The 144179-nt window shown below is 32.5% G+C and overlaps 3 protein-coding genes and 1 long non-coding RNA gene across 6 annotated transcripts; 1 reads left to right on the forward strand and 3 right to left on the reverse strand.

Annotated features, from left to right (window-relative positions):
* Window positions 1-4863: 4863 nt before the first annotated feature.
* Window positions 4864-17379, reverse strand: LOC143058988 (uncharacterized). Its single transcript, XR_012973320.1, has 3 exons — window positions 17176-17379; window positions 15946-16053; window positions 4864-5026 (listed from the first exon to the last, which is right to left on the reverse strand). It is a non-coding gene; the product is annotated as an uncharacterized LOC143058988 (long non-coding RNA).
* A 1231-nt stretch (window positions 17380-18610) lies between these two features.
* Window positions 18611-40499, reverse strand: LOC143058377 (uncharacterized). Of its 2 annotated transcripts, none has more exons than XM_076231876.1 (11): window positions 40341-40499; window positions 38038-38229; window positions 33995-34273; window positions 32251-32367; window positions 31197-31388; window positions 29239-29334; window positions 26974-27150; window positions 25935-26072; window positions 24642-24729; window positions 22189-22316; window positions 18611-18963 (listed from the first exon to the last, which is right to left on the reverse strand). In XM_076231876.1, the coding sequence occupies exons 1-11, from the start codon at window positions 40414-40416 to the stop codon at window positions 18770-18772; spliced, it is 1677 nt and encodes a 558-aa protein (XP_076087991.1). In that variant the 5' UTR covers window positions 40417-40499; the 3' UTR covers window positions 18611-18769. The 2 variants fall into 2 exon arrangements, with proteins under 2 accessions (XP_076087991.1, XP_076087990.1); XM_076231875.1 differs by having other exon boundaries at window positions 25860-26072.
* A 5493-nt stretch (window positions 40500-45992) lies between these two features.
* Window positions 45993-71200, reverse strand: LOC143058819 (endoprotease bli-like). Of its 2 annotated transcripts, none has more exons than XM_076232277.1 (15): window positions 71185-71200; window positions 64233-64416; window positions 61856-61984; window positions 60770-60862; window positions 60318-60443; window positions 59719-59786; window positions 58955-59043; window positions 57504-57688; window positions 55549-55749; window positions 52459-52562; window positions 51120-51229; window positions 48675-48795; window positions 47592-47902; window positions 46829-46930; window positions 45993-46135 (listed from the first exon to the last, which is right to left on the reverse strand). In XM_076232277.1, the coding sequence occupies exons 2-14, from the start codon at window positions 64407-64409 to the stop codon at window positions 46869-46871; spliced, it is 1776 nt and encodes a 591-aa protein (XP_076088392.1). In that variant the 5' UTR covers window positions 64410-64416; window positions 71185-71200; the 3' UTR covers window positions 45993-46135; window positions 46829-46868. The 2 variants fall into 2 exon arrangements, with proteins under 2 accessions (XP_076088392.1, XP_076088391.1); XM_076232276.1 differs by lacking the exon at window positions 71185-71200 and adding an exon at window positions 65836-65924.
* Window positions 71201-71314: 114 nt separating this feature from the next.
* Window positions 71315-76299, forward strand: LOC143059377 (uncharacterized). The gene is made up of 2 exons (XM_076232868.1): window positions 71315-71322; window positions 74814-76299. Exons 1-2 carry the CDS (start codon window positions 71315-71317, stop codon window positions 76297-76299), a joined length of 1494 nt encoding a protein of 497 aa, XP_076088983.1.
* The last annotated feature ends 67880 nt before the right edge of the window (window positions 76300-144179 follow it).

The raw sequence follows: 144179 nt of genomic DNA on the forward strand, positions 1-144179 counted from the left end.
CATTTTAATCCAATTCTCTTTACACGGGAATAGTTCCGCCTACTGCATTGATTGACAGTTTTTCTGATTAATATAAATAGTATTTCTTGGAGAATTCTTGCAGTTGTTATAAACATGTATAAGTAGTTAATTATTTAAGAGGTAGAAGATTCTTTTCAGAATTATCACAGACTTATTACCTAGGGGTTGGGTAAGCGTTTATCAAAGACAAATTCTCGTCCATTTTCGAGAATATACCGTCAACTTTTAAGGGTATGACGTCACTTTAAAGGGTAGTCTGATGCAACATTAAGGTATAGCGTCCAAGTTTAAAACCCAAATATGGCGTCGGTGTCTCGATGTCCGAATCATACGGTCCAACCTCAAATTCGCGTCCCGATTTCATGGTCGACCATGGCGTCCGCGTTAAGGCCCAAATATGGCGTCGGCATTCACACCCAGGTCCGACGTCCACCTTTATGGGTTCATTCTGTCCCACAAACACTACTGATAACTCTCCACAAGAGACCAAAATGGCACAGAAATTAACAACTATAGGTCACTGTACGGCCTTCAACAATGAGCACAGCCCATACCGCATAGTCTCCTATAACAAGTCCCGAAATTACAATGTGAAACAATTTAAACGAAAAATCTAACGACCTAATTTATATACAAAAAATGAACGAAAAACAAATATATAACATATAAACAAACGACAACCACTGAATTACAGTCTCCTAACTTGGGACAGGCACATACATAGAGAATGTGGCGGGGTTAAACATGTTAGCGGGATCCCAAACCTCCAATAACCTGGGACTTTGGTGTAACAGTACAACATAAGAACGAACTATAAAAATCAGTTGAAAAAGGCTTACTCATCAGATGGAAAAAAATACAAATATATAAGATCCATACAATACATACAGACCCTATATCGAAACCAATATATACTAAGCATTCAGCCAATCAAACAAAATGCATCTTAGAACCAAAGATCATTTTCACACTGTATATGGGTTAGAGATCTTAAAACAGAGTTTTTTTGGACACTGTATATGGGTCAGAGATACAGTTTGTATACAGACTGAATCTAAAAATTAGACCCATAAAGCATACAGAAAATGCATACAGACTGTATATAAGAGCCACAGGCAGTGCACACACGTTATCTTGCAGTAACAGGCAAAACATACAGACTTTTATTTCAACTTGGAACAACTTACAATGCATACATACTGTGTCTCTGATCCATAGACAGTGTTAACCGACTAAATCTAAGATATACCGACAATAGAAGTATCTTAGACTCATAGTCAAAGCATATAAACAATGTATAAAGACTAAGAACGACGTACAATACATAAACTTAATTTAAAACAAAGAAAATGCATACAGACTGTAATCAAAGAACCTTTGTGAGCACGCTCACATACTTCACAGCCCGACATTGTCACTAAGCAAACAAAATTTCAACAGATTATTTAGTTCAAACACGCATGAAATTCTGTTGTGTAATTTCAGAAGATATGCAGAAGTACATTTAGGCCGAAACGGCATAGTTCCTAATTCCTAACAAGAGTACACACGTTGAAATTTCTCGCCTTATTTATGTTGATAGACCTAAACATAAAGTTTTACTACAATTATCACATAAACTTATTAATAACATGACCAAAGAAAATGAGATCAAGGTAATATGACCAAAATGAGGAATACATTTACACCTTACAATCATTCAATACAAATCAGGTCAAGGTCAGATGACACTTGGCACAAAAACTAAACACTGAACAATGAACCTCGAAAATGAGGTCAAGGTCAAATGAGACTGACATCATAAGATATTTCCAGACACCAAATAAAGTTGACCTATTGCATATAGTATTAGAAAAAACGAACAAAACTCAAAAGCTTAACTTTGACCATTGAACCAAGGAAATGAGGTCAAGATCAGATGACACCTGCCAGTTGGACATGTACACCTTACAATCCTTCCATACACCAAATATACAAGACATATTTCATATAGTTTCTGAGATATAGACTTGACCACCAAAAACTTAACCCTTTTCACTGATCCATGAAATGATGGCGAGGTCAAGTGAAAACTGTCTGATGGGCATGCTGACCAAGGTACGCAAATACTAAACATAGTTACCCATAATATGAGAGAAATTACAAAAACTCTTAACTTTTTTTCAAGTAGTCACTGAACCATGAAAATGAGTTCAAGGACAATGGACATGTGACAGACGGAAACTTCCAAACTTAAGGCATCTGTATTTAAAGTATGGAGCATCCAGGTCGTTCGCCGTCTAAAATATCAAGCTTTTAAGAAGTGAACTAACGCTGTCGCTGTCGCCGCCGGATCACCATTTCTATGTCGAGCTTTCTGCGACAAAAGTCGCAGGCTCGACAAAAACAAGAATGTGTCCATCGTACACCGTTCCCCACTTGCCCTATCATTTTCTTTGTTCAGTGGACCGTGAAATAGGGAAAAAAACCTTCTTTGGCATTAAGCTTAGAAAAAAACATATTATTGGAAACATATGTACTAAGTTTCAAGTTTATTGGACCTGACCTTCAACAAAAACTACCTTGACCAAAACATTTAACCTGAAGCGAGAAAACGGACGAAGGAGCAGACGCATAGACCGGAAAACTAATGCCCATTTACTATCGTAGGTGGGGCATAAAAAAATTAATCATGATTTTCTGCCAATATGCACATTTACATAGCATGTCCTAACTATCTAAAAAAATCATGAAACTCTGTTGTGGTCTTTAGACGGATTTTATGACAAACTGTTGTAGGAGTATATAGAAAATCAATGAATTGATAATTTCATAATTTCCTCATTATCTACAAAGATTTATAAAACTCTGTTATGTGGTTTCAGAGGAGTTGCAATAACGAGAACAGGACTGACAGACCGATGGATCAAAAACATTGTACCATAAAGAACTTTGTTTGGTTTGGTATAATAAAGGGTCTGCTAAATAATGTAAGGCTGAGATAAATTAGTCATTTGGTCACACCAGTTTTTTGGCGAGGTTCGTTTTGTTCAGTCTGTGATGTTCTTTGTTGTGTTTTGCATTCTGTTGTTTGTTTTTTAATCTTTCTCTTTTTTTTGCCGTGGTTTTGTCAGTTTATTATTGACTTATGTGTTTGAATAAGCCTTTAGTATCTTTCGCCTCTCTTCGGTCAATTTGATTATGTGGGACATACAGATTTAGACCCAAACTTGTCTCTGATTGTTTCGTGATTATTGCAGATGTAAATCATACTATAAAATTGAGTATGTAAATGGGGAATGTGTCAAGGAGACAACAACCCGACCATAGAGCAGACAACAGCCGAAGGCCACCGATAGATCTTCAATGTAGCGAGAAACTCCCGCACACGGAGGTGTCCGTCAGCTGGCCCCTAAACAAATATGTATACTAGTTCAGTGATAATGGACGTCATACTAAGCTCCGAATTATACACAAGAAACTAAAATTATAAATCATACAAGACTAACAAAGGTCAGAGGCTCCTAACTTGGGACAGGCGCAAAATTGCGCCGGGATTAAACATGTTTTTGAGATCTCAACCCTCCCCTATACCTGTAGCCAATGTAGAAAAAACAAACGCGAAACAATACGCACAGTAAAACTCAGTTTAAGAGAAGTCCGAGTCCGATGTCAGAATATGAAACAAAAGAAAATAAACAAAATGACAATAATACATAAATAACAACAGACTACTAGCAGTTATTGACATGCCAGAACCAGACCTTAATTAAACTGATTGAAAGATTATGTCTTCATCATATGAATATCAGGCACAATCCCTCCTGTTAGGGGTTTAGTATTATACCGTCATGAAATATACAACCCTCTTATTTACAATATCATTTGGTCAACACCTATTTACAAGGGTCTATTTGATATGATTTTTCTCATTGTTGAAGGCTGTATGGTTGCATATAACTGCTAACGTCCACTTTATTTGAACTTGAGTGGATACATGTAGGCGTCTCATTGCCAATCATACCACATCTCCGTATTTTTACAGTATTGTATCAGTACTGTTACCTAATAACAGGACAAAACAAGACAGCAATTTGACAAAACTAAAGACATACATACTTGATTTTACTTCTCTAAAGATATAAACAAAATTTTCATAGTTCGTATCTGAACATGTACACAGCCATGGGAATTTTAAGGGACTATATTTCAGTGTGCATATATTTAGTAGCTAATCTGGCTACTTCCTGTTTATCAGACCGGTACCTTAGAAAAGAATTGTGACAATATATCCAATCTTTTCATAAACCAGACTAACGTCACTAGGAGCAGCAGTTAGTTGTCATAGATACTCTAGATAGAAAGATAATCTGCCACTTTTATAAAAGGGACTACACATAGTTTTTGAAAGGCTATAATCGGTTTGTGCCGAAATTACTTTCTTTAGTCCAGAAACTCATTTGTGCTAAATGGTAATCTCCACCCACATTTAGGACTGGCAGTTATTTGTCGTTTTTATCAACAGCTTGCACTTTTTCTAAATTATATTTGCTTCTTTTAAGACTGACCAAAACTGTTTTTTTACCATTGTGGTTTGATTAAGGTAGTGTATATCAAACAGCTGTTGGAAATATTTTGGACAACCCTCTTATTTACAATATCATTTGATCAACACCTAGTGGTCTTTGGTGGTATCTCGCATAACATAAATAAGGTCTTTTTTAAAAGGCAACTTGAAATTATTGGTCCCATATTTATGTGCTATAGCAAATGTATGGGCTGCTGATCTGCATATATGATAGCAATATATTCTTATGTTTTGAATGACCCCTTATTTCTTCACTCCACTTTATAAGATAGAAATAAATGTTATTCCATATTTTATTGGATTTTTTAAAGGTATCATAATTTAGACATAAAGACAAAACTAAGCACAGTGAAAAAAGTCTACTCTGTCCTGTAAAGTTTGAGATGTTTTTGTTGTTCAATCTTTGTCACTTGTATGGAAACACTAAATCTTGATAACCTACAACAGAAATATTATCACTTTTATTTCAATTCATTTGTTGCAGTTATCATGCATGTAATAGAGAAAATGATAAATTAGACCACATCTCCACATTAATAATATCAAAACTAGAGGCTTCAATGAGCCTGTGTCACTCACATGATACTTTTATTTACAATTGATGCATGATACAGAAATTGTCCATACCAACCGTCAGTATTTACCATACAATACAGTACTTCTATACACTGTCTGTATACAGTATTTGTCGGATTTTGTCCATACCTATCGTCGATGTTTGACATAAAATACAATACTCCTATATACCGTATATCAACAGTATTTGTCTATACCTACCGTCGGTGGTTAACATACAATACAGTCCTCCTATATACCGTCTATCAACAGTATTTGTCTATACCTACCGTCAGTGGTTAACATACGATATAGTACTCCTTTGCACCATCCATCAACAGTATTTGTCTATACCTACCGTCGGTGGTTAACATACAATATAGTGCTCTCATAAACCGTCTATCAACAGTATTTGTCTATACCTACTGTCGGAAGTTAACATACAATAAAGTACTCCTATATACCATCTATCAACAGTATATGTCTATACCTACCGTCGGTGGTTAACATACAATATAGTGCTCCCATATACCGTCTATCAACAGTATTTGTCTATACCTACCGTCAGTAGTTAACATACAATATAGTGTTCCTATCTACCGTGTATCAACAGTATGTGTCTATACCTACTGTCGGTGGTTAACATACAATATAGTGCTCCTATATACTGTCTATCAACAGTATTTGTCTATACCTACCGTCTGTAGTTAACATACAATATAGTGCTCCTATATACCATCTATCAACAGTATTTGTCTATACCTACCGTCGGTGGTTAACATACAATATAGTGCTCCTATATACCGTCTATCAACAGTATTTGTCTATACCTACTGTCGGTAGTTAACATACAATATAGTGCTCCTATATACCGTTTATCAACAGTATTTGTCTATACCTACCGTCGCTGGTTAACATACAATATAGTGCTCTTTGATACCGTCTATCAACAGTATCTGTCTATACCTACTGTCGGTAGTTGCTCCTATATACCGTCTATCACCAGTATTTGTCTATACCTACCGTCGGTGGTAAACATAAGATATAGTGCTCCTACATACCGTCTATCAACAGTATTAGTCTATACCTACCGTCAGTGGTTAACATGCAATACAGTGCTCCTATATACCGTCTATCACCAGTATTTGTCTATACCTACCGTCGGTGGTTAACATACAATATAGTGCTCCCATATACCGTATCTCAACAGTATTTGTCTATACCTACTGTCGGTAGTTAACATACAATATAGTGCTCCTATATACCATCTATCAACAGTATATGTCTATACCTACCGTCGGTGTTTAACATACAATATAATGCTCCCATATACCGTCTATCAACAGTATTTGTCTATACCTACCGTCGGTGGTTAACATACAATATAGTGCTCCCATAAACCGTCTATCAACAGTATTTGTCTATACCTACTGTCGGTAGTTAACATACAATATAGTGCTTCTATATACCGTCTATCAACAGTATTTGTCTATACCTACTGTCGGAAGTTAACATACAATATAGTACTCCTATATACCATCTATCAACAGTATATGTCTATACCTACCGTCGGTGGTTAACATACAATATAGTGCTCCCATATACCGTCTATCAACAGTATTTGTCTATTCCTACTGTCGGTAGTTAACATACAATATAGTGTTCCTATATACCGTGTATCAACAGTATGTGTCTATACCTACTGTCGGTGGTTAACATACAATATAGTGCTCCTATATACTGTCTATCAACAGTATTTGTCTATACCTACCGTCTGTAGTTAACATACAATATAGTGCTCCTATATACCATCTATCAACAGTATTTGTCTATACCTACCGTCGGTGGTTAACATACAATATAGTGCTCCTATATACCGTCTATCAACAGTATTTGTCTATACCTACCGTCAGTGGTTAACATACGATATAGTACTCCTTTGCACCATCCATCAACAGTATTTGTCTATACCTACCGTCGGTGGTTAACATACAATATAGTGCTCTCATAAACCGTCTATCAACAGTATTTGTCTATACCTACTGTCGGAAGTTAACATACAATAAAGTACTCCTATATACCATCTATCAACAGTATATGTCTATACCTACCGTCGGGGGTTAACATACAATATAGTGCTCCCATATACCGTCTATCAACAGTATTTGTCTATACCTACCGTCGGTAGTTAACATACAATATAGTGTTCCTATCTATCGTGTATCAACAGTATGTGTCTATACCTACTGTCGGTGGTTAACATACAATATAGTGCTCCTATATACTGTCTATCAACAGTATTTGTCTATACCTACCGTCTGTAGTTAACATACAATATAGTGCTCCTATATACCATCTATCAACAGTATTTGTCTATACCTACCGTCGGTGGTTAACATACAATATAGTGCTCCTATATACCGTCTATCAACAGTATTTGTCTATACCTACTGTCGGTAGTTAACATACAATATAGTGCTCCTATATACCGTTTATCAACAGTATTTGTCTATACCTACCGTCGCTGGTTAACATACAATATAGTGCTCTTTGATACCGTCTATCAACAGTATCTGTCTATACCTACTGTCGGTAGTTGCTCCTATATACCGTCTATCACCAGTATTTGTCTATACCTACCGTCGGTGGTAAACATAAGATATAGTGCTCCTACATACCGTCTATCAACAGTATTAGTCTATACCTACCGTCAGTGGTTAACATGCAATACAGTGCTCCTATATACCGTCTATCACCAGTATTTGTCTATACCTACCGTCGGTGGTTAACATACAATATAGTGCTCCCATATACCGTATCTCAACAGTATTTGTCTATACCTACTGTCGGAAGTTAACATACAATATAGAGCTCCTATATACCATCTATCAACAGTATATGTCTATACCTACCGTCGGTGTTTAACATACAATATAGTGCTCCCATATACCGTCTATCAACAGTATTTGTCTATACCTACCGTCGGTAGTTAACATACAATATAGTTTTCCTATATACCGTGTATCAACAGTATGTGTCTATACCTACTGTCGGTGGTTAACATACAATATAGTGCTCCTATATACTGTCTATCAACAGTATTTGTCTATACCTACCGTCTGTAGTTAACATACAATATAGTGCTCCTATATACCATCTATCAACAGTATTTGTCTATACCTACCGTCGGTGGTTAACATACAATATAGTGCTCCTATATACCGTCTATCAACAGTATTTGTCTATACCTACAGTCGGTAGTTAACATACAATATAGTGCTCCTATATACCGTTTATCAACAGTATTTGTCTATACCTACCGTCGCTGGTTAACATACAATATAGTGCTCTTTGATACCGTCTATCAACAGTATCTGTCTATACCTACTGTCGGTAGTTGCTCCTATATACCGCCTATCACCAGTATTTGTCTATACCTACCGTCGGTGGTAAACATAAGATATAGTGCTCCTACATACCGTCTATCAACAGTATTAGTCTATACCTACCGTCAGTGGATAACATACAATATAGTGCTCCCATATACCGTCTATCAACAGTATTTGTATATACCTACTGTCGGTAGTTAACATACAATATAGTGCTCCTATATACCGTCTATCACCAGTATTTGTCTATACCTACCGTCGGTGGTTAACATACAATATAGTGCTCCCATATACCGTCTATCAACAGTATTTGTATATACCTACTGTCGGTAGTTAACATACAATATAGTGCTCCTATATACCATCTATCAACAGTATATGTCTATACCTACCGTCGGTGGTTAACATACAATATAATGCTCCCATATACCGTCTATCAACAGTATTTGCCTATACCTACCGTCGGTGGTTAACATACAATACAGTCCTCCTATATACCGTCTATCAACAGTATTTGTCAATACCTACCGTCAGTGGTTAACATACGATATAGTACTCCTTTGCACCATCCATCAACAGTATTTGTCTATACCTACCGTCGGTGGTTAACATACAATATAGTGCTCTCATAAACCGTCTATCAACAGTATTTGTCTATACCTACTGTCGGAAGTTAACATACAATATAGTACTCCTATATACCATCTATCAACAGTATATGTCTATACCTACCGTCGGTGGTTAACATACAATATAGTGCTCCCATATACCGTCTATCAACAGTACTTGTCTATACCTACCGTCGGTAGTTAACATACAATATAGTGTTCCTATCTACCGTGTATCAACAGTATGTGTCTATACCTACTGTCGGTGGTTAACATACAATATAGTGCTCCTATATACTGTCTATCAACAGTATTTGTCTATACCTACCGTCTGTAGTTAACATACAATATAGTGCTCCTATATACCATCTATCAACAGTATTTGTCTATACCTACCGTCGGTGGTTAACATACAATATAGTGCTCCTATATACCGTCTATCAACAGTATTTGTCTATACCTACTGTCGGTAGTTAACATACAATATAGTGCTCCTATATACCGTTTATCAACAGTATTTGTCTATACCTACCGTCGCTGGTTAACATACAATATAGTGCTCTTTGATACCGTCTATCAACAGTATCTGTCTATACCTACTGTCGGTAGTTGCTCCTATATACCGTCTATCACCAGTATTTGTCTATACCTACCGTCGGTGGTAAACATAAGATATAGTGCTCCTACATACCGTCTATCAACAGTATTAGTCTATACCTACCGTCAGTGGTTAACATGCAATACAGTGCTCCTATATACCGTCTATCACCAGTATTTGTCTTTACCTACCGTCGGTGGTTAACATACAATATAGTGCTCCCATATACCGTATCTCAACAGTATTTGTCTATACCTACTGTCGGTAGTTAACATACAATATAGTGCTCCTATATACCATCTATCAACAGTATATGTCTATACCTACCGTCGGTGTTTAACATACAATATAATGCTCCCATATACCGTCTATCAACAGTATTTGTCTATACCTACCGTCGGTGGTTAACATACAATATAGTGCTTCCATAAACCGTCTATCAACAGTATTTGTCTATACCTACTGTCGGTAGTTAACATACAATATAGTGCTTCTATATACCGTCTATCAACAGTATTTGTCTATACCTACTGTCGGAAGTTAACATACAATATAGTACTCCTATATACCATCTATCAACAGTATATGTCTATACCTACCGTCGGTGGTTAACATACAATATAGTGCTCCCATATACCGTCTATCAACAGTATTTGTCTATACCTACCGTCGGTAGTTAACATACAATATAGTGTTCCTATATACCGTGTATCAACAGTATGTGTCTATACCTACTGTCGGTGGTTAACATACAATATAGTGCTCCTATATACTGTCTATCAACAGTATTTGTCTATACCTACCGTCTGTAGTTCACATACAATATAGTGCTCCTATATACCATCTATCAACAGTATTTGTCTATACCTACCGTCGGTAGTTAACATACAATATAGTGCTCCTATATACCGTCTATCAACAGTATTTGTCTATACCTACAGTCGGTAGTTAACATACAATATAGTGCTCTTATATACCGTTTATCAACAGTATTTGTCTATACCTACCGTCGCTGGTTAACATACAATATAGTGCTCTTTGATACCGTCTATCAACAGTATCTGTCTATACCTACTGTCGGTAGTTGCTCCTATATACCGCCTATCACCAGTATTTGTCTATACCTACCGTCGGTGGTAAACATAAGATATAGTGCTCCTACATACCGTCTATCAACAGTATTAGTCTATACCTACCGTCAGTGGATAACATACAATATAGTGCTCCCATATACCGTCTATCAACAGTATTTGTATATACCTACTGTCGGTAGTTAACATACAATATAGTGCTCCTATATACCGTCTATCACCAGTATTTGTCTATACCTACCGTCGGTGGTTAACATACAATATAGTGCTCCCATATACCGTCTATCAACAGTATTTGTATATACCTACTGTCGGTAGTTAACATACAATATAGTGCTCCTATATACCATCTATCAACAGTATATGTCTATACCTACCGTCGGTGGTTAACATACAATATAATGCTCCCATACACCGTCTATCAACAGTATTTGCCTATACCTACTGTCGGTAGTTAACATACAATATAGTGCTTCTATATACCGTCTATCAACAGTATTTGTCTATACCTACCATCGGTGGTCAACATACAATATAGTGCTCCTACAATGTATATACCGTCTATCAACAGTATTTCTCTATACCTACCGTCGGTGGTTAACATACAATATAGTGCTCCAATATACCGTCTATCAACAGTATTTGTCTATACCTACTGTCGGTAGTTAACATACAATATAGTGCTTCTAAATACCGTCTATCAACAGTATTTGTCTATACCTACTGTCGGTAGTTAACATACAATATAGTGCTCCTATATACCGTCTAACAACAGTATTTGTCTATACCTACCGTCAGTGGTTAACATACAATATAGTGCTCCTATATACCGTCTATCAACAGTATATGTCTATACCTACCGTCGGTGGTTAACATACAATATAGTGCTCCCATAAACCGTCTATCAAAGTATTTGTCTATACCTACTGTTGGTAGTTAACATACAATATAGTGCTTCTATATACCGTCTATCAACAGTATTTGTCTATATCTACCGTCGGTGGTTAACATACAATATAGTGCTCCTATATACCGTCTATCAACAGTATTTGTCTATACCTACCGTCGGTGATTAACATACAATATAGTGCTCCCATATACCGTCTATCAACAGTATTTGTCTATACCTACTGTCGGTAGTTAACATACAATATAGTGCTCCCATATACCGTCTATCAACAGTATTTGTCTATACCTACTGTCGGTAGTTAACATACAATATAGTGCTTCTATATACCGTCTATCAACAGTATTTGTCTATACCTACCATCGGTGGTCAACATACAATATAGTGCTCCTACAATGTATATACCGTCTATCAACAGTATTTCTCTATACATGTACCTACCGTCGGTGGTTAACATACAATATAGTGCTCCAATATACCGTCTATCAACAGTATTTGTCTATACCTACTGTCGGTAGTTAACATACAATATAGTGCTTCTAAATACCGTCTATCAACAGTATTTGTCTATACCTACTGTCGGTAGTTAACATACAATATAGTGCTCCTATATACCGTCTATCAACAGTATTTGTCTATACCTACCGTCAGTGGTTAACATACAATATAGTGCTCCTATATACCGTCTATCAACAGTATATGTCTATACCTACCGTCGGTGGTTAACATACAATATAGTGCTCCCATAAACCGTCTATCAAAGTATTTGTCTATACCTACTGTCGGTAGTTAACATACAATATAGTGCTTCTATATACCGTCTATCAACAGTATTTGTCTATATCTACTGTCGGTGGTTAACATACAATATAGTGCTCCTATATACCGTCTATCAACAGTATTTGTCTATACCTACCGTCGGTGATTAACATACAATATAGTGCTCCCATATACCGTCTATCAACAGTATTTGTCTATACCTACTGTCGGTAGTTAACATACAATATAGTGCTCCTGTATACCGTCTATCAACAGTATTTGTCTATACCTACCGTCGGTAGTTAACATACAATATAGTGCTCCTATATACCGTCTATCAACAGTATTTGTCTATACCTACCGTCGGCGGTTAACATACAATATAGTGCTCCTATATACCGTTTATCAACAGTATTTGTCTATACCTACCGTCGCTGGTTAACATACAATATAGTGCTCCCATAAACCGTCTATCAACAGTATTTGTCTATACCTACTGTCGGTAGTTAACATACAATATAGTGCTCCTATATACCATCTATCAACAGTATATGTCTATACCTACCGTCGGTGGTTAACATACAATATAGTGCTCCCATATACCGTCTATCAACAGTATTTGTCTATACCTACCGTCGGTAGTTAACATACAATATAGTGCTCCTATATACCGTGTATCAACAGTATGTGTCTATACCTACTGTCGGTAGTTAACATACAATATAGTGCTCCTATATACTGTCTATCAACAGTATTTGTCTATACCTACCGTCGGTAGTTAACATACAATATAGTGCTCCTATATACCATCTATCAACAGTATTTGTCTATACCTACCGTCGGTGGTTAACATACAATATAGTGCACCTATATACCGTCTATCAACAGTATTTGTCTATACCTATCGTCGGTAGTTAACATACAATATAGTGCTCCTATATACCGTTTATCAACAGTATTTGTCTATACCTACCGTCGCTGGTTAACATACAATATAGTGCTCTTTGATACCGTCTACCAACAGTATCTGTCTATACCTACTGTCGGTAGTTGCTCCTATATACCGTCTATCACCAGTATTTGTCTATACCTACCGTCGGTGGTTAACATAAGATATAGTGCTCCTATTTACTGTCTATAAAAAGTATTTGGCTATACCTACCGTCAGTGGTTAACATACAATATAGTGCTCCTATATACCGTCTATCACCAGTATTTGTCTATACCTACCGTCGGTGGTTAACATACAATATAGTGCTCCCATATACCGTCTATCAACAGTATTTGTCTATTATACCTACTGTCGGTAGTTAACATACAATATAGTGCTTCTATATACCGTCTATCAACAGTATTTGTCTATACCTACCGTCGGTGGTTAACATACAATATAGTGCTCCTACAATGTATATACCGTCTATCAACAGTATTTGTCTATACCTACCGTCGGTGGTTAACATACAATATGGTGCTCCCATATACCGTCTATCAACAGTATTTGTCTATACCTACTGTCGGTAGTTAACATACAATATAGTGCTCCTATATACCATCTATCAACAGTATATGTCTATACCTACCGTCGGTGGTTAACATACAATATAATGCTCCCATATACCGTCTATCAACAGTATTTGTCTATACCTACCGTCGGTAGTTAATATACAATATAGTGCTCCTATATACCGTCTATCAACAGTATTTGTCTATACCTACCGTCGGTAGTTAACATACAATATAGTGCTCCTATATCCCGTCTATCAACAGTATTTGTCTATACCTACCGTTGGTGGTTAACATACAATATAGTGCTCCTATATACCGTCTATCAACAGTATTTGTCTATACCTACCGTCAGTGGTTAACATACAATATAGTGCTCCCATATACTGTTGATGTCTATCAACAGTATTTGTCTATACCTACTGTCGGTAGTTAACATACAATATAGTGCTCCTATATACCATTTATCAACAGTATATGTCTATACCTACCGTCGGTGGTTAACATACAATATAGTGCTCCCATATACCGTCTATCAACAGTATTTGTCTATACCTACCGTCGGTGGTTAACATACAATATAGTGCTCCTATATACCGTCTATCAACAGTATGTGTCTATACCTACTGTCGGTAGTTAACATACAATATAGTGCTCCCATATACCGTCTATCAACAGTATTTGTCTATACCTACCGTCGGTGGTTAACATACAATATAGTGCTCCTATATACCGTCTATCAACAGTATGTGTCTATACCTACCGTCGGTGGTTAACATGGAATATAGTGCTCCTATATACCGTCTATCAACAGTATTTGTTTATACCTACTGTCGGAGGTTAACATAGAATATAGTGCTCCTATATACCAAGAGGGATAACGGATCTGCATCTAGAATTTATCATGCTGCCCTTTTTTTGGATTTTTAAAATTCTTGTTATCCCTCAATTTTTACATTCATCCCAAATAATACAACAGTAGTCAATTAGGGGCAGAACACCCATTGTATTATGTTTTCTTGCAGATATAAAAAAAAAATGTATTTAAGAAAGATGGTATATTCTGGATGATATATTAGCACAACCTTGGTCAATTTGATTTCTCCAGTTACTTAGTGGGCTGTCAATTTTGAAACTAATATTTTTTCACATGAAGAATTTTGTAATACTTTAATTTATTATCAAGTTTGGTTGAAAAGTCTGAATAGTTTCTGCTTTCTTCCAGTAATCAAACATTTTGTTTCATTTGCATCTATGAACATGTTATTCATTTTACACCACTCTTCAACCCTGTATAAATCTTCTTGAACATCATCATTTATATTTTCTAGATGTTTCCCCCTGATTTATGAATAGTGGTGTCATCAGCATATACAACGATATAGGTCTGTTTCACAATTTTTAATGCATAAGGGAAGGTCATTTATAAATAGCACAAACAATAGAGGACAAGGTATAGAACATTGGGGAACACCAAATTTTACATGTTGTTGTTCAGAGTTAACATTATAAATGTATACCTTTTGTTATTCAGGTACGACTTAAAAAAACTAACAGTAGTCTCACTAAATCCATACATGTCGAGCTTTAAACAAAGAAAGTCATATTCTACCAAATCAAAAGCTTTTTTTCAAATCTTAATAAAATTGCTAGGTTTAAATTACCATCTTTCATTTCTTGCAACCATGTGTCAATGATATTAAATAAATATCAAGCTCAATCCAGTATATATTCCAAGTTATGGACAAATGATAATGCTATTAAAAATACCAAATCATAACCAGTGCTTTTCTCTTTTTCTATTTACAGTATATGACTAGGTAATAATGATTACTTTTTTCAACTATTTTCATACTTTTTTGTTTCCTCTGCTTTTGTATCAAGGGCATAATTGTTTATGGCAAACTAAGCATCTGCATAATCAAACTATTCCTAACTATACTCTACCTCAAATTCTGGAAACTGCAGAATTTTTGTCATAGCAGTCTTATGGTAGCTGAACTATTTCTATTTTTTGTAAATCTGGATTAATAAGTCTTTTGTCACATTCTGGGGCTATAGAAAAAATACGTTACAGAATTATCAAAATTATGTGTGTATAATGTTTGTGTACAGTCATTCAACTAAAAAAGGACAAAAATTATGTTTTTGTGTATAAATAAATAATTGTGATTTTAATGTCTTAATATTATAAAAAAAACTTCAAAAGATTAAATTTAAATTATAATCTAAACATGAAAGAGCACATATAAATCAACCTTTTACTCAGGTTTATATCTAAAACCAGTTATAACTAGCTATAATATCTTTGACTTCACAAATATCATCATCTAATTTTACAACTCAGTATTTATTTGGTGGCACTTCCTGCACACTAAGTATGTTATGCCTTAGGTTTAATTTTGATGCAATCACATTTCAGAAGGTGCATGTCTTGAACTGTTTTAATGAATAAATTACAGTTTTAAAATCAGTTTAGGCTGACCTGAGGTCAATAGTCTTAAACAATGTCATCAAACTATCAGTTTTACTGTAATATATTGATATTGTGACATTTATGGGAAAGAGCATATGAGTTAGTCATATTGGTCAATACAATGGAAAGTTTATAGCTGAGACTACTATAACACTATGTGTTATACTAGTAGTCTCAGTTTATAACTATGTTAATGTTAATTATATACATGACATAATAATTAAATCATTTAAAAAACTATTCCAAAGATTTCTCTCAAATGATGTTTACATTTTTTTAGAGAAGAGTCTGTCTGAAATATATTCAGGGGTAGTCCAAATAATTATGACTTCTTAAAAAGCTATATTATGGGGGAAAAGGGGGGGGGGGGGTCTATTATGTTTTTTTCATACAGGAGGAAGACGTCAAAGCAAAAAAAAACCCAACAAAACAAAATAAAATAATAGCCTGTCAAGACGTCCTTATATCATAATAATTTGGTCTAATTTTGGGATAATACATTTAACTTCCTTTGATGTCGGGGAGGGGATAAGTTTTGACGATTAATTATTCTTGAAACTAACAATAATTATTTCTTATTGTTACTTTGTTAAGCGAGCGCGATGTGTGGTTCTCGAGTTATTTAAAAAAAAAAGGGGGGGGGGGGTTGTTACTATATCAAATTTACCCAGTTTGGAGACAATAAATATTTAAAATCTAACCATAAACTCCAATGTTCCTGCTTTTTTTAGCAGAACAAACACGATGGCATTCTCGTCTCTGTTATAATCAATAGTTAACTCATTTCTTCTTCCAGGTTATTTCTTAATCAATTATGATTATCAGCTGTCTATCTATTTACCATGTTTATGTTAAACTGGTCCGTAATTCCATCGTAGTGTATCGATAAGTGAACTCAACAGTGATCCAGTTTATTAAACGTCTGTGAACCGAGGTATATAATATACAAGGTTCCTGAGTCAGTAACCGTAACTATCCCCGTGCTTTGTGCGCATGCGCAAGAAACACCAACAATAAGGATAAAACAGGGTACACAGTTCCGTAATTTCGTATATTTTTCTTATCTTCATACTAAAGAGCTCCAAAAGTAGGCGTGCTTAGGTGCACTGGGCGGGTCTAAAAACCGACTCTCGGTGGTTAACGTCTCTCGATGGTTAACTTTAAGTGCCTACCGATTTTTTTATCCATGAGATGTCGGCCATGTTGGCTTGCGGTTGGGGTTATCATATACCGCCTATACGTTTCTTTAAAAAACTAAATAATCAAAGATGCTTGTGGCCAAGTTTTGGCTCCTTATTTCAGGGATTTTATTTTTTGAGTAAGCAAACGAAAAACTAACAACGATCTCCAGATATACATGATGTCTTTTTCTCATTGATGAATGTCATACGATAATTATATAACCTGTAGATGTTTACATCCTTCTCATAAGCCGTTAGGTCTTTTATGACTATAATTATGTATTAACATTTCACTGGAAATTATATTTTCTCTTCTTGATATATATTGACACGGGTTATGTTCTTCTCATATATGTTATGATGGTATGATACTAAACCCCTAACGGGAAGGATTGTGCCTGATGTTCATATGATGAAATCATAATCTTTCAGTCAGTTTAATTGAAGTCTGGAGCTGGCATGTCAGTTAACTGCTAGTAGTCTGTTGTTATTTATGTATTATTGTCATTTTGTTTATTTTCTTTGGTTACATCTTCTGACATCAGACTCGGACTTCTCTTGAACTGATTTTTAATGTGCGTATTGTTATGCGTTTACTTTTCTACATTGGTTAGAGGTATAGGGGAGGGTTGAGATCTCACAAACATGTTTAACCCCGCCGCATTTTTGCGCCTGTCCCAAGTCAGGAGCCTCTGGCCTTTGTTAGTCTTGTATTATTTTAATTTTAGTTTCTTGTGTACAATTTGGAAATTAATATGGCGTTCATTATCACTGGACTAGTATATATTTGTTTAGGGGCCAGCTGAAGGACGCCTCCGGGTGCGGGAATTTCTCGCTACATTGAAGACCTGTTGGTGACCCTCTGCTGTTTTTTTTTATTTGGTCGGGTTGTTGTCTCTTTGACACATTCCCCATTTCCATTCTCAATTTTATGAAGTTACATAAAATATCAAAATGAAAAACAAATATCATTTAATATTTTTAAAAAAGGTCAACATAACTTAATTATAAACATAAAAACAGTTCAAAATAAAATTAACAAATATGAAAAATAAAAAGGCACATTTTTACATAAAATCAAATGTAAGAATAACTATGTGAATTGTTCTCCAACTTAACAATGATCATACAATCCATCTTCTAACTCCTTCGTTTGAGTATTTCCAGAGGGACAGGTGGCGCTCTCGTCATAAAGACCTTCCGCTTCCTGTTTGATTCCCGCCATAGAGTCATATTCACTTTGAAGATTTGTATCGAGTTTAGGAGAAGTCTGGAATGTGTCTGTGTGGTCATAAATATTGATGGTGTCTGAAAAAATAAACATTATATCATTATACTTCCCATTAAAATGCACTATTTTGGTTGGGAAGGGAAATAATACACTCTATCCGATGGCTCAGTGCGATTATCCTAAAAATTAATTTAGAGACCATTGAGTTGAATTTACATAAATAATTGTAAAGACAAAGCTCAAGTTTCATGTTTTGTCTCAGAACGTTTTCATAGGCTGACCAAATAAAACAATTGATGACAAATGAACTAATATCAAATGCATTGTCCAGAACTTATACTTTCCTAGAAGATATTTTCTAGTAGTCAATACATCAATGTTGTTTACATTCACTGTTTTCTGGACCATTTTCTGCTCTTGAATGTCAATATAATGGAATTGTATGCAACTTTCATACAAGTGAGAGGTTGAGCTAGCTGTAACAAGGTTAAGTCCACAATTTTTGATAATAGAAAATGCCTGTACCAAGTCAGGAATACGACAGTTGTTATCCATTCGTTTGATGTATTTGTGATTTGGATTTTGTCATTTGCTTAGGGTCTTTCTGTTAAGAATTTTCCTCGGATTTCGGTATTTTTGTTATTTAACTTTTAGGTGCGAAAGGCAAACGCATTTTGAATATAGCAATATGTCCTTTATTAGTTAAACAAGAAGTTGTTGTAGCTGAAATGAAAGGGTTATCTGGGAAGTAAGGAATGTTTTTTTCTACCAAAATAAAATTGATATTAAAATTTAAAAAGGGAATGTTGAGGTATCATAGGCCAGTGTTTTCCTTATTCAAAGAGAGTAGTTTCCAGTGTTCAAGATTTTAGATAGCTAGACATTTTTCAAATCCTGCAAATAGTGAAATGATTATTGTTGCTTTTAAAAAAGATTCTTTTTCAGATGATATTGGCATTTTTAACCATAAGATTGTGTGAAAAGTAAATGTTTTGTGGTGGCAAAAAGCCTAGTTGATATGAAAAAACAAAATATACCTAGCTATCATGATTGAATTCAATTCAAAGCAAGGCAAATAGATTGCAAACCTGATGACAATTGAAAATGTTTTTAATGATGATAATTCTGAGTGGCAAATATTCAAAATCTGATGATATATGATAAAAATTTAAAACTTTTAGAAATTGACAATGCCGGAATATTTAAGATCTATGTTAGATAAAGTATTGTCAGAATTAAAAGATGAAAATAAACAAACACTGTCTTCACTTAAAAATGAGTATGAAGATATATGTGTTAGTCCTGGCGGTTCTCTGGATCGAACTGATAGGGTAAATAAACTCATCACAGATACCAGGATTAAAATTTTATATACGCCAGATGCGCGTTTCGTCTACAAAAGACTCATCAGTGACGGTGGAATAAACAAAAATTTGAAAAAGGCAAAATAGAGTACCAAGTTAAAACACTATTTAGATACAAGTTCTTCAAAAACTATAAAGATATCCACATGAAAAACGCTTTGAAACAAAGGGATGTTCTTGAAGAATGATTGAAAATATGATTGGAAAACTTAATTGAAATTAGTTGTAGTCCATGGGCAGTTCTGGTTGTAACTTGTAAAGAAAATTTATGATTTTTTTATTTTTTTTAACTGTAGAAAACTAAACAAAAGAACAGTAAATGAAGCCTACTGATGGCAACGCATGAATACCTTGAGCGGCAGAAAAAGCTATTCATACGTTGAATAAGACTACGGTTATTTTCAAGTGAAGGTTGCTAAAGAAGACCAACACAGATGCATGTATCAGTTTCTTGTTATGCCGATGGGTTGACGCAACTCTCCTGCTACATCTAACCGGTTCATGAATAACATTCAGGATGTTTACAATGGCACCACTATCTTTGCTATCTGGATGACTTCATAAAATATGGAAAAAATTTTGTAACAGCTTTTCATAATTTGAAAACAGGATTTCAGTGTTATTGAAAGACGAATCTTGCACTGAAACAGAGTATCGGCATACACCATCAAATGCGAAAGAATTACACATATTGTCAAAACGGAAAAATGCTACATATATGGGTCACTTAATCGTGGATTAACAAAGCAATAATAGAATAAATCTGTAATTAGGGATAAACATATAAATGCATATAATTTATACAAAGCGATACTTGAAAAAAAACTATACATGGAAACAAGAACTATCTTTAAAAAAGATATCCGACGTATTTAAATTTGAGTATATGTTTAAAACTATCATTTCGATAACCTTCAGAAGCACAAAGATACCATTTAAATAAGTTAAAGTTTGCTCTGTTTGTGTTCAGTATTCTCGGTCCTCCTATCTTTCTGTTTACATTCACCAAAACCCCGCGGAAATCTCACATGCGTAGGTGTGTTCTAAAAGTCATGTACGTTCGTACAACAAAGTTTCATTTACATTAAAAATTATATAATTGTCCCGAATAAACAGCTGAAACGGGTGCAAAGAGCTATTTGAGAAACAATTATTTTGATAAAAATATAAATCTTTGTAAGATCTAGTTCAAATATTTATAGTTTTTCACTTGCTTTCCATCACGATATAATTAACGAGACGTTTTTTCAAACACAACCAAATCACCCACCATGACAGCATTTTGTCCAATCACAGAAAGGTCTTTCGAGCATGCGTATTCTGTTCCCATAGTTAATCGTCCTTAAGTTCAAAAGGCACAAACCGAAACTATAACGACTACGTCGGAAAAAGATAAAATCACAATGGTATTAATAACTTAGGCTTGGAATGGTTCATGGACACGACTATTTGTGATTAAGGGGATATTTCCATCCAAATTCGTGTCCCAGTTTTTTTAATAAATCGTTTCTGAATGAATGCATAGGCCTCCAAAGATGAACGGTGCACATAGGTTTGGCACCTAGCAGTTAGATCAATATATCTTCTATTAGGAGGAATATATATGAAAAAATCTGAGATACGGTATTGTTGCTTGTGTATGGTCAATTAAATGGAATCCAATTTACTATTTGACACTGATGTGCCATTTTCATCCAAGTTAGGAGGAGCACTAATTTGGTAGTTAATGAGCTATATTCTTTAACAAGGTTTACTAAAAAAACAAGTTATATATAGATTGAGAAAGAACAATACTTCAGCTTGAAGATTTTACAAATCCGTTCATAAAGATTTAGTTGAAACAAGAAAAGTCTGTTTGTAGTACTATCTTAGATGCAGCCTTAATGCTGTACATTGGTTATCTAACACCCTCTTTTACTCATAAATGTAGCATATCACCTGAGTTGTTTTTATACTCCACGTCAGGCAATACTTCGGCATAGTCCAGTTTTACTTTCGTTTCTTGAGAGTTTGATTTGACATTTTCAGTTTTCATTGTCCGTTTTCTCCGCTTGCAAATCAGAATGCTACAATTGAAAAAAAAGTCTTTTAAAACTTATGAACTTTTTCATCAAATTAAACATATCTGTTCATTTGCATTTTTCATTGATCATACACACAACGGAATTTTGAGGGATTTGAATAATACTGCATCCTACCTTGGGAAGAATGATAGTTTGTATTACACATAGGCGTTGTAGATTTATGAAAAAAGGTTTATATTTGAAGAAGCAATAAAACATTTTGTCTAATTTGTGGGCAACGCCACTATGATTTGGAATTAAATATATATCAATGATAACCATATAAACAAGTCTAAATTGAAAACAACGTTCAAACCTATGATTGCATTGGATAAAAATCGCAATTTTTATACGTGTGGATGTAAACATTGTAGAGGAGTCTAAATACAGCACAAACAACATTTTCCAAAAGACCAAAAAAGTGAAAAAGTATATTTTAACAAACCGCATTTGACTGACAGGTTACCCAAATGATGCTCTTAAGCCATACTGACTGCCATTGACGATTGCCAAATAAATTGATCACAAGATGTAACAAAGAGGATCTTTGTATTAATTTAATACCAAATAGAAAACAATAATCTTGCGACAAAGTTGGTAAACCACAAACATGAGGTGCTAAAATTTGTGATTAACATATATATATATATATATATATATATGTGTTCAACTCGTCGTGGTCAACATTTCATGTTTCTCTTCTCGATTATGACTTCACCGACTGAAATTTACCTCCGTTATTGGAATAGAAACTGTTAACCCGGTTGAAATAGAACAAAAGAATCGAAGCTCTTTGTTAGAGAAAGCGATAAATGTGTACAGCAATGTTTACTATAGTGACAAAAAAAGTAAAAGTTAATAGAAACAAACAAAATTACAACTTTCTTCTCAATTACGAAGTGTTTTATTTTAAAAACACCATTTGCATTAGTTTTCAATTTATCTAGTACATATTTAAGCAGAACAATCAGATATCAAGTCGACGACATGGGTATCTTTCAAGTTGGATGTAGAAAATGCATATCCTCCGATTTCTTTAAAAAAGATTACTATGGACGGAAAACATATCAATCTATTAGTTCAGTAATTTTCGTGTCTGCCCTTACATTATGTGACTCAAGAAAAAATTCCAAAAAACGGGTAACAATAGTATCGAAAAGAGAAAATCGAGTGCATCGTTTTATGTCAGGGCGTGTTTGAGTTGAATATTTTGTCTTGATATCGTACAAAGCAAGAATAATTCATACATCGTCTCGCTTCAGATTATATCATTTGTTTTATTTCAAAGCTACAGGTTGACTTTATAACATAAAAAAATCACAGTACTACAAGATGAAATATATGGGTCAAGTGAAATATCTATCTAATGAATCACAAAAACAGAGTAGGTGTGTTCGAATAGCTATTTCTTTACTGAAAGTACTTGACGACAGTCTTTCAAGTTGGATGATGAAAATGCATATCTTCGAAAAATTATATATTTTTTTGTGTGTGATAACTAGGGTTTATAGTCTTCAACCATTAAGCAAATCTAGTCAGCCCTTCCACGACATATTTAATTAGATTTTTTAATTTTTTTTTATGAATTTTCAAAAATTCCACCTGACAACCGATCAGACAATAGTTTTAAGTTGAATCAATGCAGACAAGATCATTAACTGATGCTCATTGGCGAGTTGATACATTTGTCTTTTAAAATACAACTGACACAAAAGGATCGTACTGGTGTAATGTGGATAAATTTATCGGTTTCATAGAGCAAATTGGTAGCGCGTCATCCCTACAATGGCTTCCATTTTTACGATTGTGAAAATGAACTGGGGTAATGGGGAGATAATTTTGACGAAGTAGAATCCGGACTGTTAATATTTATTTTTCTTTGTAATGTTTTGTTGGCATGTTCTTATACTCGCAATAAAGACGTTATTATTTTTTCTTCGACTTGTACGCATATATTCATCTTTGAGTTTAGTCCCTTTTATGCGACCTCGCAGTTATTTATTTCACAAATCATAAGTTCGACATATTCTCGAAGATTATACTAGACCTTTTTCTATTTGACATGCGGCAGTTGCCAAATAAATCGATCGGAAAATATTGTTGGAAAACCAGAGTTACTAGTAGCAAAACTATCAAAAAAGCATCCAACCACCTACATTGCGTAGTAGTACAGTCTATCCATTACGTTGGGAACCCCACAAAAAAATTGTGATAAGCAATTTGGGAGAAGTTGTGGGATACGAAAATTGGCCGGAAAAACCCTCTGAAAAGACTATATATACTAGGTATCACCCGCATGAGAAATAATAAAATAATACAAAAACTCACATAACAATTACCACTAAAACAATGAAGCCGATACTTCCACTGATAATTATAATTACCAGATTTCTTTTCATTAGCGATTGGGTCTGGACTGAAATTTATTTCAAAAACAAGGTCTAAAATTGGAATACAATTTAGAAATTCATAAAAATGCTTTAAATAATTATTGTACTCATTAAAATATCAAAAATTCATGAAATTGGAATACAGTTTAAATATTCACAAAAGATCATGCACATAATCTTGGGTACATTATATAATTGTTTGTTGCATTGTTTCATTCTTTTGTTTTATCCCTATACCACATTCCTAACATAACAACTTAGACATTCAACTCGACTTCATTTTGTATATAATTGTCATTTATGTGCGCAGATGATATATTGAAAGAAGTAAATTTTTCTAGGCATTTTTCAGAACAAGTCTCAGCATTCATATGAGCTAAATAAATTACAGGGTTGAGTTCAGAAAAAAATAAAAAAATAAAGAAATTGTTTCCCTCAAAGTAAAAATTTTGTACAAAATATTTAGCCTGCATTTTTAACATAATTTTCTGGCACGTTAATGAAGATTTAAAACAAAATTACTTACAGTTGATTGCCTTGTTGTTTTTAAGCATGGATAGTTGAAGTAAGGAAAATCAAGACTCTATTGAACATAAAGCTTAAGTGGTGAAGTTGAAATCATCTCTCCAAAAATTTTACGGACGCCATCAGGAATTTGTTGATCGTTATGAAATATCTGTTTCACAGATGTCAACGCATTTGTTCAAATTGTAACTATAATCCCATCCTTCCCCGAATGTGACTACCTGAATTAGACTTATCACCGGATTTGGTCTAACATTAGCGACACATGTAGAGCAGGATCTGCTTAATCTTCTGGAGCGCCTAAGATCACCCTCAGTTTTGGTGAAGTTCTTGTTGCTCAGTTTATAGTTTTCTATGTTGTGTTTTGTGTTTTGTGTACTGTTTTTTGTCTATTTCTATTCTAGCCATGGCGTTATCGTATTTTTTTCGACTTATGAGTTGGATTTAAGCCATTGTTATAGCAAGATAAAATTGAGAAAGGAAATGGGGAATGTGCCAAAGATACAACAACCCGACCATAGAAAAAAAAAAACAACAGCAGAAGGTCACCAACAAGTCTTCAATGTAGAAAATGTTTTCCTGTGTAATATTCATGTAGTTGGAAACGTATTTATGACATTTTGTTCATTACCTGAAACGTTTGCCATATTTGTTGTGATGTAGCTGTTGGTTGAAGTTATATCATATCCTGATGTTACACACTCACGTGATGTCCCGTTCCATGGATCAAAGCTGCCAATTCGACATGTGACTGGAAGTTTAACATCACACGATTTTACTATAGGTGTCATTTTCTTGCCATTTTCAATAAGGGACGCAACGCAGAAGTCATTATCAATGGTAGCTTTAAAAAAAGTTTTTATCTAGTATTAGTCTGACGAAACATTCAGTTGTTGAATTATGTGTGTTGTTTCATTATATATATTGAATGAATTAATGCATCTATTGATTTCCAGAAGACTTCGATTTAGTTGATTTATATATTTTTGTCTGTCTGTTGTTTTACGGGTTGGTTATACGATTTATTCTCTGAAAAAAATTGTACTTTTCAAATCATTTATAAACTTTTTCTAATATTTTTAACATTTCAAAGCACATGTTGTTTTTTGTCACTCACAAGATAAAAATTTAGAAATTTTATCAACTTAACGTTATTTTGTAAATCAACGGTTGATATCAGAGATGAAGGATCTGCTTAACCTTACGGAGCACAATGAATCAGAGGTTTATGCTGATGATTTGTCAGCATTCTATTTTGAATTATGCAGAACGTTTTCTCGTCGTTTTTTATGTATTAGGTCATTTCGTTGTATGTTTATTTTCGATATATTTTTTTCTAGCATAATTTCGTATCTTCCGTTCCATTTAAATGACAAATTTGGTACAATATGGAAATTTTTTAAAGGAATCTTGCTTTATATGGTATTAAATGGTCTGTCTACTCAAACTAAATCAAAGGCTGATCACAAATGTGAGTAGATGACCGTTTTATGTATCGATTTCCTTGGTGTGTATTTTTTTTTGAATACATACTAAGATTTCCAATAATCCATTTGAAAATATCTCTGAGGCATTTATCATCTAGCTTGATTTTAAAAAATAACAGGCATAATAATTTGAAACTACGCCACCGAATATGTGACATTGTGAAAGTCAATTTTGTTAGTGTGTTTTAAAAAATTTCCTAGCGACAAAAGTACAGGTGAAAGTGGCTCTATTTTTTTATTCTATTTATTGCACATTACCTTGTACAGCTATGCGACTAGTCGTAAACACCCAGTATGAACCATCTGTTACGTTAAGTAAGTTTCCATTCAATACATCCTCTACAGAACTCACCAACCTGTCTTGTTCTTGACAAAATTTTACAGATTTGTTGAAATTTTCTTTCTGGGTAGGATAGGCAGTGAATGTTCCATTGTCTGTCAAATATAATGTTTAAATACTGTGAGATAGTAAATTATCCCAGCATAATCTTGACATATATTCGATCATGAAAGATGATACCAAACATGCAAAAAGAGACATTGAAGAAAGACAAACAGCTGCATGAGCAAAACTTAAAACAGTCTATAAAACCCTATAACGAAAACAAATTTCTGATCAACACGAACGCCACCACAAACTGGGAACGATCTCAGGCAATCTGGGTGAAAATGGACATAAATGAGTGCCCAACAGCAACACAAAGATTCACGAAATTGTCATACATTATCTTAATGATTTGGTTATTAATGGGAATAAAATGTTTATACACTGAAAGATTTAAAATACTGCTGATTCATTTATTTTTATGGGTACCAATTTTCGTGGATTTATGAAAAATAAATCGTGGATGTTTGATTTCGTTGTGTTTCAAAAGTCTTCATTTTTAATCATACAGCAAAGTTACAGTTCGTTGAACATTTTAATTCGTGGTTTTCCTGTTATAACGAAATCATCGAAAAATGGTATCTAACGAATTTTAATGAATCCACACTGACAGTATTTTCAATTGTCAATTTCCCATTTCTTAGTAGTTATATACTCTATGCCCTAACACATTGCGTTTGCATAATCAACGCTTCGCCAGTTTTATGGTCACCATCATAAAATGATTGACCGATACGATATGTATGTGTCTCTGTCGGAAAATATCTGTACCAAGTCAGAAAAATGGCAGTTGTGTTTCACTTGTTCTGTTTAAAGTGTTTGGTTTTATTAGTTTTTATGAATTTCCGCTTTTTGAATTTCACTTGGTGTTTGGATTTTTTGTTATACTTTTTTTCAACTCACTAGCAGTCATGAATCTTTAGATACCATAATTGTTGATGTTTTATCGATTGTGTGCTGTTATTGATTGTAATGTTGTTAATGAGTGTGGATTTGCATGGCGAGTGATGCATACAAAGAAGGATACGCCTACCGTGTCGGTCATGTCCCTTTTGGAGTTAATGCGATACCCTGACGTTTTATCTTTACCTGGATTTGTCTATTCATGATCGATTTAAGAGATTTCATCATCGTATGAACTGTTTTCATAATTTATATATACTTATATTTAAGAAGGCCAAGAACCTAATTAATCGAATTATGAACTCTCATAACAGACGTTCTATGGTGAATCCTTGCTATCACATTCAAATATTCAAAGGTTTTTTTTTCAGGTTTGTTTTTGTTATTTCAATTTGTCTTTTCCTGATCGATTAACGAGACCTAAGACATCGGCAAACTGCTGTCCCAAACACATCAAAAGAATGAAAACAACTGTCTTATTCCTGACTTGGTACAGACATTACCAAAATTGTCCTATGCTCACTTATTTAAACTGTACGTTTAAGTGCAATTTATATGACCACTGAACTATATGTGCCTGTCCTAAGGAACCTCGTTGTCAAGATGACAGCACACTGAGATTTTCTTACGTTTAATAGTTTAATTGTTCAATCAATCAAGAGCGATAACTCATGAAAGATGAATTTGAAAATAATCAATACCAATCGTGACAACCATGATGTCATGGCAAACTACTAAATACTATTTAAAAACATGTCGTATCAAGAGTTCTATAAAGTTTTCTAACAAAACCGACATAGTGTACCTTTTTTCTAAACAATCCGGGACCATAACTCCAGAACGACAGACGTAAAAATCGTTGATATATAACTGTCATTCCATTTCCATAGAATTATTAAATTATTGCTCGTTAAAAGCAGGTACTAGCCGACCGTTTGCCTACCAGGCCGCAATGCTCTACATACATATATAACATTATCTTTCCGTTATAAAACCTACTTAAAGATTAAAATATGTTTTAAAAATTGTCCCCCTAAAAACTGCTAATGGGATTTATGGTGCCAAATAGAAAATCAGAATCATTGTTTTTGTCTTTCTGCGGCTACCACGTTGTTTTTTTCTTGTTTTTCATAGGCAAAGTTATCGTTCGGTATCCTTTGTTTGACCATTGCAAAATGATAAAAGAAATTGCTCTCTGTCTTGAGATTAATTTTAACATTATAATATTTTCTCACCAAAACATAATATGCTTTCGTTGTTCGAACATGGCATATTTCTAACTGTTGTCTTGTTATTTGCTATGTTGACTACTTTACATTCAACGCTATCATCTAAACAAAGAAAAATTAACAAAACTGCTATTTCATTTATTAATTCTTTGTGTATCCCAATTTATTTAACTACTGATATAATTAATAGCTTGATATCAAATGTAGTTATATTTGCTTGTGTGTTTACGCTATAACATTATGATACAAATTCAATTGAATACATCAACATCCCGTCTACCTTGCATATATAACGCTGCAATTATTTGATTAGATGACACAATGAAGGGTACATATACAAAATCAATGGATGAACTAAACTGCAGTCAAACAGACGAATGATATTATCATTTCTAATGAGAACAACCTCTGTATTTATTTAAGTAATAGAGACAATACAAAAAGTATCAAATTTACTTCAATTTTGACATACAAAAGAATATTATATACTTAAGGTGGTACCTAACACTACAGGGAGATAACTCTGTAAAGTCAGCTAAATGTTTTAATTACGTTGTGTTATAAAAGGAATATTAAGCTTCTCAATGATCAAAATTGGTGTTTGTCAAACTGCTATATAACCAGTGTATTTTTTCTGACAAAACGGTTGGTTCGAAATTTTTGAAATGTTTATATTTTTGTTAAAGGGTCAAAGTAAATACTTGACAACATTTTATGAAAATTAAACGAGCCAAATGAATTTTAGTGAAAGTGTTGGGTACCACCTTAAAAAAATCAATTCGTTATATTTTCAGAAACGAAATCGCCCTTTATGACGATTTCGACAATGTTCGATTTAATGTTGATAGTTTTACATGAAAAAACATATAAAACAAAACTGAATTAATATGTATCCTTAGTTCTGAGGACACCTTAATTCACTACACAACTGTGTTCTTAAATAATAATGTCCTTTATAGGTTTCTTATAAATACTACAAAATTGCATCAGAAAACCTTATTATTATATTTTCAAATGTAAACTATTACCAGGCGTTAAATCTAGTGATGTGTAAAAGATAAAAGTACTATATTCTTCGCATCTGAAAGTACACACAATGTAGCTGTCATATTGTGAATGTCAAGATGAAATACCTGTTCAAAATAAGGATGTGCTATTTCTTCATTGTTCTCATGTTTGTTGTTGTTGAACATGTTGGAGAAGTTATGTTTTATGTTAATTTCACAGACACTTGAAAGCTTTTAAACCCAGAGTTCCAAATGGTGAAGTTTAAATCATCCCTTCCGAAGTTTTACGGACGCCATCACGATTTGGTTGATCGTTATGGAAATAACCGTTTCACAGATGATATCGAATATGTTACTTATGTCGTAATTACAATCCCCTTCCTTTTTCGGGAATGTGACCTACCGAATTAGACTATTTACCGGGTGTTTAATAACATGAGCAACTTTACGGGTGCTACATGTGGAGCAGGATCTGCTTACCCTTCCGGATCACCTGAGATCACTCCCAGTTTTTGGCGGGGTTTATGTTGCAGGGTCTTTAGTTTTAAATGTTGTGTCTTGTATACTATTTTTTGTCTGTTTGTCTTTCCTTTTTAACCCTTGCTTTGTCAGTTTATTTTCGATGAGTTTGATTGTCCCTCTGTTATCTTTCGAACCTCTTTTGTATCTGAGATAATAACAATAATTACATTACAAGTTCATATATGGTATACGGTAAACCATCTTATTTTTGCTGATACTTTATTCCGCGTTTAGCCTTTTTTCTCCCTATTTACGTCAATTTAATTTCCTGATTTACAAATTTACTTGTTGTAATTAAACAAGGAATGATCAAGGTTTTAAATATTCGCGTTATTTTTCGTCTCGCGAAAGTCGCGAAATTTAGTTGGTTGACAAAAACACCAAGAAAATGATGTTCAAAAATGACTTTGCATTTAAAATTGATTTGATATTCACCATGAAGAGATTTGTATGATATACCACGAACTGCAGACACCCAGTATGTTCCCTCTGTTACGTTTGGTAAGCTTCCATTCATTACATTCTGTACAGAACTGATCAACCAGTCACGTTTAAGACAAAACTGAACAGATGTTTCCCACTTGTCTGTCTTATCAGGATATGCATGTAATGTACTTGTACCATTGTCTGTCAAATAATAAATAAAAACATTATATCAAATGATTGTGAAAATAGTCAATAATATAAATTGAAAATAAAGGCGATGGTAATATTTTGAAAGGGTTGTGCTTACGAAAAAGATTAAACCATGTCGATAATGCCATATCTTATAGTTTTGTGCTCTAGGAAACTAAATATTGCTGACATATCTTTATAGTCTAAACTTTCCATTTTATGGAATCGTAGCGATTTAGTGGTTGATATACTGATTAAAACGCCAGTTGGGTTGATCGTGTCGTTGATATGCATCCGCATTTACGTATACACAAATATCACTTATATTGACAGCAACAGATTGGGTTTATTGATATGTAGGATAATTATATGACTGTATGTCTTACTTACATAAACTAGCATATAAATATAAGTACCTTGTATAGCATTTGATGGCATGAAATAATTTATTTCGTTTGTACTGTCTTATTGGTATGGTCGTGAGAGAACTCCGAAAGGCGTTGGATTTAAAGAAGCGTTTCATAAAATTTAACACGTTATGATTTATGACCAGAATCTTAACGTTGTTAGAGATTGTTAAGTATAAACTGCTTTTAGATATTGCAAAAACTTTTTTTTATATCAGAAGCATATTTATCTTGAATGTTAAAACAACGTCTCATTTTGTTTTAATGGAATAAATATTAAAACAAACATTCTTTTTGCAATCATTCGTATTCAATTTTGACTAAATACGTGTTGATTAGCATTTTGGGTGATCCATAAATAGATTTTGTCGTCAATTCATGTTGTCTTAATTCTAATAGAGTGCATGTAATTCATTTAGCATTTTAGAAGAAGTTGCACATATACCAAGAAAACAATGTACACTCACCAAAGCATAATATTGCTGTCTTGTTCGAACATTCCATACTACTAAATGTTGTCTGGTTATAATCAATCTTCACTATTCCACATTCACCGGTGTTATTTGTTGAATTTACAACCTGATCTACACAAAATCAATAGAATATTTTCAACATTTTCCCATTCTGTTCATGTGTATCCCCATTAACAGAAAGGTACTGTTATTGTATTGCTACTTAATGTAAACAATTTAACAAACAAACACATATTTGATGTAAGGACAACAACATAACTGTGGATACGGGATCGTAACGCAATATACTTAAACCACATCAATATTTTTTAATGAACATTATGAACACGTCTATAGTGGGGTATAACAAACTTCAAACGAAATTATGATAGAGGATTGCTACTCACAAGGAACTATTTAACCAAGAGTTCCAAATGGTGAATTTGAAATCATCCCTTTGTAAATATGTTCTTTATGTCGTACATGTAACTACAATACTTTTTTTCCCTTTTCACGAATTTGACCTACCGAATTAGACTATTTACCGGATTTGTAATAGCATAAGTAATGCGACAGGTGCCACGTGTGCAGCAGGATCTGCTTAACCTTCTAGAGCACCTGAGATCACCCCCAGTTTTTTTTTTCATAGGGGTTCGTGTTGCTTCGTCTTTGGTTTTCTATGTTGTGTCTTCTGTACTATTATTTGTCTGTTTGTCTTTTTTATTTTTTTAGCCATGGCGCTTTCAGTGTATTTTCTATCAATAAGTTTGACTCTCCTTCTGGAAACTTTCGTCCCTCTTTTATAGATATATCAGGCGTTTGTGGATTAACAACGAGTTTTTCGTATCTTAAAAAACAAGCTGCAAAAACAAAAAAACAGTGTGCCGATTCCCTGAATTATGAAAAAAAGAAATCACATATTTGCTTAAAATTTCAAGGAATCGGATACAAAATATGCTTGTTATACATTATCAAAGACAAATTAATTGATTATTGTTTGATTAACTTCCAGCACAAAGTTTAAACAAAATAAACTTGTCATGCATATGACTATACAGTGGATAGACTAAAGTTAGGTGGATGATTTCCCTGTTACTTTGAATGAGGTAAACTGTATGATAGAAATGCGCGGAAATTTTGAATTGTATACGGCAGCCTATAATACCGTCAATGAGTTGTTGCAAGAGTTCTGCAACGTGCAGAGATCGGAGGATTTTTCATAGGTGACGAATCGGATTTAAAGTGTTCATTCCGACTGGACGTGGTTTATAAACTTCCCACACTAATGACCAGATCGTGCATTCCAGGAGAGGGTTTTGTTTGTTTTGCTCGGATATTGAAACCTGCATTACGTTTAGTATTACAAAAATTCAAGTATTTACCTTTTTTACAATCATTAATATTCCTTCGCACTTTACCTACCTATATGCATCGTGTGTATTAAGGAGACCCGGTTTACATTAGGAAAGCCATATAAATATACAAATCCATAGATGCAATTATAGTATTCAATTAATTACCTTAGATAGCTGAGGGTATACTGTAATTAAAATAATTTGAATAAAATAGTCTTTTTTAGTATAAGACCAAAAGCTAATTATATCAACGTTATTTGGTATCTTAAGAAACATATCTCGTTCGTCATCATACCACACCATCTAAAATGTATCCAGTTAAATAGAAAAAAAACATGTATAGTAGGCATGGGATTTAGTGCAATTATATACATAAAAACAGAACCTCGTTATACTATACTTACTTTTTATCTCATATATAACAGTAACATTATCCTTATCTCCACAGAGGAAGTTCTGATTATCTCCGCACACTGTGAGGTTAGTGTTGTTACAGGGGACTATTTCTATATCGACATTATAAAAACATAAACATTTGTTCCGCTGAAATCCAATATAATTGTGCTTAAAGTAATTCATTCGGCAATGTTCGTAACATTTAAAAATGTCTGGTTCTGTACTGAAATTCATTTGAGTAAAATCTATTTGTATTAGATTGGCTGTAAACTTAAAAATTCCACATCCTAAAATAAAAAAAAAATCCAATTTAAATTAATAAAAAAAACACCACATTCTTCTTACAGAATATTGATCCAAATCGATCACATTGTATGCTAAATACTAAATTCAGATATTTATCTGTAAAAATGGATGGCTGGTTGGGGAGTCTGCAAACTCAAATAATAATCATATAGAAAATCTTGTCCCCGACTAAGTATATATTTTTGAATTTTGAATGGCTAACGTCAATTTTAACAGACTGATATATATGCCATGTTGCAAACCCATAGCCCAGGGTGTATAGTAGCCAACATACATACATGGACGTTGCTAGCCATTTCCCCAGGGGAACTTCACGCGCGTCTTCCTATTGTCGATGCTTGTTTCCAGTGATAAATTGAATTACATGTATGTAGATAATCTATGATGTCCGTAATTACATAAGTACTTCACTTACGATTTAATCCTATAGTGCCAATTATTTGCATTTCTTTTAGTAAATGCATCACTTATGAACCTTTTGTCCTCAATGCTCTTCAATTTTTTGATTGAGCGTCATTCATGAATAAATAAAGGCAACAGTAGTATACCGCTGTCTTTTGTATGAGTCTTTGTATGAGTCTTTTGTATACGAAACTCCCGTCTGGTGCAAATACAAAATTTCAGTCCTGGTATCTATGTAAGTTTATTAGGCTACCACGTTGTCAATGAGCGGGACTACTGACATAGCCATGCCTTTGACCCATGTTGACGTCACGTCACCTTTGATGTAAATCTCGAAACATTGACTGCTAAATTTGATTTATTTCAATTTCCTTTTCTGCGAACCGTATCTCATGATATTTTTTGACTTTTTGTGGACCATAGATCTACGGATTTGTTCTGTTTCGTAACGTTCAGAATTGATAATTAGGTTCAAGTCGAACTTATTTTCCAAAAAAATATTGTCCATAGTCGATGCATAGCTTGTCCATGTATATAGTTCGTTTCGTTAGATAAACTTTTAGGATATCAAATCCCTGTCAAAACATATTCTATTAAAATCTAGGTCTTATCTTAAAAGTTTTTGATCAAGTTTAACCACTATTTACAGGGCCTTTTTAAGAATAACACTTTTTACATATAATAGAAAATGTACTTTTAAAGGTAAAATAAAGATACATCCTGCCTGTCGGTGCTATCACATCTATCTATAAAAATTTAGACTGTCAAGGCGTTTCCTTCTATATGTATCCAATGCGAACCGATCGCAATATAGTATATCGATAAAAATACCTATGCTGTTATTTCATTCAATCCGGATTCCCATCTTCAATATGAGACTTCTCTTTCATTTTCCATTCAGAAATGCATTTTTAATTTTTTAACTGATATCCGCCAAAAGAATGTTAGCAACAGCATCCGAAATCAACCAGATCACATCTCCTTATCTTTCTACAGAGCATACTTTTGTTAGATAATTATTTCAAGATGGCATGAAGACGAATAAAGCTTCGCATCGTGAAGAAAAGCAAAAGAATAAATATACAAATTTATAAAAAGTGTGTTTTTCGACAGAACTGTTGAGAGGCAGAGCCATTTCCCCTGTATGTGCCGAGTGTATGTGTTTCTTTCACAGGTTTGCCCCAATGATGTTTAAAATGCTGGAATTAAGATATTTAGACAAGACACTTGTTGTAATTTATTTTAAAGGTTATGTTTACAAGAAAGCTACTAACAAGAATGTTTCCCCAGTACACGAATGGCCCACTCGCACTATCATATTCCATGTTTAGTGGACCGTGACATTGGGGTAAAAACTCTAATTTGGCATTAAAATTAGAAAGATCATATCATAGGGAACATGTGTACCAAGTTTGAAGTCGATTGGACTTCAACTTCATCAAAAACTACCTTGACCAAAAACTTTAACCTGAAGCGGGACAGACGGACGGACGGACGAACGGAGGAACGGACGAACGGACGAACAGACGAACGGACGAACAGACGAGCGGAAGAACAGACCAGAAAACATAATGCCCCCCTACTATCGTAGGTGGGGCATAAAAAACAAGAATTTACAATAAAAGAATGGAAGTAAAGATTTTATAATCTTTTACAATAATGTTTTCATACATACAATGAAGAAATATATACATCTTAGAAGACTATGCATATATATGAAAGGTTACTTTTTCATATGACTGTTGCTTTCCATTTGTTGGATGAGTTCGGTATTTTTGTTATTTTTCATTTTTTATGACTGATGACTGTACGTAATTTTTAGACAGCTTCGAATAATTTATGATTATTTAAAGAATGGCTAATATTTATTTTGAATTTATTGAACCATATAATTAATTTTTGACTTTCCACATTGAATAATCCTCGAAGGTTCAGGATATACCTCGTTGAATGAAAAGTGGCAAGATAATTGTATCTGTAACCTATCAACAATAACCCCATAAGAGGACATTGACACCTTCCTAATAATTTTATATTGTATCGAATTTGTACTTCCTCGTTTGTGAGTTTATCATCTTTCAAAAAGGTATCAGGATTTCAGCTGATGAAAAAACTTCAATTTTTTTTTCGGATTTTCAGTTCTTCTGTTATTCTTCATTAGTCGGCGTTTCGGTGTTTACCTTAAACTTGCCACTTTTTGGAGAATTATTCAATTATCGGCTAAATAAATAAACTTAACATTTGATAGCTTTTGGCAATAAACAAATACCTGTTTGGCTACACATTTCACTTAATTCTTTTTTCTCCAATTTTATTAAATATTGGAGACTTCACAATTGTTTCAAATTTGGATATGGAATGGGATTTGAATTTTTTTACATTATATGCTATATGTAAATTCGAGATTAGGACAAAATCAGTAGAATTACAGATCAGGCGACTATTCTTGTGCAGAGATCTAAGACGACAAAACGATGAGAGAAGACACAGACATATCGTATCGGTCAAGCAAATCATGATTGTGACCATTATACTTTAAAATGGACGATTTCAATCGTTTTTGGCAAAGAATTATTAACAAAAGTTTACGTGTAAGGAACGTACGCATGTTTGTTAACGAACTTTGTCTAGTGTGATCTTGGCCTAGTACCACGCCATGAACGTTTTGAGTTACTATGCATGTACCTGATAACAGAAAATTACAAAAAACAGATGCAGAACTAAATAATTATGACTAGAATAAAGACAACAGTACATTGTAGTATACCGCTGTTCGAAAGTCTCCAATCGATTGCGAAAAAACAAATCCGGGTTACAAACTAAAACAGAGTGAACACATCAATTATAAGAGGAAAACAACAAAACAACTGAAACAACACCTAAATAAAGCAATTGAAGGACACCTATGAATAGTAAAACTTAAAAAAAACATACAAAATAGCTTCTAGCGTAAAGGTTGCAGTTTGCAAGAGACCAACAGTTAATGAGAAGATAAAAAAAAATAGAAGGGAAAAAAATTTTCAATTCAATATCAAACTTCCACCACTAATCATTATTTTGTAATCCTATTTTGCACGTTTGATTTGTTTGAGCTTTTCAAATTGCCATTTGTTAAGGGACTTACGGCTTTGATTTTGCCATTGAAATGCCTCACTTTGACTGTGCGATGAAGAAATGAAACATTAGCGCTGTTTCATTGCTTACCGTGTGTTTTGTTTGCTGTGCATGTACTCACTTGGTGTCATAGATGAATATTTCATATCTCTGTTTTTCTGTATTAATAATACAGTGCACATTCTTATGATTTTGCTTGCGTCTTTTATTTATAAATATTTTCACATACCTTTGTATTCTATCCAAGGTGAATATTTTGCATATGCACCTACCCATGCCAACACAGGTGAGCTGTTACATGTGTCAATATTGTCAGTCAACACAATTTCATTTCTAGATAATCCAGTAACATTGCAAGTCCCTGTCAAATCATCTGTAGAACCTGTTACATTCTGTTTTGACAAATAAATGTTGATAGTGTCTGAAAAAGAAGCAATTTCAATGCTTTACCAAGTCAGGAATGACAGTTGTTATCCATTATTGGGGATTTGATTTTGCCATTTGATTACGGACTTTCCGTTTTGAATTTTCCACGGAGTTCGGTATTTCTGTTATTTTTCTATAACAGCTTTCTGATGAAAGGATGGATCTGAAATTGTTAACCTCTTCAAAATATTAATAGTGAAAAATTTGCATATTTCAATGAGGAAACAACTTTGTTTGTTCATTTAAGTTCTGCAATTTTTGTTATATATATATTATATTCTTTAAAAAAATATATACTTTTTTTGTAATTTGTAAGCTTAACTATGACGTGTTTCATTACATTAATTCACTTAAATATTCATACGTAAGAAGCTATAAGTATTAAAACCAGTAGGAAAAAGAGTGTCATTGTTTAACAAGGAAATGATGCTGCAATGGTTACTGTTGTACATAAACTATAACCTTACAGGAAGATCAAACTTGAAAATAATCAGATAAATACAGTTCTTAAGTACCTTTCACAAATAGTCTTAAGAGTAAAAATACTGTCTCGTAAGGCATCCACATTTCAGTATAACTTCAAATTTTAAAGATTGTTTTTATCGGGGGGGGGGGGATTAGAGTCGCTGAAGAGGTACTTTCTCATTGTAGGTTTAAAAGTAGATTAAAAAAACATCTGGCCTATCGACATATTGATGATGTCCTGTTACTTAATACTAGTAATCAAAATTTTAAACTTACTGTGCAATCATAATTGTATGCACTCTCTATTTCCGAATAACGGCTAAGTTTTATTGTTAAGGCCTACTTGTGTTAAGATACTTGATATTTTATGTTTCCTTATCATGAGAAATAGTAAAAATGTTATAAACTCACATTAAAAAAAACAAACTAAATGACAATAATGTAAACATGAAAAATTGATACAAAAGTTCAAAAGATTGTCACTCTGTGATCCTCAATTAATATCCATAGTAACTATTCACTTTTTATTGTTGTATAAAAATCAGAAATATAACGTACTCAGAATTAAATTAAATCATAATAAATCTATGTTAGGAGCTTGTTGGAACAGAAAAATGATGGTTTCAAATATTATTATTCTTTTACGCCCTGTCATCTTTGACTTCCGATAATTTGAGGTGTTTATTTTTGGGAGATATTTTTTGTACTTTGTCAAGAGAGAGGATCCTCTTTTTTACATTGATTCCTCCCTCAGTTTGTGTTACCCAGTCTTAAGTATTTTTATGTTTTGTTTTGTAGATTGGTGTTTTTCCTTTTGGTTGATTTTTTTGCCGCGACGTCATTTTTTTCGACTAATGAGTATGATTATCTATTTAGAATCCCTTTGGTATCTTGCGCCTCTCCTCAAAATACTTATTACGTTATCTAAATCTATAGTTTGGTTGAATACTTTATAGCGAGTGTAGTTATAACACTAAGAAGCGAAAAGACATCTGAATGATTTTCTCATTTTTCTTGAAATATCTTGGTATCATACGCATTTTCCTTGAAGTATACACTTACCTGAATCTACAGTGCAGTTATATAGTATATAACAAGTGTACTTATGACACTGTTTTTCTACTTATTCTCCGAAATATAAAATGTTGGTGAATAAAATCAAAATATTTGCTATTACTCCAGGAAAGTAGGTTTTACAAATATAAATATTAATCAGATTCATTGTGTCTACTCTATAGTCGGATTGTTGTCGCTTTGACACATTCCTCATTACCTTTCTCAATTTATATATCATGATGCAAAAGAGTAAATGTATATAAAAAAAAGAAATGTGGGATGATTGGCAATGAGATAACTCTACACCAGATACCAAAATGACGTAGAAGTTAACACCTACAGATCATTGTACGGCTTTCAACAATGAACAAACATTGTACCATATAGTAATCTATAAAAGGCCTCGAAATAAAAAATGTTATAAACAATTCAAAGAGAACGAAAGTTTGTTTTAAAATTATATCAACAAAATCAATCAGACTATAAAATGACCACATGTCCTTTCTTGATATGTTGTATATTAAAAGAAAAAAATACATAATTATTAAATCTTACAGATTTGTAGTATAAACAAAAAGAACATACCTGAATCAAATTTGCATATAAACAGTGGTAACAATCCATTTAGAAATATGATACACGTTATATACATTCCATTCATGTTCGACTAACAAGGAGGAAGAGAAAACATGACCAGCGAGTGAATGAAGAGATTTTCCGGTCGGAAATTGAATCAAGTATTAATTTTATGTAACGCTACATTAAAAACGATTAAAGAGTCTAACAACGCAAAGTTCCGAATAAATGGGGGATGTAATAGGTATATAAATAACGTTGTATAATAAGTGGGTGATTTGTCACGTGAAGTAACAATGCGGATTTTTAGGAGGATGTTATGTATTATCTTTTTTTCCTGAAGCTTGTATGCAATGAACAATTGTTTATAATTTAAATTAATGCACTTTTGTTCAGTATGGACTTTGCTCATTGGTGAAGGCCGTACGGTGACATAAATTTGTTAATTGCTGTATCATTTGGACTCTTGTGGAGAGTTGTCTCATTGGCAATCATACCACATCTTCTTTTTTATTTTTCTATGGCGTTGTTGTCTTGATTTACGATTCTGACAAAACCTATTGCGACCACTATAGCACTAATACAGAGTATGGGGTATTCATAGCATTATCATACAACATCCTATTAAAATGCGATGTAACGATGAATTTTTACATAGCGAAATATATGCTTGTTTTTTTTACAGTGATTTAGATTGTAACATAATATTGACTGCTGTACACTCATTTTTGACATTTTTACCTGTAAGTCTGGTATGTTGGTTTTGTACACATTTGTTTGTCAATATAATGTTATTTGATGCAACTGTCATACAAGTGAGAGGATTAGCAAGCGATAAAGCCAGGTTAAATCCACCATTTTCAACATAAGGTAATGTCTGTACTTATTCAGGAATTGACAGTTGTTATCCATTAGTTTGATGTGTTTAGTCTTTTGATTTTGCAATTTGATTAGGAATTTTCCGTTTTAAACTTTCCTTGGAGCTCAGTATTTTCGTTATTTTACAGGGCAGCTAGGTCTTAGACAATTACTGTGTAGATAACGAGAAGTGTTTATCAATAAGGTAACAGTTCATCAAGCTGTTAAAAATTTCCATACAAAAAATACCAGAAAGAATCAGTTTAGTTCTGCTTCAAACTAAGATAATAATTTCCTTGAGTCCATAAATCTGTATATCTCCGAACTCACGACAAAATAAATATATAAAGGTCAAGTTTTTTATACTTGGAATTGGATGTAAATAAACAGGAAGTTGATACCACTCGGTAGGAAAAATTTTAATCTCTGTAGATTTATAAACCTAGATGACATAAATAGATATTTAGCGACTAGAATTTATTAAAAGTTTTGGTATGTGGCAGAATAAATTGGACAAAAAATTAACATTCTGAGAGATATGAAAATTTCCTGACCCTCTTAAAGTCATACTTCCCTTGGACGATGGTATCAACAATATTAATTTCCTTGTGTCAATAAATCTTCATAACTCAATTCGCAACGGATTGGGTTGGGAATTAAAAAAGCAGGAAGTTGGAACTTCCAGGATCACACATTATTGCTCTCTGTAGATAAATCAACTTAAATAACTTAAATAGATATTTTTTTACAAGTATTCATTAAATTGTTTAGTACGCTGCCATATAATTTGGTTTTAGTACATAATCAATGTCTAATGAAGTTATTAAACAAATGTTCTAAATGGTTATTAAGTGTAAGTCGTCTATTCAATAGTTATATTGAACCTTGATTGTGTTGACCCTGTGGAATATCTGTGTAACAGTTGAATATGCGTATTTTCAAACTGTCTTCATTAGTTGTAAAAGGTACCAGGATTATAATTTAATAAGCCCTACGCGCGTTTCGTCTACATAAGACCCATCAGTGACGCTCAGATCAACATAGATAGAAAGCCAAACAAGTACAAAGTTGAAGAGCATTGAGGACCCAAAATTCCAAAAAGCTATGCAAAATACGAACAAGGTAATATATGCCTGGGATGAGAAAATCCGTAGCTTGGTAACGATTTTTCTCTCTATATATATCCTCAATTCCACTGCCTATGTCAAAAACTATTAAAAAAACTGAACATTTTATATGAGCCGAGGTAAGTCATAAAACTAACTAATTACTTGTACTCCAGACCACTATTTCGACTCTTTTTTTAAATCTCCCTTTTGTACTTCCGCCTGTTTTTCCCTAACATAATTTTGAAAATAGTACGACGGGTGCAACATATGAAGCAGAAGCTGCTTACCCCTTGGCAGCGCTTGAGATCAAACCTCGTTTTTAGTGGGGTTCGTGTTCCTCTGGGTTTTTTTTGAAAAAATGTAAGAATTTATGAGATTACCGTTCCCTGGATTTCTTACAAATTAAGCTTACTGTTTGTGTCATATATGTGCATATATGTTTGAAATCAGTATCAATAGAGTTGATAGACCGTAGTTAAAATGGTAAATTCAATAATTTCTTTAATGTGTATCATTGGCAACAATCTGCATTTATATGCTATAAAAGAATGCAAAAGGGGTGGGGGTGTATGGCTAAAGATGTCACATGTTTTCCAAAAATTTGGCTAGAAGTACAATTTCAATATAATAAATGATACCTTTTCTGAAACTGTTTACATATATCTATCAACAAATCAAATAAAACTCATGTCTTTCATCTCAGTTTTTGGTAAAATTGTGTCAAAAACTTCGTGTAGAAAAAAAACTTAATTTCTAGCCAGACTCGGTATGAACTCTGCTTATTGTTGAAGGCCGTACAGTGACCTAAAGCTGTTACATATGTAGTTTCTGTGTCATTTGGTCTCTTTTGGAGATGTAATTATACCAATTGTTTGTACCCAAAATAAAAATATCGTCACGTCATTGATTGAATTTCCATTGTTTAGGACGTGTTTAACCAATAACGATGCTTTGGTGTAGGCTTTTGAAAATATTACCCAGAATGCATTAGATTCTGAAAAGGCGAATTGTTAACTTAACTTTGTATAATTTGTCTTTTAATCGATTTGAAACAATTCCGTTGTCATATGTGATACGGATATTCCTTAACGGTCTACCAGTGCCCATTTTACTCGTCCGTAAAATAAAAGACGACAAATATCAACTTAAAAGAGGGACGAAAGATACCAGAGGGACATTCAAACTCATAAATCGAAAATAAACTGACAACGCCGTGGCTAAACATGAAAAAGACAAACAGACAAACAATAGTACACACGACACAACATAGAAAACTAAAGAATAAGCAACACGAACCCCACAGTGAACTCAAGGTTTAAAAGCTCCATTGCTCGTGTGACCAGCAACCAATATAGGAGACTAATTGTTGTTTTGCATCATGAATACTTTGACGGAATGTGAACTTTATAACTAAATGACCTTTATCCATTTTTCGAAAGTTGTAGGTATATACAAAGCTAACTGACTGAGTCAACAAAGATTGCTATATCTGTGTAACTGTTTAAAGAAGAACTGTAACCTTTTGAAAACTGAACTAGTTTCTAAATTTCGTGATTCAGAAGCGCTTTAAAATATTGGATAGAAAAATATTCTATATGTTTCTTCACCCTTGCAAAAAACATAAAAATGGATCAGAAGTGGCAATTGTTAGAAGCAGCATTTAATCAACAAAATCAATTGTAATATTTAAATCTTATGTAATCATAATTTGATCGATCTTGCAAGTGTTACTTATCTTTTTATTTGTTTTTAACACTGTTGTGTGTAATTTCACATGTTTCATCATGAAAAATACAAAAACTACACACACAAAAAACCACCACAAAGAACATTAATTTAACATCCAACAATTATATAACGACTATCTTCATTCATGCATACATTTTGCTCTGAGCCTTTCTCCGAATTTGGAATTATGGTTTAAACAAAGTTTGTTTTGAGTTTTGGGTTTTATTTATGTTGGACTGGAGCATCACTGAAAAAACATGTTTAACTCCGCCGAATTGTTACGCCTATCCCAAGTCAGGAGTCTCTTGTGTTAGTAAGATTATATGATTTTAATGTTTGTTCATTTATATGTTTTATAGTTTAGTTTGACGTCCATTATCACTAAACACGAACACATTTTTGTTGAGGGGCCAGTCGAAGCACGCCTCGTGGTGCGGGTGTTTCTCATTGTATTAAAGACCCATTGGTGGCCTTCAGCTGTTTTCTGCTCTTTGGTTGGTTGTTGTCTCTTTGACACATTTTCGATTTCCGTAATCAATGTTATGAAATGTCGAAATGCGCATCTTCTGTTGTAAAATTGGTACCGTTTATGCTATTAACTTCGATTTATTGTAAATTACGTTTGGTTGTCTAAATGTCCGCGTTTATGACACAGGAACAAATCAGAATTTCCAACACAGCAAAATTCCCATTATATAAAAGAGTTCTGTTTCAAGATTTCCTTGCTGGTTTTTTTTTGTCGTTGGGCTGCTGATTTTATATGTGCTTATTTGTTTAGCATAATGATATGCCCAAATGTCATAGTTAGTTATATTAAGTATCTGATAATTAGCTACGACTATATAATTGTAGAATTCAATAGACATGAAAAGATATCTGTAATTGTCATTTTGGATACCAAGAATGACATCTGATCACACTGGGCACAATCAAAGTTGTGCAAGTATCCACAACGTGGGTCCAATACTCTCAAATCTAGTTTTTGGCTGGAAGTCAGCTTACTTTGTGAAAAATCATACAGAGTCAAGGAAAAAATATACTTACGAGGATATCACTACCATGCTGGACTTTTTAATTGACAACACATTTGTTGAATTTGGCGGTTAAGTCTTCCAACAGACTATTGGAATCCCAATGAGTACCGATTGCACTCCTCTACTTGCGAATTTGTTTTTATATTCCTATGAAGCAGAATTCATCCAAGGGCGTGTACCTTTCGGTAAATTGATGATGTACGATCTCTTCATAATAATAGATTCAGTGATCACTTACATTTAATATATCCTATTGAACTTAAAATTAAAGATACTACTGACACAGATAAATCTGCTTTATATTTAGACCTTTTTCTCGAAATGACTACTGATGGTAGGTTGAATACCAAAATTTATGACAAACGCGATGATTTTAATTTTCCTATAGTAAACTTTCCATTTCTGTGAAGCAACATCCCAGCGGCACCAGCATATAGAGTATATATGTCTCAATTGATACGTTACTCTAGAGCTAGCTTAAAGTACGTTGATTTTGTTGAACCAGGAATATTGCTTTCTAAAAAGTTGCTAAGACAGGGCTATTAATCAATCAAATTAAGGTCATCACTCAAGAAATTTTACGGTAGTCATCATGAGCTGATTGGCCATTAAGACAAAAGTGTGTCAGAAATCATATCTGATATTCTTCCTCATTCATAATAACCTTCCATCATTACCGAACTGAACAAAGAAATAACACGAGGGGTGCCGTATACGGTGCAGGAAGTGCTTACCCTTCCGGAGCACCTGAATTCACTCCTGCTTTTAGTGGAGTTCGTGTTGTTTCTTATATTTTATTATTATAACTGTTGATGTAAATGTCCTTTGGTTTTGTGAGTCTTTGTTTACTCCTTGGTTTTGATTGCTATTGTCTTCAACTGCCTAAGTAAAAATCTATATAAAAAACAACAAAAAACAACAAAAAAAACCTCAGCACTTTATATAGATGCAACACGTGTACTCTTTTTATTAAGATCAATATAAAAAAAAATTGACAACAAAAATGATAATGACAACTCGACTTTTCCAGCAATGAACTTGTTTTTCTCTCTTGTAGATATATCGGTATTTGTACCTATAAAATAATATTAAATGCATATGATACGAATTTATACATAAAGTGATATAATGAATGTTCTGGAAAGAGCTGTTGTGTTAACAAAACTGAAATATGAAGCATTTTTTATTCATTTAAGAACCCGAAAATGTTGATTTTAAGTGGACGTTCCTTGACATAACTGTTTATCTCATAATGATCTATAGTTATTGATTGATTGGTTGATTAATGTTCAACGCAACTTTCAACACTTTCGTTCTATGTCGTGGCAGTCATTTTTTATTGTTTGAGAAAGCCACACTTAGCGGCAGTGTCCGGAGAGAACCACCTACCTTCAGAAGGAAAACGGACAATCCTAGTCAATTAAGGTGGGAGTCGATTGCACCTGCCTGGTACGGCTTTCGAACTGACAACCTCAGTGTTGACTGGCTAGTGATACAGTAGTTCGACTACTCAGACCACTCGGTTACCGACGCCCCTCTATAGTTACATGTATGTTATAACATATTCGTTTGTTGATTTGAATGTTAATATAATTTTTAATTTGAGTGATTGAACTTTTGGAAAATAACTCAGATAAGCTAGAGCACTGCCCTTGTTTCTTATTCAATTTTCGTAATTACTTGTATATATACTTCGCATTTGTTAAATTAGCTACTATACATGATGAATTCATTACTTCTAAGATAAGTTTTCACCAATATAACTTACAAAATTAAATCAAAATGGCTCTGTCTTCATTACGCAACGACTATTTTGGTCCTGGACTTTTTTTGGTTCCATAAAGCTCCAATGACCAAGAGTCTAGTCCAACTATAAAAGAATAAAAATATACTTAACCAAATTATAAAAACAAATGAAAACGCGTCGTAATGGACGCGTAATGAAGAAAAAAAACACATAAAAACGAATCACATATTTATAAGGCACTTTCCATGGTCATCCGCGTCGTAATAAAGATCTCCCTCGTCACGTTACAGAAAGAAGAAAAACACCGATCGATGTCTCTATTTGCTGCATGGTCATATTACGGTGGGAATAAAGTATTGAGACTATTTCCCAAGTGGGAGTCTTCCGATACATATAACGGAGGGAAATACTGGTGCATAACAGAATGATGGATTAAATAAACGTTCACATACATCCACAAGGTCATTAAAAATGGCTTTAAGCTTTCTGCCGTACACAATTTTGTCTACTTATGGTTAGAGTAAAGTACACTTGGACTTCCTGATGCAAGATGACTTCTTTTAAAGTTTAACGTCATATTAGCAGCAATAGTAAATAGTTTGTTACGAACACACAAGTATTATTGCCCTAGCTTTAGTTTCCATCTTCATTCTGGTTCGTTCACTCTAAAAAGTGTATGTCCCGTTATTTTTTTTGCTCATGGTAATTATATATAATGTGTTGATCTTATATTTTTACAGCTATGATTTTGCATTTTGTGTCTATAAGTACTACCAGTACTAACCTTCAACAAACGGGTTTACAGATTTATACATAAGTTTCCACAGTCCTTGGGGAGACTCTCCCCAAAGATGCAAAACTTTGTATGTGTACTCGAATGAACCCTCCTCCGGGGACGCCACAGCGTCATTATATCTTTCGTTCTGGACCTGTATCCTGGTTCCGCCGGGCGATATCAACTCTAGCTCTACTGTTCCTCTGAATGCTGAATAACGTACATTGACGGTGACCAGAACATGCTCTAGAAACTTCATACCACAATCCTTAAGACCTACCCTGATGGCGGATTTCCCTGATGCTTCACCTGTGACATTCCTACAAAAATCAAGAAAATGGTTTGACTTTAATAAAAGCATAGTAAAGTTGAAAATGAAAACAATAAAATCAAAAATGCGATGTTGTAATGGATATAACAATAAGTATTAAAAATTCGGGAACGACCATTTAACTTCAAGTGGGAGGGGTTTTGGTTTTTTTCCTAAAAAACATTCTGATCCCCGATTTGTTAAAAAAAAAATGTTTTTACCAAGCAGATGACATTTTTTTTTATTGTGAATCCAGATTTTCTTTTTACTTTATAATGTTAAATTTCGAAAATATTAATTTGATTGATAGTTTCAAAAAATTAAATAGGAATGATCGCTCTTTGTCCGGAATTTTTTTCCTGAAAAAAAAACCCAACATATATACCACCACTCCTTTTGAAGTTGCTCCCTAACCATTGTTTATCTATTTTAGTCTCATAGGTCATGGTAATTAATTAATATGTCTGTTTTGGGTGTCTAACACGATTTTATCAACAGTTACACAACGGAACTTTGAACAACTGCTATACCAAAAGTATATTTACCTAGATAAAAAATCCAGATAGAATTCACCGTTTTCTTTGAAAAATACTACTACATACACCAAGTCAACAGTATGACAGTTGTTGTTCAATCGGTTCGTTGTTTTGTATAGTCAAACTTAAGGTTTGATTTTGTCAGGTTTCAATGATATTTTTTTAATAAACCTTGGAGTTCAGTATTTTGTGCACACGTTAGATATAGAAAAAACAACAGAATACACCTCTGTTACTTGTACTCACTCGTTAACACCAATAGGCCCCAAAACTGTGCAGGATATTTGTTCCGGAACTGTTTTCCATTTTTTAGCCAAACCAACCACTTCTTTGGCATCCAATAGACCGAATCCCATTTTACGATTAACTTCAAAATATTAAATAATATGAATTGAAATAATTGACTTTAAGATAAAATAATAAACGTACAGTAAACAATGATTATGGTAAAATATTGAATTCATATGTACTCATAGCGAATACTAAATAAAATACATGTATATTTATCAAGTATATAGTACTTATAATGTCAATTCCACTGTTCATCAGAACAAACTCCTAAAATCTAGCTTATTGGTAACAAGTACATTTTAAAACAAGAATGTCTCCATAGTACACGGGTGCCCCTTTTGCACTATCATTTTCTATGTTTTATTAGTGGACTGTGAAATTGGGGTCATAACTCTTATTTGGCATTAACATTAGAAAGATCATATCATATAAAAGATCATATCATATATGAAGCATGTGTATTAAGTTTCAAGTTGATTGGACTCTGAATTCAACAAAAACTACCTCAACCAAAAACGTTAACTTGATGTGGGACAGACGCACGTACAAACGGACTCACAGACCGAAAAACATCATGGTCCTAAGTGGGTCATAACAACAACACTTCATCTTACAGACATTTAGTCAACTAACGAAACGTTTTTGAACTGTCGCTTAAAAAGCGAGGCAACATTGTAGCTTCATTTATTTCATATCATAGTAAAAAACAACCACTGTAAAATCGTCATAAAAAGCAACAATGTTATAATTCTAAATAGTATTATGAGCTTCATTACATTTTTAAAAATAAATGCGACAAAAATTGACGTACACACGATTTATTGCCTTTTTAGTTAACCACCTGTGATTAACTTGATAAAAACTTCTTTTCCTTTTTCGCTCTTTTTCGAGCGTCACTGATGAGTCCTTGTATACCGTCTGGCAAACAAATCTTGATCCTGGTATCTATGATAAGTTTCTACATACAATTGATCCAATTTTACATAGACCTTCATTTTTTCAAGTATCAAAACGGTACCCCTAATATTTCTTATTAGCGAATTTTAAGGGAAATTAGGAAATAGGATCGCAGTGAAGACAGGCTAATTTTATGTAAGTAACAAAGCAGGCAGTTTCGTCAAATTCAGTATTCGGTATGTCCGAATAGCTTTTAGTCATATAAATGGGTGTGTGTTGTGTTCAAGAAAGTATCCGATATGATAAGAATTTAATAAGGAGATGTGGTATGATTCATTGATTGCTAATTAGACAACGATCCACCAGCATTCAAATGAAGCGATTGTATTCAGGTATACGCTTAACCATACCACTTCGACAATGAGAAAAAAACATACCGTAATGGTGCCGTATAGTTGGCGTTAAAAGGCACCGACATAAAACATACGAAGAATACAATTGAGAAATTAACGGTATAACCTAAAACAAAACTATTCCCGAGAAATAAGCATGACAAACATGACAGACATAAACCAACGACAACCGCACAAAAGGCTGCTGACTTGGTACAGGAACATGAATAATGTGGTGGGGTTAAAACATGTTTGTGAGGGCACAATCCTCCCCCAACCTGGTACAGTGGTGTAACAGCACTTCATAAGAATTATAAATTATAAAGATGAGTCGAAAAAGGCTCAACTCATAGGAACGATACAAAGCCGAAAAACATGAAGCAAAAACACAGACCGGAAGACGTGGCAGGATATTTATCCACTCCTCATCCCTAACAATAGAAAAAAGTACTAAGTACAGTTCTGATATAACGCGCAGTTAGTAACAGTAAGTTCAACGCTAGTAAAATATTCATGATATTAGACTAAAATATCAATCAGTACACACCAAAAACTCGATGGATTTAGTGTAAAGACGTCATAAGCAGTCAAGGAGAAACATGACCTTGTGCGATGCCAAAATATAGTTATCGACAGATTGCGGTACCGTTTATTACTATGTGTATCACTATAATATTTAGTATGGTTTTAACTTACTGACAACAAAATCAACATTAATACGAATAAAAACAATATTTAAAGACTTAATTACAGTAACTTGAAATGTATCTTTTAGAATAAGTTTTTTTTAAAGTTTGTCATAAGTTTACCCGGATTGTATCTTTTCCGGCCTCGGTAAATAGTCTCATCGTTAAACTTAGATTGTGCTATTCCGTTTAAAATTGCGAATATGTTTTTTTAAAACTCGAAAAAAAGTTCATCCATTGAACCTTTTATTGAAAAAATAATACTCGAAACTGCCGTTGATAAATTTTATCAACAGAAGCAAGTTGTTATTGACCTTGACGGTCTTTGAGTATTCAGGGTAAACTTATATAATAAGACAAACATGTCTTGCACATGTTTACATAGTTGAGAATCAATACATATGCTTAAAGTATTCTATACTTACACATAAATCCATATTTATTTCGACGCCATTTTGTCTCCTCGTCTTTAAAACCTCGTGCATTGGATCCTCGGATGATAATGTGTTGAACATCACGCCATGTTAAACCGTTGCTGAAAATAATGGGTAGATTAAGGAACGCTCATTGAACTTCCAGAGGGGTATAGTTTTTTTTCTAAAAAAAATATTCTAATCCCCACGGCCAATTTGTTTGAAAAAAAATCTGGTCAATCAGATACTGTGACCTATAGTTGTTAAACTCTACGTCAAGATGTTTCTGGTTGAGAATTGTCTCATTGGCAAACATTCCACATATTTTTATTTCTATACTATCTATTTATATTCTAAAACACCACTATTAGTTATGGATGCACATACATTTTGTAAATACTCGAATGCTACCATCTTTAGGTCGATGTACTGTTTTCGTTTTTTTTTCTTGTGGTCCTAGTTTTATCTGTCCTGACTGATTGTTATTCATGATAATTCTGTTGTTAACTTATCTCGCCTTTTTCATGTACTCGCTTTCATTTACAGTTTGTTTCCATACAACCAAAATATCAAAATGTGTGCAGATCGCAATAGATAAGTATACACTCATACTACATGCCAATATTTATCGTGTTTAAGACCCCGTTTACACCATCAAATAATTGAATCGATCTTAAAAAGACCAGTTTGCGTTTACTTTGGTATTTAATCCAGTGCGTTTACACTGCAACATAAAAAGAACCGGTCTGACCTTTATTTTTGTATCTAAATATAACATTCACCCGAAAAAAGATCAATCGCGACCGACCTAAACGTTTACACCATAAAAAAAAGATCGATTCAAATAAGATCTATCTTTTTAAAACGACCTCTAGAGGTAGACTTTTTAAGTCCGTTTGAAGATCGATCTAACCTGTTTACACTGGACCAAAGATCGATCTTAGTAAAGATCGATCTTTTTTTTCAGTGTAAACGGGGTCTAAATCGATGAATTTTTTTACTTTTATGAATTTTTAAACGATATTATAGGGCTTTGAAATTGAAGGCCTGATAGTATGCAGATAGAAAACTGATTTACACCTGTTATTCCGTGACTTTTTATTTTCACTTTTTTACAAAACTATTTGTCCTGCATTTTGTAGGTCAGAAATTCTGAATATTCATTCATCTACATGTATATCATGTCTTGGTTAAAGTTATTTTATGCAACTAATATAAGTCCAGATTTATTACCTCCCCAACCCCCGATTATCAACTAGTGACCCCGTTAAACGATATGATGCAACTTATCTATCTGTGAATATCGAACTGATTACGCGATTCTTAGAGAATTTCTCAGAAGTATACTCACTTAGCTTCTAGCATTAAAGCTATGACACCTGCTGCTACTGGGGCTGCAAAGGAGGAACCTACTCCAGCAGTTTCGGAACATTCATCATAGGGAACAGTTGACTTCTGAAAGAAGAAAAACAAGAATGCGTCCATCGTACACGAATACCCCACTCGCACTATCATTTTAAATGTTCAGTAGACCGTGAAATTGGGGTCAAAACTTGAAATTGGCATTTAAATTAAAAAGATCATATCATAGGAAACATTAGTACTAAGTTTCAAATTGATTGGACTTCATCTTTATCAAAAACTACTTTGACAAAAAACTTTAACCTGAACTTCGCACTATCATTTTCTATGTTCAGTGTACCGTGAAATTGGGGTCAAAACTGTAATTTGGCATAAAATTGACAAAGATCATAATCATTTGGAACATGTGTACTAAGTTTAAAGTTGATTGGACTTCAACTTCATAAAAAAAAACTACCTTGATCTGAAGCGGGACAGACGGACGAACGAACGGACGGACGCACATACAAGAAAACATAATTACCTTGGGGCTACTATCATAGTTCGGCCATAAAATCTTTTTTTTTTATAAATCAAATAGAAATATTCCAGTTACCTCTTTTGTAAGTGTTTCAGTTGTTTCATGAGAAGACTTTTGTAAAATATCACAATTATTAAATTTGACTTTAAAGGGCAATAACTCCTTAGGGGGTCAGGTCAATTGACCATTTTGGTCATGTTGACTTATTTGTAGATTTTACTTTGCTGAACATTATTGCTGTTTACAATTATCTCTATCAATAAAAACATTAAAAATAATAAACAAGAACAACAAAATTTCCAAAAAATTACTTTTAAGTATATTTTAAGCTGATGAACATTTTCTCTACGTCAAATTTGCTCTCCATGCTTGAGTTTAAAAGCTATATGCCAAAAACTGCATTCTACCCCTATGTTCTATTTCTAGATATGTAAGCCATGTTGGTTGGCACTTGGCAGGTGGGTTCGTCGGACACTTTTTTAAACAAGATACCCTAATAATGATTGTGACCAAGTTTGGTTAAATTTGGAGAAGATTTTTAAAAAATACTATAAAGGGCAATAACTCCTTAAAGGGTCAATTTACCATTTTGGTCATGTTCACTTATTTGTAGATCTTATTTGATGAACATTATTGCTGTTTACAGTTTATCTTTATTCAATAATATTCAAGATAATAACCAAAACCTTCAATTTCCTTAAAATTACCAAATCAGGGGCAGCAACCAAATAACGGGTTGTTTGATTCGTCTGAAAATTTCAGGACGGATAGATTTTACCATTTTTCAGGAATATGACATTCGTTGTCCTTTCGTTTGGTGTGTTTTATCATTTGATTTTGACATTTGATTAGGGACTTTCCGTTTTGAATTTTCCTTGGAGTTCAGTATTTTTGTTATTTTACTTTTTACCTCATGTCAGATTTGCTCTAAATGCTTTGGTTTCAGTGATATAAGCCAAAATCTACATTGTCTCTCTATGTTCTATTTTCAGCCATTGCAGCCATCTTGGTCGGTAGCCCGGGTCATCGGAAACATTTTTAAAACTAGATACATCAATAATGATTGTGGCTAAGTTTGGTTAAAGGAAGATGTCTAGTAAGACCCCTGTTTGGCCCCAAAATATAGCAGTTTTACAAAATTGTTTAAATGTAAACTGTTAGCTATTTATTGGAAAGTAGAATGTTTCTGCTACATAAATATGGGCCGCTTTTACAATACAATGCACATATAGCGGGTACTAGCATCATTAAGTCATGCTAAATTACTGCATTGCAATCTTCAATTTTGGCATTTAAGATAAATTTTTGACTGATATCGTCTAAAATGGAAGTGGCCGCATTTGTTTTCATTCTTAATATTAAAATGTAAGTTGTATTTGATGATAATACATAACATATATAAAGGTTGAGGATGAACACGAATGCGGCCACTTTCATTTTTGAAAAAAAAACCATCTGAAAAGCGACATTTTTTTGCTTATTTGATAAATTTTTCATATCTAAGCTTGAATCGGAGCATTTTTAAAGACTAAATCAGTAAAAATCTTTCACATTAACTAATTGAATCAATTGAAATAGACACTTAAGTGTTTAAAAAGTGTTCAAAATCTTTCGTCAGATGAACTTGAAATTTGACGCCATAATCGGCCATTACCGGACCTACTCCTTTGGCCCAGTAGTTTCAGAGAAGAAGATTTTTTTTGCAAAAGCTAACGACGACGACCGACGACGGATGACGGACGACCAACGACGAATGCCAAGTGACGAGAAAGGCTCACTAAGCCCTATTGGTCCATATATCTTTATTTTGTAAACCTCGTTCACATTCTCGTAAATAACTCAGTACGAGTTTCAATTCTTGGGGTTTGTATTTAAAACATCATTGTATATATATATATATATATATATATATATATATATACAACTCGTCTAAACATCAACCCAACAATGTTAGATCTGTAAATTTGCTTTCGCAAATTTTTGGTTCTTCCCTCGCCGGGATTCGAACCCATGCTTCTGTGATATCGTGACACCAAATCGCCTGCACTGCAGCCGTCCCGCTAGACCACACGACCACCTGGGCTCTCAAAAAAAGAGCTTTCGCTGGCCATGTGTTACCTTTCCACGTCAGTTTTAATCTAGCGGCGTACTACAGTACATGATATATAAGGCATGAAGATGTTATTGTTACAGATCAGCTAAATTATCTATAGTAAAGGATCCTACAAATTAATGTAAGATACAGTCACAGAAAATAATTATATTCATAAGTACGTCTGAGTCAGTGACAACCCTACAACAGATGTATCCATCGGATCGCCATCAATTAAGATGTTAGATGTTATTGTTACAGATCAGCTAAATTATCTATAGTAAAGGATCCTACAAATTAATGTAAGATACAGTCACAGAAAATAATTATATTCATAAGTACGTCTGAGTCAGTGACAACCCTACAACAGATGTATCCATCGGATTGCCATATATATATATATATATAAATGATTAAAGATATGTGACAGCAATCCCAAACCACAACTAATCAAAAGATGTACTTACCAAAGATTTATAGTGAACCCCACCACCGTAAGCAGACGTCATTATGTTGGCGCCAAATCCAGCAGACGGCGAAACTTCGTCGAATTCAACGCTGGCAACAGAGATGGCGTATATACTACTTTGAAGATAGGCATTTGCGTTCGAATCACTTCCTCCATTTCCAGCAGCGAATACAAAGATGCTCCCATTGCCCTGTCTACCCTAGAAAATATAGAAATAAAGAGTTGTCTACCCTGGCGAATACAAAGATTCTCCCATTGTCTTGTCTACCCTAGAAAATATAAAAATAAGGTGATATGGTATGCTTGACAATGACAATCAGTGAATGCCAAGATGCTCCCATTGCCTTGTCTACCCTAGAAAATATAGAAATAAGGAGTTGTCTACCCTGGCGTATACAAAGATGCTCCCATTGCCTTGTCTACCCTAGAAAATATAGAAATAAAGAGTTGTCTACCCTGGCGAATACAAAGATTCTCCCATTGTCTTGTCTACCCTAGAAAATATAGAAATAAAGAGTTGTCTACCCTGGCGAATACAAAGATTCTCCCATTGTCTTGTCTACCCTAGAAAATATAAAAATAAGGTGATATGGTATGCTTGACAATGACAATCAGTGAATGCCGAGATGCTCCCATTGCCTTGTCTACCCTAGAAAATATAGAAATAAAGAGTTGTCTACCCTGACGTATACAAAGATGCTCCCATTGCCTTGTCTACCCTAGAAAATATAGAAATAAAGAGTTGTCTACCCTGGCGAATACAAAGATTCTCCCATTGTCTTGTCTACCCTAGAAAATATAAAAATAAGGTGATGTGGTTTGATTATCAATGAGAGATGGCCTTGTCTACCCTAGAAAATATAAAAATAAAGAGATTGGATTAGATCCAAGATTGCAAATGAGAGATTGCTTTGCCTACCCTTTACAATGTTAAAGATAAAGAGATGTGATTTGATTGCAATTGAAAAATTGCGTTCCTTACTATTTAAAATTATGAAAATAAAGAAATGTAGTATGATTGCCAATGAAATATATTGCCTTGCCTTCTCTATAAAATGTGAAAAGTAAAAAGATGTATTATGATAGTCAATGAGAGATTGCATTGTCTTGCCTATAAAAAATATTAAAAAAGTAACGAGATGGGATTTGATTGCAAATGAGAGGTTGCCATGTCTACCCTATTCAATATTTTTTTTAAATAAAGAGATGTTAGTATAATTGCCAATGAGAAATTTCTTTATCTATATTATAATATATAAAAATAAGTAGATGTGGTTTGATTGCAATTGAAACAAATATAAAACAGAGCTCAAATGTTGTGGATTTATTCAAAAGCAAAACCCCACCCCTCCCCTAATAGTCACCATAAAAATTACCCGACATTACGAAAACCAAAACACGAAAACAAGAACATAACACAAAAAAAAACAGATAGTAAATAATGACAATTTTGTTTTCGTTATTTAAACCTTCAACTTAATTAGGATATTGGCGGGATAGCGGTACATTAGAACGATATGTCAAATCATTAACTATATATGTCTATATGAACGACGTTTACTAAGACAAATGTTTCGGCAGCGTTGCAACACATTAAAAAAAATGTCGTGGTTTCTGCGGTAAAAATTATATAATAAAATTACTACAGAAAACGTGCGACGTTAAAAATAATAACGTGTTTTATATTACAACCAGAACTTAGTGATACATTATCATCATTAATAAAACATGAAAAACTTACGTGTGTTGCCAAGGATACTAGAGCAGTTTTAGTCAATGAGCAAGAAAACTTACGTTTATTACCAAGGATACTAGAGCAGTTTTAGCCAATGAACAAGAAAACTTACGTTTGTTGCCAAGGATACTAGAACAGTTTTAGCCAATGACCAAGAAAACTTACGCTTGTTGCCAATGATACTAGAGCAGTTTTAGCCAATGAACAAGAAAACTTACGTTTGTTGCCAAGGATACTAGAGCAGTTTTAGCCAATGAACCAGCAGGATGGAAGTCAGATGTCGTGTCTGGTCCCCAGCTGTTAACATATATAGACACATCAGAAGAATAATGTGCCAGAGCTCTTCCTACTTGCGCATCACTCAAGTCGATACTTTCTTGAGTTTCCCCAAGAAGACCAATAGCTGAAATATTTATTTTTGAGTTACTATTATATTTAATTATAAATGCTATCAAATAACTTAAAGTTATTCTAAGCAGGCCAATAGCTGATGCAAACAGACTTTTAAATATGTTCAATTATAGAAACTATATCTTAACCTACTCCAAACATCTGGAACTATCATTGTTATCTTGATATAAACCAATACCAGCCTGAATATCGCAAAGCAGATCTATCTTTGAAACAATCAGTTATATCTATCTTACCTACAAGTGTAGCATTGTATGCCAGAACATCAGTAAAGTGAAAATGCTGATTAATCTATCTTACCTACAAGTATAGCATTGTATGCCAGAACAACAGTAAAGTGAAAATGCTGATTAATCTATCTTACCTACAAGTATAGCATTGTATGCCAGAACATCAGTAAAGTGAAAATGCTGATTAATCTATCTTACCTACAAGTATAGCATTGTATGCCAGAACAACAGTAAAATGAAAATGCTGATTAATCTATCTTACCTACAAGTATAGCATTGTATGCCAGAACAACAGTAAAATGAAAATGCTGATTAATCTATCTTACCTACAAGTATAGCATTGTATGCCAGAACAACAGTAAAGTGAAAATGCTGATTAATCTATCTTACCTACAAGTGTAGCATTGTATGCCAGAACAACAGTAAAGTTAAAATGCTGATTTATCTATCTTACCTACAAGCGTAGAATTGTTTGCCACAACAACAGTAAAGTGAAAATGCTGATTAATCTATCTTACCTACAAGTATAGCATTGTATGCCAGAACAACAGTAAAATGAAAATGCTGATTAATCTATCTTACCTACAAGTATAGCATTGTATGCCAGAACAACAGTAAAATGAAAATGCTGATTTCTCTATCTTACCTACAAGTGTAGCATTGTATGCCAGAACAACAGTAAAATGAAATGCTGATTTCTCTATCTTACCTACAAGTGTAGCATTGTATGCCAGAACAACAGTAAAGTTAAAATGCTGATTAATCTATCTTAATACCTACAAGTGTAGCATTGTATGCCAGAACATCAGTAAAGTGAAAATGCTGATTAATCTATCTTACCTACAAGTATAGCATTGTATGCCAGAACAACAGTAAAATGAAAATGCTGATTAATCTATCTTACCTACAAGTGTAGCATTGTATGCCAGAACAACAGTAAAGTCAAAATGCTGATTTATCTGACATACAAATGTAGCATTATATGCAACACCCACAGCAAAGTGTTGAAGCTGTTCTATCTATCTTACCTACAAGTGTAGCATTGTATGCCACACCAACAGTACAAAAATCATTTCCATACGTTGCTCCTACAATTCCTGCAACCATTGTACCATGGCTAAAATTTAAAGAAAAATATTACGACATTTAGAATGTGTGTTTCCCTGGGTTATAGATTGTTACCCGGATTCCTTTTTGCTTAATCGAATTATTGCTATTGAACAGAGGTATGCTACTGTTGTCTTTATCTAAAATATAAGAAAACAAGAAATCTGCAATAGTTTTAAGCACTATCCCTTGCTAGTTTCATGTTATACAAAAACATTTGAAAAATATTTGAAGTTTATTAGATTTCTCTATAAAGTGAAATAACCGATCTTTATCGACACAGAATAAAGGTACAAGGCCTTTACATGTTCAGAATAGCCAAATATCTTTACGTTAGCTGGTACCTACCTTTAGAATATCTGGTATCTACATGTATCAACCTTTACGTTATCTGGTACATTGTACCTGTCTTTACGTTAACTAGTACATACCTTTAGATAAAATGTTACTAACCTTCAGATAATCTGGTACCTACATTTAAATTATATAGTACATAACCGTAGAGTATTTGGTAACGGCCTTTACATTATCTAGAACCTTCATTTGTCCTTTATAGTATCTTGTACCTACATTTAGAATCCCAGGTATCTACATTTGGATTATTTGGTAGCTACTCTTAGAAGATCTGGTAACTGCCTTTACATTATATGGTACCTACCTTTACATTAAATTATCTAGTACCTACCTAATTGTTGGGTCATCAGGATTTGGATCACTGTCGTCATCATAAAAGTCATAAGAATTATCTACATCCTGAAAACATTAAATGAACACTTCATGTTTGAAATTGTTTTATTATCATAATTAAAGGTTGGTTTTTTATTTCTGTTTTGTTGTTGTATTTTTTTTGTGTTTTTCCAAGTTAAGCAACTCAATAATGCTAGAATGTATTCGTATATTTTGCTTTTTTTAATTTCTGTTTTTGTGAGTGGAGGTTGTGGCTTTTTGTTTATTTGTTAACCTGTTTTGTTAATAGAGTTCGACGATATCTATTTATGTGTCATTACTTTATAGAGGGTGGTCTTTAATCAGGTACAATAAACATTTACATTGAGCAAATAAGGTTTGATAAGTAAAGTTTGATTATAGTGATGAACAATCGCTGAAATATAAAGATAAGGAGTTCAGCGAAGTATGAACCTTTTTGGAATCGATCAAGTATTTTAAAGTTATGACCATTGGAATTTACAAAAATGCTAGTTTTTCGTGCAAAGGCAAAAATATCATATTTTGTGCTGTTTTTAGACAAAATATTTCCTAAAGACGAACACGACTATATCGTACCATATTTCCGAGATCTGTATGGTTTGTCTGTATAAACGTGTCCACTATAGCTACAGTAACACCGGCTCCTGTATAACCATCAGCCCAAACAGCGGCAATTTTCATCGAATACTTCAAGTTATTGTTCTGTAGAAAATACCAAACATTTTATAAGTATGTGGTCTTGTATGATACGTTTAAAATTGTAAAAGCATGAATATAATATAATTATTGTTAACGTTTGACCTTCGGATTAAGAGTCAACATTAAATACGATAGTGAGGAATTTTGAATGGTGAAATAGTATAATTTAAAGCTAGAGTGTTTTCGGTAAATGAATGTGAGAAACATTTAGTGGGTATTATATATATACACCAATTTATTCTACTCTGAAACCAGAGGTGTGCCTTTTAAAGGCAGGATATTCACACAAGACAAGACAATACAATGGCTACTATTAGTAATAATCATACCAGGTGCCAAAGTCCACTCAATTCAGGATCTGTGATAGGTTTCGCCTTGAAGAGGTGAAATTTCTTCTTCGTTTGTACTTCTGAGAATTCAACCTGAAATCATTTCATGGATAACATATAATAGTAATCATTGCATGGATAAAATATAGAAATCATTTCATGGATTAAATATTAGTCTGCATATTTGTTTTTATGTCTAGTAATTCACCGTTTCAGAATATAATGCATTCTGTGATATATTTTCAAAGCGTACACGGAAACGTTTTAAAACTTTCTGAACAATGGAATATGCAAACAATTAAGTAACGTCATTTTCATTTTCATTTTGGTGTACGAACAATGAGATAACCTTTAGGCTTACTAGAATTTTTAATGTTATTAAGAAAGGACGTTCTTTACATACATGTATCACCGAAAATGAAGCAAAAATTAAAAAAATCATGATTTTTAGCACAGATAACCAAAAATATTTAAGCATCGATACCCACAAATTTTAAAAATATAACCAATATTTAAGAACACAGCTCATTGAATTTCATAGCATAGTTAACCGAAATTCTAAAAGCTCAGATAACTGAAAGTTTAATAGCAAGTAACTTATAAAATATAATTTCCCAATAAATATTTGAATAACATTTCACTGTGAGTGATATCATGGCATCCGTATGATCGTAAGGGAGCTACCATTTGAATTTTGGGGGAAGAAATTTGAAAATAGGCAGGACAGGAGTTTTTGAGTAAAAAAAGACAGGATGTGCAATTTGCCCCCCCCCCCCCCCCCCCCACCCAAAGGCATAATGTCAATTTATATAAAAAAATCAGGATTAATATTAGATAAAAAAAAAAAAGCAAGACAAAATTTTTCATCCTAGTCCCCCATAAAAAAATAAATGGTAGCTCCTTAACGTGAACACTTTAATTTTCATGGGGGACTAGGATGAAAACTTAGATCTGGTTTTTTTTCTCAATTAAATGGTAGCTCCTTAACGTGAACTACCGACCGTGCAAGGGCTGTATAGCAAGTCAAGGTCGTGAAAAACTTCCATCTGTTGATAACGTGACCGGTACGACAGAACATTAATTTACCTGATCCTCTTCACCAATTTCAGTAGGAAAAGTGCTTCCTTCTGTTCCAAGTCTTAGTATAGGGAGCGGACTCAAAATCTTTGAGTTATCAATCTTTAATTGATAATAAACCTGTCCAGCAATTTCAAACTGGAAAAAAATAATTGTTATAAAACTAGTTTAATAATTTTGAAATTAAATATTGTTATCAATAGAATGCCAAATTTCTTTCCTTATCCATTATACCGTCATTTTACAATGGGTTTTAATGTTACCGACTTTTATCACTAACGAGACATATTACTGGACTTTATTGGAAATTTGGCAATACAATGATTTTTTTCATAGTATACTGCAGATTTTGATCTATGCAAGTTTTGCATCTGCAATTCCGATAGCTAGATTGCGATTATATTAGCTTAAGAAATTGTTTGGTAAAAATATGAATAAAAATGCAGTTTATTTAAACCTAATATTTTTGTGATTTTTTTTTACTTTGTGACATCCTGTTATCAAGGAACCAATAAAAGTAATATATGTTGCCATAGAGGGGCGCATTGCATTTGCACCTAATTTTTTTTTAAATCCAACTTTAATGACAGATGTGATTATAAGATGAATAATGCAAATCATTGCGCAGATTTATTATTGCGATTCCAAAATAAATGAACAAAATCTCAAAAAAAATTGTTGCAGTTTCGGATAATGTTGCATGCAAAAAATGCTATAGAAACGTCGCACGATACTGGTGTCACCTAACGTTACACACTCAAAGACGTATAGGACAAAATAAAAACGTTTGAATGCATGTTGTTCAGATGGCTTTTTATAATAAATTTTAAAGGACTAAGAAAGGATTATTTTTTTTCTTAGATAAAAGATGTTAAGCTTTAGTTTTATTAAGAAATTAAAAATTTTTTTTATGGATAAACTATGCACTGCAAATGCATTCATTTTTGCAGTCAAGAATGTCAAGGCGAAAGGACTACGGCATATCTAGAATGGCAGTTCTGCACAAATATATGCAAGGGAATTAGCGGGAACAATTATTATAGCTGGTTTTTTTTCTATTAATTTGTATTATAGCGGATCCGACTATTATAGTCCGGAAAACACTTCATTCCGCGAGGAAATCTCTCTCCCCACCCCTTCTTTATGAATCGGTAGAGCTTCAACATAAAACATTAATTTTATAAAGTTTTCTTATTAAGCAACAAAATAAAAAAGCCGTATTCCAAATCGTCTGTGAAACCCGCAATCATGACAATTAGACGGAACGTTAAAAGCATATTTTATTAAATAACGTCAATCGTATGTGGGGACATTGTATCGGACATTTTAGTTTTATCTGATATCTCGTTTATTAGATTTTCTTTATGGGAATTTAATATGAAAAAAATAGAGATATTTTTTTTGTACTTTTATCCATTATAATGATTTTTTATGTAGCGAATGGCACTGTATTAAATAAACATCATGAAAAAACAGAAAACGTAACCCTACGTTTAATTTGGTTTGAAGGGGACAAAATGTCGGACATTGCTGATCAACTCGAATAAAAAGAATTTGTTTTAAAAATTCCCGATTATTGCATGAGGCGAAAGTGTGATCTTTGTACAAAATACTAGTATTAGAATTATTTACTTTCGACATGGGGATTGCTTTGGAATTCCCTTTTTGGGACAATTTAAAAAGAATTACGGCAACCTTTCGTGCATGGGACACATAATTTGAATCATCTTGTTCTCCTTTTTTTTTTATATTTCCGTCTTTTCGAGAGAGAGAAATCGACATTACGTCATCGCCCACTTATAAATTGCTTGTTCTAGACAAATTTTTATATCGTTAAGAACAAAAAATTATATGTTTTTTACGGTATTCAGAATTTCATAAAACTATAAAAGTGTAACGCGGGACAAGGAAATCATATTGCAAAATAAAGGTTTTATTGAGTTTTAATCAATGAAAATGGTCTGTTACATATACAAAATTGCAATAATCTGAAAGAAGAGTTTAAAAGCTTTAAAATGATGTACAACACTTTATAACATCATTTTTTATGTTTAAAAATTAACAAGATGAATGTGTCTTGTCCGTGATTTCACCAAAGTAACACCAGTAGCGTGCGACGTTTCTATCAAGTTTTTATTTAAGTAAAACCTATTTGTCGCAATAACAAAAATCATCGCAAAACCTCTGTATTTATATTATATATATTTTCATATTCGTTCGTCGGATGACGAATCTTAATGGTATTATTAAAAGCGGATATTTGTTTTTTTCTTCGAATGATACAAACGAAATTTTATGGTAAGATATCGAAGAAAGTGTGTTTTATATATATATATATATATTATTATATTTTTTTTATAAAACAAATAAAATCTTAAAGTAGTACCTGCTTGTCCATGACATACTGAGGGTGTCGCTGCAAAATTGTATTAACATCCTCTTGTGTTCCTCCTTCTTTTAGCTTGATTACAATGGATGCTTCATCAGTGTCTACCGTTAGAACCTCAACCGTCACAAAAGCAGCAAACAACCAAAGACAAGTAAACCGTAGTGACAACTGCATTTTCCTACTGGGTTAGATAAAAACGATAAGGAGACACGCACATATCATTAAAAAGCATTTAAAAGAATATGTTATATTTATTTAACCAAGGATCTGGAATCAAAACATAAATTTTCGATTTTTACTAAGAAATCGCTATTTCGAACTTGGAAAACATACATGAAGTCAGTCATTAGCAGAGAAAGGGCTTCGAATAAGAAATGACAGGCAAAAGATACAAAAGGAATGTTATATAATAGCAACTGTGTGTACTCCTAGGTCGGTACTGTGTGTCCCTTTTCTATTTTGATAGTTCTGTTTGTGCTTGTGGTTATCGGATAAGGTTATCCCCTTTTCATCTAATTTTTACATTTTGTTTCATTGCTTTATTTTTACATTTTAACACTATCCAAGGTTGCAGGGAAGTTTTAGCGCTCACAAACATTGCAATCACAAACATGTTTAACACCGCTACATTATATGTATATATGTGCCTGTGCCAAGAAAGGATACTGTAATCCAGTTGTTGCCTTATTTGGTTTTCGTTTATTGTTTTATCATTTATGCAGGCCGATGTTTTTTTTTCTTTTTCTGTTGAATTGTTTCAAATTTCATCATCTATGTTTTTTTTTATATAGATATCTTTACGGTATCGGTTATGCTTATTGTTGAAGGTCTCACGAATGAGTAATCTATTGAAATAAACACTCCTTGTCAAAAGGTTCTAAGTGGATAATTGGCTTATTGGCAACGAAACACATTTCTTTGTTTCTATAAAAGATTTAGTTAAATTATATTCGATATATCAACTGGAAGTGTGGTATATACCTCAATGAGACAATAACCCAACGGAACAAATAACCAAAGACATCATTTTTGTCTGTAACGACAAATAAATGTATCTTATAGAAACAGGTCGCTATACAAACAAAACTGTAAAGGATCTTTTAATCAGATTGAGGATTAGGAGCATGTTTTCTTAGATTGTGCTTTATATGCAGATTTGCCAGAAAGTTTATTTTTTTAAGTTTATAATAGTAACGTTGATTTTATTGTTTTATCTGATGATAACATTTAAGTTTGTATATCTTTTTAATAGTAATGATTATTGACAAGTCCCGCTTCAATATATTTTATGTATTTCACCCTTTCGTATTTTAATAGTTTAGATTTTACAAGACTGAAATATATTATAGACATGATAATAAATATAGTTATGATTTTTTTTTTATTTTTAACAGAACTCAAATGTTTTATAGACATGACAAATACATAGGAAAGATTTTTCGGAATGTCCAAATTTAAATCCAGCAGTGTCCATTTGGAGGTTTACTTAATTATTTGAGTAGGTAATTTTCTTTCATATCAATCTGCATAAAAAAATATATTTCGAAACAATCAAAATAATGAAATACTGAATATAAATGTACAAGTGAATGATATTTACCTTAAAATGGACAAGGCAGCAAATTGAAAAATTAGATCCGATACCGATGAGGCTTGTTTTAGATGTATTGCTTCGTCTCCGTTAGTGATAACTTATAAGATGATATTGATGTAAAATTAAATTATAAATTACATAACTTTTTTTATATAGATAGTGAATCATTTGAGTTCATATGTTCTTATAATAATCAGTATTGATAGCAATCGGAATGAAATTGATGGTTTAAATAGATAAATTAGGATTTTAAATTGTGTAATTATTGAGTGTACTTATTATTGTGTATTTAAGATGACCTCAGACAGGACGGAATCAAGTTCATCTGATACTTAATTCAATTTAATTGTAATGCCGAAGGAAATGTAAATTTGTTCAGCGAAAACTAATCAGTACTCTGATTTTATATATATTCGTATTAAATTTATTTCAAACATAGTTGTAAATTGAATAGTAGTTATTAAGCTAACAGAGCCCATGAAGATTCGTCACCCCACAAGGATGCCGATTAGACCAGGGGCCGGTTTCACGAAGCTATCCTAAGACATGCCATAAGACATATCTTAGGACATGTCTTATGATCCTCTTATGACTATCCTAGGACATATCTCAGACCTTGTCTCGAAGCTGTCTTAGGATCATCTTAGCTAAGACATCCTAAACCTGTAGCAAGTTCTTTAAATTTTCAAATATAAATATGATCTACGGAAAAAAATCATGTAAATGTAGTATTTCTTACCATAAATTATTCTAAACGTATTGATTAATATAATGACATAATTTGCAAAATAAATATAAAAAATAAAAGTAATTTATATATAAATTATCTTTAAATTTTCAATGCAAAATTAAGAAAAAAAGAATATAAAATTATGACATTGTTTTGGTACAAGTGAGTTGAATTCAATTTCGACCTCATTGGTTATAAAAGGTTAAGAGATAAAATCGTGCAATTTTTATATCAATACATCGAATTTTCATTGTTGACAAATCCTGATAATCCGTCAATGTATATATGTTTTAATCAGGAACAGGACAATAGATAATTAGATAATAATAAGATATTTTTTATCAAAATTAAAATAAAAAATGAGTGTAATTTATACAAATAAACGTATAACTATCCTAAGACCATCATAAGACACCTCTTGCGTTGTCCTAACTTTATGACCAATTTTAAGAGATGTCCTAATTTAGGACCGCTTTGTGAAACCCACTTAGGACTAAGATATGTCGTAAGACCATCCTAAGATAGTCCTAAAAGGTTACATCGTCCTAAAACGTAATAAAAACAACAAATATGGCATAAACTCAATACTAAAAATACTAATACAATATTAAACTATCATTAGATAAAATTAATTAAAAAAAAATATTGTTTAATGTTTGTTAAAGATTTATTTAATTGTATTACATTAAATTATTTCGTGCTGTCTTTTTTGAGGCCTAAACAATACTATCATCCTAAGCAACAACATATTTTAAATAATTCAAATATGGGAAAAAGTTTACTTCTTCTTTACCTAATCCTGAATCGATACATGTAATGAAATCGAGTGGACCTAAGGACAAAACTAGTTTATGTACTAAAATTGCAGCACGAATATCACAAAGTTTTGTGACCATTTACTTTTGTTTTCGTATTAAATTCATTTGTATCTTTTATCATTTTTATTAACGTATTTATTAGTATTCCGTGAAAACTTTAACTTTTATTTTGCGTTAATTGTTTTCTATATAAGAGTCATCCTCCCTCTCTTTACATATAGGTTCTTAAATACAACTCAATCTTTGTCATACAAATCTCTACATATTTTTTCAATTAGATAAATGTGTTAGGATGGTCCTAGGACCATCGTAGTTAGGACTGTCCTAAGACAGCTTTGTTTTACATCCTAAGACATGTCTCAGACACGTCCTAAGACCATCCTAAATAATGTCCTAAGACCTATCTTAGGACATATCCTAGGATACCTTCATTGACACGGCCCCAGACTTCGCTTTACATCTTCATGCCACGTGTTAAGCGGAAAGCAACTCATAAACATTAGCAAGTTTACAAGGATACACATATGACTCCGATCTGTCCAGACTTCGCTTTTAACACCTACATGCCGCGTGGTAAGCGGAAAGCAACATATATACATAAGCAAGTCTTTAGTTGGAGTCGCACTTGGTATTAACCTCACGACCTCCCGCACTTGAAATGTTTTTTATTTAAAATATAGATTTTAATTGACGACTTTAATTGAATGAAGACATATTTAAAAACATGTATGTTCACTGTGCTTAAACGGCTGTGGGGTAACTTTAAGTTACCCACAGCCCAAGATGGCGGACTCTAAACTCGTTGATATTTAATTCATACAAAATGTACCTTTTGCGACGTTTTTCATGCAGAATGTAAATATTTATAGGATTATTGAGTAAAGAAATGACTATCAATTACCATAAATTTGTTAATATAGAGTTCACTAAAGCGCAAGGTCAACTTTAAAAAATGCATAAGATGTCCGTAACTTTTTGATCGAAACTAAGCAGACTGTCCGTAACTTTTTTTTTGGATGTGGGTAACTTTTGATTTAAAATTTTAAGAATTATAATTTCAACAATTAGAAGACAATTAACATCATATTTGTAACTCGCGACGTGTATACTACTCATTCACCACCAAATGTGATTTTATTAACGCATCATACTTACACCACAGAAGTTTTATGTGGGGTTTGTGGTACTCCATCCTGGTTATGGTTTGAACTTTTATTTACTGATGTGCGTCTTATCGACGTTTTTCGCTTGTCAGACCAAGGCTTTTCCATACTCTTTAATGTTTTGAGTTTAATTATATGTTTGCGGTTTACCTTCACCTCTGTTTCTTTCTATGTGTATTTTGATGAATACTCTTTGACGCGGCTCGGTATTTATACATCCCACCAGTTAGTTATAGTGTTATGATTTTTTGAATATGTTTCCTAGTATGGTTTTTTTCTCTCTTTGTATGTTATCAGGGGTTGTTAGACTATTAAATTACCCTGTTGTCCTACGTAGTTATTTATATTTTTATATACTATGTCGAATTGTTACACTATGTTGACAGCTCTTTTCCTTTTATTGTCACTGACTTTTACCTATTGTGTCTTTTAGTTTTATTCAGTTTAATGAGATTTAATGCAACTTGCATACAAATGAAATATGCAGCTGCTGTAAAACTAGGTTTATTCATTTATACAAAATGTCCTTTTTTTAAGTTTTCCCATTTACTGTAAATCTTGGTTTTTGTGGGGATGAGAGAAAAGTGTTTTTGGCTTTTTCAAAAAGACGGAAAAAGTTTGTGCACTTAAGTCTCGTACAGTCTATCCACTGCATGCCTGGGCAATTTGGGTTCCCCTCCAAAATCCAAAATCCAGGATTCACGCTACCCTTGTCGTTGCTGGCAGAAAATCAGTAAGTGTATACATGCTACATGTATGTGTAAAAAATACTTGTGTAGTCTACTTGTTCAAAAATAAAAACGAACAATGATATGTTTCAACAGTTTATCATACTGCTATGATCGGAAACAACCCTCCGAACTTGGCGATTCGGATACCCCGACGTTATACAAAATGAGACCCGAGTTTTGCGGATTTATCGTGATTTTTTTCATATTTTTCCCCAATTTTGTCTTCCATCGATACAATGAATTATATCATACTAGACATCTACTTCGTTTTGTGAATATGTATTCGATGCAATCTCTATCATCAGTTTAAACATTACATCCGCGTATGTCGATTCTTTGAAAGTTACGGACATCTCTATTGGTATGATGAAAAAAGTTACGGACAAGTTGTTTTGAAGTTACGGACAGCCTAAGTGTTTTTTAAAATCGTGCTGTGATCGTTTATTTTGTAGAATTTAATCACCTTTCCAGTTTGGGGGTTTCCCTAAACGATTAATACAACTTTTAAATTCAGTTGTTTAATTGATGCATTCGTGGTATCGTTATTCTATAGAAGAAAAGTATTTAACCGACGCAAGGCGGCTCCATCTTGGGCTGTGGGTAACTTAAGTTACCCACAGCCGTTTAAGCACAGTGATGTTAGAGTCCGGCATAGAAATAATGTTAAGGAGTTAACCATGCTAGCAAGCGCTAAACCTTACCCATAATCTGAGACTGTTGCTTTACAACATAACATAAGAACAGACTGTTAAAATCAGTTGGATAGTGGTTGACTCATCAGATAATTCTGACAAAAACTATCGTTTGGTTTTTAATTCTTTGATACTTATTTGACGACTGCTCCTCCCCCCCCCCCCAAAAAAAATAAAATTAGAATAACATAAAACCCAAAACAAAATAAGTTTATGACTTATGTGTCTGTAGCAAGAGAGAGAAAAGAGTTAATAGATTCTGGCAGTTTTCTTTGATTAAAAAAATGGATAATAAGGCATTGTACTGACTGAAAAAGGTGTGCCGTGCGTAATTTTTATTCCATGGCGAGAAACTGAATCGTCTAAGACAAACTTTGCAACCGATTTCGGTTTTTGTTGTTGTTGTTGCTTTGCTTTAACAATTTGAAGGAAATACTGTTTATCCTGTATAAAGATTCTTAGGAACGCATTTTACCTTTTAACAAAACTGAGGGGTATATAGTTTAAGGGATTGGCAATGATGATAAATATATTGATAAAATGATCTAAAATACTATGACCACGTGTGATTTGAATAAATGTTTTGCATTGCATGTTATGCATCGATTTACAGAAACCTTCATTGAATTTTACATTGTTGAAGGCCGTACAATGACCTATAGTTGTTAATTTAAGTGTCATATGATACTTTTTGAAGCAAAAAATTAGAATAAATTTTAATCATTTTAATATTTATGATATATTTGTGTACAGGTACATTGGCGCAAATGAGTTCCGAATATTGGCGCAATTGATACATTTGGAAAACAAAATTTGGCGCAAATGATACCCCTGATAAACAGTAATTGGCGCAAAAGGACTGCTGCCTTTGATTTGGTGTCTTCTGAAGATTTGTCTCATTGGCAATCATAACACTTCGTCTTTTGGTTAGTACAGAAACCTTTAATTCCAAAATAATAATTATCATTATTATCTTATAAATGTTTTCAAAAATATATTTATGAAATTATAATCACACTTTTAATTATAATTTTTTATTATCAATATTAATATTATTATAATCATTATTATTTGTATAATAACTATTTTTCAATATTATAATGATAATTTTTATTATTGTTATTATTATTACCATGATTATTAGTATTTATATTATTATTATTTTTTTTTATTATTATCATTATTGTTGCCGAACCCCAACACCGAACTTGATTAACTTACCTTTCTTATTCCGTGGTCAGCTTCCTTCATGAAGAAAATGTTTGCACGGGTCATGTATTTATGTAGCAGTAATCGGGTAACCTCGGGGGAACCACTCGGGCGGATTCAAGAGCGATAAAAAGACGTTACTATGAGATGGTAATCTTTTATAGCTCTACTCATAAAACTAAAGTTTTCTTATATCAAAATATACTAAACAATTTATGTTAATGGTTTGCTGTATTCAATGTACGGAATGTACGGTTAATAAAAAAAATCCTGGTCAAATGTTAAAAAAAATATTTTAAAGGACTTAGTTTCTTCCGCGCATGTAGGTCACTTTGCACTTGGTAAACATGCCCTTAGTTTTGTCATTTTCATAATTTGAATTTAATTATGCATGCTTTAGTACAATCCAAATGGGTGCAGTTAATAATAAACATAAATAATTAAAACTTTCACCATAAAATTTTATGTGTCAGAATGGTCAGTGTCAATAATGGAGCCTCGGGTCAGCATTAAATCTGTTAAAAGTCATACAGTCATACAATCTTAGTAAATTACATGTACTTAACAATTGTTGTCATTGATAAACATTTTGAACTTTTCACCGGACTGCCGAATAGAATTATCAGCAATTTTACGGGAAATCATTTCCAAAACATGAATAGGTCTCCTAGGACACAGGGCTTGTGGTAATAATATTAAAAACAACAATGATGATTTCAAAGATGTGTATTCCGTCTAAACAAGAATCATCTATCTATTTACCCTTCCGGAGCACCTGGGATCACCCCCAGATTTTGGTAAGGTTCGTGTTGCTTAGTCTTCAGTTTTCTATGTTGTGTCCTTTGTACTGCTATTTGTCTGTTTGTCTGTTTCTTTTTAGCAATGGCGTTGTCAGTTTTTTTTCGATCTATGAGTTTGACCATCCCTCTGGTATCCTTCGCCCCTCATTTAGTGCATCCAAACAGTTATGTCGTGGGTCTCAATCCTTTTATTCATAGGACCACTAGTACAATAAGATTAAAGCTTCAATTTATATATATCCCCTTCATTCTACACATGTCATGTATGGCAGACGACACTAACAGTTCGAGGCCGTCAAGCACAAGAAAAGTATACCAACAAACAGGCTAAATTATGTTCTACATTTCTGGTGACCAGAAATACCATATAGAGATATACGGCAGTTGGAAGATCAATTCAAATGCAAAGATGCAGAAAATGGGAAGAAATGTATATAGCTGTCAATACGTGAAAAGAACCATTAGTTGTAAGAATGACTTGTCCAGTTTAATTGCTTACATTTTACATTTCGTGGTCGTGTACAGCTTATTAGGAAGAAAACGAGTTTGTTTATTGTTGAAGGCCGTTCGGTGACCTATAACTGTTACACATATAGCTTCTATGTCATTTGAGTTAATTTGTAGACATGTGTCAATCATATCATATCTTCTTAATTTCATATTTATATTTTATGACCATTAAAATTAATAAAAAGATCACATTAATGATATCTTATGTCGTGCGTTGATTTACTTGAAAGTATCAGCTAGTACTAGTTAGAGTCAAATTGATTTTTTTATCTCGCGAGTCGTGAGAAATATCTAATAATTAGCCGTAACCGTTAACATTGGGATAATTATATAGCCCAGTCAGCCTTCTTAGAGTGCTAACAAAAGTTAGGAAAAAATCCATGAAAATAATCGAGTTGCAGCCTGGTGATTTTCTTAATTTTCAAGCGACTAGTCAGTCTTTCAAATTCTCTGAAGTTCCCTTTACTAAGGTGAAATACATTAGACTAGATGTTCAAGATCCTTTGCAAGTATCCTTTAAAGAGTCTTTTGTTAATGATGACTTCAATGATGTGTCAATTGTTCCTAAAACTAGGAAAAAAGATAAGCCTGTTGTTATGCCAAAAGTGTCTGTTTTGTCGAAATCAAACATTTTAACAGCAGATAAAGTGAAAGACTTGAAAGCCATGTTAAAATATATGCCTTTAGCCGATCGGCAATATTATCAAAATGTATTCAAAAACAACAAGTAACATTTATTCATTTGATATTGTAGAATATGTTTCAGGTAGAAGCATGTACATTTCTAGTTTAGAATAAGTTTTCGGAGTAAACACAGTTTACAGTGTCTCATTTATCGGTATAGTTATGAACATTGGATGTTATGAACATTGGATGTTATGAACATTGGTAGTTATGATTAGTTATGAACATTTATACTTAAGTTTTGATATATTGCAAATGGATGCATATTGCATTAAGATTGTGTACTTATTCAGTAGAAATGAGGGCATTATAATTTAATAGGACTTTATGGCACTTTCATACATAAATATAGTCTTTACATGTTGTTAATATTATTGACAAAATATAGAAATTTTCAAATGGTCCAAGTGACAGCTTTTTAATGAATAATAGCAAAAAATATACATTTTGTTTAGCTGAAACATATACATATTATGTCATGAACTTAATGTCCAACTGTTATGATGATGTGCTAATTATGATTTGTTTATAAATCAGCATCCTATAAGGAGTAAAGGTGCCATTTTTGTAATTCTTTAGTTTTATATTCATAAAGTCATTGTCTAATTATTATGTGTCATCTTATTACTGTCCTTTTAGAAAAAGAATGTCCAATGACACTACATGCCCGCCAATGATCTGTATTTAAAATGACTAACAGTTTGTTCAGACACAGACCCATTACAGACTTACTAACCTTAAGATCATATCAAATTAATTTTTACATTCTCATCCCCATCCGTTCCAACCAATTAGGTGGTTTATATTTTTTATGTATTTTTACAAAGTTCTTTGGAATCTGTAATGAAAATACGTAAAAATAAAATATAAGAGTCCAACTCAACCCAATATTTTCAATTTAGGTGGATGAGAATCTATCAATTAACTTGATCTGGCCTTACCCTAACTTTGGGTCTTTAGCATTGACTTTTTATTACAAAAGACAAAGTCAATGAGTCTTGACTTTACGACACAAGCATCAACTTTGCATCAAACAATCCACATCATAAGCTATCTATGTACAAAGCTGCTTGATGATATCATAACTCTTATATCAAAAACTTAAACCTGAAACTTAACCTGTTTTTTTAACATTGAAATTCTATTAAGAAAGACAAAGTCAACGTGTACCTTAACCTTGCAAGGACAGACGCATAGACAGAAGAACTTTACGCCCAGTTTGCCTTGCAGGCATAGCTATATAGTTCAAAGAAAACATAAGACACTATTTTAACCAACAAGATTGTGTATGGCCTTTGTTTCTACTGCCGATTTTATTCAATTTTAATGGCATATACATTGCCCAGTAATAATATTATAATGTTTTATGTCCAATACCATTTTAATTCTTTCAACTTTACTTATCACAAGATTAAAATGTACTATCTCCAAACTTGAAATATGAAATTGCCGAAATAATATATACTTTATCAGATTTCTGTAGAGGACAATTTAATCAGATGTGTTGGAACTGGTATTACGCATACTTTTTGCATAGCTCTTGTTTTATATGACTGGATATCAGACTGTCCAACTTTAAATGCCATTTTCTCAGTTTTAGAAAAAGTGGACATAAAACATTATAATATTCACACGACGAAATATTAGTGCTGATCAGGATCAAAAAGTGCCTGCAGTAGTTGATCAACCTGATGCATTATATACTGCTGTCCCTCTGCACAATGCAACCAAACAGAAAACTGCTAATGATTTTGATGCCATCGAACAAGTCGAAACTATACAAGAAACAGAAGGCCAATCAAATGAGGATAGCACTAACAGTAGAAGCAGAAAAAGGAAAGGAAATCCCGACATGTGGAAACAAACTATAAGGAAAAGGAAAAGACAGGCAGGCCTTGAATACGTCGCCACGACGGGAAAAAAACGATGTAAAAGGGAAATAAAAAGAAATGGTTGTAATGGAACCTGCAAATTTAAATGTAGAACATTTTCTGATGCTGAACGAAAGGATATATTTCATAGTTTTTGGTCGTATAACGATAGCGAAAAAAATGCATTCTATAGCAGCAGCATTGACAAAATCCAAAAGGGTAGAACTCGAACAGATAGCAAAAGTTCAAGGCGGAAATTTTCATATGTATATCATTTCCCTAAATCTAGCGGGAAAGTTCGTGTTTGCAAAGAATTTTTCCTTGCTACATTAGACATAAGTCCTCGTAGAATTCAGTGGTTTTTAGAGAAAAAATTTCCTTCCTTTGAAGATAAAAGGGGTAAAGTGTCCGATGAAGCTAAAGTCATTATAAAGGATCATATAAACTCATTTCCTCGTGTCGAGTCTCATTACTGTCGGTCGTCAGTAAAAAGGCAATATCTGGACCCATGTCTTACAATTTCCAAAATGTATGAGCTTTATGAATTTCAGTGTAATTCTAAAGGCATCAGTCCAGAAAAATATCACACATATAAAAACATTTTTAATTTTGACTTCAATCTGGGATTTCATTTTCCGAAAAAAGACAGGTGTGATATGTGCGAGGAATACAAAGCAAATGATTTGATAAAACAGGTTAGCAAAGAGCTGAAGCAGAAATATGAATCTCATGTCTTAGGTAAAACACAAACAAAAGTTGAAAGGGGCAATGACAGGAAATCAGAGAAACCAGTCCTTTGTTTTGATATGGAGAATGTGCTTACTTGTCCAAGGGCTAACATATCAAATTTTTTATATAAAAGGAAATTCAATGTATATAACCTTACTGCTCATATGTCGTTAAATAAAACTGCTTACAATGCAGTTTGGTCCGAACATCAAGCAGGTCGAGGAGCAAACGAAATTTCAAGTGCTTTACTAAAAATCCTTGAGAAAGTTGTACAGGATTTTCCTTTGTTAGAGAATATAACACTATGGTCTGACTCTTGCATTCCGCAAAACCGGAACTCTATAATGGTTACTGCATTGAAGTATTTTTTGCAAAACAACCATTACGCCCTTAAGACCATTGAACAGAAGTTTTGTGAGCCGGGTCACTCTTCCATTCAAGAAGTGGACTCTGTGCATAGCCAGATTGAAAAAGCTCTTAGTGTTAGTGAGATAATGTCTGCTTCGTTCATTTATAACGCCCTAACGAAATAGAAATCTTGAATGTTATAATAAGTCCGTACCGAGAACATCTTCAACTTGTATAATTACAAGAAGATAAGGTATCATGAGTCACAATACTCATATTACATCATATTTATAAGTGAGTACGGAAGGTTAAGATGCGATTGGAACAAAAACCTTAAAATGAAAACTATTTAGGCGTGTCATTCAAATGATTGATTTTTAATATAAGTATATCTTAATCTAATCAAGATAGAAATACAGATAAAGAGTTGTGGTATCAGACACTTTAATACATAAACATTTACATTATATGATTACAACACATATCCCCCAGAGAATAAAGGACAGTGATGCATGTAGATCATAAAAGATTATATAGAAGTTTATTACTAGATTGGAATTTGAAGTTATTGAACCATCTTGTGCTTGTAACAGTTATTTAATACCAGTCAATACCACGAGATCTGTTTACAAAAAGCAGATAGGGAGAATACACGGATTCTACTGTACCTCGCAACCTGTAACGGAGGAATCTACTTACATACACACATATAAAGCTGTCATTCCTAACAATAGTTATCAAAGGTACCAGGATTATAGTTTAATACATCAGACGCGCGTTTCTTCTACAGAAGACTCATCAGTGACGCTCAGATCAAAATAGTAATAAAGTACAAAGTTGAAGAGCATCGAGGACCTAAAATTCCAAAAAATTGTGCCAAATACGGCTAACAAGTTAGAAGAACAGAGATAGTTAACGAAAAGACGTCATTTTGAAAATATGCTTTTAAAGGAATTTTAAAAGCTTAACCAGTTGAAATCAAATAGGACATTGTTTGTATTAGGACATAGTTGTTACATGAAGGATTATGGTTTTTTGTCCGAGTCAGAATTGTCTGATTTTAGTTTTTAGACGCTATCAATAAAATTATCTTTTTAACTGAAGAATTTAACACTATAAAGTATTGGGAAAATCTGGAATCAGAGAACATAGTTTGTCATCTACTTGACCACCTATTTTATTTATCAAATTGGGGATCAGAAATTTTTTGTAAAAAAACAGAAATATCAAGTTGAAATGAAATAAAATAAAATATCGAGGTAAAGATAAAAGGACTATCATGTAATACTAAATTAAAACTATTAAAATAAAATACAGATAAAATTGAAGGTAACATGAATATCAAGTTGTACTTAATAAAAATGTGACAATGCAATGAAGCTATCAAAAATATATAAGTTAAAATACTGTTTAACTTATTTTTGTGTGTAGCAAACCAAATTTCTAAGAATACTTCAAAATGTACAGATAATTTTATTTTAAAGAATCCTGGAAGAAAAATCTCTTAATTTCCCATTATATTGACCAGTAGGTTTGTCTAAAACCTAATCCTCGTACGGAGAAAATGCTCCTGGTTTTAACGCGAACTCTCACATGTGTCTTACGTGTTATTAATTTCATTTCCAACATTCATAATTAAGTATGGACTTGTATCGTCAATTGAAGTTCAAGTTTAATAATGACCATTGTATATATATAAATTAATCTCTCAACTTAACTCAATGAATTATCTTAAACGAATTTCAAACAAAATTGAATTAATCTATAAAGTTACTACTAAATATTCCTTAAAGATAATTGTTGATATATGAATTAGTACATGTTGAAAGTTATTCACGTTTAAGATCTAATTCAGACATTATTTCCCTAACTTTGCAGAGAAAAAATGCACAGAAGAGTCCAATAACACAGAACTTAACAACTATAATAGATCACCGTAAGGCTTACAATGAGTAAAACTGCAAAGAAATAAAATGAAATACAATACGCTCATGATATAAGCTATGATAGTATGGATGAGTTGTCCTCCCTTTCTTTATTCTTTAATTTTCTAGATCATTTCTCTCTATTCTTTCTCTAAACTAGTGACTACTGATTACACACATGTAAGCACCTTATTATTTTATTTCCTTTATTTTTTTGTCCTTATTTTTTTTGGGTCCATTATTCCTTTACTATAAACCCGACCCTCAATAGTCGTGTTTTATGTCACGGATTTTGAAATTCAACGAACAAAAAATCATAGGCCATCATGACTCACTTTCTGTTCCACATTTTTATTTTCAATGATTATTGAAATCTGGTTAAAACCCCTAATTTGCCCTATCAGTATATTTAAGTTAACATCATAACTAACATGTGCACTGAAATTCCAGTTCATATGACCACAACGTACATGGTTACTTCCTAACAGAAGAAAACAACTTTAACTTGATAGATGACGAACGAACAAACGGTACGACGGATATACGGATGGATGTTTAGACCGGTAAACATACTCTTCTGTCGTAACAAGGGCATCTATACTACCAAAGGAACAGACCGATTTCATTGAACCGCAACTCCCCTGAACCTATACAAAGTCGGAAATATTAGTGATATGATGTATAAATGTAGCGTTTTGTACCAGTTTTCCTAAAGGAGTAGGTTCAGTAAGACCCTTTTTTGGCCCCAAAATATAACAGTTTTACAAAATTGTGAAAATGTAATCTTTTAACTATTTATTGGAAATTAAAATGCTTCTGCTACATAAATATGTGCTGTTTTTGACAATAAAATGCACATATATCGGGTACTTGCATCATTAAGTCATGCTAAATTTTAGGCGGTTTTCGTCCTAAATGGAAGTGGCCGCATTCGTGTTCATTCACAATATTGAAATGTTAGTTGTATTTGATGACATTACAAAACATATGTAAAGGTTAAGGATGAACACGGATGCGGCCACTTTCATTTTTGACAAAAAACATCTGAAAAGTGACGTTTTTTGGCATATTTGATAGATTTTCCATATTTAAGCTTGAATCGGAGCGTTTTTAATGACTAATTCAGTTAAAATCTTTCACATAAATTAATCGAATCAATTGAAATAGACTCTTAAGTGTTTAAAAAGTGTCCAAAATCTTTCGTTAGATGAACCTGAAATTTGAGGCCAAAATCGGCCCTTACCGGACCTACTCATTTGTTTTTTAAACAATCGTAATTTATGCGCTTTATCAACAGAAAATCTTTGAAAAATATCCAAATCAGTAGAACGGTATAGATCCGGGTCAAATACGCTTTCAGACATGCTCAGTCGACGTACTATCCGACGACTCCATACTTAAGTTTTCTATGTTAAGGAGTTATTGCCCTTTATATCCAATTTTTAGCCATCTTTCGTTAATTGCTGTTATCTTTTACAAAATTTTTCTCCTGAAACAAATAAGACAAATTCAATATATTATGGCCATAATTATCATTAGGGTATCTTGTTTAAAAGTGTGTCCGATGACCCTGCCAGCCAACCAACATGGCCGACATGGCTGAAACAAGAACATAGTGGGGATGCAGGTTTTAACTTATCTCTCCGGTCATCAAATCTGACATCCGGTGAAAAGAATATCAGGTCACGATCTATCGGCACTGAAATTTTCAGACGCATAAGATAACCCATTATGGGGATGCTGGTTATCTAATAAAATGACATTTTGCACTCGGTTTTTCGTTATTATCTTGAATATTGTTATAAAGCAAAAATGTACAGCAAAGTAAGATATACAAATATGTCAATAATGATAAAAAAATTCAATTGACCCCTTCAGGAGTTATCTTTCTCTACTTAATCTACCTGGGTAAATAGCATTAAACTGAGCCACAATTTTCATAAGGGGATCTTGATTGAAATGTGTATCCGATGACACTGCCATCTATACATGTACAACATGGCCACCATGGCTAAAAATAGAACATACGTGGTTAACATAGAAGTGTATTGGAAAAGTGGTAAAAACATTCAAATGATCACATCTTCAAAATATATGATAAGAGGTCTCCAGTAACTATTGTAAGACTACAATAATAACCTGCTTAAACGTGAACTTTAAGGCCGAATTAAACCAAACTTAGCCTCAATCATTCTTAGGGTAACTTAAACTATTAATCAAGATTTTAACCTTTCAATGTATTTATATGATTTCCGAAAAAAAACCAGTTGATACACGTGAGAGACATACGCTCTCGAGAGCCTCTACTTTTTTTTTTTATATCTATCTATCATTTAGTTTTGTTTTATATTCTTTTCCTTAGTCTATTAAGATTTCTATTTCGTCATTTGTTATTTTGTTTTCTAGTGCGGACTGTTGTATTCTTTTATACATTTATTTGGTTCTTGTTTGATAGATGCTATGTTAGAACAAATATTAATATTAATAATAATCTTTATTGTTTTAAAGCATATTAAAATAAAGCCTGTGACAAACAACCAACAAAACTTTGACAAGAACTTATTATTATAAAAAGGCCGCTTCATTAATATTTCTTGATAAATAGTCGGGATACGTTCCAGTTAATTTATACTTTAAAAATAGCAGTCGTGATAGATATCACATATATTTTATAAATGAGTAAAAGAAAGATGTAATAAGAGAAATGGTGTTTTTTTCCTGTAAATTTCTCACCCGAAATTTGAGAGGAATTGTGAGTGATCTTATTATAAAGTAGGCATTTCAGTCAAATCTCTGACGGTGTCTGTTATTCTGCAATGCAGGGCATTGTTTAAGATCATACGCCAACCTTTAAATTTGGGTTTCTTTGATACACGAGGGCTGGTTTCCTATACAAAGATAGCAGACGTGCAGCTTGTATGGGTCACCTTTTGGAAAGTCGAATATATCAATGGGCGAAATTTTACAGAGGTAATATATATACTAGTATGGGAAGAAATTTATATGTCATTGGGCATAAATCTTCTTTTTGTATTACTGTGAATATTTCTGTAAAAACTATGTTGACATCTTTTTATCTAATACCATGAATCATGGATTGCATGTTGAAATTATCTCATTGACATAAGATGTCATGATTGCTGACATATTTATATAAATAATAAGTGATTTTTTTCATTAAATATTTTAATGGGTAGGGATTTTATCGCACAGATGAATATATGAATTTGGGGGCCCAAAAGTAAAGACGAACCTCCGAACTATGCTGTAAGTTGAAAACATCTCCCATGGTTTTGATTTAAATTAACTGCAGATTTAATGATGTTTAAAAACTTTATCACATGTTAATATAGTTGTAGATCACTTACTCTTAACCCCAATTTAAAATTTGTTAATTAAAAATTTAAGCATTTAAAAAAATTATACAAGTCAAGTTCTAAACGATTATCAACCATATTACGAAATGTAATCGCTTTTTATTCACCTTACGATGGAAAATAAACTACAGTAACAGTAGAAACATTTCTTGTATATTTTGTGTTAGAAAAAAAACCATATCTCTAATACTTACCAAAACTTGATATAGGACATGGTGAAGTAATTGGAACAAGAATGTGTCCGAAGTACGCCCCATCCACACTATCATTTTCTATGTTCAGTGGCCCGTGAAAATTAGATAAATTCTCTAATTTTGCATTAAAATTAGAAAGACCATATCATAAAGAACATGTTTACTAAGTTTCAATTAATCGGACTTCAACTTCATCAAAAACTACCTCGAACAAAAACTTTAACCAAAAATTTAACCTGAAACGGGACAGATGGACGAACGGACAGACGAACAGACGAACGAACAGACGGACGGACGAAGACACAAACCAGAAAACATAATGCCCATAAATGGGTCATAAAAAGAACGTAACAACCTTTTCTTTTATTTCGTAAAGATGTCTGCTCCTCGAATGAACAGTGTGATGAAGAAAAAATAAAGCTTTTATTTCTGTTTTAATATCACTATTACAACAATCATGCAGAAACAATTTTAAAAATACATTATTCACACATTATTGTTATCATTGTGACTTTAGTTACATAAAATGTTGGTAAATTCTGAGTGGTGTCCTTTATAACATAATGACCATGATAAACTATATACTTTGTAACAAAAAAATATCACTTTTAAGAACAATAAATTAATAACAGGAGATAAGTAAATGATTTCAACTCATTCGCTTTTTTCATGTGCTTTGCGTCTATATATGGCAAAAAGTAATTTTTCTAATTTATATATAGGTTTGGTGTTTAGTATGACGTCTATTTAAACTGAACGAGTACACATTTTTTTGTTTAGGGGTAAGCTTCAGCCTACCTCAAGGTATTGAATTTTCTCACTGTGTTGAAAACCTATGGTTGGTTTTGGGCTGTTTTTTGTTTTCTGCTCTTTTGTCGGGCTGTTGTCTATTTCCCCATTTCCGTTGTGATTGTTTTAGTATATATATGAATGTTTTAGTATATATATGAATGTTGTAGTATATATATGACTGTTTTAGTATATATATTAAATCAATTATGGACACTTGCGTGTTTTAAATTTCATACAATGATTGCAATGTTTTTGTTTCTGACAATGAAATAATAAATTTTACATAATAGAATCCGAATAGTTAGTGCATGCATATGGTAGAGGAAAGTTAATAAGGTAGACAAAAAAGACATGTAAGCATTGTTCTCCTTGGAACAGTGTCTAATGTTCTAGAAAGAAGACCAACACTGATTGACTATAAAGGATAGTTTTCTCCCATGTGCATGCAGCAACCAATTACATTATATTTATGTTTATAACATTCAAACTGCTTGAAATGGACTACTGCAAACATACATTTTACATAAGAATATTCATGAATAATGCAAACAAATAGATTAAGTTATTATTTTTTTTTAATGTACAATCTATATATGTATAAAATTTAAAATCACAAAAATACTGAACTCAGAGGAAAAACAAATCGGAAAGTCCATAATCACATGGCAAAATCAAATGAAAAACACACCACAAACGAATGGACAAGAACTGTTATATTCCTAATTTGGTACAGGCATGTTCAAATGTAGAAATGGTGGATTAAATCTGGTTTTATAGCGCTAAACCTCTCACTTTGTTGACAGTCTCATCAAATTCCGTTATATTTAAAATGATGCGTAAACTAAACAGACATGATAAATAAAATAGTCAAAATATGGGTACAGCAGTCATCATCGTGTAACAATTAGTAGTCAACACTTCGGTGTTGACATGAATATCAATAATGTGGTCATTTTTATAAATTTCCTGTTTATAAAACTTTGAAATTTTCGAAAAACTAAGAATTTTCTTATCCCAGGCATAGATTACCTTAGACGTATTTGGCACAACTTTTTGGAATTTTGGATTTTAAATGCTCTTCAACTTTGTTCTTGTTTGGCTTTATAAATATTTCGATATGAGCGTCACTGATGAGTCTTTATGTAGACGAAACGCGCGTCTGGCGTACTAAATTATAATCCTGGTAACTTTGGTAACTAATTAAAAGGAATAAGTTAACAGAACATAAAAACATCCATCTACAAACACATTCATTATAGTATATACATGCACATATAAATTAAAAGAGACATAGTCATTTACAGATCTTTATCTCAATTCAAAATTCGTGATGCATTGATCTTCAGTGGTAATTAGCCATAAAGATTTTTGATTTGCAGTCTAAATGTCTTACATGTAGTTATATATATGTAGAAAGTGCTTATACAATTCCCCCCGAAAGTTCTCATATAAAGGACAGTTTATTAATAAATTAACCTCTTCTTCTATATCGTTATATGAACAAAAATTATAAATCCTCAATGCTTTTATTTATATATTTGTTTTATATCGCTGCCACTCGTAGTTGGTGTTTATGAATATAATGATAGACAGATTTTAAATCTGTTCATTTAACACATCATGACACTGTTGTATTGAAGAAGGTGCCATGAATTGTTTTGATAGGATGTCTGTGCTATGCACAAACAGTGTGAAACAAATTTCGTAGGGATATCTTCATTCCAAAAGTCGCTTTTATTTCAGTTTAACCTCACTACTTAAACAATCGTGCTGGACGAAAAAAGTCTATTATAGTGATGTGAAGAGAAGTGTCATGCGTGTTATATAGGAAGCAATTGAATGGGAAAGTGAAATTTGTTGATGATGTCACACAAAGAAATATGGAGCTAATTCATAGGCTAGAGCAATCATTTTGAACAGGTTTGGTACTTTAATTGTGGTGTGTATGGTAGACCAGAATGTGGTGAACAGATAAAGTTTGGTATGTATGACGACATCAACTTTAGACTCAGACAATTTAGGTCTGGGCCTTAACATTTGTGGACAAAATATTTCTAAAGTTGTAAATTTGAGAAAAATTTGAAAAAAAGTTTCATTTTTTGGAATGCTTTTTATACATGTATAAATTTAACAAAAAAAAAGGAAATAAGAACTCTAGAATTTGCAAAAATTGTACTATACTTCAAGTATAAAACGATGCGAGTTATCTTAGTTTTATATTTATGTTTGTATTCAGTATTTCAACAATTACTTAAACATAATAATTTTCAAAAACATTTGTTTGTTTGCCTGATGAATATGTGTTCTCAATATTATGTGAATATCGATACATGTATGTACATGTATAGTGTAAATGTATTTACCTCATCATGGGATCTCTGAAACTTTTAACAGTAAATTGCCAGGGTTTGCGAGATAGTGCAAAAAGAAAAGATGTGTTTAATTTATTGAAAACAAAAAAATTATAATATTTACTGCTTACAAGAGACCCATTTTACTACTGAAATTGAGAATGCTGTCAGATCCATGTGGGGTTTTGACTGTTTTTTCTCTTCTTTTTCCTCGAATTCACGAGGAGTATCAATCATGTTTAATAATAATTTTGAATTTAAAGTGCTTAAAGAAAAAAAGACTTGAATGGCAATTACTTAGCATTAGATGTTATAATAGATAAACAGAAACTTACACATGTGTCATTATATGGACCTAATGTAGACAGTCCTGGTTTTTATGATCAGATTATGAATGTTATTGAAGATTTTGGAAATGAAAGTTACATACTTTGTGGTGACTTTAATTAAGTATAAGATCCATGTATTGATTACTGTAATCATTTACATGTTAATAATTCCAATGCCAGAGATAAAGTTTTAGAAATTATCGATCACTGGTCCCTTGTGGACCCATTCAGAGAACTGTTTCCTGATCTACACAGATACACTTGGAGAAAAAAATCACCATTCAAACAAGCACGTCTTGATTTTTTTCTTACTCCAGACTGTATGTTTATCAATTTAAGAAACTGTAAAATTGAACTTAGTTATCGTTCCGATCATTCCATGGTAGTTTTGGAATTTGAATTTAATCCTTTTGTTCGAGGTAAAGGTATATGGAAATAATAAATTACTTTATGATATAGAATACATAAATATTGTTAAAGATAAGATTTTAGATGTTTAAAAGCAGTATGGTGCAATGGTTTATAATTTTTATAATATAACTAAGATTAGTAACGATGATCTCCATTTTACAGTACATAGTCAGTTGTTTCTTGAAACTTTGTTGTTATAAATTAGAGGTAAAACCATATCTTATTCAAGCTATAAGAAAAAACAAAGGGATAAAAAGGGAAAAAAAAATATTATGAGATATTGAAATATTAGAAGCTAAACTGGAAGAAAATTTATTACATAGCTTAGAAATTAAAAAACAAGAAGTAGAAAGTATAAGAAAAGAAAAGATTATGGGTACATTTATACACTCTAGAGTGCAGTGGATTGAAGAAGGTGAAAACCCTACAAAGTGTTTTTGTGGTCTTGAATTGAAAAATTTTACGATCAAAATAATTCCCAAAGTCGAAAAGGATGATGGGAAAATTATTACAAACCAATTTTATATTTTAAAAGAGACAAAATACTTTTATGAAAATTTATACAAAAATAAGGATACTATTGACAATGGGTGTAAACTGAGTGATTTAGAAAGAGATTTGAAAGATTTAAATTTTAATAAATTATCTGTGGATGAACAGTTGGATTTAGAAGGGGACATAACTATTAATGAAGCTAGCATTACTTTACAGAAAATGAATAATAATAAATCACCAGGGTCAGATGGTTTTTCAACAGATTTTTTAAAGTTTTTCTGGAAGGATTTGAAAGCTTTTGTTGTTAAATCTTTAAATTATGGGTCAAATTTGGGACATTTATCAGTGACTAAAAGGCAGGGAATCATTACATGCTTACCAAAAGACAATAAACCAAGGCATTTACTAAAAAATTGGAGACCGATCTCCTTACTTAATACTGTATACAAAATTGGTTCAGGGGTTATTGCTAGTAGATTTAAAAAAGTTTTAGACAAACTGATTGATTTAGATCAAACTGGCTTTATTAGTGGGCGTTTTATTGGGATAACATCAGATAGATTTATGATCTTTTACAATATACAGAAGAACATAATATTCCAGGTCTATTGCTTTTAATTGATTTTGAAAAAAGCATTTGATTCTCTATCTTGGGACTTTTTGTTGTCAGTGTTGCAATTTTGTAATTTTGGTGAATCTATTATCAACTGGGTAAAAGTATTTTATAATAATATCTCATCTGCAGTCATTCAGATAGGAAATCTTTCAGACTTTTTTCAAATAGGACGTGGCTGTAGACAAGGGGATCCCTTATCACCCTACCTTTTTATACTTTGTGCAGAAATTTTGGCAATTATAATACGAGGGAATAAAAATATTACTTGCATAACTGTGCATAGGATAGAACATAAGTTATCACAGTTTGCAGATGATACTTCACTTATTTAAGATGGAAGTGAACACTCCCTAAATCAAACTTTAAATGAATTAGATTGGTATGCAAACCTCTCAGGGCTAAATATAAACTTTTTTCAAAACACAGGTAGTTTGGATTGGGAGTAAAATATACTGTAGTGACAAACTTTGTCCAAACAGAAATTTATCCTGGGGTGCAACATCTTTTAAGTTATTGGGTATTAATTTTGACGAAGATCTTGATAAAATTATTAACATCAATTATAGTGAGAGAGTTTTGCAGATAAAAAATCTAATCAAAATATGGTCAAAAAGAAATCTTACAGTAATTGGTAAAATTGCAGTTGTGAAAACTCTGATTTTACCTGTCCTTAATCACCTTATAATTACATTGCCAAAAAAGTCTATTATTTACACATCATTACAATATTACTCCAATTTTTTGGTTATATGATAAATTATAACTTTCATAATTAATAATTTCGTAACAAACATAACTATATAAAGCAATACAGTAAGTCACAACATGAGATCAGTAAATCTTTTAAAATTTCTGAATTTAATTTAAGACCATTGCATTTATGGGCATAATGTATATATACATATATTTGTCGTGTACCAGTTGCGATTTTGTACAGGTTATAACATGTACAAAAATTTTGTACATGTTATAATTTGTACAATGCAAAAATACAAGTTAAGACATGTACAAAAGTACTTCATACATGTTATAACATGTACAAACTATTGTTCAAAAATGTTTAACTTGTACAAAATTTGAAAATAAAAATACATTTCTATTTTTACAACACATGCCATTAACCTCAATAATATTTTCATCATGTTTTTGTTATTGCCCATTCATGTTAGTGTGAAACCTTTTTGATACAGGTAATGACCAGAAAAATAGTTTTTATAATTACTCAATATCTTAAAACTTTTAAAATACACATGCAGTCAATAACATTATACATTTAAGGAATGACTGTAATATTTTTTTCTGTCTATGCAGAAATAACATACAAAATTTGGTGCTCACTGAATAACGCGCGTAGCGGGTCATTTAACAGTGTGCACCACATTTTTTATGTTATTTCGAATAGACAGAAAAAAATATTACAGTCATTTCTTATAATTTAATTCTAAATTCCATTTTAAACCGTAGAAAACCATGAAAAAACGTTGATGACGTCACGGTTACATGACTAAATTATGTCTATGGGCTAATAAAAAATAACGTCAGCCAATCAGAAGACGCGTTACATCCAAAATTAAATTATTACCTGATATTCAAACAGAAGAAGGCTCAGAAGAAATCTTTGAAGCAAGTTCTGTATCCAATAATACTAACAGGGGAGACCCTTTTACCGAAACAGAACATAATACCGACACAGAAATTGAAACTGATAAAACAATGTCAGAGCTGGACATTATTACTGACATAAACACTGAAACTGTTGGTGTAAATTGAATGGTCATGATTCAACAAATAACAATAGGGTTTGTCTGAAATTTCAAATATTGACATCAAGCGTGCACGTAAGAGGGCCCTTTACAAGCTGATGCTTGGCAAACAAGTCAAAAACTAGATTAACTGTTCTCTCCCAAGGTAATAACGAACTATCATTTCTATTCCGTTCTTTGATAAGTGCCCTGCCGATGAGAAAAACATAACGGGCGTGTTGATGAATGTGAATAAAAATGGCGGCTAAAAATTGTAACTAAAGACTTAGTTTGACATATGCTACTCAAAGGTATTACATGTCTCTGTCTTGTAGCAACAAATAAAAAATACTTGTTTAAAAAATGTATGAAAATGAGGTATTTTATGCATGCTGTAAATAGTGCACCTTATTTTGCATTTGATTATTGTTCTTAATTATTTGATTAATTTCAATCGTGAATGTATATTCTGCTTTATTATTATTTTTAAATTTTGTGAATTGGTTGAAACAATTTTAAGCAATATTTTGTACATGTTATAAACATGTACGAGGTACTTTTGCACATGTAATAAACATGTACGAGGTACTTTTGTACATGTTATAACTTGTATTTTTACATTGTACAAATTTATAACATGTACAATAGTTGTGTACATCTTATAACCTGTCCAAATTTCAACTTGTACACGACATATACATGATATACATATAGAAATATTAAAAATTTAAGATTACAGCTAAAGCAAAGATAATTGTCTTAACCTATGAATTAAAGAACCATCGCTGATATTCAACCTGTTATAACGAAACAAAAAACAAAACGATACACATCTACAAAAGGGTTCTGAATTGTCATCGATCTCTTCCAAAAATTCATATTTTCAAAAAAGTATTTATCAGGAACAATGGAATGAAATAGCATACACATAAAAAAGGTTTTTAAATCGCATAACTTTTCATTTAGTACATTAGAACACCTACACTATTGCATTGAAAAAGGTTTCTCTATTTGGTTCTAAATTAAAGTCGTCTTTTGTAATCTTCATCTCATCAGTTTCGCCATTGTCTTGTTGCGTGTTAAAAGTATGTTTGTCCTGTTCAGGTGAAGGCAATCCGTTATGATCACTATAAAGATAAAATATAAACACTTACTCATTGATGTGTATGATCCTTTGTGGTATATTTTCAATAGGATGTATCTGCTATGCACACACAAGGAAAATAAATACAAATCGTAGGAGTATCTTTATTTCAAATGTTTTTTTCTTTACTTTTTAAACAATACTATTAAAATTCTTTCACATCAATTTTAAAACTTATTAAAAAGAAGGTAGTTCTTGTTTACTGAAATTTAATATTTGAATCTAATCATAAGTTTCTTCAAACTGATGCAATGGGCCATTCCATTGGGGGTGGATGAGGAGATTTATTTCCTAGGTATCAGAAAATACATGTTGAGAAACTGACCTATCTGAATTAAAAAACTAAGACCTGTCAGATGAAGAGTTTCAGTTCATAATGGGTGGATGGGCTAGTATAGGAAAAACTAACCTATCAAATATTTTTAATGCTACTGACATACCCATCAGAATTTTTCTGATACTTCAACCTGTCAGAAGATACCTTCCATCCCTTTTAAACTTTCATTAAGTACTATGTCTCTGAGTATATTCTCTTTATGAGGCTAAAATATATGCGTGCAATTGCCCTTACTGAAAAACCAGCCTTTTGGCGAACTGTTGTGCAAGATGTGCCGCAAACACTGTGGTAAGGTTGCTGCAAATAGTTTGCGGCAACTTCATCATGACTTTTTATCAGGAAAATGAAGGTTGTTGCAAGTCTGCCCCAAAGTTTATAGCCTTATATAGATTGTGGTGAACCTCTGGCGAACTTATGAATAAGTGGTTTGTATATACTTTTGAGTGAAATAAGGGTTATAAAGAGTTACTTCCGGTGAGGTCAATATAACTTCCGGTTTCATATGATAACTGCTTTCACACCGATTCAGAAAATATATAGTTTCTCAATACTTTTGCCGGTAAACCAGGAGAATAGTTGGCCACTTCCGGTTTTATCAAAAGTCATTTTTAGGCTTCAGTGATAAGTAAATGTATTGAAATTACAAAATATATGGATTCTGAGTTCTTTTCAATAAAAGTGTTACCTCCGGTTTACCCAAGGTTTCGTCCGGTTGTCATTTTTCAAGGTCATATGTCACCTTACCTTTTGTAAAAGGTCATAAGGCTTTATAATGAACCATTCTGAAGAAATAATCAATTTACCTTATAATTAGACATTTCAGGGTCACTTATGCCTAAAAGATGCCATTTGATTGTTTCAGACCAAATTTAACGTTTCTTCATTACAATAAAGCAAAAAAAATTCACCTGTTCTTTTATATGTATCTTTAAAAATGATAGAGAAAAAGGAAAAACTTGACCTTGACCTTTGACATTAACCTTATTTACTAATCTAGGGGGCTCAAATAAAAGCATTCTAGGGTTATACGTTTAAAAGTTTATGAGTTAAAAAGCATACCGACACATTTATTTGGTAAAGGTAGATAACCCCTATATCATTTCATCGAATCGCTTCGATCCAAATAAGACAAAAATTCCTGAGGATGTAACGAACAATTAAGAAAAAGAATTTTGTCGATATGTTTTTTGTTAGGAAGAAGATACACTCATATGATAAACAGTGAATAGGGAAATAGTTCTTACAAAGAAACCTGTTTGGTTCAGGAGGGTTAACATTTAAAAGCGTATAAGCTATTTGATACTATATAAGAAATATCTTAGCAACGTATTGCGAAACAAAAATGTTACGCGAGAACAAAATTTGGCAGCAGAAGAAAAAAATAATAATAATAAAAAAACAATTGATCAGAGAACAGTTGAAGGTCTTTCCACCAGTATATATACCATTTCAAACGTCAAATGATGGCTTATTGTACGCTGATTCCTAAAATATATTGTTTCTATACAAAAGAAAATAAATAAGGAAGATAATTTGAGACTTCTGGTTTGAAAAAGGATACTTCCGGTATTATTTGAGAGTTCACTTGACACTGATTCTAAAAAAATATGGTTTCCTTTACTTTAACATTAAAATGTACAAAAAATAGCTACTTCCGGTTTACACAAGATCACTTTCGGTTGGCCTTCCAACGTCATATGATATTGCAAAAAGTCCCATGACTTTATCATGTATACTTTTAAGGTAAATGGAAAGGTCAAAATCTAAAACATCAAATTACCAATGACCTTGAGCTCGATTTCAAAGTCATAAACCAAGGACCTGAAATCTTAATTATATATGGTTAATGAGTTATATCACCATACACTCTATTTTAAATATAAGGTGAGAGAAAACTCCTATGTAAGCGTACCCTCTCAACCAAAATGTATGTATATTTACTGTCTACTAATTTTTTTGAATTATTTGAAATACTAAGGCTTTTCTACCTCAGGCATATATTACCGTAGCTGTATTTGGAAAAACTTTTAGGAATTTTGGTCCTCAATGCTCTACAATTTCGTACTTTATTTGGCCTTTTAAACTTTTTTGGATTCGAGCGTCACTGATGAGTCTTTTGTAGACGAAACGCACGTCTGGCGTATATACTAAATTTAGTCCTGGTATATATGATGATTTTATTTATGACATGTCGCAACTATCAATTGAGAAAAAATAATTTGTCGATTTCTAATATAATTTTTGAAAAAAGTGAAAATAGGCCTAAATCAAATTTTAGTATATGACCTTGACCTTTGACCATGACCTAATTTTTTTTTATGACCAAGGATTCCAAATAAAAAGACCCTAGGTCTCGTTTACTTATGGTTTACCAGTTAGAAATGCATATCAACCATATCAAATGCAAAAGAGGGATAATTCTTAATGGAGGTTCCAGACCGCTTCGATGAAAACCAAACTCAACATCCTGAAGATGTAGCAAGCAATTTGGTAAAATAAATTTTGGGAAATCTTTTACGGTTGCAAAGAAGTAACAAGCACAAGAAAAGCATTGTTTGGGGAAATAACTCTTACAAATAAAAGTATACAGTTGAGCAGGGTCAGTTTTGAAAGCTCATAAACTTTTCGATATCATATACCAAACATCAAATCGACATCTTGCGAAACAACTAAACAGCGAAAGAAAAAAAAAAGGCGGAAAAAAATCAAAACAAAATTAATAGGTCTTCCCACAGAAAAGTGGAAAGATCTAATAATCAAAACAAAAAAAATAGGTCTTTCAACAGAAAAGTGGAACGACCTGATAGTCTTGCACGACGAAATAAATATATTTGTAACCCATCATAACATAATTACTCAAATTTCAATGCTCAAAGTCACATTTTGACTCGAGTTAAATATAATGTTGATAAAACTGAGTTTTGTCCTTAGTGACAACTTGCTGCAGACAAATAAATCATATCAAGTTGAAACAAATACCAACATTACTTATATGACTATTAAGATTGTAACAAAAAGGATCATTTCATATCGACCTTTACATAAAATCAGAAAAAAAAAATAATTATATCATTTCAATTTGTTCTTTAATCCAGGAGAAAAGTTGGCCACTTCCGTTTTATCAAAAGTCACTTATAGTCTTCAGTGATAAGTAAATGTGTTAAAATTATAAAAACATGGATTTTAAATTCTTTTCCATGAAGAAGTGCAAAAAAAGGCCACTTTCGGTTTCTCAAGGTCACTTCCGGTTGTCATATCTCAAGATCATATGGCTTTATAATGAACCATGTTGAGAAAATAATCAATTTATCTATAATTAGACAATTCAGGGTTACTTACTCCTATAAGATGCCATCTGATAGTTTCAGACCAAATGTAACGTATCTTCTTTACAATAAAGCAAACATTTTGCACTTGATCTTATATATATATCTTTAAAAGAGATGGAGAAAATACAAAAACAAGTAAAAGTCAAAATTGAGATCTTGACCTTCACATTTGACCTTGACATCATTTTCTAAGTTAAGACAGAGGGGACTTAAATAAAAGCATACTAGTGTTATACGGTTTAATGTTTATGAGTTAAAAAAACAGTCCAACAAATGCATTTGGTAAAGGCAGATTACTCCTATAACATTTAATCGAATCGCTTAGAAACAAAATAAGCCAAAACTTCCTAAAGATGTAACAACATTATAGAAAAAAGAATTTCGTCGCTATCTTTTTTTTTGTTACAAAGGAGATGCACCCAATTGATAAACAGTAAGGGAGATAACTTTTGCAAACAAATTGTTCGGCTTAGATTGAGTGAGAATAAAAACCGCATAAACTGTATGATACTGTATAAGAAATAACTTAGGGACATATTGAGAAACAAAAATTTTACGCGAGGACAAAATTTGGCGGAAGAAAAATAAAACAATACAGAAAAATGGAAAGACCTAGACAGAAAAGAAGAAAGACCTAATAATCAGAACAAAAACAATAGGTCTTTCAAAAGAAAAGTGAAAACATTTAATAATTAGAATACATACAATAGGTCTTTCAACAGAAAAGTAGAAAGGCATAATAACTTGCACGAAGAAATAAATGTATTTTTAACCCATCATAACATAATAATTTTATTCAAATTACAATGCTCAAAGACAAACACATTTTGACTCGAGTTTAATAAAATGTTGATACATCTGAGTGTGGTCCTTAGTGACAACTTGCTACCATATCAAGTTGATACAAATACAAAGATTACTTTTATGACTATAAAGATTGTAACAAAAAGGATCATTTCATATCGACCTTTACATAAAATCAGAAAAGAAGATAAGTATATCATTTCAATTTGTTCGTGTTTTCAAGAGCATTGCTTCTGTCTATGGAAAAGAGACAATGGATCATTGATGGACATAATATATTATGTGTACAAATAGACGAGTCTTAAAAAATGTGAAATCACAGTTTTTGCGAATATTATCATCTTTAAGTATGAATAAAAGAACCATCGCTGAGTACTAACTAAGAACAATTATGACTGATAAGCAAATTGTACCTAGTATAACGCAATGGCAATGAAATAGTATACACCTAAAAAAGGGTTTTTAATCTCATAACTTTTCATTTAGTACATAAGAACACCTACACTATTGCATTGAGGGAGGTTTCTCTATTTGGTTGTAAGTTGTCATCGTGTTTGGTAATCGTCATATCATCAGTGACGTCATTCTCTTGTTGCGTGTTAAAAGTATGTTTGTCCTGTTCACTTGAAGGCAATCCGTTATTTTCGCTAAAACGAGAAAATATAAACACTTACTCATTGATGTGTATGATCCTTTGTGGTATAGTTTTGTAAGAAAGATGTGTGTGCTATGCATAAACAGTGTGAGATACAAATGTAGTATCTTCATTTCAAATGCCCCATAAGCGACATTTTAAATGAAGATGTTAGTATAATTTTGTATTGTTTATTTTAACATCACGATTTTAACAATCGTGTTTGTGGAAATCAATATATTATTCAAGAGATAGATTTATTGTAATTGAGTATTTTCGGACGTCCAACTGTAGTTTTAATGTGGCCAATTTAGTTTACCTGTGGATGCATAGCGTAGATTGCTAAACGAGTATGTATGACAGAAAAAAATTAATCATTCAATTTAGTCATTATTTAAGTGTAATATTTTCATCAAACGAAAATTCCACAGTATGATGCCATCTTCTTTTGCACTAAATGACTAGATGACGGCTTCCTTAGTTACAGACTGAGAGATACAATTCAGCGAGAAAATCCCGCATCCGGAGGCGTGCTTCAGCTGGCCGTTAAACAAAAATGTAGACTAGTTCAGTGATAACCATCGTTGATATCTAAACTGTCCCTTTTATAACGCAATAAAATAGATACACTTCTGACAAAGATTACGAACTGTTATCGAGCTCTTGAAAAGAGTCAACTTTTTTAAAAGGAATAATTTAACTTTCCGTTTTGAATTTTCCTCGGAGTTCAATATTTTTGTGACTTTACTTTTTAAAACCATAGCTGATAATGAAACTTTTCATCGTATTACTCAATGAAATAATAAACATCTCACAAAGGTTTTTAAATTGCATAATTAAGGTGCCTACACTGCTGCATTGAAAGAGTTTCCAGAAACTGGTATTAAGTACTCATCGTCTGCCATTATCGCTCTATCATTAGTGTCATCATGGTCTTGTTTTGTGTTATAAGTATGCATCTCCTGTTCATTTGAAGCCAATTTCTCATTATCTCTGAAAAGATAAGATATGAACACAAACTAATTGATACATATTTTCATCTGTCATATGCTTTTGATGCGTTGTTTGTGCTACGCATAAACAGTGTGAACAACAAAAACTCATGGGAAATAGATTCATTTCATATGTCGCGTTTATTGCTTTTAAACATCAATACCACCACTGATAACAAAACTGTTATAACGCAATAAAAAAAATAATACACATTTACAAAGGATTCAGCATTGTCATCGAGATCTTTCAACGATTCAAATATTTTTAAAGTAGAAATTATGAAACCACGGGTGGTAATGATACTGTTTCTTGAATTATGCAATGCATTGGTATACATCTAACAAAGATTCTAAAATCTCATAACTTTTCAATTGATACATTAGGTCACCTACACTGTTGCAATGGAATTTGTGTCACTAATTGGTTCAAAGTAAATAGGAAATACAGTTGCCATTGACGGATTATTATCATAGACTTGTTGCGCGGTATGAGCATGCATCTGCCGTCCACATGAAACCAATCCATCATTATTTTTTAAAATGTACAAAATTATAAACACTTACTATTTAATATGTGTTTTCTTTTATGTCATATGTTTTCGATAAATGGATAAGATGTATGTGCTCTGCATAAACAGAGTGAATGAAAAACATCGTAAAATATCTGCATTTGAAAGGTCGCTATTTTTATTTTAACATCACTATTCAAACAAAAATAAATATTATTCACACATCATTACGTAAATATTCCCATTTCAATGTTTAAACTCATGTACTCTCGAGTTTAATAACATATTAGTAATATCTTAATGGGGACATAAATGATAACTTCCTGTCGGCCATTAAACAATATGAAGCTGATACAAATGCAACATTTATTATTATTGACAAACTTAATAAACAAATCCCGCATTAAATAGAACAATTTTAAAAGCCATAACAGGAAATGAGTAAATGATAACATTTTCTCATTTTATTCCAGAGCTTTGCTTATGTCTATGGGACAAATATATATTTGAAGAACAAAGTGAATATATACAGATAGACAGATTTAAAACATAAGTTGTAGCTGTAGCATAGGTTATTCTCAAAAAGTACCAATTAAAGAACCATTGCTGATATCTACACTGTTTCTTTTAGAAGCCAAAGAACAAAAGATATACATGAACATCGATAAACGGCTCTGAACTGTCAATGAGCTCATGCAAAAGCCTAATAACACCACTGGGTCGATGCTACTGCTGGTGAAAGTATCATCTCTGATGGTATAACTAGACTAGTAGTCAACATTTCGTTGTTGGCATGAATATGAGTTATATGGTCATTTTTATAAAATAAGTAAAATTGAGAATGTGTCAAAGAGACAACAACCCGACCAAAGAGCAGATAACAGTCGACAGTCACCCATGGGTCTACAATGCAGCGATAAAAATCCCACACCCGGAGGCGTGCTTAAGCTGGCCCCTAAACAAACATGTAGACTAGTTCAGTGATAACCATCGCTGATAAGTAAACTGTTCCTTTTATAACGCAATAAAAAAAAAATACACTTCTGACAAGGATTACAAACTGTTATCGAGCTCTTGAAACGAGTCAACTTTTTTTAAAAGGAATAATTTAACTTTCCGTTTTGAATTTTCCTCGGAGTTCAATATTTTTATGACTTTACTTTTTAAAATCATAGCTGATAATGACACTTTTCATCGTATTACTCAATGAAATAATAAACATCTCACAAAGGTTTTTAAATTGCATAATTAAGGTACCTACACTGTTGCATTACAAGAGTTTCCAGAAACTGGTATTAAGTACTCATCGTCTGCCATTATCGCTCTATCATTAGTGTCATCATGATCTTGTTTTGTGTTATAAGTATGCATCTCCTGTTCATTTGAAGCCAATCCGTCATTATCTCTAAAAAATACGATATAAACACAAACTAATTGATACATATTTTCATCTGGCATATGCTTTTGATTCGTTGTTTGTGCTACGCATAAACAGTGTGAACAACAAAAACTCATGGGAAATAGATTCATTTCATATGTCGCGTTTATTGCTTTTAAGGATGTACTTAGGTGAGGTTTTGGAATTTGTGTCAAATGTTCGGACTCCTTGGTGTTTTACCATACAATACAATGTAAAATATTTTGCCCCATAACACCCATTTATTTTTTCATATAAGACTTAATAGCTCATGAAAGGTCAATTACCAAAATTTTAGAAGATTCTTAATTTTCGTTCTTTTGTTTTGAGACCTTATAATACCAATGCAAATATAAGGTAAAAGTCCGAGTCAGCCTTTTCCCGCCATATTTTAAATCTCAAATATATCAAAAAGGAGGTCCATGACCTATCAATATTTTTTGCTTATTTCTATCCTTAATTGATGCTCTACTAGATAATGGTATCAATTTTAACTTCTTAATTTATTAATTTTTACCTAACCTCACCTAAGTACATCCTTAAACATCAATACCACCACTGATAACAAAACTGTTATAACGCAAAAAAAATAATAATACACATTTACAAAATTACAGCATTTTCATCGACATCTATCAACGATTCAACTTTTTTTAATGTAGAAATTATGAAACCACGGGTGGTAATGATACTATTTCTTGAATAATGCAATGAATTGGTATACATCTAACAAAGGTTCTAAAATCTCATAACTTTTCAATTGATACATTAGGTCACCTACACTGTTGCATTGAAAGTTGTTTCACTTAATGGTTCAAAGTAGACATGAACTGCAGTTGCCATTGACGGATTATTATCATAGACTTGTTGCGCGTCATGAGCATGCATCTGCCGTCCACGTGAAACCAATCCATCAGTATTTCTGAAACTTAACAAAATCATAAACACTTATTAATTGATATAGATTCATGATGTATTGTTTTTTTGTCATATGTTTTTGATAAGATGCATGTGCTATGCATAAACTATCTTCATTTGAAAGGTCACTATTTGATATTTCAACATCACTATTAAAACAAAAATAAATATTATTTCACATCATAACTTAAATATTCCAATTTCCATGTTCAAGCACATGTAGTCTCAACTTAAATAACACGTTAGTAATATCTAAATGGTGACCTTAATGGTAACTTCCTAACGGCTATTAAACCAAATGAAGCTGATACAAATGCAACATTTATCATTATTGACAAAAAAAAAAAATCACGCATTATATAGAACAATTTAAAAAGTCATAACGGAAATGAGTAAATGATAACCATTTTCTCATTCTTTTCTCTCAGAGTTTTGCATATGTCAATGGGACAAAAATGTATTTGAAAAACAAAGTGAATATGTACAGATAGACAGATTTAAAACATAAGTTGCAGCTGTAGCATATGTTATTCTCAATAAGTACCAATTAAAGAACCATTGCTGATAACTACACTGTTTCTTGAGAAGCCAATGAAAACAAGATATACATGTACATCGATAAACGGCTCTGAACTGTGAATGAGCTCATGGAAAAATTCAACTTTTATAAAGTATTAGTAAAAAAGATGGCTAAAATGACACTATTCATCGTATATGCAATAAAGTATAATACATCTAGCAAACGTTTTAAAATCTGATAATTTTACATTTAGTACATAAGGGCACTTACATTGTTGCATTGAAGGAGTTTCCATGAACTGGTTCTAAGTAATCATTGTCTGTATTTATCGTCATATAATGATTGTCATCGGTGTCTTGTTGCGGGTTATAAGCATGAACCTCCTGGCCATTTGAAGCCAATCCATCATAATCTTCTCTGAAATTTATAAAAATCATCGACACAAACTTCCATGCATTGATATGTATTTTTCTTTGTAATGTGTGTTCCACTATCTTAATTTACATAATTCTTATATTTGATACGTTTCCCTCAAGTTTAGTTTGTAACCCGGATTTGTTTTTTCTCTATCGATTTATGAATTTTGAACAGCGGTATACTACTGTTGCCTTTATCTAACAAATAAGTCGTATAAGAACATAAATTTGATAAAGCACAGACACCATATTCAGAGCATGGCTAATGAAAATCCACAGGAACAAATACAGACAACGCATATTAGGAAAAAAAAACTTTTAATGTGTGATGTGATTGACCATGCAGATTTTATAAGGGTGAACCGTTTATTTCAAAGTGAAACTGATTTTTATTTAAGCAATTAATTAAATTACCTACTGTTGTCAAAAATACAAATTGTCAGATTCACGATGTAGGAATAATTAATCTAAAGACTGCATATGATGTTAAGCACATGTAAATTGAACAATTGCTTCCATACACAAAGAACACAATGACAGATTACGTATGCAATCTTGGAACGTGTTTGTAAAATAAGAAGAATTGGGAATGGAAATGGTAAATGTGTCAAAAAGACAACAACCCAACCATAATAGACATGTTTATCAATTTGCAGCACGAAGTCACCTTCATTAATATCAAACAATGACATATCATAAATATATATATATTTATCTATACTGCACTCTTTATATTTGAGCAGTCTAAATGCGTTGAATGTATATTTATTTGTCATATACAGTCACTGACCCGATATCACTTTTCCTCATGAATATTTATTAAGTAGAGCCGGGACTATTATATTTAAATATTCATTACGACCTCTTCAACCTGTTCGTGTTTCCAATGTATAAACTGACGCATTGAACGACTCATGCATAATTTGTTTTTTGTTAATGTTGGAAAGTAATTTTTCACTTGTTAATGCTTTTTGTTTAGAACCTATAAATCATTATGTTTTGTGCTTATTGTTTATATTTTGGTCCATTCTCAACGAACTCGTTCACCACCTATTGGTTTCAACACTACCCAGGTGAATTAATTCCTTGTGCTGTATATTTCTCCACCAGTTTTGAGGCCGTTTTAAAGGGGATTTTTTTTCTTCAAATATCTAAATAAAAAAAATAACAATAACACAACAAACAACAGTTGAAAATGTGTTTTTCTAGATTACTGTACAAAGACAATGATATCGTATTGACTTGACATATGAAAGATATAAGGATTCGACCCGAAACGAGGAAAAAGCTAGGCAGAGCTCGCAATTTCCCGTTTCTCAGCCTCATCCTTAAATCGTTGATAAGTCAAATCAATACACTTATATTGACTATACATACTTATATACTATTTGTATCAGTAGAAAGCATATTTCCATTTTTTTTTAACAAAATCAAAAGTTAATTAACTTCTCTTGAGAAGTTGGCGTCATGATACCTTGACATTTGTCACATTTACAATTGAGAGTGGAAATGGGGAGAGACAACAACCCGACAAAAGAATATACCCTTAGCAAAAATGCCTTATAAATTTCAACAAAACGTTTGCAAATTTTGTATGTACTCAATCCTTCTAAAAGGGACAACATGTAATTATTTTATTGAGAAAAATTAGCGTTATGGTGTACACATTTAAAGCTTCTTTTCTATGATGAGTTAGATTTTAATTATGCCAATGTACACAACGTTTCTTCCTGGAATAACCGTCAGTATGAAAATTCGATGTCATCATTATGATTGCTTTATGCAATTTATTCATAACCAACGTAAAAAATTCATTTTAACACGCATACTCAGGATTAATTATTCATCGTTGGATATCAAATTTCGTGGGTTTCGTGGATACAAGTGAACCGCGAATTCAAATATTTAATGAATAACATATCTTTAATGTAGGCTTTGTGTACAGAGATTGGCAAAACCACGAAATCAAATATTCACGAATATGAAAGTTTTCAGCAATCCACGAAAATTGATATTTACGAAAATAAATGAATCCAAAGTATCACGAGAGAAATTTTATTAAATTGGATTCATTGATTTCATAGGTGTAGCTAAATAACGATTTCGACCGACATGTTCAATCAAGTGTATTCCTTCACATAATTTGTTAAAACAATAACACAAAATCTAATATTCCTGAAGATGCAATATTTCGATAATCAACGAATATTTGTATAGTACACTAAATGAGTCCAGGGTAGACAATATATACTGAGAGTTTATGTGTTATAAGAAATGTATTGTAAAAACGTTCACAGTTTTGACAATTCCTTTGAACAGTAAACAGCTACGTGAAGAATGGACGATATTCGAATAGAGCATACTGAAATTACCGAGAGAACATAATTGAATAAATCAAATTCATCCTACAGCAAATAGTAATATTGCTCTTTACGAAAAATTAAAGCGACTATTATTAAGCATACATTGCTTGAATACGATTGTTTAATGTCCAAGACCACCAAAACTGAAACATGTATTGGGAGAGTGCATGTAGTGTCCACAACATTTATTTTTTGTTGTATCAATCGAAATTTCAAAAAGTGCAATACATTGTAGTGAACTAGTCAGTAGGAAATTTTTAAATCATACCTACAGGAGATAATTTTAAGATAATAGAACTTCTGAGCATAACCCAATTGTTTCTTAAGGTGGTACCCAGCACTTTCACTAAAATCAATTTGGCTCGTTTATTATTCATAAAATTTTGTCAAAGTATTTACTTTGACCCTTTAACAAAAATATAAAAAATTCAAAAAATTTGAACCAACCGTTTTGTCAGAAAAATTACACGGGTTATATAGCAGTTTGAAAAACACCAATTTTGATCAACGTAATTAAAACGTTTAGCTGACTTTACAGAGTTATCTCCCTATAGTGTTAGGTACCACCTTAATTTATATAGGGAAAACTTATTTGCCACCTTTAAAAAAAGAGTGACACAGCAATTAGAGACAAGATTTGCAATATTTTTAAACAAAGGGTATATAAAAACGACAAACAATGTAGTTACTGTGAAGATGATCTAAATATCGAAAGATCGGAATTACTTAGCTGTAAACAAGAACCTGATGAACAGGTACCACTAGTATCACTTTTTGTAAGGAAAGATAAATAAAGCGTTATAAAACATGATACAGATACAAAGTATTAGTGACTATTTACTACTATCCACTTGTTGTGTATAATAAATATTGCAAACGTAAATACAAACCAAATACCTCGTTGGTCAAACCTTAGAAAAACTATATTTTAAGTTTTGTTCAGGACCCCTCAAGAAGCACATTTTCTTTTTTTGAGCCGAGTAATATCATAGAGATTGTTTAATTATGTAATGCAAAAACACGATAGATCGAGTCCTTGGGAATAGGCATACTTGACTGTAAGTTACTTTCTAACCATCACGATATCCTGACAATTGTATTTCTTAAATGTTTTTAATGGATATATCCTTTTGTAAACAAGCTTAATAGTTGCGCAGTTTGATTTCGCAACTTAGTGAGATAATTTGCAAGTTATATAGATTGCTGTTAATCCCAACACCAAAATATAAGACATATATTTGAGGTTTAAAAATGCGGTTTTAAAAAATTAGACAAGCAACCCCATTTCCACGTTTTCAATCGGAATAAGTAATGTATATCTTCACAGCAGTATCAATTCTATCAAACCTGTAAGTTGTTATAACTTTATAACAGAATGAATAGCTTTAGAATATTGTTACTCACATAACATTTACTCTCTGTTGGTCTCGATTAAGAATAAAGCCTTAAACAATAAATAAACTCATCATAGATACCAGGATTAAATTTTATATTTACGCCACCCGCGCGTTTTGTCAACAAAAGGCTTATCAGTGATGCTCGAATCAAATAAAAGTTAAAAAGGCAAAATAAAATACGAAGTTAAATAACATTGAGGGCCAAGATTCCTGAAAAAGCCTTAGTATTTCAAAAAATTGAAAAATTTTGTAAACAGGTTATTTATAAATATGATCATATCAATGATAATTCATGTCAGCACAAAATGCTGACCACTGGGCTGTTGATACCCTCGGGGAATAAAACTCCACCAGCAGTGTCATCGACCAAGTTGTTGTAAAGAACACTTCATAGATACCAGGATTAAATTTTATATTTACGCCAGACGCACGTTTCGTCTACAAATTAATACAATTGAACATAATTATGTTTACAAACAAATGAAGAAAGGCTGAAATGTTGTACAAAATATACAACATGTGCTCTGAATATCAAAACAGTACTGAGTAAGGTGACAAGTTTTAAACGTAAGCAATTTGACCAATTAATTTCAAGTGCATTTCATTCTTGTAATAACAATTGAACAATGAGATAGAACTTAAGGGAAAGCAGAAACGCGCGAGTCTACTGACAAATTGAAATTTCAAGATGTTGATAACAAAAAACATCAGAAAGAGACAACATCAATGAATCTGTTGAAGACTTAGACACACACAAAAAAAACAGTTGTATGGGCAATTTCAACCATTCATTTCAAAACATGAAAAGGATAAATCATAAAAGACTATTTTCAAAAGGAGAAAAAGAGACGTAGAAGTCATCTACTGTAGATCTCTGCACTATATTCAACAACGATCAAAACCTATATCGGATAGAAAGCTATACAGAGCCCCGATATGACCTTAGAACAGTAAATACAGTGTGTGGTAAAGCGAACATATTTGCTGGCGCCAAACTCTCTCCTTTTTGGGGATAGTAGTATGACGCTTCAACACACCAACAATCTAACATATTATTTAAAGAGCTAAACTCATCAGATCAAAGGTACACAATTTTGTGAGCTTAACATCAAGAAAATGGGACGAAGGAAAAAAATAAACAGAAAGAATGGAAGTTATACGTTTTGGAAAATGAACTAAAATAATCATATGCTTATATAAAACCCTAACCTAAAAATTGACCATGTATCATCACTAATTGAACAAGTACCTAACAGCCTATCAGCGAAATTTAGTTGACACTTAAGGTAACGCTTCGGTGTGATTTACACGCTTTATGTTCAACCTTTAGAATAATATCATCCCTACCATTTCTGTACAAAATTGTAAGCACAACTACTATAAAGACCAGCATTCCCGTCACAAGTCCAGTCACGATGTAAATAGAAGCGTCCTGTTCTTCTTTTTCTGAAAGTAATGTTAAGATGATAATTTGTATAGTCACCAAAAAAAGACTGAAAATCTGTATCTGAAAATGTCTTAATAAGAGTTAATGCTATTTTGCGTATATTTTCTTAAAATTATCTAATGTTCATAAATATGTCTTGTACATAATTCAGTTAGTTCAAATTTTCCCGCTAGCTATACTTGGTAAATGTCGGTTACAACGGCCGGTAAAGAATGTATTGCCTTGTCAGTATTGATTTGTAGAAGCCCTGTGTAGCCCCCCGTGAAAGCATTCACGACAAAATGAACGCCGAACATCAAAGCATATTATCATTTTCAAAAGTTTTATCAATGTTTTGACAGAAAATCGAAATGACTCGATGAACCAAAGAGGCCAATTATTTCCGATGACTGAACAAGATCCACCTGTTTTCGCAACTTATTTTAGACACAGGTTTCGAAGATTAGAGCTTCTTTGACAGACAAGCACAAATTAATTATGCGAAGGCATGATGAGCAGTTTTTGTGAAACATGAAGATGTTGATCAAATTAGGAAATTCGGAACGGACTGTCTTAAGAAAGTCAAAAAGCAAACATCGGGCACCGCATTTGAAAAAAGAAGGCCAATGCTATTGCAATAATTACTGAACTCCGAGAAAAATTCAAAAAGGAAAAGACATAAATCAAAACTCCTTTTTAAAAAAATTTTTTTACTCTTTTTTTTTTCAACTTCATATACTTTATTTCACTATAATAGTTGTTTACAAAGCCCCTTAATGTTACAACGATGGCACTAAGGTTCTGCCCTGTGTGGTTAATTACCAATAAAACCAGGGGATTTCATTGGCAAACTTTTTATAATTCTACATAGTATTGCGTGTTAGTTACAATTTACAGAGTAATAGCTGTCTACAACATGTGTGCATTATTTTACTTAACAATGAAAAAGAAAACGGAACTTTGACCGTTTTTTGTTTAGCTTTTAGTTTCGGATTAATCGAAAGTGAAAGAGCATTGTTTCTGATCGGATCAAGAGGTCAGTATAATCGAATTATGATTGTTTTTTTAGATAGTATCTTAGCATTCAAATACACTAGACATTGAATAATATACTATATCTGACAATATTCAAACACAACATTAAAGAGCAATTTTGTTTAGAAAATTTTTTTCTTTTTATTTCAATGAAATTTTTGTGATTCTCAAAAATGTAGGTCAATCTAATATAAACAAGACAGACAGAGAATCAAATTTCTAAACTTTTTGAAATCTTTTCAAAAAGGAATTTTCCGGATGATATAAAATGTGTGCATAAATTTCGTTTTCACTATTAACTACCTTCCAGCGATACAGATTATGGTTAATAGCTTAAATATTATGCAGTAGTTTCCATCGTAACATTTTTAATTTATTATCTTTTAAAAAAAGAAAGGTAAAAGATTGATTTTTTTTAACGAAATATATAACATTTTCGCCTGACAGTTGTTATTCCATGAGCAAAAACCTACTGGAAGCTCTTTATCTGACCTGATTATAATATCAATTTCTTTTAACTTAATTTTGTCTAGATTGTAATACAATCCATTACAAAACATTTTAATGTCTTGTGTTATGTTGATGTTAGTATGTTTGATATATTGTTCTTTAATTTTTGGATCCAACTTTTGGATAAAGCTTTTCGAAGAGAAAATAATTCAGCGATCCAATTTTGTTTCTTTTTATGTTTATCTAATATTTTATGAGAAATTTCTCCTTTATCATCAATTACACCATTACCAACAATTATGTTTTCCTTTACCCAATGACTATAATATAAACTTTTGCCACATGTTTTTATATATTGGTTTCCCCATATAACTTGCTTTCTTGTATCCCTATAATTATCAGGTACTTTTGTCTTCCCTCCTCCATTTTTATTCCAACATTTTAAAATTTCAAATTAAATGTAGGCAAGTTTTTAAGGTTTTCTAGTGACTTATTAGAATTAAGATTCATTTTAAATATTAAATTATTTTCCCCAAACTCTCTAAAATAAAAAAGTAAGTTTGATATTCCAGTTAGCGCAAGTTTTATCAGTTAATCTTTTAACCCAATTCATTTTAAAAGCCTCAATGTATGCATCAATATCTGTCATTTGTGACCCCCCTTCAATATAATCTTTTCTGAACACTGAGTGTTTAACTTTCTCGCACCACCCTCCCATAAAAAATAAATAAGATTTTTTTTAAATTGACTTATAATGTCACTGCTTAGAATTATCAATGAAGCAACGTTTGTTATATTGGGAATAACTAGTGTTTTAATTATATTTATTTTTCCTATCACACTCAATTTTCTTTTCTTCCAATAATTTAGCATCTTTTCTGATTTTTCAAACTGTCTATCTATATTTAGTGTTTCACATTCGTTTTTGTTAAGGCCAAAATAAATGCCAAGACTTTTCACCTTATTTTTCCAATTGGTACTTTCAAATTTGTCTTTGCAGTGTTTTAGTTTGCCTAATCATATACCTTCTGTTTTGTTTCTATTGAGTTTAAGTCCCGAAAAAGATCCAAAAGTTTCTACTAAATTAAGTGCATGTTTTATTTCATTTTTAGATCTTAAAGAGAGAGTTGTATCATCTGCTAGCTGTGAGATTTTTAGGCTATGAGCTTTTTTATCAATTTTTATTTGTATCCCTTTCAGATTATTAGTATCTCTTATTCTAAAAGCCAGTATTTCAACAGATAAAACAAACAATAACGCGCTTAAAGGTCATCCTTGTCGAATTCCCCGTTGAATCCCGAAGGTTTCAGAAATCCACCCGTTATTTAAAATACATCCTTTTATATCATAATAAAAGTGTTTTGACCCACTTTTGAAAAGACTTATTAATTCCAATTTTTTTTAATGATTCCAGCATGAAGTCTCATTCGAATGAATCGAACGCTTTAGAAAAGTCAACAAAAAGTATAGCTTCATATAAATAATTAAACTCATCATAGATACTAGGACTAAATTTTGTATATACGCCAGACTTGCGTTTCGTCTACAAAAGACTCATAAGTGACGCTCGAATCCAAAAAAGTTAAAAAGGCCAAATAAAGTACGAAGTTGAAGAGCATTGAGGAGCAAAATTCCTAAAAGTGTTCCCAAATTCAGCTAAGGTAATATATGACTGAGGTAGAAAAGCCTTTGTATTTCATAAATTCAATATTTTGTAAACAGTTAATTTAGAAATGTAACCATATCAATGATAATTCATGTCAGCACAAAAGTGCTGACTACTGGGCTGGTGATACCCTCGGGGAAATAAATCTCCACCAGCAGTGGCATTAAAGTTTTCAGCATAATCTATAATATCTTGAATTTCGCGTACGTTGAATCCTATATATCGATTTTTAACGTAACCATTTTGATTTCTATGTATAGTTAGGGGTAAGATTTTTTTTTTAGTCTTTGTGCTTAGGTATATGTAATAAGTTTTACATCAGTATTCAACAAAGTAATCATGCGTAAGGTTTAAAGCCATGAAAGGTTCTAGGTATTAAGTCAAAACTCATCTAGTTCTTGACTATCGTCTTTGTTAACCCACATTTATATGAGTGTATATACATATTTACGAAGTTGCATCTGTCTATATGAGTCATTGACAAGTTCCATTCTATTGAAGGTCTACATGATATTGTTTACATAAGTACATGTCGTTGCAGTGAAATTAATTCAATTCGATGTATTTCACCAAAAATCTTTATTATGTTCTAATAACATGAGTGAGCATATTTCAAAATGATAAAACATCAAATTACAAAAAATTGTTTGAGCTCTATAACACATACCAACCGCATTTATTTGAATATTCATACCATTTATTGTCAACTGCAGACACACTGATTGAGGTGCTTTGCTATTAAATAGATTGCTAACATCACAACAAAAATGTTGTCCACTTTTATCAGAAGATGGGACCAAGTGTAATGTACCAGATACTGTATAACTTCTATCAAGAACATCATATGACTGTACAACAATAAGCTCGTTTGTGTAATGACGATCTTGTATTCTCATGGAAAGGGTCGGGGCAGGATATCCATTCTGCGAAGAACAAGTCCATTTTCCTAAGGATCCAGCAATCAGATTGGTAGGTCCGGTGAGAATTGGGACTTTTGGTGCAACTTAAAATACACGACATTAGAAACGTACATATAGAGTTCACCAATTTATATATGACATAACATATTAACAATAGTCATAATATCGAGTTTGGTATTAGTTTCAATTAACGACGTGCTATTTTAACCCGAAACCATGTAAAGAACGGAAACTTCCAACAATGCTAGTTTAATCGCCATCGTCATTTTCAAAGATCAAAAATTTATGAATGCTTTGCAAGGTCATTAATTTAGGTAGTTCGTTAAGCTTGTTTGTATAAATCAAATTTGAAAAAAAACCAATGTCTGTGGATGTTTTTTAGATTTGTAAAAGCGACAAAACAGTGTAATTTTTTTTCGTGCAACTAATTTACTCTAAGCTTTTACACATACAATATAATTCAATATATTCTGTTGATGCAAGTGGGTTCCGTAAAACGCCGTTATCCGCCTGACATTCAAACACTTCAAGGTGGTCTTCCAAACCAGCAGTAAACGTTAGAGTTGTTGTTGACATGTTGCCAGCTGAAGAGGTTCGTATACCAGTAGAGATAACATTGTCATCTCTAAGCCATTTTACTTTTGGTAACGGACTTCCTCCTGTAGAACTGCATATTAATGTTACAATATCTCCTAAACTGTAGCGTTGTGATCCAGTAATTTGTGGCTGACCTACAGGTTTGTTTGAAGCTATAAAGATAAAAACATATTAACTTATAAAATATATGTACATGTTATAGGCAACTCTAAACAACAACTTCAACTTTAATTTGAACTTTAACTTAATGGATAGCGGAACTCATCCAAAGCACATGTAGTATTCGGTCGAAAAAGAGCACATATTTTTCTGAAAGAGTTTAGTGGTTTTACCTCTTCAAGTAATCAGATAACCACATCAAAGAATGACAGGACCACATAAAATACTGAAAAAAACACATAATGAAGTGTGAAATCGTCAAATTTTGAAACATCATTACGTAAAGTTAACACCATATAAAGAATCGGCAAATCGTCATCACAAAATAACAAAACAACATCAAATAATGAATCAGCTGCATGACGTTAAGTCACATGCATATCAAGTAATGTTAAAAACCACATTGCTAAAAGACACAACCACATTAATAATGGTGAAACCACATCTAGTAATTATAAAACCATATTGAGAAATAACAAAACTATATCTAGTCAATACGAAACCATATCATTGAATATCGAAATATCATTTAGTAATAACTATATACAATATTATTTACTTTGAATATAAGAATACGGAGATGTTGTGTGATTGCTAAATGGGCAACTTTCTATCACCATTCAAAGGAAGTGGGTGTAACAAAATATATGTCACCGTACGGTCTTCATAAATTCGTAACTAATAAAACACAAAGGCTATTGAAGGCATCGTCCTGATCAACACTACTTGATTTCCAAATGTGCTAAGAAGTGACAATACATACGATTTAGCGCAAGATAAGTTGTCTTGACTAAGGGCCTCTGGAGGAATCCATTATCGACCTGGCATTCATAAACCTCAAGATCATCATCAGGAGTTGTTGTAAAAGTCAATGTTGTAGTTGTTATATTACCACTAGTAGTTGTATTAGTACCAGACGTTATTATTATATCATCTTTCAACCAAACTACGGATGGTGGTGGATTTCCTCCTGTCGAACTGCATGAAAGCGTTACATTTGTTCCTTCCTTCATATTTAATGGTTTACTAGTTTCTGGTTCACCTGGGGGTGCTCTTGGAGATGCTAAAATATAAATAGTTCCGGATAGAATTTGAAATCAACAATGCAGTTTTACATGAAAATGTTTATTATGTGTAAACTCAGCATTTAGCTAATCGTATCTGAAATAAATGTTGTCACAATTATTTAAGAACAAAAGAAAGCATTCTTTTTGAAATATTTTCTTTGTACCCATCGCACATTTATTGTAAGTAAATGAACATTTACCAAAGTTTTGTTTGATTTATGATTCATTCATACTTTCTGCTTGCAACACATATTTCGTAATAAATAACGAACGAGATTTAAATGAAACATCATAATAAAATATACCTAAGATTTGCAGATATAATTATCAGAACAAATCGACTAAGTATTACGGTTACTCGTCTTAAAGTCGATACGAATGCTCATGTTTGCGTTGTGTGCCCGTGTTGTCTAGATAATTAAATCATCATGTCTATATAGGTATATCGTTAAGTCCACATAGTCATTTTAATGTTATATTCAACATTGACATAAAAGCGGGAGGTTTGGCATGACTAAAACAAGGTTTATGCCACCATTTTTTTCTTGAAATGTCCTATACCAAGCCAGCGAAATGGCTATTGTTGTATTATAGTTTGTTCATGTGCGTGTTTCATTATAATGTTGTGTTTCTATTGTGTCGAAGGTCTCCTCTTATATTTGATGAATTTTCCTCCGTATGAGATTGTAACCCGGATTTGTTTTTTCTGAATCGTTTAATGAATTTCGAAGAGCGGTATACTACTGTTGCTTTCATTTATCCTCAATTTACATATGAAAAATAGATCACAGAAAGTGATTACACTAAATTTAACAAAAAAGTCTTTGTTTCTCGTTGCAAGAATCAATTGGAAGACATAAATTGTTTTCGTTTTAAGATATGCAAACTCTAACCCAATTTCCTGATTGAATGTGAAAATTTTAAAGTTAAGTCCAAACAATTTACCTTCAAGAACTTCTAAAATGACTGGTCTACTCATGAATTGCCGCTTCCCATTGTTTGCGCGGCATGTATATATACCCTCGTCTTTTGTTGTAATGCTGAATATATTCAAATTAGGGTTTGTTTCAGAATTTATAACTTGTCTCTTTGCATTATTTGTCAATTGAGCTATTATTTCAGTATCGCCTCCTATAAATGTCCTTTTAATCCAGTCCCATTCGACAGCAGGTGGTTCGCCGCTAATTTTACAAAGTATGGTTACCATAGAATCGCCTTCTTTAGTTGAATATGTTTTCAATGATGCAGTTACATTGAGATCACCTGTTTTGAAAATAAGATTATGTTTGAAATAAAGGCAACAGTAGTATACCGCTGTTCAAAACTCATAAATCCATGGACAAAAAACTAAATCGGGGTAACAAACTAAAACCGAGGGAAACGCATTAAATATAAGAGGAGAACAACGACATAACACCGAAACGTAACACACACAGAAACGGACCAAGCATCAGACAAAACACCACGAGAATAACAAATATAACATGAAAACCAAATACATGAATTTGGGATAGACATGTTCCTGTATGAGATGAGAGTTTAAAATTGACAAATTACGTGAGTAATTTCAGTATGGTTTGTGAATATGAAGTACTCATAAATGGAATTGAATCAAAATAAATGCAGATATCTCTTTTATCATCAAAAAGGATATTGATTGAATTCTTTATATATATATGTGAGCATATAGTCTATTTTATTTATCCTGACTCCTTTACATTTCTAGTCATATCATTGGTAGATACCGTATATATTTCATATGGGATTGTTAGTCGTGGTTACTTTTAATACACGGAGGTAGTGGTATAAAATCCTTTTATAAACACAATGATGGGTCAAAGAACAAGAATGCACACGCTGAGATGTCTCGCCATCTTTTCGTTCCATTGATTAAAAGTCATTAATGTAAAGTTTTAATACAAGTATCGCATACACTCAACATGATCCACGAAAATGAGGTCAAGCGAAATATGCATGTACACCTTACAATCATGCAATAGACCAAATATGGTTTACATATACTTAAAGTTTCTAAGAAACACACTTAACCAAGACAACAAAACACTGAACAAAGCACCATGAACAATGAAAATGAGGTCAATGTCAGATGAACTATACCAGACAGACATATTCACCTTACAATCCATCTTTGCATAAATTATGGTTGACCTATTAAATATAATATCTAAGAAACAAACGTAATCTTGACAACTTAACTTTGACCAATGAACCATGAAATTGAGATCAAGGTCAGATAATATTCCTTCTAAGCAAAATATATGGTTGACTTATTGCATAGATATTTAGAAAGACAGACCAAAACACAAACAATATTTAAAACTGAGAAATGAACAGTGAAAATGAGATCGAGGTCAAATAAAACCTACGAGACTGACATTCAGGGACCTAAAATCTGTCGATCTTGTTCACTGATCCTTGAAACAAGGTGCAGATCAAATGTAAACTTTCTGACAGTCACGAGTACACTACAAGGTACATAAATCTATATATAGTTATCTTATCACTCATAATAAAAACGAAATTAAAATTAAAAAAATCTTAACATTTTTTTCGAGTGGTTAATGAGAAATTTAAATGGGGCCAAGGACAATTGACATATGACAGACGGAAAACTTCATAACATAATGTATCCATACACGAAGTATGAAGCCACCAGGTCTTCAATCTTCTAAAATATAAAGCCAAGCTTTCTGCAAATGTCGCAGGCTTGACAAAATTTTTCAACGTTTCATCCGAACAGACGAAACAAATGATGATAATCGATTGTAATAAATGCAGAATACACATTATATTCTAACCAGTTGTTACTGGGTTACCTGTATAAAATCAAAACGGTACTGCGAAAACTCTTAAAGATTTCAACAGACGAAGAAATTGATGATTAAGATTGACAAAAATTCATAAAACACATTTAAACATAACAAGTTGTTATGTGTTGGCATCTTTTTTTGTAGGATCAATGGAAGTAGTTTATTAATGCTAACTGTATTGAAGATTTGCTCATTTGGATAGGTCACTAGTCTTAATTTCACACGTTAAGATAGTTGGTCAGATAACTTCGTGACATAGTGCGCTAGTGACCTAATACGTTATATATGGGGTCAGTAAATTCCATATGGGTGAGATGGAATTAACTGACCCAATATATACCGTATTAGGTCACTATCACACTATATAACTAATATTATTCGACATATATTTGATATCCCTTATTTCCATATACACGAAAGCATAAACATATTCTCTTATAGTTTGTCCAATAGATACAATTCCAAACTGTCGTGTTTGGAAATTTAAAATTGTACCAGCATCACCGATGTTCGCTTAAACTGGTTTTTTTTTTGTATAAATTCATGATTGTGACGGTTTGAAAATTACAATTGGTTGACATGATTCATTTTACATCGTGGTCATACTGAAGAAGGATATCCAAAATATCTACAGTTTCATTTGTTCATTTTATTAAGTTGTTTTTTATGATGGTGTACTCTTTTAGACTGGTTATGTTGAATGAATACGTACTAATGAGTCTCAGAACTGAAGTTGTACTGTTACTTTGTCCAACTGTATTGGTAGCAGAAAATACATAAGTTCCACTGTCGAATGATTGAAAGTCCAATATAGTTAGTGAATGATTCATAGAGGTTCCACCGTAATATTTTGCAGCATTGTTTATTCTTAATATTTGTTGTTGCTCAGAACCAGTTGGTGTAAAATACCATGTAATGTATGTTGCTGCTGGTTCTCCGGTTACCGAAATACTGATTAACTGAGAGTGCCCCTGTAGGACAACAGCATTTGCTGGAGAAATAGAAACACTTAGTACACCTGAAAGTAAATGATAACATCAGCCATCTCACACCACAAAATTTAATTTGGAATACTGATTCCTTTTTATACAAATGTTAACCTATTTTGGAAAATGTCAATGAGTAATATTCCGAATTTAAAAGAGATAAATTATTAGTTTATTTTTGATTATTTGTTATAGATCATTTAGCCTCATACATCAAGTTGTATGCCAAATTGAACTTAAATATGTAACACAGCCAATTAACCGTCCCTGGAATTAAGACCAATGGCATGATCCATTGTGTGTGGCAACAATCACGTCATAATTGGAATATCATTTGTAGAAGCAATAGGACGGATATCATCATCTTCTAAAGAACAGCTTTCTCTTTTGGTCCTAACCGAAATCCTCCATTGACTTTGTGAGTGTTTGGTATTCGAGTTCCTCAAAATTGAGTTTTTGAGCAGTGTAATACACGATTATTTGCTATTTCGTTGTTTGTATGTTTTTTTGTGGTTTTGTAATTTGTTTTTTTTGGGGGGGGGGGGGGGGGGGGCGAGGGAGGGCAAATGAGTCACATCTTTTTGACATTTGATTCTAATATCATTTATTTTCATATACAGGAAAACATAAACTGCAAAATACAGTTGACATCTTCTCTAATAGTTTGTTTTTTCTATATACTTTAGTCCAAGTTCAGCGTAGCATATACAATCATCATAGATACCAAGACTGATATTTTATATATGAGCCGCACGCGCGTTTCCGATTTAAAATAAAATTGAGAATGGAAATGGGGGTAGTGTCAAAGAGACAACAACCCGACCATAGATAAGACAACAACAGAAGGTCACCAAAAGGTCTTGAATGCAGCGAAAAATTCCCACACCCGGAGGCGTCCTTCAGCTGGCTTCAAAAGACTCATCAATGACGCTCGAAGTAAAAAAAAAAGGTAAAAAGTCAAAATAAAGTACGAAATTGAAGAGCATTGTATATTTTACCAATTCTGAGCAATCGAATTAGGAATCATTGAGAAGTAACCAACAATCAATTTCAAACCGTTTGATCTGTTTTGCAGGACTGTCTTGATTTTAATTTTCCAAAATGTTTAACATGTTTACTGTCGTACTTGTTAAAAGTAAGAAAGACACGTACTTGATTTAGTCCGATATTTTTATCATACATTAATTGAATATCAAAACCGTGAGGGTTTTTTGACATGCATATAAGTTGTTTGATATATTCTGGCATTGAACCTATGGAATTTTTCATTTAACCATTATATGTTAAAAAATCTTAAGGTTTTTCTTTTTCGATGTATGTTAATCTGTGTTGAACCATTGCAAAACATAACAGTAGGATATTCCAACTCATAAGACGAAAATAAACTTAACACGCAATTGATAGGCTATTAGTCGAAACTACATATTCAGATAGTCGGTATGATAAATTGGTTATACAGTGCGGTTATACAGTGCAATATTATATAATATGATATATATGGGGTCTGTTAATTTCATATTTTGTATAAGGTCACAAGTAAACTATAGTACACGTTTTATTCGACATGTCTTTTATATCCTTTATTTCCAAATATATACATGAAAGCATAAACATATTTTCCTATGGTTTGTCTATTAGATATATGTTGATCGTGGATAATATACTGACCGTTTCTGATTATTCATATTACGTCTTTACACCAAGAAGGACCTATCAATTATTCCCAAACTGTTTAATCGGTTTTGCATAGATCTATATTGACTTTGATTTTCAAAACTGTTTTATATATTTTCCTTCTACTTTTTTCTTATCATACTTGCTCTAGGTAAAAGTTATGATTAACGCCGACTACAATATATATTCTACATTTATTGATTATTACCACGATGAGGGGTCTTTCTAGCATGCAGGTTAATTATATGACGTTTGTAGCAATGGTTCAACACAGATCAGATATTGAAAAAGAAAAACGCTATGGCTGAAAATAACAACAGGCAAACGGTAGCAAATACAACATAGCATAGAAAAATGCAGACTGAGTACAATTGAAGCCAATGAATATAGTGATGCATACGTACTAGTGAGTCTAAGAACTGAATTTGTACTGTTAATTTGTCCAACAGCATTGGTAGCAGAACATGCATAAGTTCCACTGTCGAATGATTGAAAGTCGAATATTGTAAGTGAATGATTCTGAGTGTTACCACCATAGTATTTTGCAGTATTGCCTGTACTCAATGTTTGTTGTTGCTCAGAATCTGTTTGTGTAAAATACCATGTAATGGATGTTGCCGCTGGTTCACCGGTTACCGAAATAGTGATTAACTGAGAATTCCCCTGGTTGACATCAGCATTATCTGGAGAAATAGAAACACTAAGCACACCTGAAAAGAAAATGAAAACATGCACAATATCAGCAACCTTACTTCAGAAAATATATAATGAAAACAAAAACAATAATAACAAATGATCAAACTTAAATTTATCTTTTATAATTGTGACGGAAAGAAGTGACACATAAACGTATCGACTTAAAAGCAATTTAACAATATGATGTTTATTTTACAAAAAAAGCAATATTATTCACACTTAGATATTTCATTTAAAAAATCTGATAGTCTATAAATTTTAATCCATAAAAACGTTATAAGTGGTATTTAATCAGTCCCTGACTCACGTTTTTGTGTATAAATTACAAATCACCTTAACATACCAGTATAAAATTTGCTCTTACATGTAATAATTTATAATGAAGTCATTATCTCGATATAATGAATAACTTTAATAAATCCAATACCACCTTAACGTGTTCGACAGTTTACCGAAAAAATCTATCATATTGATAATATGCAAATAGCAACTTTAAATAATAAGTTATAGATTCTGAATGTTCTGCTATTTTGATTAGTATTCAACAGTTATGCCGAAATCTATAACTTGCAACATAAAAAGCAACATTGTACAAATGTAAGTATAGCCCAAATCCACCAAACTTAGTAAGATAAAGCGAAATAAAAGATACCAGAATTACTTAATATGCAAAATATATTAAATAACTATCATTTAAACAACCTACTTCCAGTAACAAACAGTTGAATACTTGTACTCTGCCTTGTTTCTCCACTGCTTGATGCAAGACATATGTAAACACCATCGTCAGGTTGTTCTGCATTAAAGATGGTCAGAGATGGTGTGGTGGTAGTACTACCGTTGTATTTGTTGGTGTTGTTTGTGGATGTAATTCGTGTTATAGAACTACTGACATTTCTTAGCCAGTAAACATTATTGATAGTAAGTGTAGAGGTCACAGTACATACCAAGGTCACAGAGTTACCAGCAGTAACAGTGTATGATGATTGTTGTGCTCGAATTTTCAAATCAACTACAAAAATTCAAATACATATTTTATCAGCATATCAAAGTTTCTGTCCGTGTAAAAATCAGAAAATCTTTATACCATATGTTGACTGCTAACAAAACCGAAATATTTAGGCTAGAGAACAACAATGTTTTAAAGGTGTTAAGGTAGTAGTACTGGACTTTTTTTTATATCTTTAGTTTTGAACGCAATTTGTGTTCAAGTATCCTCAACTGTTTGCGTCAGTAAACATAAGTGAAAGTGATCAAAGTACAATGAAAACAAAATATGACGGTTGTTGCAAATTCAAATTATCCATTGGTAAAACTTAACAAACTTACGTCTTATATAAACTGTATTATAAAAAAGAAGATATGATATAATTGTCACAAGAGACCAAACTGACACAGACATTAAGAACTATAGATCACCGTACGGCCTTCAACTTTATCTGTTAAAAGCTACTCTGACTACAGACAAACCTTTTGAGATGAATTATAGTTTATAGACTTAACATCTAATAGATATATCACAGGTAAAGTCAATTTCTGTCTCTGATTAAATCTATTTAGGGAATTTGATGGACATTTTTTTTCATCGCTTGAAAAAAAATACAATAAATTATACTACCAAATAGACAAATGACAACAAGGACCAAGCATTAACACGATGAGGGGTCCTTTTAGCATGCAGGTTAATTATATGACGTTTGTAGCAATGGTTCAACACAGATCAGATATCGAAAAAAATTAAAACGCCATGGGTGAAAATAACAACAGACAAACTGTAAATACAACATAGCATAGAAAATGCATACTGAGTACAATTGAAGCAAATAAATATAGTGATGCATACATACTATTGAGTCTAAGAACTGAATTTGTACTGTTACTTTGTCCAACAGCATTGGTAGCAGAACATACATAAGTTCCACTGTCGAATGATTGAAAGTCGAATATTGTAAGTGAATGATTCTGAGTGTTACCACCATAGTATTTTGCAGTATTGCCTGTACTCAATGTTTGTTGTTGCTCAGAATCTGTTTGTGTAAAATACCATGTAATGGATGTTGCCGCTGGTTCTCCGGTTACCGAAATAGTGATTAACTGAGAGTTCCCCTGGTTGACATCAGCATTATCTGGAGAAATAGAAACACTTAGCACACCTGAAAAGAAAATGAAAACATGCACAATATCAGCAACCTTACTTCAGAAAATAAATAATGAAAACAACAAAAATAATAACAAATGATCAAACTTAAATTTATCCTTTATAATCAATGATTGTGACGGAAAGAAGTGACACATAAACGTATCGACTTAAAAGCAATTTAACAATATGATGTTTATTTTACAAACAAAGCAATATTATTCACACTTAGATATTTCATTTAAAAAATCAGATAGTCTATAAATAGTGGAAGACATTAGCAGACAAAATCGAGGGAATTGTGCAAATGATGATACAAGCATGAAAATTACCACAAAGCATCATTAGTATATACTTTAAAAGAAACAACTGCTGGCCATTAAAAAAAATCATTTTTTCAAGATGGCCACGGCCTTTTTCTAAAATGGCTGTTTTTTTTCAGCTTGAAAATACTGATTTCTTCTGGAAAACTTTTCTTTTACCTTCTTTTAGTGAAAAGCAGTTATCAGGTTTGGCGATTACCTTCTTTTCATCACATATTTATCAATAATGAATATTTGACATATCCAGTATTTGCGCATGCGCGAAAATGTTACAAAATTCTTTCAAAACTTTGAACTATTTACTATATATTTTTGGATTGCTAATGATATTATGAATTGGTTTAATAACATTTTTCAAGGTTATGATACACATGTGTTTAACACTTTTGCGCATGTGCTAACTATTTATAAACATCAAGAGCGATTTTTATGCACTACCAGGCAAATCTCAGGTATTCGATGGATAAGGCGAAAATGTGGTGAATCCCGTAGAAACATCAATTGTAACTGCAGATCATCCACTTTTGGAAACGCCTGGTGAGCAAATTCACTGGGAATTGCCTGATTTTTACGGAAAAGATAAGTTTATCGTCATGTTTGGTAAATTGCACATTGAAATGACTTGTTATAAATATAATGTTATATATATTGCGTGTTAGGGTATGGACATGTTGTCTTACTGAAGCCAATATTGCAACACCAAGAACGGCAGATTATTTTTATGTATGTTCAAATGTACCTAGGACTAGCCAGGCGCTTCAGACAACTTCGTGCTTGACTTGTTAATTTCGGATTATGAAAGCTAAACACAGAATGTATAATTATGTCATGTGACGTTCAATAATTTAAAATACTGGTGTATAGAGTCATCTCGACCACAGTTTCATTCCTGGCGTTCAATTATAAACTTCTTCTGATTTTGGTATTATGATAATTTCATGAGTGAAATTTTGTACTTTACAACAGTACATATAAGCATGATAGCGTATTGTTTTAGGTCTTGATCGTGTAAATTATGCTCGAGTGTTCTCCAAGATATGACTTCCTTTCCCGAACATCACACACAAGTGGCAATGGAATTTGAAAATGATAATTTCACTGTACGTAAGACCAGCAAATTTCTTTCTTATCACACAATTGATCAGACACAAAAACAGAATAATTGTGCAGGGCGATGTTGTTGCTATAGGATTAACCGAATATCCATTTTAGACAAATGGATGGTAGCTGGATCAGGAGTCAGTATACCAGAAGATGAATTTGAAAGATCTTGTGGTTAGGGTCATTCTATAACAGATGAACGACCTCATGAAGACTCTACGAAAACACAAAAAGATGTCTTTAAACAGCTTGTAAGACTTTGTAAAGTGATGAACGAGTTTGGAAATTCAATTCTAGAAGAGTCGACAGATTTGTAAAAACAATATTCCATTTAGGAAATTGTTGAATGAATAAGATAATTATGTAAATAAACTCCAAGATATTGGTCCAAACAATACGAAGATCTTTTGAAGCAAATGTAAAACGAAGGAGAACCTGCTTTTTATAACCAAATAAAAAATAACAACTTCTTTTTTTGGCCGTAAAATGAAACTGGAAACGTCTTTGTCAAAAACAAAGCTAGAAACCTTAAAAGTGATTGCGATATCCTTTTTTTAGACTTTTTATTTCTTGTCACAGTAGACAGTTTTACTTGGAATATTTTTTCATCCATAAAAACCAAACTTTCCTCCGTCTTTATCTCACGATGTTTCTTGAAATAGTGGCAGTAAATCGCTGCAAATGTGTTTACTTGAAAGATTCTTCGATTTTCTAATCCAAATTCGGATGCATTTATCGTTGGTGGAGCAGGAATGGTTAATTCCAGGTCACAAAATTGGGCAAAAGTATTTGATGATTAAGCAAATGATGTCATACTGCCTTACATACAGTTTTGCATCGATAAGTATTCAACAGTAGACATTGTATGTGTGGTTTACTAAATGAATAATTTAAAGGCTGTGACAAGACAAAGGCAAAATGTTTGTGCCAGATGGAAAGGTATTGGTTCTGGTAGAACACCAAGGGTTGGCGTAGTTTTCTCTGTGAAGATGACAACGAAATGAAATTGTTATAGTTTCTTGCAGACAAAATTGCTTTTTAAGATACTAATAAAAATGTGTATGTTACTTTTGGTAAAAATATACTTTGCACTTTCAATAAGGATACATCCTATCTACCTCTTGTAATCATGAAGAAGTAGATACATGAATGATTGTCCATGTTCGGCATGATTATGAAAAGTGTAAAATGTAATTTAATGTAGTACTGACACAGATGTAATAGTGAATTACAGCAATCGCAAAACTAGGTAGGAGACATTGTGGATAGGTTATGGAAGGAATAAAGACTTTTGATGGCTTCCTGTACGTGACATATCAAATGTTTGTGGTCCTTGTGTAGCTACTCTTCCTTTCGTCCATGCATTCAGTGGATGTGACACTTTGTCGAAATGTCATGGGAAAGGGAAGAGGTCAGCTTGGCTAACAATGGAAGTTTTTTCAGATGTAAAGGACGTTCTTTTTTGGCTTAAGTATGAAGCGAGGCACGATGCGATTCCGCCTACAAGAGGTTCTTTTCCGGAGCACATGAAAAGAGAAGTTTATCAAGGAGGAGTTGTTTGGGCTCAGTCTGATTCATGTATTCATGTTCCAATACATGAACACTAGGATTGGATGAAAGAAAGAATCAATGACAGTTGGAAACCGAAATGGACTTCTGTGACTGCCGTTGCATCCTCGTGTCAGGAACTTTTGAAATGCAGAGGCAAAAATCCAGCTGTGTTGGTAACTGTAAATGCTACCGTTCTGGCCTTCCTTGTACGGGTTGTTGTATAGGCAACTGTCAGATAGTTATAAGATAAACAACCTGTCTTTCTAACAAAACTTGGCATTTAAACTTAACAAAGAGTGTTAACACTTGTTAAGTTGATGGAAATTATAAAAAAATATTTTCTCCGTATCTGCCTCCATTTTGGAACCGGAAATTACATCTTTCAAGGATTTATATCCCATGTGAAGTTGCTTGAAAATATAAAAATTGAAATTTTTGACTTTTTTGCCGTCATTTTGAAACCGGAAGTCACCTTTATTTTCATTAATGTATTGTCTTGTCGTAATTAAGGAACTGTCATTTACTTTTTATCAAATCTAACATTGAATTTTACTTATAACATACCTTTCAAAGGATTACCGAAGTATTGCCAATTTGTAATGACGCCATTTCCAAAATGTGTGGTGGCCATTTTGAAAAATGGATTTTTTTTCTGGCCAACATTGGTTTTTTTTTTATAAGTATCATTTAGTTAACCTTTATACAAAATTTCATGCTTGAATCACGATTTGCACAATTATGTCCATAATATCTCCCACTAAAATTTTAATCCATAAAAACGTTATTAATGTTATTCAATCAGTCCCTGACTCTCGTTTTTGTGTATTCATTACAATCACCTTAACATACCATTATCAATTTTTCTCTGACTTATCTATCCCAAATTCATGTATTTAGTTTTGATGTTAGGATTTTGTCACCACATTCTTAGTCCGATTCTGTGTGTGTTACATTTTGATGTTGTGTCGTTGTTCTCCTCTATTATTTAATGCGTTTCCCTCAGTTTTAGTTTGTTACCACGATTTAGTTTTTTGTCCATGGATTTATGAGTTTTGAACAGCGGCATACTAAGGTTGCCTTTATTTGTAATAATTTATAATGACAGTTTACCGAAAAAAACTATCATACTGATAACATGCAAATAACAACTTTAAATGATAAGTTATAGATTCTGAATTTTCTGCTATTTTGATTAGTATTCAACAGTTATGCCGAAATCTATAACTTGGCACAAAATAAAAAGCAACATTGTACAAATGTAATTATAGCCCAAATCCACCAAACTTAGTAAGATAAAGCGAAATAAAAGCTACCACAATTACTTAATATGCAAAATATTTTAAATAACTATCATTTAAACAACCTACTTCCAGTAACAAACAGTTGAATACTTGTACTCTGCCTTGTTTCTCCACTGCTTGATGCAAGACATATGTAAACACCATCGTCAGGTTGTTCTGCATTAAAGATGGTCAGAGATGGTGTGGTGGTAGTACTACCGTTGTATTTGTTGGTGTTGTTTGTGGATGTAATTCGTGTAATAGAACTACTGACATTTCTTAGCCAGTAAACATTATTGATAGTAAGTGAAGAGGTCACAGTACATACCAAGGTCACAGAGTTACCAGCAGTAACAGTGTATGATGATTTTTGTGCACGAACTTTTAAATCAACTAGAAAAGTTTAAATACATAATTTATCAGCATATTATATTTCCTTTCCGTTTTAATTCAGAAAATCTTTATACCATATGTTGACTGCTAACAAAACCGAAATATTTAGTCTTGAGAACAAAATGTTTTAAAAGATGTTACGGTAGAAGTACTAGACTTTTTTTTCTTTAGTTTTGAAAGCAATTTGTGTTCCAAACTGTGTGTGTCAGTAAAAATAAGTGAAAGGGATCACGATACAATGAAATCAAAATATGAAGGTTGCTGAAAATTTAAATTACCTATTGGTAAAACTTAACAAACTTAAGTCTCATATGAACTCTCATACTGTATACGTTAAAAAATAATCTGAGTACAGACAAACCTGTTGAGATGAAATATTTAAAGACTTAACATCTAAAAGATGTATCAAAGTTAAGACATTTTCTGTCTCTGATTAAATATTAACTATCTAAGGTATTTGATGTACATTTTTTTTTCATCGCTTGAATAAAAATACAATAAGTTCTTCTTATATATAGACAAATGACAACAAGGCTCAATCTGGGCCAAGATTCCAATTCAATTTCAGGAAGGCGGTCATAAGCAAATTCTTCCACATGTTTCATTCCAAATTTATATGACATCTATGCTGCAAAAAGGAATATGACACAGGAATCAGCTTTGAGACTGCACATTGATATAAGGCTTATATATCTAATTGTATTGATATCCTTTTTCTATATATTAATTCAAACTGCCAAGCCTAGAAATGACAACATAAACCAGATTGGCATCCTTTTTCCTTATCTACCATTCATATAGCTTTTTTAACTGCAAAATGTTCCGACTCACAATTTATCTATGGTGCAACCTCACACAGACGGAGGCATGTATAAGATTCATAATTGATACAGCAAAAAAAAAAATAAAAAGCTTGGACAGATTTACAAAATAAATTCATACCAAAAAATGAAGAGGAGTTTTTATCAGATTCGCTCTGGAATAATGAAAACATAAAAATAGGAACAACATACATTTTCTATAAAGACTGGATAGATAAAGGGATCTTTTTGATAAATGATTTATTAAACGATGAGGGAAAACTAATGACTTTTCAACAATTCCAAAACATTTATAAAATTAAGTCAAACTTTCTTACTTATAATGGGGTCATTTCATCAATAAAATCATATAAAAAGTCTTTAAAAAACTATATATCCATAAACAATTGTTATAAAACACTAGGACCAATTATGCCAAATAATATAAGAATATTTTTTTTATCAAGAAAAGGCTCGAAAGATATGTATAATGTTTTACTTGAAAAAGGCAGTACTAAACTTAGATGTGAAGAAAAATGGTCCTTAACACTCAACAAAAATTGTGATTGGAAAACTGTGCATAATATGTCTTTTTACTCCACAAAAAGCTCAAAACTCCACTGGTTCCAATATGGAATAATACACAGAATATTGGGCACAAATAAATTTTTATTTAAGATAAAAATAAAACAAAGCGATAAATGTACTTTCTGCAGTGAAGTTACTGAAGATATTGAACACATATTTTGGACATGCCATAAAATAGCAGATCTGTGGATAAGACTCATGGACTGGATTTATAACCAAACACAAATAATTATTCCATTTAACATGGATATAATTTTATTCGGAAATTTAGGAAAAACAGAAAATAATAAAATAAAAAACTTAATAATACTTTTATCAAAAATTTTTATCTATAGAACAAAACTGTGTGAAAATCAAGTAAATTTTGCAGGGCTGAAAAACTATCTAAAAGAAAATCTAATACTAGAAAAGAATATATTTTTTAAAACAAAGCCTCTTCACATTGCCAACCTCTACTGGGACCCCTGGCTTCCATTATTAGAATAATTTACACTTAAGCAACTTAATTAGCATTACCCTATGTAATGTTATTGTGCTTTTTATTTTAGCCTTCTCACACCAACATATATGTTTTTATATAATATACTGTTATATGTTGTTTATTGTTTATTGTCTTTTGTTCTTGTTTTGTGCCAAAAATGCATATACATTCTCTAATATCTGTTTTGTGTTTGTATGAATTATTTACAATGGAAAACCAACTTTGCCAAATTTATTTAATGTTGTATCTTAAGAAAAAAAATACTGCTGCCAAATTCCAAATTTCAAGGACTTTCTATTATTTTATTTTTTTTCTCCAGTTTTTATTTTTTTTTGTTTTTGTTTTGCATTTGTGTTTTAATTATTTATTATTTTCTCTTCTCTTCTCACTTTCTCTCTTAAATAAAATTCTCACTTTATTGATCAATATTGAAATAATTGATACACAATAATATACTGTATATATATTTTATAATTTTGAGTACTAACAATTACTAACAATTTTTCTAAATATACAATCTAATGTTTAACGAGGCCGGGATAAGGTACCGGTACTTTCTGTATCAAACTAACAAATGTAAAAGTTTTCAATAAAGTATGTATTATTTAAAAAAAAAAAAAAAAAAAAAAAAAAAAAAAAAATAAAAAACATCAATAAATCAATACAAAATAAATGTGTTCATAAACTCTAAATACAATCTACCTGTGATAATATATGTTGTAATTATGAAACACAACATGATATCAGTCACAAAAACAAGGGATGAATGAATAATTGAATGCGAAATTAAAATGTGCTGTCCAGGATATGATTATGTGGATTTCTTTTTATTAACTCTAATTATTTTTAGACTTGATGAAAAAATTGTATGTGTATTCGAAAGCCTCTTGACAAACCAAAGAAATTGTGAGCTTCATTGAAAATTAAAATCAGTGGTTTAATCAACCCGACAAAATCAACAAACTGTGATCCCCAAAGAATAAAAATGAATCTACAATAGTCAACAAATCATGAACATCAAGGTTTAATTGTCACACTTCTAAATGAAAGTTCCAAAACTCTTATTACAATGGTCAAACTTTCATAATGCTTGTCAAAATGGTCCAACCTAAAAGACATTAAAATTCGGTCATCTACAGATGACGGTAATACTATCAGGCATCGCAACTTTCCGTTCTGTGTTATTGAATACCAATAAAAAGTTATCAAAGTACAGCAACTGCAATTTTCGAACATATTGCCAAATCAATTAGACGGGTATAGAAGGGTCATAAGTTTTAAGGAAAATTATCCCACACAGTTTCAAAAATGTATGCCTAGCTGTTGCTGAGACAAAACGCCGTTTAGATCGAGATAAAATTTCAAAACACCAATTACTGACATTTTAGCACTATCGCTACAACTGCAAGGTTATATCACTGTGTAATTTTGCAATATATTTACTTACATTCTACAACATACAGTGTTATAATTGTACTCTGTCTTGTTCCTATACTGTTGCTTCCAAAACATACGTAGCTGCCTCTATCACTGTGTGCTGCATCAAATATTGTCAGAGACGCTGTGCTTGTTGTACTCCCATTGTACTTCGTGATGTTGGTTGTGGATGTGATAAGTGTTATTTTACCATTAACATTTTTTTCCCAGTAAACGTTGGTAATATTTATGCCAGATCTTACACTACACCCCAATGTCACAGAGTTACCAATAATAGCAGTATAAAATGTTTGAAATACCTGGACATATGGTGCACCTAAACAAATCATATAAATACTTTTCATTAGAATATCAATCAAAGTAAAGTTTAAAAATATAAATACCTGTGGTTGACTGATGAAACTTTAAATATGTAATTTGTAGTGGAATAAAAAGCTTGTATAAAAAAGGCAACATTACAAATAGGCGGAGATGTTATAGTGAAAAAACTGTCATTATATTTGTTTGCATTCGATGTAAAGGTAATTTGTGTGAAAGTACCACCAATATTTCTTCGCAAGAAAACATAAGTTAAATCTAGGTTAGAGGTCAGAATGTACCGAAATCACAGTTTTGTAATTGGTGATATTAGATGATGATTTAAGTAAATTTACAATTGGTATACCTTGATTATATGAAGACTATAAGGAACACGAATCTCTAACTAGGAATCTTATGGAAAATTAGGAGCAAATGCCATGTGTTCACTGTTTCATATGTCGACTCTAGTTTTCTTAATAATTTCAGAATCAACAAGATAGGTTTAAACTCCAATGATCATTTAATTAGGGATTTAGTGAAGTTTTTGAAAGGAATGAAGCTGAAGATAATTGCAGTGTTAATAATTTAAAAAATGAGTACAAACATTGTGTCTTACAAATCTACCTTCAATGTAAAATGCCTGATGAGTCACACAATATTATAAAAAAGCTTAAGGACTAATTTGAAAAGTGTACGATGATTACTGATTTTGTGTAAATGTTTAATGCACACTGCCAAACACGAAGTCATTTTATCAGTTAAGTACGGAAAAAATTATTTTAGTTTTTCATACTTTTTATGAATATGACGCAAGTTCAATGAGTTTCAAATTATTGTTTTACTAACTCCAGACATCGATTGTATCAGAATATACACTAAAAGAGTCCATCAATCGGAAATATCGACAAATGTAACAATGCATTCAAAATATATTGCTTCGATAAATGTTTCGAGGTGAGGAATACATTTCTGCCCAAGCTTTCAGAATTCACAAAACTATTCATGTCAAACAACCTAATCCAAGACTACATCAAAATGTTAAACATTTTTTAAATTAACTTCATATATCTGTATAATATCTGATATCGAAACAGACATATTTTAAAATTTTGTTCTGATATTAGAAAATTACCCCTTACACTTTCGACCGTTATATTTAAGTATTTATTTAAGCGTATCAGAAATAATTTAAAACAAACTTTTTCATTGGAATTTAAAAAAAAAATGTTAGTATATTAAATTTGGCGTTGTGTAATTTTCAATATAAACACAGGTAATTTCCTTTCAATATGCAATCGTTTTTTAATTTTTATTTCCAGAAGACAGCCACGTTTGCATATATATATATTGAACCAATTGACGATAAGGCGAATATTTAGACCTTCAAACTTAGCACTCAAACACATGAAGCAATCGTAAGATATAAATGAGTTTCTATTTTTCAAAATTAATCAGATCAAAAAGCATAAACAAAAATACGAAATCCTAGGTAAATTAAATCAAGGGGTATAAAACAACCCGACAAAATCAAACGACTTAGTACATGCATTTTACTTAGACATTTGTGGATTAAAGTCTTTAGTTTTGATTATATACCTTTAAGTAGAGGTTGGTAATTTAAAAACGTATCAACCGTATCGTATACGTTGACGTGTCCGCATCTGCAGATTTGTCAAAAAGTATTATGTGATCCCGAGCTTAAGAACACTTTGCGTTCGAAACAATCAAACATTTTCCAAATTTGCAATAGTGGTGTTTTGTAAACATATTAATAAGGGGGTCTATCAACTACTTTTACGTGACCTTAAACAAAGGAGCCAATGTAGGGCAGGTACACGAATATTGTACACAATCCTTTAATAATCTAGTAATATTTCAAGATCTTACATGAATAAACACACACAAAAAATAAAATGTACTACTTATACACATGTAAGGAACGTTGAATATTGTTCATTTGCGATGTTATCATAAGAGATAATAAAAACACGTGTTGTCTTCAGATGTCATATAAATACATGTACATTTAATAAAACAGTACTGAGTTAGTGAGTATCACTCTATTTGTCAAATAACAATTTGGTTCTACGTGAGCACATGTTAGCACACAAATAAACAATGTTACCGTATTCACTCCTATCATGCATGTAAACTATCCAACTATGCGGAATATCTTTAAAAGTCGGATTACATGTTCCACATAAACTCACTATTACCTATTGTGTTTGATAATTTTTGCATTAGAAATCAATGAGTTGTTCATTTGCATTATTGAAAGTACATAAAATTATAGCTCGAGATCACATACTGTTTTTTTATAAATCTGCAGATGCGGATACGTCAACGTAAACGATACGGTTTATACGTCTTTAAATGACCGACCTCTAGTAGAGCATATGCATTATTCACGTATTTGTTGGTGTATCAATATCGATGTATCGTATAACACGTATAGCAGTAAAGGATAAATTAAGTCAGGTTGGTCTCGATGAAAATATTTTATAATGCATAACACGTGTTAAGAATAATTAATCGTATATAAAAAGTAACATACATATAATACTAATAAACCAAATATAAAATTTAATAAAAAAAGGGTTCTTCGGGCTGCAAGAGCGTCACACATACAAACAACCCTACTTAAAGTATCTATATGATCTCTGTACAAAGTTCCAACAACTCTTAAAAGTTTGAGTAACCGAATAACATGCTCTACATAGGCACAATACCTTCTCACAACACGGTTAAAATGTCTCAAACTTCGCCTACGGGCAAACGGACGTCGATTGATTTGAGCTGGAGTGAATAGTGTTAACAAGGAATGTCTTGATGGATATATACAGTCGGCAAATGGAAAACAGTGTAGCGGAATAGGAAGCTGTCAATTTTCGGAAATCCACGACATCAGAGCAAACGATTGAGCATCGTTGGTATGTTCTTAAAATCCAAACTCTTCATTTCGTATTTGCAATTTATTGTCAGTTACAACTTGCGTATGACCACTATAATTCATCTGTTGTATTTCGTTGTTCGGGCGATATATTTTGTGCGAGGTGCCATTTATACAACCTACGACCTCGGGAATAAATCTCCATCTGCCTCGCATACCAAACCATTCATCGCTGCTTGTCCAAGTGTTAGTATGGTATAAAAAGGGCCTCAAACTATTGCCAGGTTGCGTGAACAATGCATGCTCTTTGGGAAATGGTCAAGTCAAAGATCAAAGAAAGTTGATCCTTCAAAGGGTATGATTTCAGTCACATAAATGTCATAAGCAACTGATTTCGGCGATCAATCCGGGAGGGTCTACGTCGTGTAGTTGGAACCAACCATATTCTGATAAAATGAATGATAAATATCTAAAAAGGTTACTGGGGTGTCCCCTGTCGAATTATAAAATTGGCGACGTCGCAGAATTAATGAACTTGTAATTAATTTTTTATTTATTTTGTAAAATATGATAAAACAAAAATCTGTCTCTAGCGGCTCTAATAAGCAAGAAACTAACAATGACTTCAAAAAGTAATCATTAGTTATTAGTCATATCATTTTTAAGGGGTTGGTTGCATTTTTTAAAACCCTGATCCTCGAAATAGCACACTAGGGGCAGAATCATGATTTGCGATTTAAAGATGCGCGCCTATGGACATTTTATAATAAAACAAATTAGGAAAATGATAAAACGAAAAAGATAATAATTAGGTGCGTTTTAATGGGTTGGCACGCCCTCAACGCCTATATATCCACAAAAGTAGTTCATGTTTTTCACATTGTTACGATTAAGAAATACATACAATGTAATACCGTCTAGCGGTTTTTTTCACTGGTGTAAAGTTTCGCGATTCTCATTGAATAAAGAACACGAAAAATCACACAGATCTTAAATACGAAGCGTGTGTGTTCCTGAAAGTAATGCGTATTAGTGTTGCAACTATATCATCAACATTTAGTTTACATTCAACATCTATTTAGTTTTAATTGAGGTCGGGACTAAAACATTATTTTATTAAAATCTGTCCGATACGTATACGTCGATTCGTGCATGTATATAGATACGTGAATAATGCAAATGCTCTAGTGCTAATATTTTAGATTCATAAAAAAAGTTGATACCATCGGCGCAAGTAAAACACTTTATTGAACAAAACGAATGTCTACATGAGTCTTTCGAGTAGAGTTACCAATGTTTCATACCTCATACAAATTCAGTCGACACATTATCTATCTCACATGAATAAAAGTGAACTCGCATCTGTCCAAATAGTATGAGTAAATATGCGAAACATTTACAGTTCTTTAGTTATTATAAACATTATAAACAACAGCTAAAACAGCTAATTACCATTTTGTAGACTACTGTCAACATTTATCAATTAACTTAAATTGCATCTACTTATAAATAGATTCAAGATTCAACACAGACATATGTTTCGTAAAACAGGATTAATCACAGAATTTTGGGAACTAATACATTTCTCTACAAAATTAAAGTCTCACAAAACAATAAATGCACTTTCTGTACGGACTCAATAGAAACTATTGAACACATTTTCTGGACATGTTCAAAAGTTTTTGATGTTTGGGAAGACCTTAATAAATGGATACATTCAAAAGTCCAAATTGAACTACCACTTAATTTAGATTTTGTCTTATTTGGGATATTAGAAAAAACAGAAAAAAACTACATAAGAAATCTCATTATACTATTAACTAAATATTATATATACAAAACAAAAATTCAAGGTGGACAAGTAAATAGTGTAGCCTTAAAAAATTATCTTAAAGAAAATTTGTTGATTGAAAAAATAATATTTTATAGAAATAAACCATTGCAAAGAGCGAACACCTGCTGGAATCCCTGGCTCCAACTAATAGAATGATTTTATAAGTCAACTTTCACGTAATAAAAATATCTACCCAATCCATGCTACCTCAGATTTCGATTTTCTATTCTTTTTTTAAATTATTATTTATAATATTATACGTTTATAGAAGGATTCAACATATCAACTTTATGTACTTGTCTCGATTTTGCTGATGTACTATGAACTTATTTACTATAATTATATTATATATGAAGCTCTTTGCCAATAAACACATTACAAAAAAATATGTTTCGTAAAAAGGCGGAGGGCATTATCACAAACTGACATCTTTATACACTAGAACTATCTCCAACATTAATTTCACACTCGGTATTAAGAAATTCTAAAAAAAAAAAATGAACCAAGGAAATAAGGTAATTTCATCCTTTTACACATAACTTTAACGAAACCTTATCTTGATACATCATTTGTTGGTATGACAGCTAATTCTAATACAAAATGTTTTAAATTATACAGGGGATGTCATAACATCAATATATTTGCAATCAATCACTTTCAAGCAAAGAAGTAAACAAATATGACTGAGCAAAACACAAAGATTAACTTACAATGATTTTGCAAATTTATAAATCAGTATTAGAAAAAAAAGTATAACTCAACTATAACTTACGTTCAGTAATTGACAATAATATCGTAGTACTGTGTCCAGTACCTAATCTGTTGGTAGCGAAACAAGTGTAATTGCCAGTATCGTCTGTTTCCGTATAGATTATCTGAAGGGCATTATCCGAAAAGTACGTTTCAAAATAGATCAAGAATCTTTTGTTGTCAGATGTGATGTTTGTTATACTTCCACCAACATTTTTTTGCCAGTAAACACTAGTGACAACATATTTAGAGGCAATGGTAAATGGTATCGTAATGTGGGTGCCAGTTTTATATGAGTAATCTGACTCTGGTATTTGAACATCTGGAACAGCTTGAATATTTATTTCATAGAATTAAACTATTTTCAAAAACAATCGAATAGCTAATAAATTCATAATATTATTATATTGTTTTATAATAAATAATCTGTAAAGTAAACAATAAATGCACAAAACATAAACAACACATATTATACATGTAATAGCAGAATGTATTGTTTATAATATCGTAACTCATTAATTATAAGAAAGAATATGATTATGCAAACAATGTTTCCTACAAAAATATAATTCTATAAGATCAGATCTAAATATAGGCAACAGCAGTATAGCGCATTTCAATAATCATAAAGACATAGCTAATAAGAAACAACCATAAATTGAAAGATATCTCTTCATCAATGTTATAAAAAAAACTCAGTCTATTTCCTAATTGAAGACTGAGTAAGTACAAATAAGAAGATATGGTATGAATGCCAATGAGACAACTCTCCATCCAAGTCGCAAACTTCCATATCAAATATTGTACGGGTACAATAATTTCATAATGAAATACTTCCCGGACAATTTAATTATGAAATAGTGTCCTTGTCCATGAAATTTTATCACCTCCTCCTCCTGGACTATATTTCATTATTAAAATCAGTCCATAACAATACTTCTGACGTTGATAGCATCTTTTGCCTTATACATCTTATATGAAAACTTAACTTGAAGGAATTACATATTTTCATCATATAAAGGTTCCGAGCTTACTGGTTAAAAACAAACGTGAAAAAGCTGCATTCCAAATAATATTGGATACCAATTTTCGTGGATTTCATTGGAACATATGATCCACCAACTGAAATATACAGCGAACAACAATTTTTTATAAGCAACTTGTATTTCCTTGTATGCATATTTTGGTAAAATAACGAAACGAAATATTAACGAACATGTACGTTTTCCTTAATCCAGGAAAATTGGTACCAACGAAAAGGAAACTGATCAGAAGCAACCAGGACAATCACACAATTAATTTGAAATCAATACCGATAGACAAGGCAACTAATAATGTAGTGGTGGTGTGACGAATATACTACATAGAACTTCTACAAAACGTTATTTACAATTCTTGTACATTCAGGCCTTACCCTCCACAGAAGTCAAATTGTATGCAAGCATATCACATGTTCCAAACATTTAAGTCTCGACTTTGTACACATTTTCCTTTGGCCAACATAATACTTTATGTACGTTTCGGCGATAAATTGTATCGACAGTTAGAATGTATTTCTATGGGTACTAACTGCTCCCCTATCATGACAGGATTATTATTGTATTATTGTATTGCCACGAATATCAGGTTGTGACCAAACTCAGTTAAGACAGGTAAATGGTACAGATGGTTGACGTATTCCGTTGATAAGTTCTCTGAAAATACTACCAAAATTTACCCAGAAGAACTTACTGTTTAATATACATGCTGTTGTCCTTTTATAGATTTAGAAATTAACAACAAAAGAGACGAAATTTCATTCCCTACTGCTAACTTTCCTTCAGACTTGATGTTCCTTTTGCTTTATCATACGGTTTTTATTTATCCCGACTCGTTCGTTATGCCCGTGCATGTAGTGATGATATATATTTTAACAAACGTAAGCAATATATCACTAGAAAACCTGTCACAAGTAGACAAAAACGTTAAATCCTGCTCTTCAACTTCGTACTTTTTTGCATGGCCTTTTAATGCGGGGTTCACACATTGCCAATTATTGCTCCCGTTTGAGAACAGACATCGATACGACAGGAAAAGTGAAAAAGTCGGATTACTATCCTCAATTATCTGGAATGTCCTATCATTGTCTGAACGCAGTCGTTTGAGTTTGTAATGCGGAGTTCACACATTGCCGATTATAACTCCCGTTTGAGATCAGACAGCGATACGACACGAAAAGTGAAAAAGTCAGATTAGTATCCTCAAATATCTGGAATGTCCTATTATTGTCTGAACGCAGTCGTTTTAGTTCGTAACAGATTCCTACTGGTCGGGAAGGGTCCGACTAGTTCGGCAAAGCATCCCGACAGTTACATGTAGGTGCGTCCCGTAACATTCTGGGAAACTCAGCCGATTTTGTCTAGTCGGATTACAATCGTGCCTATGTCGTGACAGATTCTGCTGTATCGGATCGAATTCCTAACAATGTTCTGTGTATTCGGGTCGGTGTCCTGTGGAACGGGAATGATCTGGAGAAATTTTTCATTAATGTTTTTCTGCCGATTGAGTCCAGATTGCATCCAGATCTTGTCGATTGCGAACCGTTTTTGCCGAAACCGTTCCGAAACAGTCCCGTTATTAATTCTGAATTCGTCAATGATACCCACGTCAGAGTCCCGACAATTACAGAATACAATACGACTGAGACCAGACAAAGCCGTTTGCAATGCAATAGAGCGGACCGTGATAGGATTACGTTCCGACAGAACCTGATCATCCCGGGTATGCCGACAGTTTTCGAACGGATAACCTTTGTCAGCGTCGGTTCACTGTCTTGTCACTATCTGATCTCTGTCGGATTTAATTCGGTAGAATTGGGACGCAGTCGTGACAGACTCGGTCGAATTTTACCTGGCGAAAGATACAAATCGGATTAGAAGCGGATTTAGAACGGGATTATCGGGATAAATTCGCTTGGAAACGGTTGAATATCGACGCTTCCTGAACAATATCTGATTGTTGTCGTGATTAAATTTTTTTTTTACAAATTTTGATTAAAGTTTGAATTTCCATCCACGATTCATAGGATCTTGATCAAACTTTTAATAAATTTTAATCGGGAATGGTCCTGTCAAGGACGGCAGTAAAAATGGTAAATGTGTGACCCCAGCTTATCAGATTCCTACGGGTCGGGAAGAATACGAATAGTTCGGCGAAGCACCCCGACAGTTGGGTGCGTCTTTTAACATTTGGGGAAGTTCGGCCGATTTTGTCTAGTTGGGTTACAATCGTGCCTATGTCGTGAAAGATTCTGCTGTATCGGATCAAAATCCTAACAATGTTTTGTGTATTCTGGACGATCTCTTGTGGAACGGGAATGTTTTGGAGAAATTTTTCATTACTGTTTTTTTGCCGATTGAGTCCAGATTGCATCCAGATCTTGTCGATTGCGAACCTTTTTTTAGACGAAACCGTTCCAGAACAGTCCCGTTATTAATATTAAATTCGTCAATGATACCCACGTTAGAGTCCCGACAATTACAGAATACAATACGACTGAGACAAGACAAAGCTGTTTCCATTGCAAAAGAGCGGACCGTAATAGAATTACGTTCCGACAGTTTTCGAACGGATAACTTCCGTCAGCGTCGGTTTACTGTCTGGTCACTGTCTGATATATGTCGGATTACATTCGGTAGAATCGGGACGCAGTCATGACAGACTCGGTCAAATTTTCCCAGGCGAAATGTACAAATTATGAACAAGTATAGATTAGAAGCGGATTGAAAACGGAATTATCGGGATAAATATACTTGGAAACGGTTGAATATCGACGCGTCCTGATCAATATCTGATTGTTGTCGTGATTAAATTATTTGTTTTACAAATTTTAATTAAAGTTTTAATTTCAACGTCGATTAACAGGTTCTTGATCATACTTTTGACAAATTTTAATCGGGAATTGTCTTGTCAAGGACGGCAGTAAAAATCGTGAAATTGTGACCCCAGGTTAAAATTTTGGATTCGAGCGTCACTGATTAGACTTTTGTAGACGAAACGCGCGTCTGGTGTAAATACAAAATATAATCCTGGTATCTAGGATGAGTTTTTTTCACATCCCATTTGTTACGGTTATAATGCACTAAAAGCAAGGAAATAACTATGAGATCTGTGTAAACACATCAAATTTTTCAAAACTTATCGGTAAAGGTTTTCTTACAAATGTTGATTACAGAAATCTGAATACTTTTTCCATTGACACAAATATCGATTTTTTATCAAAATACTTAAACATAGCTTAACTGATATTCTTTGCTATGGTTCTATGGGATGTTTAAATACGTATTCACGTTTATCTTCTATGAAGAGTTTGCTTTATCTATGATTTATAACATTATACATATTTATTACTCAGGATTCATTTATTTTCATGGGTATCAATGTTCGTGAATTTAGGGAAAGCTTCCTGAATAATTTTTTCAACGAAAGCTATCCTTACATGAAATTTAAATTCCAAATTAGAATGAGACCTGGGGAGAACATAAGTGAAACAGAAAGCACCACAATAAATATACAACTGGAAGTCAAAAGGCTACTACAAACGTCAAACTCTACATTGAACTAAGAAAAATAAAGAGGATAAACTTGATGGTGACTATCAAAGACAACAATATAATTAGCATCATATCACCCCCGCTATATAAATGAGGAACGAATTGTGTGTCACAAAATGTTTTAACGTAAAGGGTTAGTAACTCTCATAAAAGTTATCTTATCACACTGTGAATATAGTAGGGTAAAACAAATACGACAAATAGTTCTACATCCAAATTAAATGTTTGTTATATTACGTGTTTCAAGAAGACGGACGGGCGAGGGAATTAGAGTACTTACATACAATTACAGATAAAGTTGTAGTTGTACTATGTCCAGTTCCTAGACTGTTAGTGGCAAAACACTGGTAAATTCCCGCATCCGATTCTTTTGTAGAAGATATAGTCAGAGATGGTCTGTTGGTATAACCGCCTTTATATCTATAATCATTATAGCGATTTGTAATGTTTTTCATTATTCCATCAATGTTTCTTTGCCAGTGAACACTACTAATATTAGAGTTAGAAACAGTACATACCAAGGTAACATCTCGGTCATAAGGTACAGAATACGACGACTGTTGTAAAGTAACATTAGGTACACCTTTGAATATATTAATGTATAATACATTTTAAAGAAATTATTACATATATGCATGATTCAAGATTATAGAACACAACACGAACAGCATTTTGTGAACTACACATCTAAATAATAATCAATTGTTCCATCTTTGCATGAATAGAATTAGAATTAACATAATCAGATAATGTTTCTCCACAATTTTAGGCAAACTGCGAAACATTTTGATACTTTAAACATATTTCAGCAGACCGAAAATTAATTGAAAAAATTTCTTAGTTTTGGATATGAAGTTAGCGGTCGGTTCGTTACCCGTTTTTCATTATTTAATATCCATGTCCAATTTCAGGTGTTCAAATTTCTTAGTTAAAAACAATAAAATTTGAACAATCGATAACATCATAAACATGATAGTAACAGATATAAGTAGTAAAAAGATCGGAAGAAAATCGCTTTCTGACACATTTAAACTTTAAAATGCTCGTTGAACTCAATCTAAACCCTAATGTAGATGGTTACAAGCTATTATTCCGACAGCCAACTAGTCTAATAGATCATTAATCAAACGGTCCATTGTTCCGATAGCCTATTGTTCCGACAACCCATTAGTTTTACTCTTGGAACTCATTATTGCGTGGTATCAGGCTAAACTAATTGTCTTTCTGTATCATAACGTATTTGTCATATATTATGTACACAGAGAAGGGCCGACAGTGAAGCATATCAAATCAAGTTTGCAATGGTCAAAGTTTGTTATTGTCCAAGATGTTCCAAGTCCTAAATTGAAATAACATGCATATGGAAAATCTTGTATCTCATATTTATGCGGTAGGAAACGGGAATACCAAGACATCGATAGTAACCATTTGTTGTGGGTGTAGGTTCTTTTTTACCAGAGATTGTGGTTTTTTTTCAAAAGAATACAAACATTGGTCTTTTGGAGAAAATTTACATTTAAACGTGTGACAGATGAATTGTCGGAATAATAACCTGTCGAAACAATTGAATGTCGGGTAATGGATTGTCGGAATAATGAGATTTCTTCATGTAAAAGTCGCGTACACTTGTCTCTATGCTATACATATTTTAATCAATATAATGCACTGTTTATAAAGTAGTAACCACACATTGAATTATAGGAAATTCATTGACAAAATAAAAATCCTATATTTATAAGACTGACATAAAATTGCTCATGGCGAAATAAACTGAAAAGAATTTAAAAAAAAAACACAGCTTTGAGGTCGTATCTTTTTTAATGGACATGTATTTGTGAATGACGTCACGATGGGCACATATTTCAGCAACGGTCAGAGATTTGAGGCCGTACACAGATCTAAGGTTTACAAATGTATCATGTAAAATGCAAAAAAATATGATCCAATAAGTTCATTTTCAAAAAGATACGAAGTTAGCAATATCTTTTAACTTTACGTTCCGCTATATAGATTATGTTCTCTTTCTAAATAATACAAAATTTGGTGACTATATATGTTAAACGAATCTATTCCATCGAGCTCAAGATAAAGGATACTACAGATACACATTAGTCTGCCTCATATCTTGACTTACATTTAGAAATTGACAATGAATGTCGGTTGAAAACAACACTTTACGACAAAAAAAGATGATTTCAGCCTCCCATTTGGGAACTTTCCATTTCTATGTAGCAACATTCCAGCAGCACCTGCAAACGGAGTATATATCTCTTATAACTTGATAGAAGGTTGCTGCTCACAATGAAGCTTTCAAGTCAAGAGTTCCAAATGGTTAAGTTGAAATCATCCCTTCGTCAATTTTTAGGACGCCTTCGCGAGTTGGTTGACCGTAATGTAATAACCGTTTCACAAATGATATCGGATATGTTCCTTATGTCGTAACTACAACACTCTTCCCTTTTGGCGAACGTACACCTACCGAATTAGACTATTTACCGGATTTATATTAACATAAGCAACATGACGGATGCCACATGTGGAACCGATCTGCTAATTACCCTTTCGGAGCGGAGCACTTCGGATCACCCCGAGTTTTTTTTTTTTATTATTTTCGTGTTGCTTAATCTTTAGTGTTCTGTGTTGTGTCTCGTTTTCTATTATTTGTCTGTTCTTATTTTTATTTTTTAGCCATGGCTTTGTCAGTTTACTTTTAATCTATAGGTTTGACTGTTCCTCTGGTATCTTTTGTCCGTCTTTTTCAAAGATTCCAGTATGATTAAAAAAAATTACTTTACAAGTGATAAACTTTCCAAACAGTGTTCATTATGTTTTGTTCATTTGTCTTCATTATTAAAAAAAGAAGAAGACATTATACTTAGATTTTTCTTCCTATTGAAATTATTTGGCGTCTGACATCAGTAACCTTTCTCTCTTTCTAAATGTAAAATACATAAAGGGTCAATATATCAACATGATCAACAGTATGTTTTTCTATTGTTGAAACATATGATAAAGAGATCAAAACATGTCATTTACCATCTTGGATTTTTAATCCGCCCTCTGTCAATATCAAACATAATGCTGATAGTACATCTGCTATGAAATGCCCTATTTACATAAGGGTTTCTATGCAGACAACGAAGATTTTCGAGAACGTGAATTTGTCACATATAGATGTCATAATACTCTTGTTTTTACTCCTTTTAACTATTACTGTCATGCGTATAATTTAATCGAATGTTTAATTATTTTTTGTATTCAGCTTTAAAAAAATTCATATCGAACCAACTGCTACAATCAGAAATATTGAAAGCGGATTTCCCGCTTTATTAATTTAAACGGGGCTTCAAGTATAACAATCTTATATTCCCATTTATATCATAGAGGCAGTTTAAAATTAAAGATTGGTAAATTCTTACTGCCGATGCCGTTTTGAGCTGAATGTCGCATCGGTATCTTTCGCCTCTCTTGGAGTTAAAGATAAACATTATCCTCGATTTAACCAAATCGTAGTCCATACTTTTGAATACTAATTCTTAGAAAAAAGGCAAAATATAAGGAAACCAATGCAGTTATGAAACACTGGTTTGGGATCATAAAAGAAAAGATAATTGTTGTAGAAAAAAGATAAAGCTGCTAATAATATTATTTTTGTTTGACGTAAATTTTACATTGAGATTCTGAAAAAAGAAATCACCAATTCACCAAAATTCTAACTGACTCCATTTTCAGAAAACGACATCTGTAACAAACATAAATTTTTAGCTACCGCTTTACAAGCAGAGCCAAATACAATGAAAGTCCCAACTATGTACTGGCTTCCGAAGCTACACAAAACACCTTACAAATATAGATTTATTTCGTCGTCAAGCCATTGTTCAACTACTAAATTGTCTATTCTTCTTAACAGCACACTTGGTACAATTAAAAACCTAATAATAAATTGTTCAAATAAGGCCTTCGAAAATAGTGGAATTAATTACTTTTGGAGTTTCAAGAACTCGTTGGAAGTACTTGATAAATTGCATGCTTATATTGGTGATTTCGAATCTGTTCTAAGTTTTGATCTTTCTACCCTGTATACCACATTGACTCACATTCTCATTAAGATAAAATTAACACACCTAATTAAATGGACATTTAAAAAGTCAGAATGTTAATATATATGTTCAAACTCTTTGAGGTCATTTTTTAGTAGCAATAAACAAAAAAACTATGTCAATTGGACATGCTTTGATACTATATATGCCCTTGAATTTTTACTAGATAACATTTTTGTCCGCTTTGGGGATTCCGTATATCGTCAGATTATCGGATTTCCAATGGGGATTAACTATGCACCACTTATTGCGGACATGTTTTGGTATTGCTATGAGTTACAATTTATGACAATAATAAGCAAAGACCCATAGAAACAACATCTGATAAACAAATTTAATAATACTTTTAGATATTTGGATGATATTTTGGCTCTCAATAATGACGACTTCAGTATGCATATTAAAGAAATGTATCATGTTGAACTTACTTTAAATAAAGCTAATACTAACAATGACCACTGCCCTTTCCTCGATCTTGATATCTATATCACTAACGGAAAGCTGAATACTAAAATTTATGATAAAAGAGATGATTTTTCATTTCCTATCGTTAATTATCCATTTTTAGATGGTGACGTTCCCTTGTCACCATCTTACGGTGTTTATATATCTCAACTTGTACGATTCGCTCGTGTATGTAACAATGTTTTAGAATTTAACGAGAGAAATTTATGTATTACTGAAAAATTATTACACCAGGGTTTTCGATATCACAAAGTAGTCAAAAGATTTACTAAATTTTATCATCGGTATAAGGACATCATTAGTAAATATAGCTCAACATGCAGACTTCTTATACGTTCAGGTATTTCACATCCAATTTGTTATGGAAATATTCTTTATAAAGCACAAAGGTGTCAGTATTCACCTCAGAAACTAACAAAAACTTTGAATAGACTTATTAAGAAGGGATATAGTTACGATACTGTTGTCAGGTCATTAAAGATTGCATATTTTGGTGTTAATATTGATTCACTTATAGGGTCTTTGCATCGGAACTAAACACATTTATTCAAAAACCAGTTGTTGGCATGACATGGGTTATGTTCTTCTCGTATATGTTATGATGGTATGATACCCCTAACGGGAAGGATTGTGCCTGATGTTCATATGATGAAATCATAATCTTTAAGTCAGTTTAATTGAAGTCTGGAGCTGGCATGTCAGTTAACTGCTAGTAGTCTGTTGTTATTTATGTATTATTGTCATTTTGTTTATTTTCTTTGTTACATCTTCTGACATCAGACTCGGACTTCTCTTAAACTGAATTTTAATGTGCGTATTGTTATGCGTGTACTTTTCTACATTGGCCAGAGGTATAGGGGGAGGGTTGAGATCTCACAAACATGTTTAACCCCGCCGCATTTTTGCGCCTGTCCCAAGGCAGGAGCCTCTGGCCTTTGTTGGTCTTGTATTATTTTAATTTTAGTTTCTTGTGTACAATTTGGAAATTAGTACGGCGTTCATTATCACTGAACTAGTATATATTTGGTTAGGGGCCAGCTAAAGGACGACTCCGGGTGCGGGAATTTCTCGCTACATTGAAGACCTTCTGCTGTTGTTTTTTTTCTGTGGTCGAGTTGTTGTCTCTTTGGCACATACCCCATTTCCAATCTCAATTTTATTTTATTGAAAAGAGATGACATTAAAGTCTTATTTTAACATGAACATGATATTTTATCTGTTTTGGAATCATTAATAATTGATACATCTGCTTTAGTCTTATCTCAATTACCATTACTATAATCATCATTTCAACCCGGCAATCTCTGTTCGGTGATGTAGTCAAAAAAAACACTTGACCGCAACATAAACACCCTTCCAATGACATTTGAATCTACGAAACTCATATGATTCACTATTTTGGCAACAAAGTTACATTTAAACTATACAAAATTTAACTGACATTGTTATAAAAATTAATCAAACGACGACCTGTCAATCTAATACAACTTCATACCACAAATCATTGATTTGCTATTAGGTTTTTTCATTTTACTCAATCTCATGACTCCTGAATTAGCATGTCTAAGCAACTATTTTCGCTTTCGTCCAGCCGAGACCAAAGAAAATATTGAATATGTCGATCTTCCGTGCCTAAATTTTATTCCCTTTTTACATAAAGGGGTATAGAGAAACATTCGAATCGAAGGTTGAACTGCCAATTTTGTTGCATATATACAGCACCATGGATAATAAGTGAAGATAATATGTGTAAGCATGGTAAGCAGAGATTAAATTAACGAGTAGAAGCTACGATATTTAAAACAGTTTTCTAAAATAAAGTCTAGGCATTATGAAAAAAATCAATTTAGGCATATGCATAGCTAGAAAAAAATCATATGCAGCAATTCCACAATTTTATATGGTGTTTATTACGCTAAGTTTTTATTTTAAGGCACTACTGCTTGTCGTTTGATCTTTTCTGTATTTTACCATGGCGTTGTCAGTTCTTTTTCTACTCATAAATTAAGATCTTCCAGTGGGTATCTTTTGCCATTACGTCACAACATTTATACAAAAATAAGATCTTACCGCTGTTTTCTGTTAAAACCATTGGTATAACTGAAATTATAAAATTATGTTTTTTTTCACATTATTTCAACTATAGGTTGCACTTTATAAATACAGCTGTTTCTCAAAACACGCCTCTTTTGGGTAGATTTAGAATATTCATAGAAAAATAATATTGTTTACATACTGGTACCCAGTTATGCTCTCTGTGTTCAATCTCACATAGACATAACTTGGGAATGTTACCAGTAAATAAACATGTGCATATTATTAACATTGAAATCTGTGGTAACCCTTCATTCGAGGAAGTGGTAGTAATAAAAATTAGTGTTAGTTTAAACTCTGAAAAGTTCAGGGCATATAAATGTTGAAAATATGCCGCACAGCCCTATATATTTTGACCCTCGAAAAAAAATTGTAGTGCATATGAACTTTTAATTCTAGAATAAGATTTTTTTCAAATATTTGTAGTAAA

Source organism: Mytilus galloprovincialis, chromosome 14, assembly GCF_965363235.1.
Source record: "Mytilus galloprovincialis chromosome 14, xbMytGall1.hap1.1, whole genome shotgun sequence".
NCBI classification, from domain to species: domain Eukaryota; kingdom Metazoa; phylum Mollusca; class Bivalvia; order Mytilida; family Mytilidae; genus Mytilus; species Mytilus galloprovincialis.

Excerpts from the sequence above, each read along its gene's own strand:
- LOC143058377 (XM_076231875.1), bottom strand. The coding sequence starts at position 40,416 with ATGAATGGAATGTATATAACGTGTATCATATTTCTAAATGGATTGTTA. Across the intron at positions 34,274-38,037 it reads ACCTTGGATAGAATACAAAG|GATGTGGAATTTTTAAGTTT; the intron begins GTATGTGAAAAT and ends TTTTTATTTTAG. Across the intron at positions 22,317-24,641 it reads GTTTTAGTGGTAATTGTTAT|CATTCTGATTTGCAAGCGGA; the intron begins GTGAGTTTTTGT and ends TTTCAATTGTAG.
- LOC143058819 (XM_076232277.1), bottom strand. The coding sequence starts at position 64,409 with ATGCAGTTGTCACTACGGTTTACTTGTCTTTGGTTGTTTGCTGCTTTT. Across the intron at positions 47,903-48,674 it reads GGGCCTATTGGTGTTAACGA|GAATGTCACAGGTGAAGCAT; the intron begins GTGAGTACAAGT and ends TGATTTTTGTAG. Across the intron at positions 46,931-47,591 it reads TGTAAACCCGTTTGTTGAAG|TTGGACTAGACTCTTGGTCA; the intron begins GTTAGTACTGGT and ends ATTCTTTTATAG.